Source organism: Lynx canadensis, chromosome B3, assembly GCF_007474595.2.
Source record: "Lynx canadensis isolate LIC74 chromosome B3, mLynCan4.pri.v2, whole genome shotgun sequence".
Lineage (NCBI taxonomy): Eukaryota > Metazoa > Chordata > Mammalia > Carnivora > Felidae > Lynx > Lynx canadensis.
The window spans coordinates 53,324,226-53,437,035 of NC_044308.2; the positions used below are offsets into that span (position 1 = coordinate 53,324,226).

Below are 112,810 nucleotides of genomic sequence, written 5' to 3' on the forward strand. Positions count from 1 at the left end.
GTAGTCATTCCTGATCCCTATCCCTTTTAATTTTAATCCTGATTCCCAACTCTTGAGAATTCTAAATAAGTGCTTTATGCAGTTCTGGGTCAAGTTGAAGGAAGAGTAAAATCAAGTCCTAATACAACAGGATAAGTGAACTAAATTTTAAGTCACATAGTAGGATAAAGTGTGTGTGTATATAAAATTGTTTGATAAAAAAATAAAGACAGAACATTTACAGGGTTTTAAATTATTTTTCTCATTAAGATTTTAATGTAGGTGTAAATGAAAATTCTCATTTTAAAAAATTAAAGAAAAGTTTCCATTTATTTTTTAGAATAAAGATTTAGTGCACAAATACAGCCCAAAGCCAACAAAAAAATAGCTTTGCCCTGTCATTTCCCTAAGAAAGCACTGCAGTTACTCAGAATAGGCCAAAAGAAAAAGGAAAAACAAACAGTCCTCTGAGTTCTAGGCTTCACACAAGGACCACGTTATTATACTATGTACATTGATTTGATGTGCAAGTGTGCAATAAATATATACACATACATTCCTATCTGCTTTACATCATTCTAGAGTATTCATAGATCAAGCTGGGATTTAGAAATGTGAAAAGGCCATAACAGTGAAAAGGAAAAGAAAGGATATAATGGTTTTTAGACCAGGAGAAGAATAATGCTTAGCTAATTATTTTAACTTTGGAGCAAACTATAAAGGTTTTGAAATAAATGGTACCTGTAAGGAGTGCTTAACTGCAATACTCGTTAAATGTTATTAGTCAGTTTTTCGATAATGGCACTGACCTAAAGTATATGGTGATAGTAACACAGCTCCCACGGTCTTAGAATTCCTCTAAATGGCCAGCTGTATTTATCCAGTATCTTTATAAGCATGTCAAGAGTTGTGTTGCTCAGCTTCTTAAAAGATAACTAGGTTAGAACCTACTTCTCCTTATGTGGCTACATCAGTTGCTCGTGGTCCCAATGAAGTATAAAAGAGGATATAAGCTGCCGAAGACTTCACAGAAGAAACAGAGATATCAGAAACTTCATGATCATCAAATTTAAACCACCGCTGTCTTGCTGCATTTTTACAATAGGCAGTGTAGTGGCCTCCATCCAGCCCACCATAGTGATTCTGTGCCAAACAAGATAGAAAATCAGTTCAAACTGAAATTATTGTCATATTTTAAATACTTCAAAGCTTTATGTTATTTTCCTATGAGGTTAAGGAACCACATGAAACTCTTATTTTTATAGTTTGCTTAGAAAAAGAGAAAGGATTTAGTTCCAACAAGATACTTACTGAAACAGAAAACAAATTATATTTCTTCAAATTGTTCTTTGGACCAATAACATACTGTGACAAGTCAAGATTCTCTAATGGGAAATCCACAGAGGTCTGTAGTTTCTGCTTCCACCTGCCATCGTAGGAAAAACTGTAGAGTGAAACAGGATAGCAATTAAACTGAGAGACCACAAACACTGGAAAGACTTGAATTCATTCATTAATGTTCTAGATTTGTAGCTGAGACCAGAAAATCCATTTCAAACACACTCAGAATTTCAATGGTGGAGGGACCTGGAAAGACATTTGGCTTCATTTCCACTTTACAAATGAGAAAACGAAGGTATGAGCAGATATGAAATGACCTGCCCTCAAACAGCTAAGGTGGTGGAGACAGAGCCACACCTGGGTCCCTTGACCCCTAGGCCAGCGACAACTGTTCGATGAGTCTTCTGCAAAGGTAAAAAGTTATGAAGACCCACGTTTATAATGCTAACTACCCTACGAGTACAGAGGAAAGACTAAGGAGAGCTGCTCTAGCTGTTAAGACTGTACTTTTGGGGAAACTGAAGCTGGAAATCATAAGCACACAGACTACACAGGTATCCCCTGCTTTTCAAAAGCTGTGTTACACCACTTCATTTTTACAAGACTTCCATGAGTTACCTGTTTTAGCTCCCTAAAAGAAATCCAAAGAAGGTTTCTGCTTTTAAGAAAATAGGTGAAAAGGGGAAAGCAGCACTGGGCAGCGTTTGTTTGCAGTAGGCTGCTGGAGGCAGCAGGCACCCTGCCGAGTAGATAAAGTGGCATCACCATGCTCCTTCCCAGAATACTCAGGGTCAAGCTGCCACAGCTTTGAATTGTCTGCCCGTACCTGTGTTTTATCTTGATCTGTTTTGTGCATCTGTTAAGCAAGATGTGTCCTAAGGTATTAGAAAAGTCTAAGAGAAGGTTATTTTGGGGGTCTGGGAATACTGAAAGATTTTCTATATAAATTAATGATAACTGCTTCTTTGCTTTACACCATTTTGGCTTATGAAAGATTTCACAGGAACACTCTACTTTTGGATAGCAGGGGAGAATTGTAATGGCATTCCATTATCCTGACATACTCTACTCCTTTAAACACCAAAATACTGGTACTTTGGTTGGTGCGATAAGATTATTTCAGAATTAGTTTTCAAAAACTGAATTCTGAACCATTTATATTTTTAGATACCTGTATTCTCCAAAGAATTAATACACAGCACTAGAAACCTTAACATATGTGTAATCATTTATAGAATGTTTATCTGTACCTCCACAATCCTCAAGAAGAGAAAAACTGATGGAACAAGCTTCTGGTAGAAAATTTACGTGAGGAATTTGAACACGTCAATATAGAAACAAAAGTAATTGCCTAAGAATTTCCAATAATACAAAATGAAACAAATAATTAAAATAGAAATGCTTCGTTTGAGACAAAAATTACAGCTCTCAATAAAAAGATGAAACCTCCTTTTAAAAAGTTTTTCAAAATAATGATTCATAGTTATCACTCCATGAATGGATTCCATAAAGATAAAAGAATCAAAAGACAACATCTGGGACAGATTTTACAACTCTCTTGCTATTATCCCATCTATTATAGGGCCAGACCTTTTTCACAGGCTAGAAAAATGTGGACAAAAATATCTGCACCCAGCAATGGCATCCTTAACATCTTCTCTAAAACTGCATTCTCATTTTCAGCACAGGATTAAATCTTTTCTTAGTTTACAATAAATTTTATTGACTTATCATTTGTATTAGAGTTATGTTGTGTGATTTTATACATTTTCACGTGGATTTTTTATGATGTAAAATTTTATATTTGAAATGCAATAAATTTCACTAATTTTTAAAAGATGAAATGACCTGAAAGCACCGTGTTGTCATTTTGCTGTTCTGGCAAACACTAAAGTAAGGAACTGGAGTCTCCTCATTTCTGCCTTGTTTCCCTAACCAGATAATCTTCCTTTGTAATACATCCTTAGCAGGCAATGCAACAAAATGACTTAGAATGAAGTACAACTTAAGACTTCCTTCATCTAAACTGCAGAAAAATATGTTCCTTTTACCGTTTCAGATGCACTAAAAGCACAGGTGGCAACTTCCAGATCTCTATCTTTTTTAGAGAGTCCCGTCGAGTTCTGCAATGACTGCAGTAAAACCTGTTGTTGTCTGTGAGCTTTTCTTCTTTGGAAAATAATCTAAGGCAGTCCTGGAGGCAAAAACAAGTAGTAGTTACTCACTAATTCGTTTCTTCAACACAGTATCATTGAGCATCTAATTCAGTAAGTTATTCTGCCAGGTATGAAAGGACACAACAGGTAACTAGCAGAAAATAGTTCTGTCATAAAGTTTACGACCTAGTGGGGAGCCCAGAGGGGAGAGCCAACAGTAATCAGTGCAGGGATTGGTGGGTGCTGCCCCTGACAGAGGGAAGCAGGACTGTGCATCCTGAATGCACACAGGAGCCACCTCTGCCTGGTGCCTCAGGAAGTCTTACTGGAAGAAATGACATTCTCAAGGGAGCTAACACTAAAGGTATCAACAAGCTAGCTAAATCACACTGTTACTGGGTAGAAAACAGGCTATTTATCTGATCTCCACATAGAGCAAATTCTTATAAAAAGGGAATCTAATTAAAGTCAATATGCAATTTTCAAATTAACTTCTAAAATAGAAGTTTTATTTCTTCAAAAAACAAACTTTAAAAACATTTATCGATTCTGAAAAGTATTTAAAAATTTTTTTTTAAGTTTATTTATTTTGAGAGAGAGGAAGTGTGAGTGGGGGAAGGGCAGAGAGAGAGAGAGGGAGAGAGAATCCCAAGCAGGCTCTACGCAGTCAGCACATAGTCTGATGCAGAGCTTGAACTCATGAACTGCAAGATCAAGACCTGAGCTGAAGTCAGATGCTTAACTGACTGAGCCATCCACGTGCCCTAAAATGTTTTTTAAATTTTGTAAGTTAATTTATTTGGAGAGAGAGTGTGCAAGTGGGTGAGGGGACAGAGAGAGGGAGAGAGAGAATCCCAAGCAGACTCCACAGTGTCAGCACAGAGCCTGACACGGGGCTCAAAATCACAAACTGTGAGATCATAACCTGAGCTGAAATCAAGAGTTGGACGCTTAACCAACTGAGCCAGCCAGGTGCACTGAATTCTGAAAGAGTAATTTAAATTTTTTTTTAAATTTTCTAATACACATAAACATAATTAAAACAAAATTTATGTAGGAGTTTTACCTACAAAACATTTATAGGGGCAAAGTACAGACTCTGCTGAATAAAGTCCATCTTTGTATGCATAGAAACAGCATTTATTCAGCAAATCATTTTCTCTCAAACTTACCTGTAATGTACATTTACTTGTAGAAGCTAATGGTAGAGACAAATACATGAAGGCCTCAAATGTCCTAGACTTTTTGTGACAGGTGAGGCACTGTACTGTGGATTTGAACTGACCCTGAAAAAGTGCAACAATAATAGATTCATTGAGCTGCTTATGTTTCTGCCAAGCATGCTCTGCAGCTTTAAAGTCATCAAGGTGATCATTATTTTCTTCTTTATGTCTCTTCCGATTATCAGCCTGGAAATAATATTAAAATTTATATCAATATCTCAAAATCGTCATTTAAATAGAAAACTAAAAGAATATATTGAATACACTTTGCAGATTTAGAAACATTTCTGGTTTCTTTCATAAAGGAGTTCTAATCTCATTCAGAGGTAAAAAAAAAAAAAAAAAAATTCCAGCCAAAAATCCTCCCCCAAAATCCCACTTTATCAGAAGGGTATGACTTATTTTACTAAACAGAAATTAATAAAATACATTTTTTTTTAGGTGATGGGGATTAAGGAGTGGACTTGTCACTGGGTGTTAAATGAGTGACGTATGGAAATACTGAATCACTTTACTGTACACCTGAAACTAATATTACAATGAATGTTAACTGCAATTCAAATAAAAACTTTAAATAAAAGTATATTTTATTAACTGTTTTTAAGTTGAAATTCTGGTTTTGAAAAGAGAAGACATCCCATACACCGCTGCAAGCTGTTGTCCTAGGCTTGTGGATGGATATACACATATCCTATATATATTCACACATATATCCACACAAAACACGTATTTATACATACACATGTATGTCCGTGTGTATGTATGTATGTTCAACGGTAACAGGGATCCCAAAGGTATTAGAGACATACATGTCTCAACTTTTCACATGAATCCTTTGGTTACATGAGGTAATTCTTATTTTAGAAAAAACTATAAAACTGATAAAACATATACAAAATATATAAATATACAATAATAAAGATGTTCAAGCTCTCTACAGCTAATCTTTTGTAAAATTTATGTTTGGGGCACCTGGGTGGCTCAGTTAAACAACTGACTTCGGCTCAGGTCATGATCTCATGGTTCGTGAGCCCCACGTCAGGCTCTGTGTGGGGCTCTGTGCTACAGTGTGGAGCCTGCTTGGGATTCTCTTCCTCTTTCTCTGCCTCTCTCCCACTCAAGCACATGTGCATGCTCTCTCTCTCTCAAAATAAATGAATAAACTTAAAAAAAATATTTATGATTTCACTTTCACATACATGTGGTCACAGAGTATCTCTAACAACTATTTCAACATTTACAATTTCTCACAACCTACCATTTTAGTAAGCAAATATAAAAAAATTGTATATACTTCTTTTCAAATATTAGACATATCAGATATATTTGTTTCATAGTTTCTGACCTTAGTACAAAGTCACTAGATTTGAATAAACTACTACTGAACAATCACCAACTATAATTTTATTTTTTTTAACATGTTACTAATTTAATTTTTGAGAGGGGGAGCACACGTGCACTCAAGGCAGGGAGAAGGGAAGAGGAAGAGAGAATTTTAAGCAGCCTCCACGCCTGGTGCAGAGCCTGACATAGGGCTCGATCTAACGGCTGTGAGATCATGACCTAAGCTGAAACCAAGAGTCAATGCTTAACTGACTGGGCCACTCAGGCGCCCTGGCTGAGTGACATTCTAGTGTGTCACACATTCTAGTGTGTGTGTGTGTGTGTGTGTGTGTACCGCATTTTTAAAAATCCATTCACCCATGGATGGACATTTGGGTTGCCTCCATACCTTGGCTATTATAAATAATGCTGCAATCAACATAGAAGTGCATATATCATTTTGAATTAGTGTTTTCATTTTCTTTGAGTAAAGACACAGTATTGGAATTACTGGATCATAAGATAATTCTATTTTTAATTTTTTTTATTTTAATTTAATTTTTAGTTTTTTAAATTTACTTTTTAATTTTAATTTTTTTTAATTTACTTTTTGAGGGAGAGAGAGAGACTGAGACAGAGAGAGAGAGACGGAGAGAGCAAGCAGGGGAGGGGCAGAAACAGAATCCCAAGCAGGCTCTGCACTGTCAGCGCAGAGCCCAATGCGGGGCTTGAACTCACGACCATGAGATCATGACCTGAGCCAAAACCAAGAGTCAGATGCTCAATTGACTGAGCCACCTGGGCGCCTCAACTATAATTTTAAATTGCTATAAAAATGATCACAGTGTTGAGCAACCTTAAAGAGCCTTTACAACTTAGAAAAATCAAATTTCTTACTTTATTTAGATCTTCATGGAGTCCATCCATTAGGAACAGAAGCAGTTCTTGTGAATCTTGCTGGCTATATCCTGCAAACTGGTCATTGATCTTCCCAATGGTGATTTTAAAGTCTTTTGGACTGATATACCTGTACTGTCCTGTCCACAGGGCTTTCATAATTATGCCAAACTCTTCAGCCACTTCACCTTTATGCCCCAACAAATTTGACCTTTGCAAATAAAATTAGAAAACAGCAATAAAGGAAGTTTTAAAAGGTCAAGGTACAGCAGGTTCTTGAGGTCAACATTAAACTCTTCGTATCTGTAATCCAACACTAAAATGTTTATTTAATCACAGGTTTATTACCAAATATTCATCTGATTCTTACTTTGATTATACCTCGCCAACTTGCTTCTTTTGGGCTGCAAATCCTGTACTGTCTCCTTCTCCTCAACAGGCTCCAGTTTATATGAGGTTCTGCCTTTGCCTATCTGTCCTTTACCAATTAGAGGGGGCTTTTCTCACATATCTTTGCACAGGGGCCATGATTCTCTGTATTGTTCCAATTTTAGTATATGTGCTGCCAAAGCGAGCACTCTCACATTTTTCTTAAAGATATTTTCCCCCCTTCCTAATTTGACTTCTCTCTGGAGCTGGGTGGTAAGAAAGTGTAGTTAGATCGTCCTTCTAATATTATATTGCAAAAAGTATGAAATTTCTTTACCTGTTAATATCGTCCTGGTAACAGTTTCGGTTGAAATAATCGGCCAAATGTGGAGCATTACATAGGCACTGCAGTATTGAGTTCATATAGCAAGTATTTCCTAAATTACGAAGTCCAGTGAGAGCTGGTCCAGATCCTCCAAAAACAGGATTGAGGTTCCGAATCTGAGAAGCAGAAAGCCTTGTGATCTCAGCTTTAGGGTAGCACGTTGGCCTGAGGAAGAAAAAGTGTACATAATGTCTTAAAATGCATGGCATCTAAAATTAAGGTTCATATTACAAATGGCAGTAAACTCCACCATTGGTATCACAGTACACAGTAATCTTGGAAAGAGTTAATAAGCCAAAAGGTACTGGGTCTTACAGGACACTTACTATCTTAGGTAACACTGGTTGTATTTTGTGACCCTCCCATGAAACAGAACCTTAACCTCTTATGGGGGGCGTCTATTGTTCTTACACCCGGAGATAGAGTCCCTGGATTCTCATCAACAGGCAGAGACTTCTAGTAGAGAAGGCTCTTTCAAATTCCTTTAAGTAATCCTAGGAAGTTCAGCATTACCAAATGTTGAACTCAACCAGGACGCCAAACAAAGAATAAAGAATATCTTACAGTGGAATAATCTCAAAAGAGGCAGGGATTATTTGGGTACTATTACCTGAAGTGTAGAGATATGCTGACAAATGTGGTAGACACTAGCCCCAGGTGGCTATTTAAATTTAAAATGAGGGGCGCCCAGGTGGCTCATTCGGTTAAGGTCCAACTCTTGGTTTTGGCTCAGGTCATGATCTCAGTTTGTGGGATTGAGCTGCACGTCAGGCTCTGTGCTGACAGTGTGGAGCCTGTTTAGGATTCTCTCTCTGCCTCTCCCCAACTTGTATGCATATGGTCATGTTCCCTCTCTCTCAAAAAAAATCTTTAAAACCAAAACAAAAACAATCCCCAATGATGATTCAAAAAAGAATTAAATTTTACCAGTTTTAATAGTCAGTCCTAACATAAACCCATTTATTTATATTTCCATCTATCCCCCTGCCCCAAAAAGTAAAGATTACAATAAGCAGATTTGATAATTATCTCCTCACAATCCTATCAATCATAAACCAGGAGCATTAGAGGGATCACACCAGGAAAACATCTAAACAGAGATATTGATTTGGGAAACTTAATTGAACCTACTGATAACTACTTATAAAGAGAATAGCAGAAATGCAATGAAAAAAAAAGGGAACAGAATAAGGATTAGGAACTGATACCACAATACTTGTTATTTTAACACTATTTAAGTTTACTCCCGCAGTATTTGGCTGAGTTAAAAAAAAAAAGTTTGGAATTTGAGAGCTGCAACAAAACAAACTCAACAGTCCTACAGATTATGGTCCTCAAAGAGAGATTTAGGGACCATGGAGATTTATGAAAAACTTCTAGGTAGTCTATATCATGCTGCCCTAAAATATAATAATATATATTCTTTTATACCTACATTAATACGGATTATGATAACCTTCCTGATAAATTTAAGTTAGCACTTGGGATAAGAACCAAGGAATTTAATCCATTCACTTTTCCTCTGTGCTACATAACAATGGCTAGAACAGCCACCCTCAGAAATTTCTGACTTCCTGATCTTAATAAGCTGAAATGTTTAGAGTAGAACTTTTCAAATATAGCGGATTATTCTAGTTCTAAGAGTTAGGATAAACTTACTTATTTTCCCGATTAACTGTTGGAGTTACTGTTGGCTTCCTCTTCTCTTCCTCTTGAATGGCCTGGGTTATATCTGGGGAGGAGTAGGAACGCTTCAGTTTGGACGGTTCCCTATCCCGCTCAGTAGGGATCTGTGGCTTGGCTTTATGAGTTGGAGGGGTGGCAGGAGGTGCAGATGAAGGAGCCATTTCCGGTGGATACATATGAACAGTGTTGGTGGGTGAATGATAATAACGAAAAGTTCCAGTGATTGGGTCAAGAAACTTAGATAAAAAAGAAACAAAAACAAAAACAAAACAGGTCAAAAAACAATGACCATTACAAACTAAAGAAAATCACTCAAGGGTATTCTATTGCTAAGTTTACTTTCGGATTACAATAATTTGAGTAAGATGGTCGTAATCACTTCTGTGATTAAACTTCCAAAGAACTTTAGGTATTAGAATAATACACTGCTTCTAAATGACAAAGGCCAGAAATGTTCATATATGGTAGCCAGCATCTCAGATTGGCTATACTGAGAAATCCAATCCTGCTATAATTAGGGGAATGGGCTATGTCCTCCACCATGAAGAAACAGAATTGACTCTGCATTAGAGAAGACACAGAATAAACAAAAAAAGCTTTATAAAAAAGAACACATGACCATGTTATTTATTTATGTGCTAATTTTGAGTTTTACCTTGGCCCAGCCTGAAGGCAGTCCTGGTACGATCCTCCCCATTTCTTCACTTCGTGCTCTTGTCAAAGGTTCTCGAGCCTGGTTTAAAAAAAAAAAAAAAAATCAATTAAATTTTGCCATACACAAACTTAAGCTACTTGTATCAAAAAACCAAAAAACCTGTGTTGGCTGCCCTTAATATTTTTTAAATGAAGTTTAAAAATGAGTAACTCTGTATGTTGTCTCAAAGTCCAAATACTGCCACAGCAAGGGGAAGAGGAATGTGTATATGCACAAGCCTATAATGATGATGGTTTTTTAAGTTTCTTTAAAAAACAAAAAACAAAAAACACAAAGACATTTCCACTGCTAGGTATCAACCCAAAAGAAATGAAACATATCTGCACACAAAGACTTATGTACAAATGCTCACAACAGCATTATTCATAATAGCCCAAAAGAAGCAGAAGCAATCCAAATATCCATTAACTGGTGAATGAATAAAATGTAGTATACCCACATGAGGGAATCCTATTCAGTAAATACAAAGGAATAAACTACAGATACATGGATGGATCTCAAAAAATTATACTAGTTAAAAGCCAAATGCAAGAGACCATATGTATGTACACACACACACACACCAACACACACCCACGATTCCATTTATCTGGTATGTCCAGAAGAGACCTAACTATGAAGACAGAGTAGATCATGGTTGCTTGTGGCCTTAGGGTAAGGACAGAGAGTGACTATAATTGGGCACTGAGATCTTTCTGGTATGATGAAAATGTTCTAAAATGGATTGAGTAAATACTTGCTTCACACCTTTGAACTGAAACCACTAAGCTGTACATTAAAAATGCGTGAATTTTATGGTATGCAAATATTACCTCAATAAAACTCTTAAATAAAAACAAAAGCAAAGGTGTCTTATATAAGACCTAAATATTTCAAAAATTGTGATAAAGTAACACAAAATAAGATTTGTCATTTTAACCATTTTTAAGTGTATAGGGTTAGTGGCATTAAGTATATTCTCGGTGTTGTGGAACCAATTTCAAGAACTTTCTTCATCTTGCAAAACTCAAAACTCTGCACCCATTTAAACAACTCACTTCCATCTACTTGGCAACCACCTTATATAAATGGAATCATACAGTATTTGTCTCTTTGTGACTGGCTTATTTCACTTGCAAAATGGCCTGAAGATTCATCCACGTTGTAGCATGTGTCAGAATTTCCTTCCTTTTTAAAAAGGCTAAATAGGGGCGCCTGGGTGGCGCAGTCGGTTAAGCGTCCGACTTCAGCCAGGTCACGATCTCGCGATCCGTGAGTTCGAGCCCCGCGTCAGGCTCTGGGCTGATGGCTCAGAGCCTGGAGCCTGTTTCCGATTCTGTGTCTCCCTCTCTCTCTGCCCCTCCCCCGTTCATGCTCTGTCTCTCTCTGTCCCAAAAATAAATAAACGTTGAAAAAAAACAAATTAAAAAAAAAAAAAGGCTAAATAATACACCATTGTATGTATATATCACATTTGTTTATACATTCATCTGTCATGGATATTTGGGTTGCTTACATTTCTTGGCTAGTTGGCTATGTGAATAATACTGCTATGAACATAGGTGTGTAAGGTCCTGCTTTCAATTCTTGTGGGTATATACCTAGAAGTAGAATTGCTGGATCATATAGTAAGGCCTAGGTATTTCTAATTTATTTTCTAATTTCATAAAATGAGAATACACTGTTGTACTTTAAATAGGAAGACAAACATCTATTCCCTTTTTTTAAAATTTAAAAATAATTTTTTTAAGTTTTATTTATTTATTTTGGGAGAAACAGAGACAGCATGACCGGGGGAGGAGTAGAGAAAGAAAGAAAAAGAGAGAGAGAGAGAGAGAGAGAGAGAGAAAATATCAACCAGGCTCCACACTGTTAGCACAGAGCCCAATGCGGAACTCGAACTCACGAAACCATTAGATCATGACCTGAGCCGAAACAGAGTCAGACGCTTAACCGACTGAGCCACCCAGGTGCCCCACATCTATTCATTCCCTTTAGTATATAAATGGATCAATATGTAAAAATAAACAAAAAACAGCTATAAAAGATAGCAAAGATTTCCTCAGAAAGTAGATCTTAAGATGGAGGATGACAATATGGTAAAGACAGCCATGTGGTTATAATCCATGTTTTCCCCCCACCCAATGAACTACTACTCACTTTGTTTCTTTCAATGTCTTCTGTATTCTCTCTAAAAGTTCCAGTCTTTAGAATTCCACTTTCTGGTTGTCCTTTAATCTTAACAGGCTGTAAAAATTATTAAAATTTTAGAAGTGAAAGAAAACTTTAACTTTCCTCCCATAAAAACTTACCCATCAACCACTAGCTAATACAAGTAAATCCATCTGACTGAAATATAAAAGAAGAAAAAAAATGACACTTCTGAAAGTTTCTTAGAAAAAAAATTTTTTTTTAAGAGTAGAATCCACACCCAACACAGAGCCCACTGCGGGGCCTGAACTCACAACCCTGAGATCAAGACCTGAGCTGAAATCAAGAGTCAGACACTTAACTGACTGAGCTACCCAGGCGCCCAAAGTTTATTCAATTTTATTGTCAAAGTATAGATATTTTTATATATATATAGATTTTTTAACGTTTACTTATTTTTGAGAGAGAGAGAAACTGAGCACAACCAGGGGAGAGGCAGAGAGAGAGGGAGACACAGAATCCAAAGCAGCTCCAGGATCTGGGCTGTCAGCACAGAGCCTGACACGGGGCTCAAACCCACAAACCATGAGATCATGACCTGAGTCAAAGTTGGTCTCTTAACCGACTGAGCCACCCAGGTGCCCCTCAAAGTATAGATATTTTTAATTAAAGGTGATAGAGCCTATGTGGAATTTCCTGACACTAACGGTAAAGAAGAAAAGAAACTGATGAATCAATGGGGGTGGGCTGTAAATCACAGTGGATTGGGAAGCAAGCACTGATTCCTAATACATGATGCTGGTCATCAGTGTATAGTCACCATAGCCTCTTTTGAACACTATCCTTTTATTTTAATCTCATATGATGTTACCTTCGAAGTAGTCATGTTCTCCCAAAATGAACACCCTGAAGAGAATGAAGAGATAACAGGAGTTTCATACACAATACTCAAAAGTACAAAACCTATTTTATATCCTCTTGGAACCTATCATGAGTTCCTTAAAAATTCACTTTGGTACACCTGGGTGGCTAAGTTGGTTAAGCTTCTGACTCTTGATTTCAGCTCAGTACATGATCTCACGGTTTGAGTTTGAGCCCCACGTCAGGCTCTGCACTGTCAGTGGATCCTTGGGATCCTCTCTCTTCCCCTGCCACCTCTCTGCCCCTCCCCTGCTCTCTCTCTCTCAAAAATAAATAAACTTAAAATTTTTTCACTTTAATTTTATAGTTCATTTAAAAATTACAGTAAAGTAAAAACTTCTAAATCTTTGTGATAATTTAATAAAATTTATTTAGAATAAATTATATATGTTACCTACTTTTAAAAGGACCATATAATAAATACAATCTTGTTTTCAATGTGTTATATATCACAGGAAATGTCAAAAACTAATGTGATATTCTTGGGGCTACTTAGATTTGCAGGGCTATTTGGCACCTATATAGTAAATAACCCCAGAAATATGAATGCTTTCAGTTCTTTATGACTGCCTATCTCTAAGTGAAGCAAGACAGAAAGGAAGTAGCTTTGGAATCTCACTGAATATGGGCCCTTAGACAAATTATTTAACCTCCAAGTTTCAATTTTATTTGTAAATTAAATATCTCATGGGCTTATCATTAGAAGGATAAGATAACGTATGAAAAATCCTTGGCGTATAGTAACTACTACTGAGTAATATTTAATGAATAATATTAAAATTGGAAGAGCTCAGCAATTCTGAGTCTCCCATAAATAAAGTGAGAACATTTTAGTACATGAGCTTCATTTCCCTAACTTTAGGTGTTTAGAAGGTTTTTTATATGAGAGTTGTATTTTTGGTAGTTAAGGTTACTAGATTAAGTGTTCCTTGAAGAAGTGTGCCATTAATATAAATTGTTATTTTTGCCATATGCCTGAACTGCTGCTTCAAAAGTCATAAAGGTAGACATTCTGTAAAGATATAGTATTTTGTCTTCCATCCAAAGTCATTTTCTACACTACCAAGAACGTTATTTCTATTTACGTGCATATAAAAAGGACTATAACTGTTCCTGCTATTATAAAAACTTATTGTTCAAAAGGGAAAGGCATTGTTAATTGTATAATAGAGGAAAAAAATAAAAAGCACATATGATATTATTAGGTTAAAAAAGAATAACAACAAAAAATTTTCCTCAAAATTATGGGAATCAATTTTGGGGAATAGCCAAGGGCAGAAAAAAAAGCAACATTAATGGGATTATTGCCAATATTACTGATCAGATGAAGCAATAAACAAAAGGACAAAGATGTAACCAAAAAAATCTTTATACACAAAGATAAATGTTGGGCCATTTAGATATTACTGATTTTGGACATATATGAAACAAATACAAACTCTACCATATACATATTTGGCACCCAACTCCTCTATACTGAGAGGAAGATTATATTTCATTCTAGTCTTCTGATGATCATATATCACATATAAAAATGAAGTATGTAGTTAGTTATCTCAATTGCTAACACATATTGCATTTCATAGACAAAAAAAGCAATTCCATTTCCAGCCAACCAAAAGAGTAGGTGAGTAAATGTAGATAGATCAGTATAAATCTATCACCCACTAGAAAATTACTTAAAAGGTCTGCCCTTATCTATAGAATGCTAGTGGTATCATCTTCTTACATATAACATTTTATTTCCCTTACTTGGCAATTTGTACTGTTTGTTTCTGCTTACCTTGCCTGAATTTGAATCTCCTGCCACAGAGGCATGGGGTCCATCTCCCACTGACTTTTTCTGCAGTTCTGGGGTGGGACACCTTTTACCCCTATCTTCTGCAGATTTCTTAGCATCAGTAGTTTCATGTTCACTTTTACTTTGTCTTTTTATTCCTGTTACTTCTCTGCCCCTCTTTGCTGAGGTTTCCTTATCTTCTTTCTTGGCCTGTTCACTTTCTCTCCTTTCCATTTCTTCTTTTGCTTTTTGTTGTTTCTCGGTGATTTCACTTTCTTCAGTTTCTTGTTTCTTTCTGACTTTTTGTTCTTGTTCTTCTCTCCTCAGTTTCTCTTTCTGTTCTTCTTGCTGCTTTTCTCGAAGTTCTTTTTCTTGTTTGTTTTTCTCCATTAGAAGAGCAGTTTCTGCATGAATACGAGCTTTTTCTTCATCTGTTAACATGGCAGTTGGAGGGGGAAATACTGGCTTTGTGGAGCGATCAGGAACAACTTTTCCATCCTGAGAAGACTGTTGCTCGTGATCTTTATTTTCAGATTTTATTCTATGATCTTCAGGCAATTTGACTGCTGGTTTTTTAGTACGATCAACCTATATTAACAAAAACAGAGCCAAGAGTATTTTTGCCAAAATCCAGGAATGTAACCTCAGTTTTTGAAATCAAGTTGTTATAAAAGAACCATCACCTTTGTGGAGACAACATTTGCCAGAACATCTATTGATAACATTACCCTATGTCAAGATTTCTCAAAAGGCACTTGGCACTTACTTCCTACTTGACTCCATACTTTCAATACACCATGATATTCTGTATATGTTCTGTATATGGAAATGGAAGAGTTCACCTAAAACATACCTAAAGTTCCATTTCCACATAACCAATTGCCTATTCAGTATCTCCATGTCAGCGTCTCACATATACACCACAAACCAAGTATGGCCAAAACTGAATACATGCTATTCCCCCTACTAACACTGTCCTTATCTCATGGATGTAACCACTATCCAAACATAACTCAAACCAGAAAGCTGAGTTCTATATGTCCTCCCCTCCCCTTATGCAGTCTGATGATTTTCTTCCTCTGTCCCTCTCCATCAGCACCAACCAAGTCCATGCCAACATCTCCTCTACACTGTTTCCTTTTTTTTTTTAATTTTTTTTAATGTTTTTATTTATTTTTGCGACAGAGAGAGACAGAACATGGGCAGAGGAGGGCCAGAGAGAGAGGGAGACACAGAATCGGAAGCAGGCTCCAGGCTCTGAGCTGTCAGCACAGAGCCCGATGTGGGGCTCGAACCCACAGACTGTGAGATCATGACCTGAGACGAAGTCGGATGCTTAACCGACAAGCCACCCAGGCGCCCCATCCTCTACACTGTTTCCAATTAGTGGAACTTGTTTAAAATCTTTCTTCCCTCCTAAGATATAAGCTCCAGGAGGGTAAAGACTGTGCCTGATAGACAGTAAATAAATATGCTGTTGAAGGAATGAATAAAATATTCCGTAACAGTTTTCACAACAGTTGTTACTAAATACAAATTGAGTTTAATAAACTATCTAAATTCCTGAATTAGTGTGTTAAATGTTTATTACCTCAATTTAATAGCATATTAATTCTACAAAATTGTTAGAAATGACCCTAACATCATTTCTTTTAAGAGTAAAATTTACTGAAACAAGTATAACAACTAATAAGAATATCTGCCAATAACAACTTGCATGGTATTCTTACAAAATGAATTATATGTTTTGCAACTAGAAAATAATACCATAGGAAGATTTTAGTGAAGAAAAAAATCATACCTTTGCTCCTCACTTCTCTTTTTACCTCTTTACTTTAAAAATCTATTGTCTTTTTTCTACATTTGAGAATGAAGTGTGAAGAACCACTACAAGGATAAGGATAATCAAAGTTCCATGGAAAGGAACCAAAATAAGTTTCCATCTACATTTTAACAACTTGATCCATTTCCCCCCTAATTTTAAAACCATAACTATGATCATGTTACTTTCACCTTTAAAATTCTTTAATTTTCCTTGTGCCTACAGGATAAAATTCCAATTTGATCCAAGTATCTCTTGATGACTCTTGCCCATCTTTCCAATCTTATCTACTCTCACATTTGCCTGTCTCCAACAGAGAGCTGTGTCCAAGCACGTCAAAACTACTCACTGGTTCCAGAGCATGCTTTGTTCCTTTAGTCACAAAATCTACTTGTCTCTTTCATCCTCAAATCCTATTGAACTCATAGCCCAGATAAAAATACTGCCTCTCTATGAAGATCTCTCTGATACCCTGTCAAAATTTCTCTCCTTGCTCTGTGCTCTGGTGAGCAATTATATTCTGCCTTATACTTTGTCTAATTTTGTACAACTTTCTCCTTCTAAACATCAAACAGAATTCACAGCTTAATCATATCTGTAAACCTTCATGTTGTCTTTCACATAGAAAATCCTCAGAATATGTTAGACAAATCGCACATATCTCAGTCACAAAAGGATTATGGTTCAAATAACATGTTGATTAAGTTTAAAGGAAGTACAATAACATACGCTTTTTTTTTCAATTTCTTAAATTTATGTTAAGAAAAATTAATCACATACTGTTCAGTCTTAAGATTTAGTCCAAAATATTAAAAGTAGAAGACCTTTAAAAAAAAATGAAGAAATAAACCATCTCATTTGATATAAAAAAAGATTAAGTTTTCTATTCATAGCCTATTGTACAAATCAAATGACATCCATTTCAAATATGAAACACTTGAAATATATACGAAAAAAATAAAAATAAATGCTATAAAAAATCTTTTGGAAAAACAATAAGGGAGAATTAGTTTACCTTCCTTTGAGTAAAATGTAGAGAAAAAAAGCTGCATTTTTATTGTAATACACTGGTTATTTAAAATCATTTAAGTAACTATTGTTAAAACATGCCTGCTGCAGAGGAGATCAAGATGGTGGAGTAGAAAGATCTTGAGCTCACCTCCTTCCACAGACACACCAAATTACAACTAAATATAGACAAACTCTCTGAGAATGACCTGAATACTAGTGAAACAGCTCTTTCACAACTAAAAATATAAATAAAAAGCCACATTCAGAGAGGTAGGAGGGGCAGAGACACAGTCTAGCCAGTAGCCACATACATTGTGCAGCAATATACAAATGGCAGGAATAATCACAAATGTAGAGGTCCTCCCTGAGGATCGAGGGGTTTAAGTCCCACATTAGGCACCCTTACCCAAGGGGCCTGTATAGGAAGGATGAGCCCCCACAATGTCTGGCTATGAAAATCAATTGGGCTTATCTCCAGGAGAGCCAGAGAGCTACAGGACACAGAGACCCTGCTCTTAAAGGGCCAGCCACCAATTCACTTGTTTTCAGACCCAACAGAGAGGCGACAGTTTGAAAAGCACCGGGGCCATATGTGAAGAAAACTTATTAACTAATTTTAGGGTATGTGCAGGAGGGGCAGGGATCTAAAGGGACTTTCTCCAGGAATAGAAATGCTGGTAGGCACCACTTCTGATACTCTCCATGTGCCACCATTCACCCCACCTGGTGATCTCCTATGGATCAGCCCTGCCCAATACACATACTTTGCCAGGTACCCATCCAAGGCAGTTCAGGCTCAGCCACACCTGGTGGGCAGCCTAAGCCACGACAGCAGTCCCCCACTCCCCCAAGAAGTTCTGCTGGGGATGGGGAAGGTGTTAGTTCTAAACAATTGTGATCAGGCCTCTGAGCCATTCACACCAGGGCACACACAGCCCATAGGAGATACCCCTGAAGTGCCTGCTTCTGATGACCCAGAGGAGACTGTGCATCTTGGCCCCACAGGGTACCTTCTACATAAGGCCACTCCTTCAAAACTGGGAGATGCATCAGAATACACAGAAACACAGAGAGTCAAACAAAATGAGGAGGCAGAGGTAAATGTTCAAAAGAGCAAAATGAAACTTCATTAAAAGAAACAGAGATAAGCAATCTATCTGATAAAGAGTTCAAAGTAATGGTCATAATGATGTTCACTAAACTTGGAAGAATGGATGAACATACAAGAACTTTAATAAAGAGGTCGAAAATATAAGAAAGAACAACTCAGAGCTGAAGAATAAAATAACTGAAATGAAAAATATACTAGAAGGAATAACAGCAGATTAAAAGATACAAAAGAACAGATGAGTGATCTGGAAGACAGAGTAGTAGAAATCAAGTTGAACAACAGAAAAATATTTTAAACAAAAAAGGGTAGTTTAAGGTATGACTGCGACAACATCAAGTGTACTAATATTTGCATTATGGGGATACCAGAAGGAGAAGGGGAAGAAAACTTATTTGAAAAAATATAACAATACTTTTTAAAAAAATTTTTTTTAATTTTTATTTTTTTACATTAAATATAATTTATTGTCAAATTGTTTTCCATACAACACCCAGTGCTCATCCCAACAGATGCCCTTCCTCAATGCCCATCACCCACTTTCCCCTCTCCCAATACTTTCTTAACCTAGAGAAGAAAACAGACAATCCAGGTCCAGGAAGCAGAGAACCCAAAACAAGATGAAACAAAGAGGTGTGCACCAAAACATAATAATTAACATGTCAAAGGTTAAAGATAAAGGGAATTTTTAAAGAAGCAAAAAGTCACCTATAAGGGAAACCCTATAAGGCTATCAGCTGATCTTTCAGCAGAAACTGAAGGCCAGAAGGGATATATTCAAATTGCTGAATTGAATATATTCAAATTGCACGATATATTCAAATTGCTGAAAGGAAAAGCCTACAACCAATAATACTCTACCTACTAAGGTTATCATTCAGAATTAAAGGAAAGATAAAGAGTTTCCCAGATAAAAGTTAAAGGAGTTCATTATCACTAAAGTAGGCTTACATAGAAGGTTAAAGGGACTTCATTAACTGGAAAAGAAAAGGCCATAACTAGAAGTAAAATTTTACAAGAAAAAATCTTACTGGTAAAAACAAATATAGTAAAGGTAGGGGATCAACCAATTCTAAAGCTACTATGAAGATTAAGATGGAAGTAGTAAATTCAAGTATGTTTACAATTGTTAGAGAAATATAAAAATAAAAATGGAAAATGTGTCAGAAATAGAAAATGTGTGTGACTGCTATATATTTAAGGTGTTATATATGAACCTAATGGTACAAAACCCAAAAAATTGTACTAGATACACAAAAAATAGAGAAAGGAATCCAAACAAACGTTAGAGAAAGTCATCAAATAACAAGGGAAGATAGCAAAAGAAGAACAAAGAAACAGAAAAGAGCTACATAAACTATCAGAAAAACGTAAAATGGCAAGAAGCACATACCTATCAATAATTACTTTGAATATGAATGCACTAAGTGCTCCAATCAAATACACAGTGTGCCAGAATGAATAAAAATAAATAAATAAGAATCATCTATATGCTCCCTACAAGAGACTTTAGACCTAAAGACAAATACAGATGAAAAGTGAACGGATAGGGGAAAAAAAAAAAAGTGAAGGGATAAAAAAAAAAGCTGGGATAGCAATAGTTTTATCAGACAAAATAGACTTTAAAACAAAGACAGAGACAAGGAAGGGCATTATATGATGATAAAGGGATCAACCTAATGAGAGGATACAATTATAAATATCTATGCACCCATCCTATTTATTTTATCTTTATTTATATCATATATATTTATATTATATTATTCACCCATCCTGAATACGTAGAGCAAATATTAACAAGACATAAAGGAAGAAATTGATCATAATACAATGATAGTAGGGGGCTTGAACCATACTTACATGAATGGATAGATTATCCAGACAGAAAATAAACAAGGGAAATAGTAGCTTTGAAGGACACATTAGATCACATTGATCTAACAGACATAGACAGTACATTCCATTTCAAAACAACAGAATACATATTCTTTTCAAGTGTACACGAAATCTTCTCCAGGACAGATCACATGTTAGGCCACAAAACAAGTCTTAATACATTTAGGAAGACTGAAATTATATCAAGCATCTTTTCCAACTGTAACAGTATGAAACTAGAAATCAATTTACAAGAAAAAAATCTGGAAAGAACACAAACATAGAGCAACTAAACAACAAATCGATCAACCAGGAAATCAAAGAGGAAATTAAAAAATAAATGGAAACAAATGAACATGAAAACACAATGGTCCAAAATCTTTGGGATGCAGCAAAAACAGTTCCAAGAGGGAAGTTTACAGTGATATAGGCCCACATCAAAAAACAAGAAAAATCTCAAATAAAAAAACATCTAACCTTACACCTAAATAAGCTAGAACAAAGCTCAAAACCAGCAGAAGGAAGGAAACAGATCAGAAATAAATGAAATAGTAAAAGAATAATAGAAAAGATCAATGAAATCAAGAGCAGGTTTTTTGAAGATATGAATAAAACTGATAAACCTTTAGTCAGACTCATCAAGAAAACAAGAATGGACTCAAATAAACAAAATCAGAAATGAAGGAGAGGAAATAACAACTTGACCCCACAGAAATACAAAAGATTACAGAAGATTATGGAAAATTATGGAGAGTCTGCATGGCTTAGCTGGTTAAGCATCCAACTCTTTGATTTCAGCTCAGGTCGTGATCTCGCAGTTCATGAGATCAAGCCCCATATGTTGGGTTCCGTGTGTTGGCAGCAAGGAGCCTGCTTGGAATTCTCTCTCTCACTTTCTCTCTGCCCCTCCCCCTGCCCATGTTGTTTTCTCTCTCACTCTCAAAATAAATAAACAAACTTAAAAAAAAGATTATGAAAGCTTATATGCCAACAAATTGGGCAACCTAGGAAAAAAGGATAAATTCCTCGAAGCATCCAATCTTCTAAGACTCACTCAGGAGAACAGAAAATGTGAACAGACTGATTACAGGCATAACTTGTTTTACTGCACTTCGCTTTATTTCACTTCACAGATACTGTGTTTTTTAAACATTAAAGGTTTTTGGCAACCGTGAATCAAACAAGGCTATTAGTGCCATTCCTCCAACAGCATCTGCTCACTTCATGTCTCTGTGTCACATTTAGGTAATTGTTATAAATACTTCACAAACTTTTTATTATTATTATATTTATTATGGTGATTTGTGACCACTGACCTTTGATGTTACTATTTTAATTGTTTTCTGGTGCCACGAACCACACCTATGTAACTTAGTAAATGTTGTGGATGTTCTGACTGCTCTATGGACCAGCTGTTCCCCCATCTCTCTCCCTCTCCTTTTCCCCAAGACACAATACCAAAATTAGATCAATGAATAAATAACCCTGCAATGGCCTCTTACATGTTCAAGTGAAAGGAAGAGTCACGTTTCTATCACTTTAAATCAAAAGCTATACACAATTAAGCTTAATGAGGAAGGCATATCAAAAGCTGAGTTAGGCCAAAAGCTAGGCCTTACATCAAAAAGCCAAGTTGAAAATGCAAAGGAACTCTTCAAAAAATTTTGAAGTCTTAGTTCAGTGAATATACAAATAATAAGAATGTGAAACAGCCTTACTGTTGTTTAGTGGTCTGGGCAGAAGACCATATCAACCACAACACTCCTATAAGCAAAGCCTAAGACCAAATCAACCACAACACTCCTATAAGCAAAGCCTAATTCAGAGCAAGGCCCTAATTCTCTTCAACACTATGACGGCTACGAGAGGTGAGGAAGCTGCAGGAAAAAAAAAAAATTGATATTGGCAAAGGTTGGGTCATGAGATTTAAGGAAAGAAGCTGTCTCCATAACATAAAAGTTCAAGGTGAAGGCAGCAGGTGCTAATGTAGAAGCTTCAGCAAGTTATCTAGAAAAATTAGCTAAGATATTAATATAGATGGAACAACCTTCTACTGGACAAGATGCCATCTAGGACTTTCAAAGCTAGAGAGGAGAAGTCAATGCCCGGCTTCAAGGCTTCAGAAGATAGGCTGACTCTCTTATTAAGGGCTAATACAGCTGGTGACTTTCAGCTGAAGCCAATGCTTATTGACCGTTCTGAAAATCCTACGACCCTTAAGAATTATGCTAAATCTAATCTGCCTGTGCTCTATCGATGGAACAACAAAGTCTGGACGATAGCACACCTGTTTACAACATGACTTACTGAATATTTTAAGCACACATTGAGGCCTACTATTCAGAAAAAAGACTCCTTCTAAAATATTACTGCTCACTGACAATGTACCTGGTAAACAGAGTTTTGACTGAACGTATAAAAAGATTAATGTTTTCATGCCTGTTAACATTCCATTCTGCAGCCCAGTGATCAAGAAGTCATGGTAACTTTCAAGTCTTACTAAAGAAATTCACTTTGTGAGGCTAGAGCAGCATAGATAGTGATTCCTACTAACTAGGAAGGTCATTGAAAACCTCTTGGCAAGGATACACCATTCTACATGAAATTAAGAACATTAGTGATTTGTGGAAGGATGTCAAAATTTCAACATTTAACAGGAGTTTGGAAGAAGTTGATCTCAGCCCTCATGGATGACTTTGAAGATTTTAAGACTTAAGTGGTGAAACTAATTGCAAATGTGGTGGAAACAGCAAGAGAACTAGAATTACAAGTGAGCCTGAAGATGTGACTAAATTGCGGCTATCTCATGAAAAAATCTGAATGGATGAAGAGTTGCTTCTTTTGGATGAATAAAGAATGTGGTTCTTTAAAATGGAATCTACTGGTGAAGATGATGTGAAGATTGCTGAAATGACAACAAAGAATTTAGAATATAACAAACTTAGTTGATAAAGCAGCAGCAGGGTTTGAGAAAACTAACCCAAATTTTGCAAGAAGTTTTATGGTAGGGAAAATGCTATTAAACAGCATCACATACTACAAAGCAATCATTTGTGAAAGAAAGAGTTAAATGATGTGGCAAACTTCATTCTCGTCTTATTTTAAGAAATTGTCAGAGCTACCCCAAACTTTAGCAACCACCCATTATCAATAGTCAGTAGTCATCAACAGTGAGGCAAGACCCTCCACCAGCAAAAAGATTACATCTTCCTGTAATTTCAAATGATGGTTAGCATATTTTACCAGTAAAATTTTTTAATTAAGATGTGTACATGGTTTTTTTCAGTCTTAATGCTACTGCACACTTAGTAGACTACAGTATAATCTAATGATCTTTTTTTAAAATATGAAATTTATTGCCAAATTGGTTTCCATACAATACCCAGTGCTCATCCCAACAAGTACCCTCCTCAATACCCATCACCCACCCCCCTCCCTGCCACCCCCCATCAACCCTCAGTTTGTTCTGTTTTTAAGAGTCTCTTATGTTTTGGCTCCCACCCTCTCTAACCTTTTTTTATTTTTTTTTTCCTTTCCACCCCCCATGGTCTTCTGTTAAGTTTCTCAGGATCCACATAGAGTGAAAACATGATTATCTGTCTTTCTCTGTATGACTTATTTCACTAGCATAACACTCTCCAGTTCCATCCACGTTGCTACTAAAGGCCATATTTCATTCTTTCTCATTGCCATGTAGTATTCCATTGTGTATACAAACCACAATTTCTTTATCCATTCATCAGTTGATGGACATTTAGGTTCTTTCCATAATTCGGCTATTGCTGAAAGTGCTGCTATAAACATTGGGGTACAAGTGCCCCTATATATCAGCACTCCTGTATCCCTTGGGTAAATTCCTAGCAGTGCTACTGCTGGGTCGTAGGGTAGATCTATTTTTAATTTTTTGAGGAACCTCCACACTGTTTTCCAGAGCGGCTGCACCAGTTTGCATTCCCACCAACAGTGCAAGAGGGTTCCCATTTCTCCACATCCTCGCCAGCATCTATAGTCTCTTGATTTGTTCATTTTGGCCACTCTGACTGGCGTGAGGTGGTATCTGAGTGTGGTTTTAATTTGTATTTCCCTGATCAGGAGCGACGTTGAGCATCTTTTCATGTGTCTGTTGGCCATGTGGATGTCTTCTTTAGAGAAGTGTCTCTTCATGTTTTCTGCCCATTTCTTCACTTGGATTACTTGTTTTTCGGGTGTGGAGTTTGGTGAGCTCTTTACAGATTTTGGATACTAGCCCTTTGTCCGATATGTCATTTGCAAATATCTTTTCCCATTCCGTTGGTTGCCTTTTAGTTCTGTTGACTGTTTCCTTTGCAGTACAGAAGCTTTTTATCTTCATGAGGTCCCAATAGTTCATTTTTGCTTTTAATTCCCTTGCCTTTGGGGATGTGTCGAGTAAGAAATTGCTGCGGCTGAGGTCAGAGAGGTCTTTTCCTGCTTTCTCCTCTAAGGTTTTGATGGTTTCCTGTCTCACATTCAGGTCCTTTATCCATTTTGAGTTTATTTTTGTGAGTGGTGTAAGAAAGTGGTCTAGTTTCATCCTTCTGCATGTTGCTGTCCAATTCTCCCAGCACCATTTGTTAAAGAGACTGTCTTTTTTCCATTGAATGTTCTTTCCTGCTTTGTCAAAGATTAGTTGGCCATCCTTTTGTGGGTCTAGTTCTGGGGTTTCTATTCTATTCCGTTGGTCTATGTGCCTGTTTTTGTGCCAATACCATGCTGTCTTGATGATTACAGCTTTGTAGTAGAGGCTAAAGTCTGGGATTGTGATGCCTCCTGCTTTGGTCGTCTTCTTCAAAATTACTTTGGCTATTCGGGGTCTTTTGTGGTTCCATACAAATTTTAGGATTGCTTGTTCTGGCTTCGAGAATGCTGGTGCGATTTTGATTGGGATTGCATTGAATGTGTAGATAGCTTTGGGTAGTATTGACATTTTAACAGTATTCTTCCAACCCATGAGCACGGAATGTTTTTCCATTTCTTTATAGCTTCTTCAATTTCCTTCATAAGCTTTCTATAGTTTTCAGCATACAGATCTTTTACATCTTTGGTTAGGTTTATTCCTAGGTTATTTTACGCTTCTTGGTGCAATTGTGAATGGGATCAGTTTCTTTATTTGTCTTTCTGTTGCTTCATTATTAGTGTATAAGAATGCAACTGATTTCTGTACATTGATTTTGTATCCTGCAACTTGGCTGAATTCATGCATCAGTTCTAGCAGACTTTGGTGGGGTCTCTCGGGTTTTCCATGTAGAATATCATGTCATCTGCAAAAAGTGAAAGCTTGACTTCATCTTTGCCAATTTTGATGCCTTTGATTTCCCTTTGTTGTCTCATTGCTGATGCTAGCACTTCCAACACTATGTTAAACAACAGCAGTGAGAGTGGACATCCCTGTCGTGTTCCTGATCTCAGGGGGAAAGCTCTCAGTTTTTCCCCATTGAGGATGATATTAGCTGTGGGCTTTTCATAAATGGCTTTTATGATGTCTAAGTATGTTCCTTCTTTCCCGACTTTCTCGAGGGTTTTTATTAAGAAAGCATGCTGAATTTTGTCAAATGCTTTTTCTGCATCGATTGACAGGATCATATGGTTCTTTTCTTTTATTAATGTGATGTATCACATTGATTGATTTGCGAATGTTGAACCAGCCCTGCAGCCCAGGAATGGATCCCACTTGATCATGGTGAATAATTCTTTTTATATGCTGTTGAATTCGATTTGCTAGTATCTTATTGAGAATTTTTGCATCCATATTCATCAGGGATATTGGCCTGCAGTTCTTTTTTGCTGGGTCTCTGGTTTAGCAATCAAAGTAATACTGCTTCACAGAATGAGTCTGGAAGTTTTCCTTCCCTTTCTATTTTTTGGAATAGCTTGAGAAGGATAGGTATTATCTCGGCTTTAAATGTCTGGTAGAATTCCCCTGGGAAGCCATCTGGTCCTGGACTCTTATTTGTTGGGAGATTTTTGATAACTGATTCAATTTCTTCTCTGCTTATGGGTCTGTTCAAGTTTTCTATTTCTTCCTGTTTGAATTTTGGAAGTGTGTGGGTGCTAAGGAATTTGTCCATTTCTTCCAGGTTGTCCAGTTTGTTGCATATAGTTTTTCACAGTATTCCCTGATAACTGCTTGTCTTTCTGAGGGATTGGTTGTAATAATTCCTTTTTAATTCATGATCTTACCTATTTGGATCATCTCCCTTTTCTTTTTGAGAAGGCTGGCTAGAGGTTTATCAATTTTGTTTATTTTTTCAAAAAACCAACTCTTGGTTTCATTGATCTGCTCTACAGTTTTTTTTTAGATTCTATATTGTTTATTTCTGCTCTGATCTTTATTATTTCTCTTCTTCTGCTGGGTTTGGGGTGTCTTTGCTGTTCTGCTTCTATTTCCTTTAGGTGTGCTGTTAGATTTTGAATTTGGGATTTTTCTTGTTTCTTGAGACAGGCCTGGATTGCAATGTATTTTCCTCTCAGGACTGCCTTCACTGCATCCCAAAGCATTTGGATTGTTGTATTTTCATTTTCATTTGTTTCCATATATTTTTAAATTTCTTCTCTAATTGCCTGGTTGACCCATTCATTCTTTATGTAATGATCTTTTATATGAATGGGAAAACCAAAAATTCACTGACTTGCTTTGTTGTGATTTGCACTTTATTGTGGTGGCCTGGATTTGAATGAACAGCATCTCTGATATACACCTGTACTAGTAATGAAATTGAATCAGTAATCAAAAACTCCCAACAATCCAAATTCCAAGAACAGATAGTTTCACATGTGACTTCTACCAAAGAAGTTAATAGCTATTTTTCTCAAACTATTCCAAGAAATTGAAGAGGAAGGAACGCTTCCAAATTCATTGTGCAAGGCCAGCATTACCCTCATACCAACAGCAGGCAAAAACGCTACAAAAATGAAAATTAGTAACCAATATCCCTGATGAAGTGAGCTGCAAGAATCCTCAACAAAATATCAACAAACTGAATTCAACAGTACATTAAAAGGATCTTGTACCACAACCAAGAGGGATTTATTCCAGGGATACAGGGATGGTTCAATACCTGCAAATCAATTAACAAAATGAAGGATAAAAACCCTATGATCATCTCAAGCAGATGTGGAAAAAGCATCTGACAAAATTCATCATCCATTTATGCTATTAACTCTCAACAAACTCAGCATCCATTTATGCTAAAACTCTCAACAAGCTCTCAACATATAAGAAGGTATATAACAAACCCACACCTAACATCATACTCAATGGTGAAACGCTAAAAGATTTTGCTTTAATAATGAGGATATCTACCCTTGGTACTTTTATTCAACATGGCACTGGAAGTCCTAGCCAGAGATAGCAATCAGATGAGAAAAAGAAATAGAACACATCCAAATTGGTAAGGAAGAAGTAAAACTGGTTCTATCTATCATCACATGACAATCTATGTAGAAAACCCTAGACTTCACCAGAAAACCTATTAGAATAAATGAATTCAATAAAGTTGCAGAATACAAAATCAATATACAGAAATCTGTTGTTTCTACACACTAATCATGAAGCATCACAAAGGGAAATTGAGAAAACTATCCGATTTCCAACCGCATCAGAAAGAATAAAATATTTATGAATAAATTTAATCAAGGAGGTGAAAAACCTATACTCTCATAACTTTAAGACATTGATGAAAGAAACTGAAGAGGAGAAAAATGGAAAGATGTACTGTGCTCATGGATTGGAAGAATTAATATTGTTAAAACATCAATGCTACCCAAAGCAACATACAGATTTAATACAATCTCTATAAAATTACCAATACAATTTTTCACAGAATCAGAACAAAAAAAATCCTGAAATTTGTATGGAACCACAAAAGACTCCCAATAGCCAAAGCAATGTTGACAAAGAAGAACAAAGCTGGAGGTGTTGCAATTCTAGATTCCAAGATATACTACAAAGCTACAGTAATCAGCAATATGGTACTGGCATTAAAAAACAGCTGCACAGATCAATGGAACAGTATAGAGAACTTAGAAATAAATCCACCCTTATATGGTCAATTAATCTATAAGAAAGGAGGCAAGAATATACAATGGGGAAAAGACAATCTCTTCAATAAATGGTGTTGGTAAGACTGAAACGGCTACATGCAAAGAATGAAACTGGACCACAGTTTCTTTATCAATAAGGAAGTACACTCAAAATGGATTGAAGATGTAGATGTAAGACCTGCAACCATAAAATTCCTAAAAGAAAACATAGGTAGTAAATTCTTGGAGACTGATCCTGGCAATATTTTTGGATCTGTCTCCTCAGCCAAGGGCAACAAAAGCAAAAATAAACAAATGGGACTCATTTATCACACTAAAAAGCTTTGCACAGTGAAGGAAACCATCAACAAAATGAAAGGCATCCTACTGAATTAGATTATATATTTGCAAATGACATATATGATAATGGGTTAATATCCAAAATATATAAAGAACTCATGTGGGTGTCTGGGTGGCTCAGTTGGTTTAGTGTCTGACTCTTGATTTCAGCACAGATTGTGATCCCAGGGTTGTGGGATTGAGCCCTGTGTCAGGTTCAATGTTGAGCGTGGAACCTGCTTGGGATTCTCTCTTTCTCTCTCTCTCCCTCCCCTGCTCACATGAACTCATGCAACTCAACATCCAACAAAACAATCTGATTTAAAAATGGGCCAAGGAAAAAAAAATTAGGAAAAAAAAAAAAAAAAAAAGGGCCAAGGACCTGATAGACATTTTTCCATAGAAGACATACAGATGGCCAAGAAAACCATGAAAAGATGCTCAACATTACTAATCATTAGGGAAATGCAAATTAAAATCACAATGAGGTATCACTTTACACCTGTCAGAATGGGTAAACTCAAAAAGAACAAAAATAGAGGGGCGCCTGGGTGGCTCAGCAGGTTGAATATCCGACTTTGGTTCAGGTCATGATCTCATGGTTCGTGAGTTCAAGCCCTGCGTTGGGCTCTGTGCTGACAGCTCAGAGCCTGGAGCCTGCTTCGGATTCTGTCTCCCTCTCTATCTGCCCCTCCCCCATTCTCTCTTTTTCTCTCCCTCAAAAATAAACATTAAAAAAAAAAAAAAGAACAAAACTAGAAAATGTTGGTAAGGATGTGATGAAAAGGAACACTGGTGCACTGTTGGGAATGTAAATTGGTGCAGCCACCAGAGAAAACAGTATGGAAATTTCTCAAAGAATTAAAAAGAGAACTACCATATGGTCTAGCAACTCCACCTTTGATAATTCCATTCATCTGAAGAAAATAAAAACACTAATTCAGGAAGATATATGAACCCTAGTTAATTACAGTATTTACAAAGCTAAGATATAGAAACAACTTGTATTCATCAACAGATGAATGAAAAACATGTGCTATCTATATAGTAATGTAATACTCAGCCATGAAAAAGGATGAAATCTTGCCATTTGTGACAAGGATGGACCGAGAGGGTATTATGCTGAGTGAAATAAGTCAGACAAAGACAAGTGCTTTATGATTTCACTTATATATATGTGTAATCTAAAAAGCAAGGCAAACAAAGCAAAACAGAAAAAGTCTCATAAATAAATAGAACAAACTTATGGTTGCCAGAGGGGAGGTGTTTGGGAAGGATGGGTGAAATAGGTGATGGAGATTAAGAGGCACAAACTTACAGTTAAGAAATGAATAAGTCACAAGAATGAAAAGTACAGCATAGACTACATTTTCTATAATATCGTAATAACTCTGAACAGTTCACAGATGGAATCTAGACTTATGGTGATCATTTCATAACGTATACAAAGGTCTAATCACTGTGTTGTACATCTAAAACTAATAGAATATTGTATGGCACCTATAATAATAACAAAGGAAATAACAACAAAAACTATGCATGTTATTTACATGTCAAATTCTAAGGAAATGGAACTACAGTATTATTTTGAAACCAATATATTGACATCACGTTATCATCTTTAAGCCAAACTATTTGGGAAAATACTATGGGTTAAATTACAATACAAGAAAACCCTGAAAATCTTCACGTTTTCTGTCATAATACAATCTTTTACTGGTACTTCCTACAGTAAACACACTGCTAGCTGACCTTGAAATCTTTTGAATTATCTATTTTATCACTGCTGTGGTAACAGGACTGAATTATAATGCAAAATCTTTATAGCCAAAAGGCACCAAAACATATAAATTCTTCTCACTGGTATTTTTCTTCCTAAAACATAAAAGCTTATAAATAAAACTTCATTTGTGTACTATGTATTTAACATAATATTAAAAAAGAGAAACAATACAGTTAAAAGAAATCAAACACATACCTGTGGAACATTCTTTACAACAGGCACTGGCTGAATTATGGGTAAAACATGAGATTTAGAAGCAGCAATTGACTCAATTGGAGTTGATATGTTCAGTGGTGCCATTCTCTCATCTTGATCATTTAAAAATTCTGTATTTTCATTTATTTCTACAGAAGGAAGTGGCATCTGGGCAGTAGGTTTAGAAGGAATTGATTCTTCCAGTGAAGGATAAGTAAAATCCACTAAAATTCCCAAAAGAATAATAGGTATGAAAGAACAGCAAACCCCATAAATAGTAGTTACATATCTCATGCATGTTACTATGTGATAAAGATAAAGTAAATGAAGTGACAACCACAACAATCTTAAAGAATTAAACATTAACTTCTAGGATGTGGACATCTTATATTTTTTACGCCTGAAAACAAACTGCTATCCAGTAGGATAACTAAACACACAACCAAGAACACTACCGTAAGAACATAAAGTTTATTTTACCAAAGCAATTTTAAACAAAAATTTTCACATACATACATGAGATAGACACCTCTTCATTCTTGCCTCGTGGGGGTGGAGTGACTTTAGCATTTGTTGTATACTGGGGATAACAAAGTAGCCAGTTGTCATAGCCTCCTTCTAAAACCAAAGGCTCATTGCGCAGGACAGTTTTGCTTTCCCACTAGGAAATAAGGAAACAGTATTTTTATTTTTCTTTCACTTAGCATAATATTTTCAAGATTAGGCAATAGTATTTTCAATATGGCAGCAGTCTCTTCATAGTAAAAAAAAAACAACACAAAAAATTGAATTTTAAAATTGCTCTTGAAGATTCATCTAAATGATAAAAAATGAGAGAATTCAAAATTCAGCATTAAATGAAACACATGGATAGATCAGGTTTTTAAAACCACACAAGTAATACATGATCTTGGAAGAAAATTGTGAAAGTATGTTCATGTATTTAAAAATCATCCATCATTTGAGCACCCAGAGATACAACTTTGACATTGTAGGATTTATTCTTACCATTTTCTATGTAGATACATACTTTAAATTTTATTTTTATGAAACAGTGAAACTTTTATGCTGCTGCTTTTCTCTTACATGAACATCTTTTACTAAGGGTCCTATCACCACCACTTGTAATGACCAGATAATATTCTATTGTATACACACATACACACACCCCAAAACTGAATCAACCAGTGGAACACTTATGGTTATCTTTCCTGTTATAAAAATGCTGAGATAAATACTGAAGATCCTGATATACGCACATACCCAATCAACTCCATTAGGGAAAAATCCCCAGAAGTGGAGTGGCTGAGCCAAGGCACATGAACATTTTAAGGCTTTTAGTATACATTCCTAATCTTTAAATGATCATTACAAATATGTACCTATATATATTTCTGCAGGGTAATTTGCTAGAACTAGAACTGCTGGATTAAAAGTTTCGTAGATGCTGCCAAATTGCCCTTCAAAAAGATGATACCAATTTATATACTTACCAACAGTTTATGAGAAAGCCTATCATAAATCTTTATAATTTTTACCAAACTGGTGGATAGAAAATGGAATCATGTTTTAATTAGCTTTTATCAGTGAAGCTGCACATCTTTTAATGTTTATTAATATTAAATGTTTATAATATTCTATGACTTAAATAATCTCATCCTTTGCCCATTTTTCAGTAGAATTTGCTATTTTCTTAGTACATAGTGAATGTACTTTGAATATTAAGAAAAATAGCTCTTTGTCATATATGTTACAATTATTTTCCTGATTGATTTTTACTTTATTTATGGAATTAAAACAGTCAAATACATTGATCTTCCTTCATGGTGTCTTGGTTTACAAGACCTACAAATGCTTTTTCCTAGTACTACTTCACTATTTCAATCAACATATTTATATCATTGACCCATCTGGAATATGGTGTGATCTAAGAAGTAAGGTAGGGGTCCCCTTTCTTTTTACCTACTGGCTAGCCAGCTGTCTCCAAACCATTCATTTTTATCCATTTTTCCCCACACTGACTTGTTAAATCATCTTTCTCATACACTAAACCTACATATATCTTAGGCTGAACTTTATGAAAGTGCCAGTATTGTACATCAAAACTAGTTGAATACTGGCAGTTTCATGTATCGATCTGTACTTGGGTATATTTCTAGATTCCCTATTTTAAAGCATGAATTGTTTTAAGGCTTTTAAGATTGTCCTCCTGAAGGGTAATGTTCCATCAACTGACCTTCCTAAGAGCAGATTAAGTTTGATTCTTACCAGCATTCATTTAGTACTATCAGTTTAATAATTTAACAAATTATAGATTATTTTTTCTTTGCTAATTTGATCAGAAAATGGCATTCACTTTTTTAACTGCATTTCTACTCGTAAAGATGATTGTTTTTATGTTTGTCTCTTGTATTTCCTCTTCTGTTCATGCCTATGTCCACTACTTATTTTACTATTTTATCTTAATTTTTTTATTTGCAAAAGTTCCTTCATATTTTAGGTGTTCTATAGTTGACTGTTGAACAACATGGGTTTGAACTGCGCCAAGTCCACTTACACACTTTTTTCTCCCCTTTGAGTTGATGGCAAAAGCCACAGGCATTTACAACTGCCCACCGATGGGACCAAATTGAAAGTGACTAGTGCAGAGGTTGTGCCTGTTGCCCAAATGAGTACCTGGGCAACCTGTTGAGGCTGTCACCAGCTGTCAGCAGCTCCCAGAAGCCCCAAACTGGACACAGCTTCAGGTCCTTGTGTGCCAGCAGAGTGGTCAGGCTGAAAGCCCTGGACTGGTGGACAGGAGGTGAGGCTGAAGTGGAGACACACCCCCCAGAGTGCAGGTCGGTGCTGCCCAGGAAGTCCAGCATTCTTCGTATTCCCTCCTCCCTGCCCTGGTCCTCCTTGGGCCTAGGACCCTCCCTGGCCAAGGGCAGAATGCTCCCCATGGTGGCTCCTGGAGGCCAGAACATTCACATGAGGCTGTGGTTGCCAATGGCCACAGGCTGGTGGTACACCTCTAGGCAGCTATACTGTGATTCAAGGGTGCTGTTGCCACCTACAGGCCTACCCAGTGGCTGCCATCGCTCAGTAGAGGTTACCAGGCTGTGGAACCCTACCATTCCAGGGCCAGGCCCACTGCTGCCACCATTCTTATCCTGGTGCTGCTTACCCACCTATATGGGGCCTTTTTCCAATAAATATACATACAGTACAGTAACTGTGATTTTAATTATGACTGAATTATGATTTCAGTAATTTTTTCATTATTTTATATAATTTTATATAATTTATAACATTTGCTTTTTTCTAGCTTACTTTATTGTAAGAATACAGTATATAATACATATAAAAATACTTTGCTAATTGACTGTTTATGTTATAAGTAAGGCTTTTGGTCAACAGTATTAGTAAAATTTGGGATAAGTCAAAAATTGTGGCAGGGTGTTGGTACCCCTAAACACTGTTATTCAAAGGCCAACTGTACTGCCCTATTTATTGCAAATATTCTATTTGTCTTCTGCAATCTAATCATATGGTATTTTTCCACAAATTTATTTTTGTCAAGTCAAATCTAACAAGCTTTTTCTCCTTAGTGACTTCTTCCTTTGCTTCTATGTTTCGTAGTCTAATTCTTTTTTATTTATTTTTAATATAATTTATTGTCAAATTGACTAACACAGTGTGTAAAGTGTGCTCTTGGTTTTTGGGGTAGATTCCTGTAGTTCATTACTTACATACAACATCCAGTGCTCATCCCAACAAGGGCCCTCCTCAATGCCCATCACCTATTCCCCGCCTCCCCCATTCCACCCTCAGTTTGTTCTCTGTATTTAAGAGTCTCTGATGGTTTGCCTTTCTCCCTCTCTGTCATAGTCTAATTCTTAAAACAAAAAAATAACACTTTTTTTAGACAGTTTATGTTCCTGGAAATTCTAATCTTATGTTATATTATCAGTTTATTATTTGATGATTCAAAACTAGTCTTTTAAATCTGCATTTAAAAAAAAATCTCCAACCAAAGCTGCTGAATCTTCTTATCCTTAAGATAAACAGCTAGTCAGTGTACCTTTCTAACAACCAAAGAAGGCTTACAATTACAGTGAACTAACAAGGAAACTTGCTAACCTTGAAAAGTGCATCTTTCAGACTCCGTAGAGTTGTTCCAAGTTGTAAATCTTTTGTTGAACTAAACCAGTCAAGAAGCACCACATATTCCACATTCCCCCTCTTCTTCCATGTGTCTTTAGAATCATCTGGGAGTTTTGCTTCAATCCAACTAGCAGTGACTCTGAAATGTATTAACATTTGTATTGGGGCAAAGTAGACAAGAAGTCTTAATATACTAATATAAGACACTGAGTTTTCTTTTAGTCTGTACCACAGTAAATTTTCAGCAACATTTCTTTCTAAAGTCAAATTGTATGTCTGGATAATAAATAATCCTAAAATGTTTAATAACTTCACCTTTGCATAACACTGGAATATGTTTTAGTAATTATTAGAAACTAAAAGAAATGGAATCAACTGTAACCCCTCACAAAAAAGGAAGCCAAAACTGCAAACAAAGAAGTCATCTGAACACCTCTCTCAGCTAAATATAAATAACTGGGGGATCACTTGGGTAACATTATTTATACTTCAGTTCTCTTATACCTATGTAGATAATTGCTAACCAAATACCAAAATGCTTATTTAACAAACACATAGAGCATTTACTATGTGCCAGATACTCTCCTAAATGCTTTATTTTCATAGAATCTCAACTGAATCCTCACAACAAATCCTATGAAGTAGGCATTACTAACCCCATTTTATAAATGGAGAAACTGGGGCACAAAAATATTAATTGACCTATCGAAGGTTACAGATGCCAAGTGAAGCCAAATTTCAAACTCAGGCAATCTTGTTCACGTCCATGCTCTTAGCTGTTCTGCTGTGCTGCCTTTTAAATCATCAACTGTGAAAAATATCAACTGTACATTAAAGCATGCTATTCATGTCTTTTGCTCACATAAAAGTTAATTTAAAAGTTACCTAAAGTCCTTAGAGTGGGCCTGCAGCACAGCCCCTCCCCCCCAAATCCTATTACATCAACTTCTCATCACTAACTACTTGCCCATTTATTCCACTCGACACCAGCCACTGCCTCCTTGTAGTTCCTGCTTATTCAGGTATACTCCTGCCTAAGGGTCTCTGCCTCTGTGCCTTTCTATCTGGAATCCTTTTCCTTCAGATAACTGCCATCACTCATTTCCTTTACCCTCTCAAAATCTGCTCAGTAATAACTTCTCCATGAAGCCTTCCTGGATTAAAATTTTAATACCTAGCCCAATGTACACACTTGATACACCCATCTCCACTGCACTTATTAAATAGCAGACATATATTTTAAGGTTTATTGTCTGTTTTGCTATCCCACCTCCCTGTTAAAATATAAGCTCCATGAAGCAAAATTTTTGTTCAATAGGTAAACCCCAGTACTTAGAACCATAGCAATCCAGCCCACAGAAAACTAGTGCTCAGTATATGAGTGCTGAATGACTGAATAAATAATACAAATTTGTTCCATCAGGTAAGAAACTCCATCTTATTCCTGGCAAAGCACTAAGCATTTTAATATTTAACTGATAATACTGGCAAGCTGGGCAGGAATGGTACACTTTTATTCATAAGTAAAATAAATGGTTTAGATTATTTAAAAGAAAAAAAAAACTTGCTCCTATATAATAATGTTGGCTACTATATCTTGTAGGAAATAAAGGAAAAGAGAAGAAATATAAAATACTGTCTCCTAATATTCTCACCTGATATATAGTGATAAGAATGAAAAAAATTGAAATATGATTTCTTTTTACTGTTAATGTTTACTTATTTATTTTTGAGAGAGACAGTGCTCAAGCAGAGGAGGGGCAGAGAGAAAGCATGAGAGAGAGAATCCCAAGCAGGTCCTGCACTGTCAGCACAGAGCCTGATTCGGGGCTTGAACTCACAAATCATGAGATCATGACCTGAGCTGAAATCAAGAGGTAAACATTTAACTAAATGAGCCACCCAGGCACCCCTGAAATGTGATATTAAGGACTATCCCTGACTCTAGGGATATATTTGCCTTTTAGTCTAAAAACTCAAGATTAGTACTCTATAAAAAACACTTCAGGAAATAATTGTGTCACTAGTATTTCCCAAACTCAGTCTTTCATGTAACATCTTTACAAGATGCTGCAATTTTGCCCTACCTTGTCTATTATTTAATAAACTTAATTATTAATTTAATTACTTAATTGAAAGTGATCCTTTACTTAAATTTAACAGGAAAATGTACAGTCCCATATACATAGAAACAACAGCATATCTAATGAATAAATGATAATCAGTAAAATACATACATCAGTAAAATTATGCTTTATTCACACAACAGAATGAACCATAACTACACCAATAATATGGAGTACAAGCAGCCAGATATATAAAAAACTATAGATTATATATTTCCTTTTATATAAAATACAAAAACAGACAAAAATAAATCTATCCTTTTTTTTTTTTTTAATTTTTTAATGTTTATTTATTTTTGAGAGAGACAGAGAAAGACAGAGCACAAGAAGGGAAGGGGCAGAGAGAGAGGAGACACAGAATCCAAAGCAGGCTCCAGGCTCCGAGCTGTCAGCACAGAGCCTGACACAGGGCTTGAACTCATGGACCATGAGATCATGACCTGAACCAAAGTCAGATGCTTAACCGACTCAGCCACCCAGGCGCCCCAAAAATAAATCTATTCTGTTAGAAGCTGGTGGTTCCCTTTGGTGGGTGGGGATATGGGTAGTAACTAACAGAGGGCATATGAAGGGATTCTGGAATGATAGTAATATTCTATTTCTGGTCAGATAAATGGGTGTACTAAATGGGTGTGTTGCTTTTGAAAATTCACTGAGCCAAATACTTAGGACAGGAGTGCTTTTGTATGTATGCTATATGGTATTAAAATGTTTAAAAAAAAATCAAAAATAAAGAATACAGTAATCACCATCAGCTAGTTGTAGATACTGTTGCCTCCAGAAAGCTCTAAGGCCTACTCTCTGGTGAGAAAGATAAGCAAATATTAAAAAGGAATGCTAGCACCAAACAGACTTCTTTTAATGACTTCAGAAAGACTGAAACAAAAGTTAAAGGGGAATAATTTTCTTGGCATGCAGTTCATCACTCTTTAATCTTCAACCTAAACTCATCATGAGTTTCATAGTAGTCAAATTTCTCGCATTTTGGGAAACACTTAAACTCAATAAAAACCCAGGCTTTCTGTTAGTACAGATTAGACCATCCAAAGATTAATACAATTTTGTCTATTCAAATCCTAGGAATACAGTGACACCCACTTGATTAGACTAAGTACTCTAGTGTCACTTTTCAACAGCATTATTTACAAAGCACCCTATTCTTCAGGTCAAACTTTATCAAGCATCAAAAAATGTGCCAAAAACTATGCAAATTTTACTGCCTAATTTATTTACTTATTTTTAAATTTTTTTAATGTTTATTTATTTTTGAAAGAGAGTGTGATCGTGTGTAAGCGGGAGAGGGGCAGAGAGAGAGGGAGACACAGAATCTGAAGTGGGCTCCAGGCTCTGAGCCTGAAGCAGAGCTCAAACACACGGACAGCAAGATCATGACCTGAGCCGAAGTCGTACACTTAACTGACTGAGCCACCCAGGCGCCCCCCTTTTTTTTACTACTTAATTTAAAAAGTATGTCTTTTCAATGCTGTTTAAGTTAATCTTAAAATGGGCCATAGATTTTAATCCAATCCCATAAACTAAGACCCAGAGAGGTTATATAATTTATTTAACACTTGAAATACTAAAAATAGCCCTGGATATGGCGGTTTAGCTCTGTCATTATGATGATAGTTTTTAATACATAATATATTCATGCAAGTAACTTTACATTATTTTATAGATTAATATCCTTATCAAAAAAGAAAAAAAAATTTTAATGAGTCCTTACTAGTGCCAGCCACTGTGGTAAGTTTGTGTATATAAAATTTCACTTAAGCTTCTCAAAACCTGAGATAGGTAATATTACTATTCCTATTTTATAGATGGATATGGGCTTAGAGAGGTTAGGTCACTGGCTAGAAGTAATGTAGCTGAGAAGAAACAATTTCGATCTGAATATAGTCTGACTTTGGAGTCTATCCATTTACTTAATCAGTTGGCGATACTGTTTTTTTTTTCCCCAAAAAAAGTATTTATGTACTCTTTTACTGCAGATAACAGGATGGATATTTATTTTTTATTTTTTTTAATTTTTAAAATTTTATTCATTTGTTTTTGAGAGAGTGAGAGTGAGCATGAGCTGGGGAGGGGCAGAGAGAGAGGAGAGAATCTCAAGCAAGCTCCAAGCTAACAGTGCAGAACCTGACATGGGGCTCGATCCCATGAATTGTGAGATCATGACCTGAGCCAAAATGAAGACCTGGATGCTTAACCAACTGAGCCAACCAGGTGCCCCACTATGGGGTATTCCTAAATAAAAAAACAATTCAATCAGTTCATGATTTTAGTCAATTTGGTGCATATACTTCACAAGCTCATAAATAAAAAAAGGAAAAATTAGTCAAAAAAAACCTTGGGAGAGAGGGCACACAAAGGCAGCTTCACTTCTCTTCCAATAAGACTACAAATGTCACAAATAGGAGAAAACACCCAAACCAAAATGGTCTTTATACCACCCTTCAGAGAAAGAGTAAAGTGTAACATTACGGAGTAACCGGAGAAGAAAGCCTACTTTATCATATTTAGCCTGGATGGTAAGTAGTAACATTTACTACTGTCTACAGTTAACCATTTTACCTAAATACACAATGACCCACCCTGGACTGATGGCTTCTTCAGGAACACTGAGAGAATTTGAAATATGGGAATCTTGATAATCCTGCATTCTTCGAGCATCCATTATAATCAAGCTGATGTTTTCATCCATCATCATTGTGTATAGCTCCTTCGCTGTGATTGCCCCTTGGAATCAAGAGAGACAATATAAGCAACAAAAAACACCTAGTTCCACGTGCTTTCTTATCACTAAACACAGGACAATAATTGCTTCTTCTAGAAGAGTGAAGTACACTAGGTGTCATATACCTGCTATCCCATCACACTACTTACTACTTTTTAAACTAACATTAAATATAATTTGTGTTTTTGACATTCATCAAGAAACTAGTTCAATGTTCCGTTTCTGAAGGCTTAAATACCAAAGCTAGCTGTTGAGGTTACAACTACATAAGGTGCTGACTGTTGCTGGTACAAAATAAAGGAAATTAATATATGTATCTCATGAAGATTTTCTTATTCTCTATTTAATAATTAAATCATTTGAAAAATGTCAACCAGAAAAAAACATCCATGGTTCAAAAATTCTTGACAGTTTCTAAATTCTTTTTAGAAAGAATTTCTAATTCTTTTAAAAAGTCTCTGATGAGGTCTTATGGGGACTATTTAAAAAACATTTAGATTTTCAAGTATTCCTAGAGTAACAAGTCAAAGGCTTGTTTTTTGTGTTCTGCATCAAGGGTTGACAAACTATGGCCACCTGTTTTTAATGGAACACAGCTGTACAAACGTGTTTACATATTGTCAATGGCTGCTGCTTTCCTGCTGTGACAGCACGAACCTCAGTGACCCCCCCAAGCCTAAAATGTTTATTCTCTAGCCCTTTAATATTTAACCAAAATAAATATTTGTTATGTTGCTATTTTCCTCTTACAGCTTCTACCATCTGAAATGAAAGATTAAAAAGCACAACAAAGTCAACTATACTTTAATCATAAAAACTTTAAAAGTAAATAAATAAATATTAAAAAGATAAAAAGCTGCTACAAGGGAGCTTAAAAATGTAAAGAACTATTTTGGCAGTGAGATGTGAGAAGAACGTAGTCACATGATCTCCTAAGCTAAAATACCCAGCTGAAAATAACCACCCTACTTCTCTAATCATCAAGATCATTTTGACAACAAAATCATCTAAACAAGTTGGGAACAAACCACTTAGGGAAATAACACCTAAGCAGAATGAGATACAAAAAACATAGATAAAAACAAATCTTGGAATGAATTAATAACATCTTTTAGGAAGGTATCTTATTTTTTAAATTGTTGTATGATAATACTTTAAATAGAAAATTTATTTTAGTGTTACATACAATTAATAATTAAATCTTTTCTGAGAAAGGAAAATTTAGGCAACTGTCTGAGTCCTGTTGTATAGGTCACATACGTGTAATTGGAACATCAACACCACCTATGGATAATATCCAAATTACTGGTGTAGATATTTTTGAGGAGAGTGAAGATTTTAAAAAAATTTTTTTTTTTTCAACGTTTATTTATTTTTGGGACAGAGAGAGACAGAGCATGAACGGGGGAGGGGCAGAGAGAGAGGGAGACACAGAATCGGAAACAGGCTCCAGGCTCTGAGCCATCAGCCCAGAGCCCGACGCGGGGCTCGAACTCACGAACCGCGAGATCGTGACCTGGCTGAAGTCGGACGCTTAACCGACTGCGCCACCCAGGTGCCCCGAGGAGAGTGAAGATTTTAAATAATTAGGTCTACAAACTAGAACCGTAAGTCATAATAGCTAATACACAAATCCTCATATCACGTTACTAAGAGTTTCAAATATATTAACTCATTCAATCCTCACAGTAAATCTATAAAATCGGTATTAATATTACCCTCACTTTACAGATGGGGAAATTAAGGTAGAGATTAAATAACATGCTCAAGATCACATGGAAATTCAGGAGGGGCCAGCAAAATCCAGGTAGTCTGACTTCAGAGAGTCTATGCTCTTAACTGCTATGCTAAACTACATCTTGAAAAAAAAAAAGAATGAAAAGTATAAACTATGGTTTTGATGTTTTTAATTACATATTACCATAAATATTCCCCATGATATATACGGAATATAAACACATTTTCAATATAATTGCATAGGCTAAGAAAAATGATAAAGCTTACATACAAATTAGACACAACGTTAAGATCTCATTGTGTAAAATCTGAAGCTTATTTTGATTAAAAGAAGATCTCAATAACCTAAAAGGACTCCCTCTTTCTGTCACACTTACCTTTCTCTGTGGTCTCATTTTTGTCACTCTTTTCACCATTTATCTATTTCACAGGAAAAAAAAGTTTCAACTTTAATAGAAGTAAAAATTTTCATAGAAACATAAAGTTCAACTCTATTACATCATTGAAACTGAAAGCCTAGAAAATGAAGCATGTGGAGTACTGGCATTTTATTAAAATACAGATGAACAATAATGGCTTCCCCACGGTATCTGGCAATAGATAACAGCTAAAATAACCAGCAGCACATCAGAATCATTTAACACTTCCTTGAAATTTTCTTCAGTTAATGACTAAATATAATGTAAAAGCACAGACTGTTACAGAAATTTAATATTTAATTTAATGAGAGAATACTTCTTGCAATGAAATAAAAATTCTGGCAATTCCCTTCAGAGTTCTCTTTATATAATGAAAGGAAGATGAAGTAATATAAGGTTTTACAAATTTGTATTTTCTAACCAAGACAACATATGGTAATTCTGTCAGGTACTAACTCATTTTATAGATGGGAAAACCAATGACCTACCTGAGCCTACTGATCCATTTTATTTAGCATTACTAAGATTAAAAAAGAAATGTATATTACGTGCTTCCTAATATTATACACTATGAAGTACACAGTATCACCTACTAAGCATTCTTGCCAAAACAAAAACTGAACCTGAATCCTATTAAGCTGCTAGGCTGAACTTTCAGCCTACAAGAAACATGGAAGATAGAAGTAGAAATTAAATAATACAAGGAGGAAACAATCGGATAAATCCCGAATGTGGTTGGTTCATTTCAAAGAACTGATCTAGTATTAAAAAGCCAAAGGCATGAAACAAAAAAAATTAAAGGGGAACTCAAGCAGAGAGTATTACAGAGACTTAAATTTAAGAGACATAACAACCAAAAGACTGTAAGTGGACCTCATCCGGATCCTAATTCAAACAAATCAACTCTGCAGTATCACTATGAGATAGTGGGTAAATGTGGATATAGGCTGGATATTACATCAGGGAATTACTATTAATCTTGTGAGATGGAAAAGTAGCATTGTCATTATTGAGAAAATGTCCCTTTCTTTGAGATGCATACTGAAATATTTAGGGGCAAAATGGTATGTTATCTGCAACTTCCTTTGAAATAATACAGCAAACGAAAAGGGGAGAGGTACAGATACAAAATGTGACAAAAAAAAATGTGACAAATGTTGACTATTGCAAATGGGTAACAGTGTTTAATTGTGGTTTTTTCCCAATATAAAAAGGCTAAACAAAAATAAAAGTAACAAAAAAGTAGTTGGCCCTCCTGTTGGAAAGGCAACAAAATGAAAAGATTAAAATATCATTTCACATAGTTCTTTGAAGTCTTGTATTTATCTATATCAGCCATTTAACCTATATCTCCCTAAGATAGTGTTATTTAGCTTATATTATGAGTTCCTAAAATCAACAAACCACTAGTTCTTCATTTCTTTTTACACAGTGCTTAGTATAAGGTCAAATATTTAAATGTTTTTTAATGTTTATTTATTTATTATTATTTATTTATTTTGAGAGAGACAGAGTGCAGGCAGGTGAGGGGCAGAGACAGAGGAAGAAAGAGAATCCCAAGTAGGCTCCATGCTGTCAGCATGGATGAGCCCAATGCAGGGCTTGATCCCACAAACCCATGAGATCATGACCAGAGCTGAAATCAAGAGTCAGGAGCTTAACCAAGTGAACCACCCAAGCACCCTCAACATCTATTTCTTAATGAAACCAATGATGATTCACACACAAATGATAGCTGAAAGCTACAAAATGCTTAAGAAAAAGTAAAGCAGAAATCCTTCCCTGAATTTCAACAGAGTTTAAGAAATTATATTTTAGGGGAGAAGATATTTGCAAACGACATATCAGATAAAGAGTTAGTATCCAAAATCTATAAAGATCTTATCAAGGGGCGCCTGGGTGGCGCAGTCGGTTAAGCGTCCGACTTCAGCCAGGTTACGATCTCGCGGTCCGTGAGTTCGAGCCCCGCGTCAGGCTCTGGGCTGATGGCTCAGAGCCTGGAGCCTGTTTCCGATTCTGTGTCTCCCTCTCTCTCTGCCCCTCCCCCGTTCATGCTCTGTCTCTCTCTGTCCCAAAAATAAATAAACGTTGAAAAAAAAAAATTTTAAAAATAAAAAAATAAAAAAAAAAAGATCTTATCAAACTCAACACCCAAACAAATAATCTAGTGAAGAAATGGGCAAAAGACATGAACAGACACGTCTCCAAAGAAGACAACCAGATGGCCAACCGACACATGAAAAAATGTTCAACATCACTCATCATCACGGAAATACAAATCAAAACCACAGTGAGATACCACCTCACACCTGTCAGAATGGCTAACATTCACAACTCAGGCAACAATGGATGTTGGGGAGGATGTGGAGAGAGAGGATCTCTTTTGCACTGCTGGTGGGAATACAAACTGGTGCAGCTACTCTGGAAAACAGTATGGAGGTTCCTCAAAAAACTAAAAATAGAACTACCTTACAACCTGGCAATTGCACTACTAGGTATTTATCCAAGGGATACAGGTATGCTGTTTCGAAGGGATACATGCACCCCAATGTTTATAGCAGCACTATCAACAATAGCCAAAGTATGGAAAGAGCCCAAATGTCCATCGACAGACAAATGGATAAAGAAGATGTGGTGTATATGTATACAATGGAGCAATCAAAAAGAATGAAATGTTGCCATCTGCAACTATGTGGACGGAACTAGAGGGTATTATGCTATGAGAAATTAGAGAAAGACAAATATCATATGACTTCACTCATATAAGGAATTTAGATACAAAACAGATGAACATAAGGGAAGGGAAGAAAAATAACATAAAAACAGGGAGGGGGACAAAACATAAGAGACTCTTAAATATGGAGAACAGAGGGTTGCTGGAGGGGGGAAGGGCTAAATGTGTAAGGGCATTAAGGAGTCCACTCCTGAAATCATTGTTGCACTATATGCTAATTAACTTGGATATAAATTAAATAATAAATAATCTCAAAAAATTTTTTTTCTAAGAATTAACTATAGATAATGTATGGTGACTAGAATATAGTAACTCCTCAATAAATGTCAGTTGAGCCCCCCCCCCAAAAAAAGAAATTATATTTTAGGAAGAATTGTTCCTCAGAAGGTGAAGGAAGGAGATATAGTAGACAGTGGTAGCTGGCAGGTACAGACTGAGTCACTGATGGTTCTTGGCAAACAAATGATGTAGCTAGATTTCAAGGAGCTGCTGAATAAAATGAAACAGAAGAGGAAAGGGAAATGGGCAGAAAGGAAGAAAAAGCAAAGGGAAGAGTATGAGACCCTAGAAATAGATAAAAGGTTAGGCACCAAATTAGTACACCAAATCCTTTTCAATGCAAATTACATTTATTAGAAAGAAGAAACCTTAAAAATCATCTATTTCAAGATCTTCACTTGGCAGTAAGGAAATGAAGTCCCAGAACGGTTAAGCAAGACCTGACATGGGACTGGAACTCAGATATACTAAATCACAGCTTTAATGCTCTTTCTACTACTGTAATCAAGTTAACAGTGACTGCAAAAAAACTAATTAATGCACAGAACACAGTTCTATGGAAGCTCCAAGAGAAACCTGGGATCAAATGAAGCTAGAATATTTAACTCAATTTCTAATAAAAAACACATTAAATTTTACCCTTGTTGTCTCAAAGTACATTGTTGTTGTATCTCAACTCACCTTAAGCAAATCATCTGAAAAAAAGGAACCAGTCTTTTTTAACATCACAGAATAAATTTGAAATACCTTTTGGGTTTTGTCTCTGGAATCCATTACATTTTCCAAGGAACTTTTATTTGATGTACCACCATCCTCTCTTCCTGCTTCTTGCCTTTTCTGTTTCTGCAGCTGCTCCTCCTGTCTGTCCTTTTCTTCAAGTTTTTTTCGAACCTCAGCTTCCTCATATCTAGTTGAGAAAACAAGTCAAGGTGTCTTTTATTGGCATGATCATGAAAAGTAAAGGACTTCCAGTTCCATAAAATTGGTACCCTACCTTAGGATATTTTATGGCAGCATACTTTCTCCCTCCAACTGAAATTTGATTCTGCCAGTGTTCTGTTACAAACCACAAATCATAAATTTGCCCTCTGTAGACTTATTTCAAATTGCCAAATATCCTGAAAAGAAACACTATGATCTCAAGTTAAAGTTGTTTAATGTTTTTTGTTCTTTCCTTACACTAATTTCAACCTTTCCACTGAATTTCACATCTGCTGCAATTTCTTTTACAAAGGACTTAAAATCCTAAAATTAACTCTAAAGACTCATTTACTTATAAAGTAGTTCAAAATATAAAAAAGACAATAAAGAAGTGAGAAAATGGCCCTAATGCCCAAAAGATAAAAGAATAAAGAATATTACTGTTGATAACAGTACAAGTAGGGAAAAACTTAGTAAATCCAAGAGAAACAGTCAATAGGGGTAACTCAAAGATTAGGAGAAATTCTACTCTACTTATTAGTTCATTAACTGGCTAAAGGAGGAAGAGAATAGTGATTCCAACTTTTATCAACCATCTTAACATATTCCAGCTCCAAGATTAGTAATTTCTGGGAAGGATGAAGGGAATACATTAATTCAAAAAGATAATTTCTAAGTAGACTATGATGTATATAATTAGACTAGTTAATTGATCCAAGTGTGAAAAATCATTAAGAAAAATCGTTCCTCTTTTATTTCATTATTCAAAGAATGACTAACCAAAATAAATAAAAATAAAAAAACAAAGAATTATTAATAACTAAATATTCAAACATACTGTTTTTAATTTCTAATTACTTTCTAAGTCTGATAAGGCACTCATGACAAATATTAGAATTAGATTTGTTTTTAAACATACATAATTTTTGCAAACTATGCAGTTCAAAACTAACCACAAATACTTCATTTCCCTAAGACCAATGTCCAGTAGCACATTATAACCTGGGGAATATGAGGAATTATATTTTTTTCAAGAATCCTGCCAGAGAGTTAGAAAAAATTGGACCTGAGCTCCCATCTACTCTACCAATGCTTACCTTAAGAATCTATCATTCTACATATTTTTAGATTTTCAGTAAAAAATATGAATGATAACACATGAACACAATAAAGGCATTAATATGGCAAAAGATTCTCATTTTTGTGTTCCAGTTAACGTAAGATTTATTGCTAGGAACTGGGATTCATATGCATGGTCAGACAAGTTCTAAATATTATTTTTATCTTCTAAATATATGTTCTTTTAAAGATTTTATAATAATGTTTGTACCTGAGTTTAAGGCTTTCAGAGAGTCTTTCGGCTTCTTCAATAGCTTTTTTGATGTTTGCAAGTCCAAGTATTGAATGAAAGTAGTCCTAAAATTATAAGAAAACCATCCCATAATTTTAGTACTGGCCATTGTACACAGCACTAATGCTAAAAATGTTAAAATCATGGTGCTATGTAAAAGAAAGGTTGGATGAAAACATTATGATTGAATGAAGTATTTTTTTAAACTTTTAACCTACATAAACACAACTTATTTTCTAAATGTTCCAAAGTATCTCTTCATATCAATAGTATGCTAAAAAAAACTAATAGGTAATAATTTTATTTATTTGGGAGACACCTTTAAGAAGTATAAATACTATTCTTACTATTTATGAATAAGTGCCAAAAAGCAAAGCTTTCAGGAGCAAAATACATATTTCCTTTTGTAAATATGTTAGTTTTTTTTCTCTAGTCTGAGAAGCAGTAAATTGTATATTGACATGGGATTTATTTTGTTTTACTTGTTTTATACTGAGATGTTTTGGGGCTTCCACCTTTATTTTATAATAGTGACCCACCTCTCAAGTGGAGTCAAACATTTGATATAAAACAAGTTTCACATCCAAGGAAACCTTGAATGAAAATCAAATGGTAGAAATAAATCATTAATAATACACTCTTCTTTAAACACACACACACACACACAACTTGTTTGGCACATAATTTACTAACAAGCATAATAAAGTTAAGAAAAATTGTAGTAGTGTGTCCTCCCTAAGGAATATAAGGAAAAAAAGCCCTCAAGGCAACCTGGCTATAAGCATACATGACATCCCTCACAACCTTGTAACACAAGACCACTTAATCAGACTACATGTTTGTGTGTTACCATATATGGAAGACAAAGAAATAAAAAATATATAAAAAAACTATGCCACATGACGTTCAGGGCTCAGTTCTTCGGGTATGATCTCAAATGAGCCATTGCCGGCATGAATAAAGCTGCTTCCTAAACAGAAAAGCCTCGGTGTCACAACTCTCTGTGCAAGAATCCTGCTACAAGATCACTTCTCTAAGAAGTCACTCACTGAATCCTGCAGTCAGAGATATCTTCAAATCAAGGTTGGTTTGACATGACAATAGCATAGTGAGACTCAGCTAACTGATTTTTGGATCTAATTAGCTACAACCTGTCAATGTGACTGTGCAAATAGAGCCTAGTAGCACAGTTCATCACAAATGATATAGTAATAAAACATAAAAAGATCCAAGGGAGTGCCTGGGTGGCTCAGTCAGTTAAGCATCAAACTTAAGCTCACTTGCTTAAGCTTCTGACTCTTGATTTTGCCTCAGGTCATGACCTCACCCATCTCGCCATTCATGAGTCAAGCCCTGTGGAGGGCTCTATGCAGACAGTGTGGAGCCTGCTTGGGATCCTCTGTCCCTGCCCCTCTCCCATTTTCTCTCTCTCTCTCTCTCAAAAATAAACTTAAAACCTATAGCTATCATATATCTATTTAGCCTAAAAGAAGATCATGTTTGGGGGTACCTGGCTGGCTCAGTTGATAGAGCATGAGACTCTTCTCAGGGGCAGGGTTATGAATCTGAGCCCCATGTTGGGTGTAGAGATTACTTAAAATAAATAAATAAGTAGGTAATGTTTCAGTTAGGCTTATTCTTCTAAATAAAGACTAAATAAATTAAAAGGATCCTTCCCTATATAATTTCAATAAAAGTTTAGTTGTTTTCAATACTGTATCAACTGAAAATTACAGTGGAAACTGTAATTACTTCAGTGCCACAATGTCCAGACTTTAGATGCAATATTCTCCTAACAGAAAACAAAATTTAGTCATTACTGTAAGGTTTCTCTCATAAAAATAAAACACAAAAACAAAAAATACCATGACTTGTTGTATTAATTTTTTGACATGCATTTATTAAAAAGCCAGCATAAGCCCAGCCTAACACTGTTTAAATGCTGAAAATGTTGTGTTTAGGCATACCTGTTACAAATTTCCAGAAGACCCTTCCCTAATATTAGTAAGGTTTCTTGTCAATAATTCTCTCTTTCCGTGCTCTTAAAGGATCACAGTTAAAGCAAGTATGAATATTTTCAAGTTTTCAATATTGACAATTGGCAAAATAAAAAAATAACATCCAATTCTTACACAACTAAAAATGTTTGCTTCTCAGGTTAAGCCAAGGAAAACTTTCTTACTCCTGAACATGCAAATTCAAACAACTTGGGGTGCCTGGTGGCTCAGTCGGTTCTTGATTTTGGCTCAGGTCATGATCCCAGGGACATGGGATCGAGCCCTACATCAGGCTCTGTGCTGAGAGTGTGAAGTGCTTAATATTCGCTTTCTCTCTCTCTGCTCCTGTCCTGCTTCATGTTCTCTCTCTCAAAAAAATAAAAAAATTAAAAAAATTAAAAAATCAAACAAATCTCACGATTTCCCAAACAAAAAAGTTTGCCTATAATATTTAGGAATAATCAACAATAATGCCATACAGACTTAAAAATTTAATTGATTTGATCTAGACTTTGCTACACTAATATTTTCAGTATCATTAGTCTTCCACCCCCTTTTCAGATAACCCTGAAAACATTCTTCATAAACTGTTTTCAACGAGTAAGAAATATGTCTTCTGCTAGTGAGCTTGTAAAGTTAATGTCTTATCTAAATCTGAAATATTCCCTCATGTACAAGAGTGAAAGATATAAGTTTCTGAAGAAGACTGGTGACACTACATTCTGTCACAACCTGATTTAAAGGGTAAAACCCAGAAAATATCTAGCTAACAAATTAAAAAAAAAATCTTTTTAATGTTTTAGAGAGAGAGAGAGAGAGAGAGCAAGCACGCGAGTGAGAGAGTGCGAGTGGGGGTGGGGCAGAAAGACAAGGAGACACAGAATCCAAAGCAGGCTCTAGGCTCTGAGCTCTCAGCACAGAGCCCGATGCGGGGCTTGCACTCGAACCATGTGATCATGACCTGAGCCAAAGCTGGACACTCAACTGACTGAGCCACCCATGCGCCCCATCTAGTTAGTAAATTTGACTTTTCACATACTTGGCGTGCACTGGAGATGCTGGGCTAAATAAAATAAAACGAAAAACAGTTCTAAGGCAGAAGCAGATGTGTACCCTGGACAGAGCAAATGAACAACTGCAGTATATAAGATAACAGCCAGGGTTACCTGAGCCTTTGCAGGGAACTTCCTAAGCTGAACAACTCCTGCCACTTTCAACTACTCCCTTTGGAAATGCAATAGATACTCTGTGGAAATGGAAAAAATTTATCGATTAAACTGCACTCCTAACCTTCTCAAGTTAAAAAGTAGTAGCAGCAAAAACACTACCAATCTTCTCAAAGGATAAAAGTAACTACTAACTTAGAAAAATACAGCGAGGCACCTGGGTGGCTCAGTCGGTTAAACGTCTGACTTTGGCACAGATCATGATCTCACGGCTTGTGGGATTGGGCCCCACATTGGGCTCTGTGCTGACAGCTCAGAGCCTGGAGCCTGCTTCAGATTCTGTGTCTCCCTCTCTCTCTCTGCCCCTACCCTGCTCATGCTCTCTTTCTCTCAAAAATACACATTAAAAAAATTTTTTTTTAAAAAAGAAAAATACAGTAAAAAGTAAACATAAAAACCTGGCCCTCCTACAACAGACAAAATGGCAGACACCAAAACTACCAAGTTATCCAAAACTGCAACCCTTTCAAAGTATTTACTTTACTAATAAACACTTCTACACTTCTTTTTAAAGCAATTCCATTTTTGGGGTACCTGGGTGGCTCAGTTGGTTGAGTGTCTGACTTCAGCTCAGGTCATGATTTCATGGTTCATGAGTTCGAGTCCCGCGTTGGGCTCTATGCTGACAGCTCAGAGCCTGGAGCCTGCTTCAGATTCTGTGTCTCCCTCTCTCTCTGCCCCTAACCTGCTCGCGCTCTGTCTCTCTCTCAAAATAACCATTAAAAAAAATTAAAACATAAAATAAAGTGATTCCACTTTAATAGATACTGTAAAAACCATCAAAGAACATGCAGAAACATGTTTGAATTTGGGAAGGCCAAACCTTACCTGCAGACAGACATGCCCAAGAATGTTCTAAGGCAGGACCAATCTAGCCATCTGTGGACAGGAGGATTCATCTCCAAATGCAAGGGGCCACCTTTCCAAGGCTACATCTAAATCCCTGTAACTATTATTAACATGACTTTGCTGGTGAGAAGAAATACCAGCAATGATTTACCACAATTTTTTTAAGTGTATTTATTTATAATTTCTACACCCAATGTAGGGCTCCAACTCACAATCCTGAGAACAGGAGTCTCATGCTCTACCGACTTAGCCAGCCAGGTACCCCTATTACTATTAAATCAAACGTTAAAGTCATCCCTTAACCCACTTAACCAAAAGAAATTATACTGGTGACACTACTCTGGAAAAAAAGTTATTTCAAAGAATATGAGAACTCTTTTTTTTTTTTTTGTACTTCTGTAAGTCAATTTAAACAAGGCAAGCCAATTCTACCACCAGTGAACAAAATAAAATCTCAACACTAATTCAAGAATGGCTTCTCCACCAGGTAAGAAACCCATAAGCAGTATTTGACTACTATTGTCTGGCAGCAAGATTATTACTAAGTAAAGGTGGAACCACCAAAACAATATTCCTACAATTTCATTAGTGTCTATGTTCTTCTTTTGCCTATTTCTGGTGCAACTGAAACGCAACCATTTTCTCTAGCAACATTTATCCTAGTCATTAATTCTTTTTAATCATTTACACCTCTCCTACCCTGCTTCCCTAACTCCCCATGGCTTCAGCAAAGTGGAAGAAAGGTACCTGTTCAAAGGATTAAAAGAAAAAGTAATAATAATAACACTGATAATAAAAAATAAAAATGGAAGTAATCAGTATTAACTGAACCCTAACATAACTACAATGCCATTCAAATATAAAAAGCTGTCACATAAAAACAAGGGACTGACTAATCACTTGTTGAATGAAACAGGAAGATGTGGTGTGTAGGTATGTGTACACACACACTGGAGTATTACACAGCTGTAAAAAGGATGACTGTGTAATGTATGACAACATGGATGGACCTAGAGGGTATTATACTAAATGAAACAGATTGAGAAAGACAAATGTGGAATCTAAAAAAGTACAAATGAATAAACAAACAAAAAGTAGAATCATACCTGTAAACACAGAGAACTGATGGTTGCCAGAGGGAAGGGGGGTGGGGAGATAGGGAAAATGGGTGAAGGAGAATGGGAAACAGGCTTCCAGTTATGGAATGGTTAAGTTATGGGAATAAAAGGCACAGCATAGAGAATGTAGTCAATGATACTGCAATAGTTCTGTATGGTGAGAGATGGTAGCTACACTTGTGGTGAATACAGCATAACACATAGCTGCCGAATTACTATGCTGTACACTGAAACTAATCTAACATTGTGGGTCAACTACACTCAAATAAAAAAGTTAAAAAACAACAAAACACACACACACAAAATAAGTGACTAAACCTCGAACCCTGAGAAAGTACAGCTGCAGTCACATTTTTATTTTAATGTTTATTTATTTTTGAGAAAGACAGAGAGACAGAGCTTGAGTGGGGGAGGGGCAAAAAGGGAGGGAGGCCCAGAATCTGAAGCAAGCTCCAGGTTCTGAGTTGTCAGCACAGAGCCTGATGCGGGGCTCAAACTCATGAACTGCAAATCATGACCTGAGCCAAAGTGGGACGCTTAATCCACTGAGCCACCCAGGCACCCCACAATTTTCTTATTTAATGCATGAGTAAACTGAATCCTTCCACTTGACTTGGCGATCATTTAGTTGAGAGGAAAACTGATTATGTGTCTGTATGCTGCTATAAACTTGTATTAATCCAGGCACCTGGGTGGTTCAGTGGGTTAAGCATATGACTTCAGCTCAGGTCATGATCTCATGGTCAGTTTGAACCCCACATAGGGCTCTGTGCTGACAGCTCAGACCCTGGAGCCTGTTTCAGATTCTGTGTCTCCCTCTCTCTCTGCCCCACCCCTGCTGACTTGCACATGTGTGCGTGCATTCTCTCTCTCAAAAATAGAACATTAAAAAAAAACTTGTATTAATCCAAGACAAATTAGGTATGTGTATATAGTGTGAGTGTATCCACATTTATACACATATAACTTTGCAAATAATCAAACTAAATCTGCTTTTTCTATCTGCAAAGGAGTTTGAACATGCTGCTGAATAATGTGATCTAAATTTCAGTATTAGTTAAAACTCTTAGAAGAAATCGATAGCTCTGCTGCGTAAAAATAACTTAGCAAATAAGAATGCAGAAATAAAAGGTACCTGCTGTTGCTTGAAATCAGGCCTTTTTTTGATAAGATTATAAACAGTCACATATTTCATATATAGTACATAGGCCCTTTCCTCATCACGATCTAATCTGCTTTCTTCTGCTGTCTTGAAGATCTTCAGGGCACTCTGTACATAACTTCAATTAGAGAAAAAAAAATAATTAAAACACTTGACACGTTGGCAGGGGGCAGGGCGAGTCATGTTTAAGGTCTACAGAGTATTTTGATAACATGAATTTCATAATGTAGATTGCATTGCTTCATAACTGGTACAAAGTTAGATATATGTTAGGATACAACCTGAAAATTCCCCTAGCCTACAAATAAATACTTCTGTTTCCTAATAGTTGTTTATATTCCATCAAGCTATTCAAAATGCATTAAGCCTAGTTTTAAAAGATCTGCTAATAGATAATCCTGAGGCAAGTGTTCCTTGGGCAGCCATGTAATAGTCATACTCTGATTAAAGAACAAAACTCCATACCATTTTTACTGAAGAAAGGCAAAATCTTTATTACTTTAATGTTAAAATACTTTTCAGTTTTCTTCATCCCTTTCTAACTATGTTGTAAAAATTTCCCCACCTAAAAATCCAAAAAAAAAAAAAAAAAAAAAAGGGACAGGGAAGGGGACGTGATTCAATCTTTTCAGCTGGTTAAAGTTTTCTACAAAATGGCTGAACTGCACTCATTCACTGGTCCTCGTGGAAAAGAGATTTAAAATCTAAAAATAAGGCATTTTAAAATTCCACTTCAGTAAAATATTTAAAGATTCTGTGGCCTTCATTATAAGGCCATTTGCCTGGTTAACAGTCTTTAGAAAGCAAATTAATAAAATAGGCATTTCTGCAAGAGAAATGCAATCACTTAGGACTAAAGTTCTGGCAATCCAATTATAGTGTCAATGCTTATATATAATGCTCTTTATTGGCAACTTATTTATGCAAAGCAGTGCTTCTTGTTTTTCTATATTTTTCAAACTGCTCCACAACTGCAAACATGGATTAATGATGAAATTGGTCAGGCCAAGAACACCACACAAAGGAACAGGGCCAAAATGATATTTAGGACCAAAGACAGTCCTATACAAGGACCAGTTTAGTCAGTGTGTATGCCCTGCCTAGCATGGCATCACAGTCCTAGGACAGAAGTAAATCAAACCAAAGCTAGAAAGGAGAAGAGCTTAGGAGTAGGTGCAACAGTGCTTGGGTTTTCTTTAAACTTTCACTGAGGCATGTACATTTCACCGGCTTATATGTAGCAGATCAAGGTGAGAAGGCTGCAGTGCTGCTGTGAGTCCAGTGAAACAACCAAAAATCCTAAAAGGATTCTAGCATTTTTTAGAATAGTGCTGTGACACAGCAAGAACATGAGTTTGTGGTTCTATACTTAGGGAGTCCTTCTGACATATCACTTCCTATGGGACCAGGGTGGTCCCAGAGCTAACCTAGACACTGTCAGAATGAAACTGATCTATCTTAGGATTAGGTAAAGATTTCTGAGAAAGCTTCACGGTGGCTTTATCTTTCCCATTGTTTCCTATTTGAAAGTGATTCAACAGAAGTTAAAGAGCTGCTTTCTCTGTCACTGCATTAATATTACCAACTTAGCTCAAGAAGTGAAACAATCCCTCTCTTATTCTTCCTGCCCCTGAAAAGATCTCTTTTTAAAAAGCCCATTTTGTCCATAATTATGATGCTTAGAAATACCAGTTCATTTTGGGATTTTCTTTCTTGACCTTCTTTAAAGTTTCTACTATTCCCTCCTCTTCGTCCTTGATGTTTTTTCTTTGCATTTTCTGTCTATTCATGTAGAAAATGACTCATAAAGATGTCCCTGTGCATTCATAGGTTTCTCTAGACGTCTGTTCACAGGTTCATTTGGGATCATACATATCTTTTTTTTTAGGGCCTTCCATTTATGGAGGACCCACAGAACGCTTCTTTTCTCCCTGATTTCTACAATCTGCTTACCCCAAGTCCAGGATATATGGCTGACTAAATCCATCTTTCTTTCTGAAACTCTATTTCCAACTCTACAATAATGTAGTTACTTCATTAATCTCCAAATCTCCTTTGTCAGTCAAAATTAATTCAGAGGAAAAGTTCGCTATTGCCTCTTGTCTCTTAACGGAGACAAAACTTCAAGAAGTTAACAATCTTATTGATAGCCCATTTTTAGCAAAATTACTTCCAGTTGATATCAAAATACCTGGACCTCTCCCTCACAATTATATTTTATCTCAAGATAGATATTGTAATCATTATCAGTAAAGTATCATCTCTAGCCTCGACCTCAGCAGGTTGATAGACTCCATGTCTTCAAAAATAAAAATACATAAAATAAATCATTTAGTTAAAAGTTCATGTTAAATTGGTACAAATTAATATTATGCTGAATATAAGATAAAAAAAAATATGTATTTCACTTCCTTTAATCAAAGAAGCCTATGCTAGGACCAGATGTTCCATGTGAAACATACAAGGATAAAAATGATCTTTAATTAGGAAGTATTTCTGCACTATTTTATGAAAGGACATTAACTGTGGCTGTATGAGTTTTGTAGAAACCTCGTAGTCTTCACCTCGTAAACTTATAATCTGATATATTGTCCAAAGAATAGAAAACATGCATTTTGCCAGAATACACATACATTCTGCCAAGATAAAGAACTTCTCTAAGCAGGTCTTATTCATGTGATGATGCCATTTTTCAAATAAGCTTCAAATTGACTACTCCTCTAATTCATTTAATAATACGGAAATGAAGTAAAACTTAATATATGATTCAGTGAAACTAGCAAAGAATACATACTTCTTCGTGCTTATTTTCTCTGGTTTAACTTCTGTCTTCTTATTGAGGTCTTTTAGTGAAGAACTGAGGTAGAGTTCTTTGGGAACTGAAGCCACAGCAGGCATGATGAATTAGCTTTACTTTTCCACTTTCACAATGGACAGTGTACTTCATTAAAAGTAGTTCTTTTCTGAAACAAAACAAATGCAAATAATTCAATTAACAAGTGAAAAGACATAAAAGTTCTAAACTGACTCTTTTGTTAAAAGAGTTAAAAGACATAAAAGCCCTAAACTATATCTTTTGTTAAAAGAGTTAATTTCAAATTATCTTGAGTATCTATTTTGGGAATTCAAGATATAAAGGGTATCATTAAACAATTTAATTTTTTTCAAATATTCACTAAATGAATTATGATTTCTATTGCTTTGCCTTAATTATTAAGAATCTTTCCTGTCAAAAGAATTAACAGAATAAGAACTTCTATATTTTTCTACCATTAAATCTGCATTAATGCATAGATCACAAGTAGAAAGAAGTTTCATTTAGAAATATTTCCCTCTCTCATTGATAATACCAGTTTATAAAAGGAAACAAACTGGGGGTAGGGAGTAGGCAGGGCCACTTTATGTGGAGCTAGGGATATATGAACAGAATACACCCAAGTACTTTGGTTTATTCTAAAAAGGGTCTTTGAAGCTTCATTACATTCTTTGCTCCTCATACACTGTGCTAAATTCTGATTAGGAAGATTAGTAAAATGAACATTAAGAGGAAGAAAAGCTGGGTATGTATCAATTGTGTGTGTATGTGTGCAGGAATGCATATAGGGCAGATCAGGAGAGCATAGCAAATGAGAAGTCTCGGCAAGATCCTAAGTTGTCACCAAATGAAAGCTTCAGAGGAATCCCATTAAATTTATACAATGTCTTCTGCTGTGAAGAACTAATTGCAATTCAAATAAATACAGGCATACCTTGTTTCACTGTACTCCATTTTATTGTGCTTCTGTTTTTTACAAACTGAAGGTTTATGGCCACACTGCATCAAGCAAACCTACTGGTGTCATTTTTCCAACATCTGCTTACTTCATGTCTGTGTCACACTTTGGTAATGCTCACAGTATTTCAAACTCTTTATTATATTTTTTAGTTATCTGTGATTACTGATTATGACTCGCTGAAAGCTCAGATTATGGTTAGCATTTTTTAGCAATAATTTTTTATTAAGTTTTTAATTTTGATTTCAGTATAGTTAACATAGCGTTATATTAACTTCAGGAGTACAACGTATTGATTCAAGAATTCTACGCATTACTCAGTGCTCTTCATGATAAATGTACTCTTTACTCCACATTACATATTACACCGATTGCCCCCCCCCCCCCCCCCCCCCCCCCGGTAGCTACCAGTTTGTTTGTGCCCGGGTGGCTCAATCAGTTAAGTGTCTGACTTCAGCTCAGGTCATGATCTTGCAGGTCGGTGGGTTTGAGCCCTGCATGGGGATCTGTGCTGATGGCTCAGAGCCCTCTTCAGATTCTGTGTCTCCCTCTCTCTCTGCCCCTTCCCTGTTCAAGCTCTGCCTCTTTCTCGAAAATAAACATTTAAAAAAATCTTTTCAAAATAATCTGTTTCTTGGTTTGTCTACCTTGTTTTTTTTTTCCTTTGTTTCGTTTCTTAAATTCCACGAGTCAATAATATGGTATTTGTCTTTCTCTAAAAATGTCGTTTATATTCTCTAGTGCCATCCATGTTGTTGCAAATGGCAAGATTTCATTCTTTTATATCGCTAAGTATTTCATTACATATATAAAATATGTTTCATATATGTGCACCATATATAATAAATATGTAACATATAAAATATTTTACATATAATTATATGCCATACTCATATATATATATATATAATATATACCACTTCTTCATCTATTCATCTACCAAAGAACACTTGGGTTGCTTCCATATCTTGGCTATTATTATAAATAATGCTGCAATAAACAAACGGGTGCACGTATCCCTTTGAATTAGTATTTTTGTATTTTGGGGGTAAATACCCAGTAGTGATTACTGGATCATTGGGTAGTTCTGTTTTTAACTTAAAAAAAATTTTTTTTAATGTTTTTATTTGTTTTTGAAGACAGAGAGAGACAGAGTATGAGCAGGGGAGGGGCAGAGAGAGGGGGAGACACAGAATCTGAAGCAGGCTCCAGGTTCTGAGCTGTCAGCACAGAGCCCGACACGGGGCTTGAACTCATGGAGTGTGAGATCATGACCTGAGCTGAAGTCGGATGCTCAACCGACTGAGCCACCCAGGCACCCCTATTTTTAACTTTTTAAGAAACAGTCACACTGTTTTCGACAGTGGCTGCACCAGTGGCTGCGCAGTGCATAAGGGCTCCTGTTTCTTCATTCTTGCCAACATTTGTTTCTTGTGTCTTTGATTTTAGCCATTTTGGCAGATGTGAGATACCTCATTGTAGTCTTCATTTGCATTTAGATGATGATGATGAGTGACACCGAATACCTTTATGTGTGTCTGTTGGTCCTCTATAGGTTTTTTTTTCTTTAGAATTTTTAAACGTTTATTTTTGAGAGAGAGAGCAAGAGCATGAGCAGGGGAGGGGCAGAGAGAGGGAGGCAGAGGGTCTGAAGCAGGCTCTGTGCTGTCAGCACAGAGCCCAATGTGGGGCTCCAACTCACAAACCATGAGATTATGACCTAACAGACTATGACACCCAGGCGCCCTAGGTCTCCTGTGAAGAAATGTCTGTTCATGTCTTCTGCCTGTTTTTAAACTAGATTATTGTTTTCGGATATGGGGTTGTATAAGTTCTTTATATATTTTGGATACTAACCCTTTATCAGATATGTTATATGCAAATATCTTCTGCCATTCACTAGTTTGCCTTTGTTTCCCTTACCGTGCAGCTTTTTGACGTAGCCCCAAGAGTTTATTTTTCCGCTTGCCTCATGAGATATATATAGAAAAATGTTGCTATGGCCGATTGTAGAGAAATTACTGCCTATGATCTCTTAGGATTTTTGTGGTTTCAGGTCTCACATGTAGGTCTTTAATCCATTTTGAGTTTATTTTTGTGTATGAAGAAATACATTGTGTGGTCCAATTTCATTCTTTTGCATGTAGCTGTCCAGATAGCCCAACACGATTTGTTGGTCTTTTTTCCATTGTATATTCTTGCCTCCTTTGCTGAAGATTAAGGGACTATACAATCGTGGGTTTATTTCTGGGTTTTCTATTCTGTTCCATTGATCTATTGTCTATTTTTATGCCAGTATCCTACTATTTTGATTACTACACCTGTGTAATAAAAGTCTGGAATTGTGATACCTTCAGTTTCATTTTTTCTTTTTCAAGATTGCCTTGGTTACTTGGGGTCTCTTGTGGTTCCATACAAATTTTAGGGCTGTTTGTTCTAGTTTGAGTTGCTATTTTGACAGGGATTGCATTAAATCCGTAGATTGCTTTGGGTAGTATAGACATTTGAACAATATTTGTTCTTTCAACCTATGTGCATAAGACTGTCTTTCCATTTCTTTGTATCCTCAATTTCTTTCATCAGTGATTTATACTTTTCAGAGTACAGGTCTTCCACTTCCTTGGTTAAATTTATTCCTAGATATTTTATTGTACTTGGCGCAACTGTAAATGGAATTCTTAATTTCACTTTCTGCTGCTTCTTTATAAGTGCATAGGAATGCAACAGATTTCTACACACTGATTTTGTATCCTGTGACTTTACCAATTAATTTATCAGTTCTGGTACTTTTTTTGGTTTATGCTTTAGGGTATTCTATATACAGTACCATGTCATCTGCAAAGAGTAAAAGTTTTACTTCTCCCTTACCAATATGGATGCATTTCTATTTGGTGTCTGATTGCTGTGGCTAGGACTTCCAGTACTATGTTGAATAAAAGTGGGGAGAATGGACATCCTTGTCTTGTTCCTGATCTCAGGGGGAAACCTTTCAGTTTTTCACCACTGAGTATGATGTTAACTGTGGGTTTTTCATAGATGGACTTTATTATGTTGACATATGTTTCCTCTACACCTACTTTGTTGAGGGTTTTTGTCATGGATGTTGTACTTTGTCAAATGCTTTTTCTACATCTATTAAAATGATCATATGGTGTGTATCCTTTCTCTTACTGATGTGATCACAGAGATTGATTTGTGAATGCTGAACCAACCATCCTGCCATACCAGGAATAAATCTACTTGATCATGGTGCATTTTTTTTTTTTTTAATGTATTGTTGGATTCAGTTTGCTAGTATGGAGATATTGGCCTATAGTTCTCTTTTTTTATGGTGTCTTTATTTAGTTTTGGTATCAGGGTGATACTGGCTTCATAGAATGAATTCTGAAGTTTTTTTCTCTTTTAGTTTTTGGAATAGTTTGAGAAGAGTGGGTATTAACTCTTCTTTAAATGTTTGGTAGAATTTGTCTGTGAAGCCGATTGGTCCTGACTTGTTTGTTGGCAGTTTTTGATGACTCATTCAATTTCCTTGCTGGTAATCAGTCTGTTCAAATTTTCTATTTCTTCCTGCTTTAGTTTTGGTAGATTATATACTTCTAGGAATTTATCCATTTCTTCTAGGTTGTCCAATTTGTTGGCATATAATTTTTCATAATATTCTTTTATAATTGTATTTCTGTGGTGTTGGTTGTTATGCCTCCTGTTTCATTTGTGATTTTGTTTATTCAAGTTTGTTTGTTTTTGAAGAGTCTGGCTAGAGGTTTATCAGTTCTGTTGATCTTTTTAAAGGACCAGCTCCTGATTTCATTGATCTGTTCTATTTTTTTGTTTTTGTTTCTATGTCATCTATTTCTGTTCCAATCTTAATAGTTCCTTCCTTCTGTTGGTTTTAGGTATGTTTGTTCTTTTTCTAGCTCCTTTAGGTGTAAGGTTAGGTTGTTTGAGATTTTTCTTGCTTCTTGAAGTAGCCCTGTATTACTATACACTTCCCTCTTAGAACCACTTTTGCTGCATCCCGAAGATTTTAGACTGTGGCGTTTTCGTTTTCATTTGTTTCCATGAAATTTATGATTTCTTCTTTGATTTCTTGGTTGACCCATTCATTGTGTAGTACCATGTTATTTAACTTCCATGTAGTGCTCTTTCCAGATAGTTTCTTGTAGTTGATTTCTAGTTTCACAGTGTTGTGGTCAGAAAAGATGTATATTACTGATCTTTTTGAATTTGTTGACTTGTTTTGTAGCCTAATATGTGATCTTTTGTGGAGAATGTTCCGTGTGCACTTGAAAAGAGTGCATATTCTGATGTTTTATGATGGAATATTCTGAATATACCCGGTAAATCCCTCTGGTCAGTGGTCATTTAAAGCTACTGTTTTCAGTGTGACTGACTGGCACAGTGAGAAGAGTATGTGACTCTTGATCTAGGGGTTGTGAGTTCAAGCCCCATGGTGGGTGTAGAGATTACTTAAACAAACATAATTTAAAAATAAAGCTACTGTTTCCTTGTTGATTTTGTTTGGATGATCTGCTCATTGATGTAAATGGGATAATAAAGTCCCTTTCTGTTATTGTATTACTACTAATGATTTCCTTTATGCTTGCTATTAACTGTTTAATGTATTTGGGAGCTCCCATGTTGGGTACATTAAATATTTACGATTGCTATATCTTCTTGCTGGATTGTCCCCTTTATGATTATATAGTGTCCCTGTCTGTCTGTTACAGCCTTGCCCTAATGTCTATCTTGCCCAATGTAAGTATTGCTACCTTGGCTTTCTTTTGACATCCATTTACAAGATAAGTATTTCACCATCTCCTCACTTTTAATCTGCAGGTGTCTTTGGTCTGAAATGAACCTCCTGTATGCAGCATTATTCATGGGTCTTTTTTTTTTTTTTTAATGCACTCTATCACCTTATGTCTTTTGACTGGAGCATTCAATTTACGTTCAAAGTAATTGTTGATAGATATGTATTTATTGCCATTTTATTACTTGTTTTGTGGTTGTTTCTACAGATTTTCTCTGATCCTTTTTTCTCTTGCTCTTTCATGATTTATTGGTTTTCTTTAGTGATATACTGGAATTCCTTTCTCTTTGTTCTTTGCATACCCATTACTGGCTTTTTATTTGTGGTTACTCTTAGGTTTATTATAACATCTTATATATATAGTAATCTATATTAAGTTGGTGATCCACTTTGTACTCCTCTCCCACCCCATGTTTTAGGTATATGGTGTCACATTTTACATCCTTTTATTTTATGAATCCTTTAATTTTTACAGAAATACTCATTTTTACTGCTCTTGTGTTTTTTACTTTTCATCCTCTCATGGTCTTTCCTTTCCATTCAATGATTTCCCTTTAATATTTCTTGTTGGGCTGGTTTAGCACTTATGAACTCCTTTAATTTTGTTTGTCTGAGAAACTCTTTATCTCTCCTTCTCTTCTGAATGCTAGCCTTTCTGGATAGAGTATTCTTGGCTGCAGATTTTTCCCTTTCAGCACTTTGAATATATTATGCCACTCCCTTCTGGCCTGCAGTTTCTGCTGCAAAATCTGCTTACAGGCTTATGGGGCTTCACTTGTATGTAACTATCTTCTTTTCTCTTGCTGCTTTAAGAATTTTTTATTACTACTTTTTGCCATTTTAATTAATATGTTTTGTGGTATGGACCTCCTTGCATTAATTTTTCTGGGAAGATCTCTGCGCCTCCTAGACTTGGATTTCTGTGTCCTTTCCCAGATTAAGGAAGTTTTCAGCTATTATTATTTCTTCAAATAAATTTTCTATCCCCTTTTCTCTTCTTTGGAGATCCCTATAATGCAGATGTTACTACACCTGATGGAGTCAGAGTTCCCTACAACTATTCTCAATTTACATAATTTCCTTTCCTCTCCTTTGCTCAGCTTGGTTACTTTCCATTACTCTTCCAGGTCATTAATTTGTTCCTCTGCCTCATCTAGTTTGCTATTTATTCCATCAGGTGTATTTTAATTTCATTTATTGTGTTCCTCTTTTTTTTCTTTAGTGTTTTTTTTTTTTTTTTTTTTTTTTTTTTTTTTTGAGAGAGACTGAGCAGGAGCAGGGGAGGGACAGAGAGAGAGGGAGACACAGAATGCAAGACAGGCTCCAGGCTCTGAGCTGTCAGCACAGAGCCCGATGCGGGGCTTGAACCCACAAACCCCAAGATCATGACCTGAGTCGAAGCTGGACACTTAACCAACTGAGCCACCCAGGTGTCCCTCATTTATAGTGTTCTTGCTATCTGGTTCTGTTTTCTTTGTTAAGTGTCTCATTCGCTGATGTAGTCCACTCTTTTCTCAAGTCCAGTGAGTTATCTTAGTGATCATTACTTTAAATTCTTTAGCAGGCACATTATATCCATTTCACTTAGTCTTCTGTTGCGGTGTGGTCTTGTTCTTTCATTTTGGACATATTTCTCTGTCTCCTCATTTTGTTAACTTTGTTTCTCTGTGGTAAGAAGGTAAGCTACATATCTTGCTCTTCACGTTAATGGCCTTATGAAGAAGAGGTCCTGTAATGTCCTGTGTTCAATGTCCCCTGTTCCCCAGGACCTGGTGCTTCAGGGAGTATCTCCCATGTGTGTTGCATGTGCTCTGCTGTTGAGAACCTGGCCTCTTTTTCCTTCAATCCAGTTGTCTGCAGAGGCTCTCTTTGCCTGTTGTGGGCAGTGTTTGATCCCGGGTGGGGTGGGACACATTTTAACGAGGTGTGTGGTGGTCGGCTTGCGAAATGAGATGTGTCACTGCTGCCGGTATTACTGAGGTCCCACAAAATGCATGCGTCAGGAGACAAGGTGTTGGTGGGGTCTGTGCCAGTCTTCTGGGGGAGGGGGCCTGCAGTGCCCAGACTGAGCCAAGTGTGACTGGGAAGGGCGATCTGCCAAGTACAGGGATCAGGCTTGGTGTAAGCAAATTACGTAGTGAGTGTTGGTGCTATGCTGGTTCCTGCAGGTGGCACTGTGTTTATACTGGGGAGAGTGTGCCAGCTCCTTTGTTCCTGTTGGGGTCTCTCTGTGATCCCTGCCTCTCTAGGCCACACTCTGAATAAATCACTCTCTTTCCCACTTGCCCCCAGTGTTTTTCAAACTGCTGCTTCCAGGCTGTATCTTCATGGGCTGTTTGTCGTGCTGTCTCTTTAAGGTTGGGGACTCCACTTCCTAACACCTTCCTGGCTCTCCAAGAGCCCAAGCCTGCTGATTTTTAAAATCCCAGGCTTTAAGTCCCACCGGTAAAATCCCAGGCTCTAAGTCCCACCAGTCGTAAGAACTCACAAAATGCAGCTCCTCTCGCTTTCAAAGCAAATGCTATGGGAAAATGTCTCCCCTGTGTGGGCTCTCTGGTGTGAAGCTCTCTGTTTTTTGCCCTTCTTCTTACCACCAGTTCCCTCCCCACCATAGATAGCTGCAGTTCATTTTGCTTCCAAACTGTATCTCTGCCCTCCCTACCTTCTCTGATGGGGCCTTCTTCTTCCACACCTTTAGCTGTGGAATTTGTTATGCCAGTCTCCAAATCATTTTCTGGGTCATTTACACTGATGTGAATGTTATCTAGTAGTAACTCTGGGACAAGGTGAGCTTAGGGTTCTCCTACTCTACCATCTTCCCAGCCAGCAATAAAGTATTTTTTAATTTAGCAATGTAGTTTTTTAGACCTATGCTATTGCACACTAAATAGACTATAGTACAGTGTAAACATAACATTCATATGGATTAGGAAACAAAAAAATTCATTTGGTTCTTTTTATTGCAATATTTGTTTTATTGCAGTGGTCTGGAACTGAACTCACAATGCCTCCAAGGTATGCCTGTAACTACATTAATGCATTTAACAGACTGTAACTTTTCCCCCCATCATTTCCTTTCACTATCTTAATGCTCTTCCTTTTATCAGTTTACTTTTATTAGATGAGTGGTCATCAATGAATATCTAATCCTGAAAAGCTGAGTAAGGTACAACTTAGGGGGAAAAAGGCATCTGTTCACTTTTGTGAAACTCCAAAGGCACCCTGATTTGCTTTGATTCTAGTCATGTTTTATATTAAATACTAATATTTTGTGATTTTTTAAAACTTATTCCTTCTAACCCTGTACAATCAACTGACTGCCTTAGTCACCAAACCTAGCTGTCTATTTTTCTCTAAAAGTTACATTTTTATAACATTCATGTTTTTCCATCTTAAACTTGCTCTATGTACCTACAAACACATGTTTAATCAAATGCTTTACTTAGCAGTTTCAGATCTCTGCATTTAGGAACAAGTCTTAAATAGAAGCACTTTCTACACTTGTCTCTCCACCCTGTGTTCTGTGACTAAAGCCAAAGGGATAGGGGAGGGAAAAAAACCTTTGGACCACACCATCATTCCCAAATGGATCAAAAACATTAAATGTCCTTCTAGTTACATATCTAATTCATCAACAATTCATCACAAAAACAGGTCACAGCACCCATTAAGTAGAGTATGACAGGGATCCCTTGGATTTCCTCACAATTACAGAGACTACAGCATTGTCTGAGTATCTTAACTTGCAAAAAACACTATGTTATGTATTAAAGATATAAAGGGTATATAAGACACGGTCCGTGACTTTCCAAGATAAACAGTTTAACCACAGAACACCCTTTCGTCCCCCATTCCCACCTCCTGCCTATCCCCCCAACTCTGAGTGAAAAAGCAAGAATATATATAACACCATTTGTATAAAGTTTTAAACCAAATTAAACAGTGTATTGCTTAAAGATACAAATAAGATAAATCTATAAAGATAGACAGGAAATGATAAACATAAATTCTGTATCTGGAGAGGCAGACAGAGGATGTAATCAGGAGACACATACAAGGTATCAGTAAGGTTTTATTCCTCAGCTTCAGTGGCACATTTGAAGGTGATCATACGGTAATCATTTTATTGTCATGCTTCATAACATATAAAAGAATTTAAGTAATGTACTTAACATAGATCTCATAAAAAATTTTAAAGAAAGCAATTAACTATGAGTATAACAATGCAAATATGAATAAAAATGTGCATTGTATATAAATATGAAAACACCCAGACACATGTGAAAGTTAGGAAGTATGGGTAAAACAAAGACAAAATATGTATGTTTTAAAATATTGATTTAAAAAAATATATTTAGAATATTGGAAGAGCCTGATATATAAATCTTTTGGAATATAGCTTCCATACAGTGGTGTGAATAGAAGCAAAAGCATGAGCATTAAGGAATAAAGAAATGGAAACATTGTAGATAACTTGAAAAATAAAAAACTGGCAATAAAAAAGAGAATGCTGGGATAGAGTTGGATGGTGCTCCAGGAACATGATTTCTACTGAAATATAAGAAGCAATAGTTGAGGAGTAATACATTTGACTAAAGGAAAGCACAGCAAGGTCAAGAAACTCTTAAGGAAGGTGTTTAAGGAAACATATAGCAGAGGGCAGGGGACACTGGAGCTGGGACTATGAATGAGGCCAGAAGACAGATAATGGTAACAAGAGCTATTTCTGACTCTTCTGCCCTCAAGTAGCTCAGCTAAGATCTTAGGCTTACTTAGCCAACAGTGAACAAATATCTGCTCCCCCAATACAAACCACCTCTTGAAATGTAATTCCCCCAAAACCCAATCATTTTTTGTTGGTGATACTAGTAAGTGTACTAAGACAGGGACTAAAGCCAGAGTTAGGCAGAGTAACCAGGTACCAGTCTGACAGTACCTGTTTTTCCAACTCTATTCTCTATCTGGGTCACAAGTTAGTGGTCTAACCACAGAATATATGTTCAAAAAGTCAGATAGAGCCTATTTTGTTGATTCATGACAATTAGGTTTCTTGGCTGGGAAAGAAAGCTATTGATTTGAACCTTCTAAAATTAAGGTCTAGACAATATTCTCAGTTGCATCTGTTTTTCATGATTACCTTTAAAGCTTGGATCTTTGAAAGACAAATAATACAAAAACTAATTATGCTACCTAGGTAACTTAAAATAGGAAACCATTAGCTATCTCAAGATTAAATTTGATTCAAACATTCACAGATATCCTGCTGTATAAAAGATATTGTGCTGCCAAGAACTCAAAGATTAGATATCTCTTTCCTCAACAAGTTTAAAAAAATTAACGTGAAAGAGAAAGCTGGAAGCAATGGTAATACAACACAGTAAGATATCCAACTATAAAGAGTTACAAACATTGTACAATAAGAAAAATTAACAAGGAAGATTAACCATGAGAAGAGGGATCTTGGAAGAGACAGCATTTATGTGAATCTTGGTAAAAGGCTTTTGACAGGAAAAAAATCAAAGAACTTTAGGAACTAGCCGATATAGGGAACGAACTAAGACCTACTAGACAGGAAAGCCTGAAAAAATAGTCTGGGAACAGAAAATGGAAGGCCTTGAATGTCACATTAAAGCATTTACTTTGTTTTCTAAAGGTAATAACCATAAGGTTCTGAAGAAGAGAGTTACATGATCCAAACTGGCAACACTACAAAGTTAGGTTTTAAAAGACTGGAGATAAAGAAGACACTAGTAATCTATGATAATGATCCTAAGGAAAGATGATGAAGGTCAGAACTAGGGCAGGAGAGATGGAATGGAGGAGGCAGATACAAGAGACACTGCAAAGGTAGAATAACAGGGATTGGCTAACAATTAGATACATGGAGGGAAAGTACAATAATAAGATTACGGCGACAAAGTTTTTTCTGAGGGTTTCTGGGAGAAAGATTGTATTTTTTTTCAACGTTTTATTTATTTTTGGGACAGAGAGAGACAGAGCATGAACGGGGGAGGGGCAGAGAGAGAGGGAGACACAGAATCGGAAACAGGCTCCAGGCTCTGAGCCATCAGCCCAGAGCATGACGCGGGGCTCGAACTCACGGACCGCGAGATCGTGACCTGGCTGAAGTTGGACGCTTAACCAACTGCACCACCCAGGCGCCCCATGAAAGATTGTATTTTTTAAAGTGAACTTCTCTGTCCTTATTTGATTTTTTTTTTTTAAGATTTTATTTTTAAGTAATCTCTACACCCACTCCAATTTATAACCCCGAGATGAAGAGTAGCATGCTCTACTGACTGAGCCAGCCAGGCACCCCTGTCCTTATTTGATTTTTGAGAATAGCTGAAATAAGAAAACATTTTCTCTAATAAAAGGACCAAGGTTGTTTTCATTTTCATTCACAAAATTATATAAATTATGCTGTTAAATAAGATGCCTGGTATTAAAAATACTTAACAGTACTGCCTTAATTGCTGTTTGTCTCTACAAGCACACATTCTACAGAAGTCAAAGTACAAGGTAAAGAGTATTTCCCCTAAACAAATAAGACAGCAAAGGATACATGTGTAACTTAAATCTATGCGAAATTTAATGTGTTAAATTCCTGATAAGTCATTCTGCTACACTTTAAAGTGAAAACCTCTAAAGAGATTTCAAAATAGACTGACAAAATAAATTAAGGGCTGTATCACTGGATGAAATCATAATTTATTTGGGCTGTAACAGTAAAAACAAGAAAAAGAGCAGCAGCAGTTTGTTGTTGTCACAACAATCCTACTGATCCTTATAAAATGTTTAATATATACAGTCTACTTGTTTAGCTCTAGAACTGAATATTTATACAGTCTATTTACACAGTCTACTTGTTTAGCTCTAGAACTGAATATAACATACAGCCCACTAAAACTGTGTTATGCTTCAGAAAGGTTTGTAAGTTAAAAACAAATAAAAACAAAAAAGGATATGTAAGAAAAATTAAAGTTCTTCTAAAAAATTGATTTTCTTAAGATGTGTAAATCTGATAAAGATGAAATATTTCAGGGGCGCCTGGGTGGCTCAGTCAGTTAACCATCTGACTCTTGATTTCGGCTCAGGTCATGATCTCAGAGTTCGTGAGTTTGAGCCCCGCATAGGGCTTTGCACTGACAGGGTGGAGCCCGCTTGGGATTCTCTCTCCTCTCTCTCTGCCTCTCCCCTGCTCACTATCTTTCTCTCAAAATAAATAAATAAACTTAAAAAAAAAAAAAAAAGATGAAATACTTCAGCTTCAGTCAAACGGCAATGCTCCAAAAGTGAAATCCAGACAGTACTGAAATGAGCTAACAATGGGGGAAGGAAAGGGAACGCAGATGTATCCACCTCTCTGTTTATGACATCCTTCTGATTCTTCCAAAGAGAAAAAGTAGAAATGAGATGACCTGAACCACAAAGACTAAAAAGTAAAAAAAGTGAAGACTGAGGTTTGTGGTATTCAAACTGGTCCTGGTATCTGAACTAGGGCTTCACACGAGCCACTGCCTGGGTTCTTGGCAAAGCTGAAAGGAAAGCAAAGTTTGTCTCCAGCAGGCATCCATCATCTCATCTCATCTCTACCCTTCTGACAAGCAATAGCACTCATTATATCTTCTGATTGCCTTATATGTCATATAAGGCATTCTATACTCATTCTAATTTAAATGCCATAGAGTAGTAAGTATTCATGAAATGTTTTAATTTTTTTTCAGTGTTTATATTTGAGAGAGGGAGAGAGAGACAGAGCATGAGCAGGGGAGGGGCAGAGAGAGAGACGGAGACACAGAATCTGAAGCAGGCTCCAGCTCTGAGCTGTCAGCATGCAGCCCGATATGGGGCTTGAACTCACAAACCGTGAGATGATGACCTGAGCCAGAGTCAGATGCTTAACTGACTGAGCCACCCAGGCACACCTCATGAAATGTTTTAAAGTACTCTTAAAGTTGGGGCACCTGGGTGGCTCAGTCACTTAAGCGTTCAACTCTTGATTTCAGTTCAGGTCATGATCTCACAGTTCATGGGATCGAGCCCTGAATCGGGCTCTGCTGTCTGACAGCACAGAGCCTGCTTGGGGTTCTCTCTCTCACTCTCACTCTCTCTCTCTCTGTCCCTTCCCCACTCATGCTCTCTCAAAATAAATAGATTAAAAAAAAAATAAGGTAATCCTAAAGTATTAAAAGGCTCAACCCCTTCAAGAATTAGTGACTGCTAAAACTTATTTTCTAAATATTTTCTAAGTATCTGCTATGTGTCTAGCACTTGCTGTGTGACAGTAGTGTTTTAAAAATCCACCTACACCTGGGTGGCTCAGTTGGTTGAGTGTCCGAATCTTAACTATCAGCTCAGGTTGTGGTCTCACAGTCATGGGATCAAACCCCATGTCAGGCTATGTGCTGACAGCATGGAGCCTGCTTGAGATTCTATCTCTCCCTCTCTCTCTGCTCCTCCCCTGCTCTCACGCACACACACACTCTGTCTCTCTCAAAATAAATACTCAAAAAAAATTTTTAACATTTTATTGTAAAGTAGGTTTTGTGATAGATGGCTTTGCCCAACTATTGGCTAATGTAAGTGATCTGAGCACGTTTAAGGTAGCCTAGGCTAAGCTATGATGTTTGTTAGGTTACGTGTATTACATGCATTTTCAGCTTAATGATATTTTCAATTTATGATGGATTTATTGAGACATTACCCCATCATAAATTGAGAAGGATTTGTAATCCCTATAGTATTCCTTATTTTTTTAAGACCATTTAGAAGGTCACAATCAGCATTTAAAAAATAAAATTGACGAGAAAATATGAGAGCATGTCACATATGGTAAGGTTAAGTATTGTTTCATCAAACTTCAGTTTTGTTTATATGCGTATGCATATACAGAACACTGGGTTGAAATGTAAAATGTATTTCTTACTATAGGTTACAAATGAAAAAGTGTACAAGTTCTGCAGAGTAATGCTATTCCAAGTGTGGCCCACAGACCAGTGATGGTTGGGGAACTGTCACCCGTGTGTGATAACATAAGAAATTTATGAAAGAATGTAAATCAATTAAGCACACTGAAGTTGTTATAGTAGCAAGACTTTCTCTGTGAAGAAAGCAATCCACTGATTCATATTCAAGCCTATCACACAGACTGACTACTTCGAGTGACACTGCTCTAGAGGATAAAGAGAGTCACCACAGGGCTTCTGATTCAAATTAGTTTAGTCACCAAGACCAATCTAATACTTATTAAATAATAAGCCATCAACTAATTGCTACTCTGTACATTAATATGTGACTCTAGTCACTGGGAAGTCAAAAGAAGGAGAAAATGCAGTGTAGCTTCTTCCAGCCACTCTCTTCTCTTTTGTGCTGGTCCTTCTGCTTTCAAGGACCAACTTAAGGTCCACTTCTTCCATCCTTGATGGCCCCAGTTCTTGGAAGTTCATTTCTTGATCTCAGGTCTACAGTATGTGTAATCTATGTCATTGCCTTTGCCTTAGTATGGTATTTGGGCCAAATGACAGTTATGACTAGGTTTTAAGACCCTCATACCTCATAAACATGCAGTGCTCATGATGATGTGATGAAGCAGAGACAGAAACTAGCCCTATGGATGAGATTTAGCTATGAACAGAGAGAAAGGAGGGCATTCCAGAAGAGGAAACCAACATGAACAAAGACACAAAATGAGGAATTAATATGGGAAGGCAATGAAAAAAATAAGGAATACTATAGGGATTACAAATCCTTCTCAATTTATGATGGGGTAAGTCTCAATAAATCCATCATAAATTGAAAATATCATTAAGCTGAAAATGCATGTAATATACCTAACCTAACAAACATCATAGCTTGACCTAGCCTACTTTAAACGTGCTCAGATCACTTACATTAGCCAATAGTCGGGCAAAGCCATCTATCACAAAACTTACTTTACAATAAAGTGTTAAATATCTCATATAATTTATTGAATACTATACTGAAACTGAAAACAGAATAGTTGGAGTGTATCAGTTGTTTACCCTCACTATCACATGGCTGACTGGGTGCTCTGGCTCACTGCCACTGCCCAGCATCACAAGAGAATATACCACATAGTGTTGCCTGGGAAAAGATCAAAATTCAAAATTTGAAGTACGGTTTCTACTGAATGTGTATCACTTCTGCGTCATCAAAAAGTTGAAAAATCCTAAGTCAAACCATTGTAAATTGGGCACCATCAGTACTGGGAAATTATCAGATCAATGGATTACATGCAAATGTACTCTTTACGTGTCACTACTCTGACATGCTAGATCCCTAGCACCTACCTCAGTCCTTACAGTCAACACTTAATAATGGTTGGCTAACAATAAATTATATTAGGTAAGGAGATGGAGTCATATTATGGAGGACTTCTGAAGCCGTCAAGTATTGTTTATATTTTATTCAGCAGGCAATAAACTAGTTTTGTTTTGTTTTTTTGGGAGAGAGAGAGAGAGAGGGAGAGAGGTAGACAGAGAGGAAGGGAGAGAGAAGAGCAAGCAGGGGAGAGGGAGAGAGAGACTCTTACGCCCCAACGTGGGGCTCAATCTCATGGGGGCTCAATCTCACGACTATGAGATCATGACCTGGGCCACAATCAAGAGGTGGACGCTTAACCAATTGAGTCACCCAGGCACCCCTAAACCAGTTTTAAAGGGAAAAATGATATCTCAGGGCAGGTCAAAGTGGGAATATACAAGATGGATGTGAAGAAACAAGAACAAAAGAATAATACTTTGTAATCCCTTACAGCTATTCTTGGATAAGAATTAGCAGGCCGTTGCATTTAAGAGAACACAAAAAGGCAGAAGCATGCTTTTGTAACAGACTGAAACAGAAAATTTTCTCTTCTGTACACACACACACACCACAGAATGGTAGTGCTACTAACAACAACAACAAAATGAATACTGTGGTCTTAAAAATGTCCGTTTACCGCAGCACTTCTCAACCTGGGCACTACTCCTATTTTGGACCAGATAAAAATTTGTTGTGGGAGGCTGGTCTCTGCATTGTAGGATATTTAGGAGCATCCCTGGACTCTACCCACTAGATGCCAGTAGTATTCATCTCCATCCTGTTGTGACAACCAAAAATGTCTCCAGACATTCCTGAATGACCTCTGGGGGGGCAAAATTACTCCCAAATGAGAACTATTGATTTACAGAAAATTTTGAACATGTATACAAAAAGAACAACACCTAAAGATGTCTTGACAGAGATATAAATATGTAATTAGAGACTTGGTCCATAGAGAGACCAGACAAATATTAAATCAACTATTAAAGCATTAATGTTAATTTTGATAATCCCTATTGTTTTGGGAGATAACAAAGTATTGACACTTAAATGATATATTATCTAGGATGTGGTTCAAAACAATCTGATTTTCTTCACTTTTATGTATACTTTAAAATTTCTATAATAGTTTTTAAAACACAGACATCATTTATGCTAATAATAAATCAGGAGAATGAATCAAGGAAATAAGATCTTGTTTCTCTATTACTGATAATATACTTGAAGGGCTCAGAACCTGGTGGGGAGGAGTATGAAAGGGAATGTTTCTAAAAGAGGAAAGAAACAGCCTGAAGAAAAACCAGATAAGTGCAACGTCATGAAAAGCACAAAAAAAGAGCTTCAAAGAACTTTAAGTTCTTACAATGCTTAAAAAGAAAAAAAAAAAAAAAAGAATAAAGTAACTAGTCCTAGTTTTGAAGACTGACTGTATAAATTGTCTTCTATTTGGCAAACATTTATTAGACTACCTACATCTATTCAAGGTGCCATGTCAGAAGCTATAAGAAATACACAGACTATACCTCCTAACAAAGCTTCCACCTTTTAAGATGAAAGAGAAGTACATAATGTTAATATAAAGCAAAGAACCATCATATAGGTACTAACAAACCATGCCAAAATCTGTAACTTGAATTAAGACTATTCCTAGAAAGAAACCAGAAGGGTAACTGTTTTCTGTAACAGGTGTCTACTTACATTTATAACCTTAATCCATTTTGTACATCTTCTCCCTATCTCCTTAATTTTTTTAGCATATGCAAGAATAGATGAACAGGGAACCACATCATACTTAGTATGTACCAAAAACCACCATAAACAAAAGCAGACATGCTTCTCAATCTTAGCTGTAGAATCCCCTAAAGAATTTTTAAAAATATTGATGCGCAGAACCCACTCCTAAATGCTTATATTAGAATCTTAGAGCATGGGACTTGCACACAGGTATTTTTTAAAAGCTCCTCAGGTAAATTCTAACACGTGGTCAAGACAGATCCATGGACATAAAAAATGGATATAAGCATGTTACTAAAAGCAGTGAAACAGTATGACGATGACAATTAGGCTCTAGTTGATATCAATATTTTAAGTCTTATGATTCCCAATCTATCAAAATAATAAGAAACCATGTTCTTTTTCTTTTTGAAGTTTATTTATTTTTGAGAAGAAGAGAGAAAAAGAGAGAGAGAGAAAGAGAGAAAGAGAGAGAGAGAAAGAGAGAGAATCCCAAGAAGGCTCCACACTGTCAGCACGGAGCCCAACATGGGCTCGAACTCACAAACCATGAGATCATAACCAGAGCCAAAGTCAGACGTGTAACTGACTGAGCTACCCAGGTGCCCTCAGAAATCATTTTCATTTTTAAAATTATGTAACTGAGAGAATAATAATTAAAATAAAAACCTTCAGGATTCCTATACCCATAACTTTTTCAGGACTAATTTGTTTTGAAATTGGTATTATAACATGTAACAATTTCTCTTACTATAAAGACATACAGGTTCACATCATTATTGGTATGTTTCAGAGAATTCAGAATTATGAAAAACTAAACTGTAATGTGTTAGAGGAGACACTGACTTTATTCACCACTACACATGAGTAGTTTTACTTGAATTAGTATGGTGATAAATATGGAATTCCAAATAAGCTTAATATAATATTTCATCATTTACTATATTAAGTTTTATGTTATTAGAGCACTGTAGGTCTTGGTTTCACTTTCCATTTATTAGCACATGACTTCGGGCAAATTCCTTAAATCCTCCCAACACCAACACTGCTACTCCTCAGTTTAAGTCATCTACAAAATGGGAACGATTCATCTGCTTCTACAGAGTTTTCCTAAGTACCAAATGACAAAATACCTACAGAGAAATGCTTTGAAAATTGTAACGTACTGTGAAGATACAAAGCATTATGGTTAAAGAAATCAGAAGTGTACCTTACTCCGCATCTACTATTAAATCCAAACATTAGTTTAATACAACTTTATTATAGTAGGTTAATGGCCCCAAATTCTTTGATATTCTTCCCTCCAAAAAAGGTAGGGTCTATCACTTGGTTAGGGGAGGGCTCTGACTGCTCTAACAGAGAATGCTGGAAGCAATGCTATGCCAATTTCTGGGTCCAGCTTTAAGAGACAGCTTTCACTTCTGTCTCCTCAAATACTTGCTCTTGAAACTCAAACTCCATGCTGTGAGACGTCCAAGGCACATGAAGAGTCCATGTGCAGGCGCTCCAGATAACATCCCCAGCTGAACTCCCAGACAACATCAACTGCCACCCATACAAATGAGCCATCTGGGATATTCCACTCAGGTAAGCTTACAGATGACTCCAAAACCTAGCTGCTTATCTAACTACAAATGCATGAAACTCTTAAGTGAGAATCAACCAGCTGACCCCAGGCAGCCCAGAGAAATATACCAGATAAAACATTGTAGTTTGAAGCTACTTTGGAGTGATTCGTTATATAGTAATTGGTAACTGGGACAATAACCAATAGTTTCTTAAAATGCTTCCTTAACTATATCTAATTTGGTTATCAACTCATATTTAATGGGCACATTTTCCCCTTAATCTCTACAAAAATAATTGCAACTTCATGTAGAAAATATGTTAGATATTTTAAGGGAAAAAAATCTAATATGCTTGATTTTAGAACTTTACAGAAGCCATTTTGGATCTTTCCCAGTATGTTCACATTACTGAACAAATGACCACAATGATTAATAAGGGTCAAGCAGATATACAGAGTTAAATGCTAGAAAGACATCTTTAAATTGTTTTTGTTTTTCTCACGCATTGTTTTCTTAAAGAACACATACCTACATGCTTACATGCAATTAATGCATATTTAGGTCATTAATAACAAGTGTTGTTTTACTATTATAAGAATCTTACTATCTAATTTTAAAGATATACCTAATGTGCCACAAAAAAAGGGATACACGTTTCAAGGCAGCCAGAGCAATATGATAAAAGCAAAGCACAACCTACATCACCTTTCAGACAAACGGGTCCAGTACTGTGGAGTCACAAGAAACTATTTAAATCCATCAGAAAGACACTTGACAATGAACCTTAAACAGAATCTGTTGAAATGCAAAATCTGCTTACAGAGCAAAGCCCCAGAGCAAGCCTAGAACAGGTACAGCTCCTTAACAGTATCACTTGATATTTTTAATGGCTGCAGAAGACATACAAAAACTAAGACTGCTTGCAGATTCGGAAAGAGTAACATCCCTTTCATCTGAAACCCTCAAGGTGCTTAACAAATATTAAATGCCTTCAGGTAAGTATTTTGTTAGTGATTATATGACTTGCTTCAAGGTCATAGAATGAACTGGAGAAAAGAATGAACCCGAGAAGTGTGGTCTACAGCTTTATGTATAAATGAACATCAGTGCGATTCAGGGTTCTGAAATTACCAAGGTGGAGTGGAGGTGAAATTAACTTATCCCGCAACTCCAGGAGAGAGGCCACATTTTAGCAAAAGCTTTTATTTGGGAAAGTCATATTTTAATTCTGATGAGCTTATAGGCTCTTTAAACTCATACTTGGACTTCACTAAAACCAAGTTTGATTGGGACAGAGGAGGGATTGGGAAACAGTCTGAGAGATGGTATCAAAGGCCTGGAATTGTAGCCCGACAGCAGAAAATCAGAAAACGGAGGCCAGAGGAAGCAGGTCAAAGTCGAGTCTAAGTGTCGAAGAAGAACGAGGAATGGTCAAGGCCACCTCTAAGATCGGAAAACCTGAAAAAAACTACAGAAACTCCCTGGGTAACCCTAGGTAGGCGGCGGGAAAGACTCGAGGTTGGGCCCTTCCTCTAAAAGCCGATTCTATGTTCGGGGTTGTTCCACCCCTCTCGGCGGACAGGACTGGTCTCCCGAGTGACCAGCAGCTGGTGAAAGGAAAGGGTGTTCAATGCAGACAGCTTTCCGAGGAACAAAGGACAGGACCCAGACCCACACTCACCGTGGCGCCGGGAACGCTTGACTAACGCCGGCCTCCTCGCCAAAGGCCCATCTTCCACCAACTCGAGGAAGAATTAGCCTTCGCTAGCCCGACGGAAACCAGCCCAGCGCATCCCCTTTTCCCAGTTTGCACTGCGTTGCGACGCGTCGCGTCTCGGACGTCACGGAGGGGAGGGGCTGCGCGCGCGCCCGTGACAGCTTCCTCTTCCGCAGTCCTGCCCTTACCCGGGCGGAGGGAGGACTAAAGGGGAAGTTTGGGATGGGCGGCAAGGGCAGGGCTTAGGCTAGACTAAGTTTCCATATGCTTGCCTGTCCGTACCCTGCGCCCTGCATTTGTCGGGCCTAGTTCAGTCACCTTGGTGTTGCACGCTTCGTGGGCTTTGCCGCGGAGGAAGCCGGGACTCTTGTGCCTCTTACCTACGTATTTTTACTCTTCAGATAGGAGATTTAGAATAGAAAAGGGGTTGGAATCCCCTCAAACTCTGGCTGAAAGTTTAAAATTCTCTGAAGCCAAGTCTCTGGCCAAACAAGGAACATAATCCTAAAACATATATATACACATTTAACAAAAGTTAAAGGCCCAGTGTTACAAAAACAAGAGATTTGAACTTTCTTGTAAGGTGATCTTTGTACTGTCATAGAGAAAGGTGATTGGATGCTCCAATTAGTAAAAGTAAAGTTGCCTGGATGGTAAAGTTTTGAGGATGGAGTTGCTGGGCATGGTCACTTAAGTCCCCAGGGACAATCCAGGTGTCTCATGGGTGGGAAAGCTGGAGGGTGAGGTCTAGTAAGTGTCTGCCAGAAAGGTTTTAAATAAATTGTAATAAACATAGTGCTTCACATACAATAAGTCTTTTCAATAAATGCTAATTTCCTTTCTGTTACAATGAAATACCTGCATAAATATGGTAGCTCTTTTATACTTAAGCTATACACAGTTTTCCCAAAAGATTTAAGACTGATATGAAATATACAGTGCTGCCGGGAACTGCTAACTAGGAAGCCTTAGCAAATTTTTCGTAACAAGGAAACAATTGCATCTGTTTTGAAAATGGATGGTAGGAAAGGAAGTTGGTTGTTGGAGTTTGTTATTTTGTGTTTTGTTTTTTCTGTTGAGCACCTTGATGAATTTGGGTATTAAAAAAAAAAAAAAAAGACAGGGGTGCCTGGGTGGCTCAGTTGGTTAATGGTTTGACTCTTGATTTGGGCTCAGGTTATGATCTCATAGGAATTCTTGGGTTAGAGTCCCACATAGGGCTCTATGCTGAAAGCAAGGAGCCTGCTTTGGATTCTCTCTTTCAAAACAAATAAATAAGACAACAACAACAGCAGCAGCAAAACAAAACAAAACAAAACTGAGTGTGGCAGTAGGAACCAAAGATAGGGAGAAGAATGGGAAATTCCCTGAAGACCATCTCGGAGAGAGGATACCAGGAATGTGAGGTGATAGAGAAAAAGAGAAATGATAGTGAATTAACCAATGAAAAGAGCCCCTTATGATGGGGTGGAAAAAAGATTTTAATAAATAGGACTCTTTAACATTCACCTGAAGTTATTTCTGTTGCTCTGTTATAATGGTTCCAATTCCCCCCATAAGTAGAATTTCCCCCACTTCTTAAAGTGTCAGTCAAGTTTGCTCAAACACAAGTCATCTGCCTGAGTTTTTTGAAAACTAAGGAGTAGTGCCACATGTGAGTCAACAGATGCAGAAGGGAAAGCAGGCACAAGATGATGAGATGATTCCAAAACTAAACTAAGATGGTGAAAGCAGGAAAAACCCAGAACCTTCCAAGGAAATTCACAGACATCTGTGACTTCTCAGTATTAGTGGAATAAGCATGCTTAAAGAGTAGGGTTACCTTGATGAAACTATGTTTATTGAATTGAATTGTAAACCCTAGCTCTTTTCCAAATTTGTGTTGTGACAAACTAAGCAACAGTATCTATGGTACCCAGCGTTTAAGTAATGGGTCACTAGCTGTCTAGACTGCATGAACTGTATTTGACAATAGTTTTAATTCCTTTGCCATCCAGAATAAGCAGTAGTCCAAAATTTACTGAACCTTGTTCATCCTTCATCCGTTCAACAAGTATTTACTGAATGCATGTTCTATGACAGGCATTGTTTTGGACTTGGGATATAAAGTCCCTCCTCAACACAGAGCTGACTTACATTCTAGTGGGGGAGACATATAATAAACAAATACATGTATACTATGTCAGGTATTATTAAATGTTAAGAAAACAAAACAAAAAAGGGTAAGGGGCCAGAAAACACACTGGTAATTTTGATGGGATAGCCAGGGAAGAGCTCTCTGAGAAAGTGACATTTCCACAGAACCTTTGGTGAGGAGAGGGAGCAAGCCATGAATATGTGTGTGTTGAAAAAGAGCATCCAGGCAATGGGAGAAGCACAGATAAAGTCAGTGAGGCAGGAAAAGGTGAATGTGTTGGAGGAACTGCAAGGAGGACAGAAGGGTGAAGAGAGAATAATGCAGACTCCATAGGATTTATAGGTCTATAAAACATGTTTATCCCACTATCCCCCAATAATGCAAGAAGTGAAGCACATAGTAATATTATATGAAAAATTAGCTTTCATATGGGTGATAAAATTTACAAATTATGTACAAACATTCATTACAATTGTTTTTTAGCCAAAGCAAAAGTATCTTGTGGTTCTTTCACTAGTCACTTGTTTTTTCTATTCATCTGTTTTTTGTTTTCTAAAGTCAGAATGATTACCACATTGGCTGGTTGCATGGGCCATCACACATTTTATCTCTTGGGTCTGCATCCCCAGACAAGGGGTGGCAAATCTTGGCTATCCTCTTAGATATCAACATCTGAGTTTAGGAACTCACCACTCGGCACATCACTAAGACTCTATCAGCCATTGGTTTATGTGAAGTTGTAAATAATCAACTATATCACCACTTAGAGTAATTTGAGTCCTATTTTTTTTATGTAAAGTTGTGCTAAACTTACTTCAATAAGGTTTTAGAGATGCACTCTCATTCTACAATTTTAGGGTTTAGTGAACAGCTGTGCTTACTTTTCTCATCTCTTTATGATTTCACACTTAGATCTTCTCTCCTTTCTGCCTTTTGTTTTTCTATCCAAATGGAAGAGTTTTAGTCTGATTATTATGCTCTCCTTTGTGGTTCCCGGTTCAAGTTGTTACTTTGTCTTCTGGATCTTCTCTTCTTCCATCAGATTTTCCTTACAGATGTAATACTCAGAATACAATACTACACATGGTGATGCACATGGTTTTATACCAATGAGAGCTAGTTTTCAGTCTGTTGACCTACCACAAAATTTTCACCTACTTGACTGAGGTCACCAAAGAGTTACTTAAACTTCTTAAGGATTGTTTCTGCAATTTTGTCATGCTAACATTAACTGGCAAAAAAAGAATCCTATTTGACACAAGAACTGTTGAGCTTTAAGTGTACTTAATTGAAATCATAGAATCAACATACAGGTTTAAGCCTTTTCTACATTTTTCCAAAAAGAAACTATTAGGTTTTAGCTTAAGGAAGCATCTGATTTAAAGAAGATACTGTTGGGGCGCCTGGGTGGCACAGTCGGTTAAGCGTCCGACTTCAGCCAGGTCACGATCTCGCGGTCCGTGAGTTTGAGCCCCACGTCAGGCTCTGGGCTGATGGCTCAGAGCCTGGAGCCTGTTTCCGATTCTGTGTCTCCCTCTCTCTCTGCCCCTCCCCCGTTCATGCTCTGTCTCTCTCTGTCTCAAAAAAAAAAAAAAATAAACGTTGAAAAAAAAATTAAAAAAAATAATAAAAAAATAAAGAAGATACTGTTTTGGGATGCCTGGGTGGTTCAATTGGTTAAACATCTGAATCTTTTTTTTTTAATGCTTATTTATTTTTGAGAGAGAGAGAGAGCGTGCATGCTAGTGGGAGGAACACAGAGGGGGAATACAGAGGATCTGAAGGGCTCCTCAAACTCAGGAGCGTGAGATCATAACCTAAGCTGAAGTCAGAGGCTTAACTCACTGAGCCACCCAGGCACCCACTGTCTGACTCTTGATTTCACCTCAGGTCATGATCTCAGGGTTTGTGAGATCAGGCCCTACATCAAGCTCCATGTGTGGAGCCTGTTTGGGATTCTCTCTTTTCTCTCTCTGCCCTTTCCCCCTACTCGTGCACTCATGCTTGCCAGCGTGTGCGTGCACACACACACACACACACACACACTCTCTCTCTCTCTCTCTCTCTTTCTCAAAATAAATAAACATTTACAAAAAATAAAGAAGATACTTCTTTAAGTAAAACCTCCAAAAAATATTTCTGCAATTTATTTATTTATATGCAATTTACTTCATTTTTATGACTCCTCACTATCTAAAGTAATATGTCATCTATGGGATGTCATCTAAGGGTATGATTTTTGTTGGGCTGTTTACTTCTTCCAAACCATAGGTAAATATATTAAATAATACATACCCAGTGTTTTTCAAACTTCAGTATTATCAAGCAATATACAGCTAATAAATAAAAACATACGGTGCAGGCCCCAAACAAAAACTTACAGACTCAGAGCTAGCCAAATGCACAGGAACCCCCAGCTGCTCACCAATCCATGGAAAGCTGTGTCTGGACTGGCACTAGTGAATGCACTTTGGGAAATGTTCCAGAAGAGGGACCCTGACTCCCTGCCATCTCACATATTTATGGAGGAGTAGAGAGGGAGCAGGGATCACCTAGTTGATTTGGAGAACTTTGTGCTTTTCTTTTGGCGTTACAATCTTACTGGTCTAAAAAACAAGTTTTTGGGGTGCCTGGGTGGCTCAGTCGGTTAAGCCTCTGACTCTTGGTTTCGGCTCAGGTCATGATGTCATGGTTTGTGGGTCCGAGCCCCACATCGGGCTCTGGTCAGTGCAGAGCCTGCTTGGGATTCTCTCTCTTTCCCTCTCTCTCTGGCCCTCCCCCACTTGTACTCTCTCTCTCAAACTAAATAAATAAACTTTAAAAATAAATAAATAAAATAAAATAAAATAAAATAAAATAAAATAAAATAAAATAAAATAAGCTTTGACACCAGTTGCCTGAGCAGTTTTCCTTATTGACTCTGGTTTCTGCCTGCAGGCCTTACTGCCTCTCTGCTGAGCCAGATTGTTGCTAGGCTGCAGGTGGAGTGAGCGCCCAAGCACCTGGGTTATCCATGAGACAGACTAGCATGTGTTTCCCTAAGTGTGCAGAAAAATCAACCTTGAGCTTGCATTCACAAGGTAAGGAGAGGGAGCCATGAATTTGCATTTTAAGATGTCCATGGTGATTCTGCTGGTGGTGATCATGGGCTCCACGTGAAGAAATGTTACCTCACTCAGTCATGAGAAAACATTTTCTTCAACCTGATTTCATTTTTCAAATAACTGTGAGAAACTTGTGGAAGATTTTTGAAATTCTAACTGGTTGATGAGATTCTTTATATAGTTACTGGGGAGTTTATAATTTTATCTCTGAAATATTTTAACATTCCAAATCTATCAGTATGTCATTATACAATCTACCAAGTGCGGAGGTACAATGACCCAGCCATCTTTATGGTCCTTCTTGTGGTGGACACATGTGAAACCAGTTGCTGTTCTGATTGATGTTTCTTCCTGTGCCTCCTCTCAGTGGGTCATATTAGTCTGTGAACCAGGTAGTACCTCAGTGATTAACTTAGAGAAGCAACGTATTTCGGAATATATAATAGAGTGAGTGTCTCTGTGTCTTTGTATAGTCTATTCATGAATAAAGATGGGATTACTGGATGAACCTATTCCTGTATGTGTCTAGGAATGTGATGATTTGGGATAGGGGAAAATGTGTAACATTTTTTTTTCACTGCCTCATGATTGGACAACGTGGTAAAGATATAGTGGTCAAGTGATTTGATTTATATTTTCTTCCTATTTAAGATAAATGTGCACAATGTCATTCGCAGATTATATAGATAATTTCTACTGTTTTAACTAAGTTTACTTACTGTTTAACTAAGTTTCAGTCTAGATAAACAAAGAGTTTCATATGCTCTCGTATATGAAAAAAGAAACAACAACAACCTGTTTTTATACTACAAAAGGACTTAACTAATGCCTGCCACATAATAGGTGCTCAATAAATATGTTGCCTGACTGCAAAGCTGGCTGGCACCTAGGAGGGAAAATTGAGAAGTAGTTTAACACTTTTCAATAACAGCAACCCCCACCCTCATTCTTTAATGGTGTCAGTTAATATTTTTATCAATATTTGTCGAGTGCTGTGTGAAAGCAAGTCCAAGCCTGCATTCCAACAAGCCATTTCTTTTTTTTTTAATGTTTATATATTTTTGAGAGAGAGAGAGAGAGAGCACAAGTGGTGGTGGGGATAGAGAGATAGGGAGACACAGAATTTGAAGCAGGCTCCAGGCTCTGAACTGTCAGCACAGAGCCCAATGTGGGGCTCGAACCCACAAACTGTGAGATCATGACCTAAGCCGAAGTCAGAGGTTTAACCGAGTGAGCCACCCAGGTGCCCCACCATGAGCCATTTCTATATGTAAATTATGGAACTGCAATTGGCTCTCTGACTCACTGGCATGTGTTGCCTTTGAAATAATCTTTCTTTCCATAATTTATTTGTTTTCCCCCAATTAATTTGTTCTTCTGTTCTTCTGTTCAGTAGCAAGACTAGGCAGAGAGGCAGACAAAGTCACTTTTAATCCTTATATCTCCAAATCTCTTCCTTTGACTTATCATGGTATCTGAAATGCCATCATTAAAGACTCATTTCTTCATATGAAAATGTAATATCCCTGAGGAAACCCTGAGAGGCAGCATGAAGGGATCTGAATATATAAGCTCCTCTCTACCTAATAAGAATACAGGTGCACAAGGGAAAGGACCCATGCTAAAGCTCCCCCAGTTTGTTTTTGTTTTGTTTTGTTTTGCTTTTGCTTATAATCAATTTATTTAGTTTATCATGGGCAAGTTCCCAGCTAAATGCAAAGAAACAAGTGAAGTATTCCTGGGTTAATACAGGAGCCAGTGGGATACATGGGGACTGGGCATGAAGGCCAAGGAGAGAACATCAGGTTTCAGAGTCAGATCTGTCCAGAGACCCTAAGACAAGGGTAAGCTAATATCCCAGCACAGACAGCTGCCTTCCTCTCACAGCTGGACATACTGCAAGGCATGTCATCAAAATCACACCATTTCAGTGATGTCAGGGGAACAGATATTAAAGAAAGGGAGCCCATGTCCTTGTGCACCTCAGCTGTCGCTGTTTTGTAAGTCACATACTAGCATGTGAATAAGAATTTTATAATATTCTAGGAGCAATGGGCCACAGAGAGGTAGAACTTCTGTGTTTCTCTCTCAGTGTCTCCTTGCTTGTTTTTATTCCTACCCGAACCCCCATCCTTAAGCCACATACTCTGAAAGTCTCTTGTGCACAACAAAAGTCTCCTGGATGACAACAGTTTTTCCAAAGCAGCACCTTGTGCAGAAAAGTCTATGACATCAAAAAAAGAATGTATCTTTAGTTGGCTATTCTCTGTGGAGTCTTCCACCCCTGAGCAATGTCTAATTGAAAGCATAATTTAGAACACAGATTTAGAAACTGAAATGTGGGTAAGAATTGGAAACAAACTCCAAAAAAACTATAGTCCATGAAGGCTGAGCAGGATAATGATCAATTCACAGATGGTCTCACTTGAAGGTTATATAATTGTTGCTTACACAATCATTAGGGACATATTAGAGTCTACAGCTGATAATCTACAATTTGCTGGGTAAAATTCTTTGTCTATAGGTATGAGATGGTCACGGTCTAGCTCAAAACTTCTCTAACCCTCATAAAAAATGCCGCAGTGGAAGGGGAGTCACATCACTTACAGCATTTTAAAGGGAAGAAAGTCCTGTTAGAATAATAGAAAGTCCACACAGAATATTACAGTTTTAATTTTGAAGGACACCTTGAGTTCCATTTGTCACTTTTCTGTATTTATCTCTCAGGAACAGACTTAAGGACATTTAACTTTTTGTCAAAATAGAAACTGGTCATAGCCATGGTTCTATAAAAATATTTTAAAGGGGTTATTATTTCTGATTAAAATAATATTTTTAGGGGCATCTGGGTGGCTCAGTCAGTTAAGCCTCCGACTTCAGCTCAGGTCATGATCTCACAGCTCATGGATTTGAGCCCCGGATTGGGCTCTGTGCTGACAGCTCAGAGCCTGGAGCCTGCTTCGGATTCTGTGTCTCCTTCTTTCTCTGCTCCTCCCCTGCTCATGCTCTCTCTCTTTCAAAAATAAATAAATATTTGAAAAATTAAAATATTTTTTCAAGTAATACATAACAAGAAAGTATACATCTTCCATCTAATGTAATAGCAAAAACTATTTCTGTATGTATGTATGTATGTATTTATTCTCAAGTTAGTTAACATACAGTGTCGTCTGGGTGTCAGGAGTAGAACCCAGTGATTCATCTCTTACATATGATGCCCAGTGCAGAGTAAACTCTTTATTAGCCTTTTATTTTAAATACAGCCAAAGAATCAGTAGTGACTACAAGCAGTAGTGGGTTCTCCCACAGGGAATCAGAAGAATAGCAAAATAAGGTATAGCTGGTTATTATCACAGATTACTGTTAGGCAGTAATGTTCCTTCTGGAAGGCATAAGTTGGAAATCTTATTAACCAAAGGCTTAAAATAAGGTTGTGAAGATAATGTCATATGAGTAGGCAAACTGAACTTCTCTGGGCCACGGCCATCTTATTTATCAAGTGGGGACATGAACACACTACCTCACTAAAGCTAAGGACATTCTAAAGTCCATTCCAACTTATTATTCTACTATGCTCATCGAACCTTGTCCTCCTCTGAGAATTGTTATCTATCACCACGCATCTGTCTTGTAGTTCTAGGATACTTGTGGTTTTTTTTTTAAGTTTATTTATTTATTTTTGAGAGAGAGGGAGAGCGAGAGTGCAAGGGGCAGAGAAAAAGGGAGAGAGAATCCCAAGCAGGCCTGACATGGGACTTGAACTGACAAACCATGAGATAATAACCTGAGCTGAAGTCAGATGCTTAACCAACTGAGCCACATAGGTGCCCTTAGGATACTTGTGTTCTAGATCTCAAACTGTCCTGCCTTTTGGGGGCTCTGTTTTGTCAATTAGTCCCCCATTTCCCCCTTGTAACTTGTATCTCTGTCTCTCTTATTGCCCTTTCTTCTCTGAACATGAACATGTTCTTCTACCTTAACTACCCCCACCCCACATACACACACACGACACAAAACCCAAACTTTTCCACCCCACGTCCCCCTTTACCATCACTGTCTCACTCTCTTCCATTCATAGCCAACTTTCTTAGAAGAATGCCTAAATTCAGACATTCTCTTTTTTCTCACCCTTCTCTCAGGGGTAGCTCTTCTTGCTGAGGGTGCCAGGGACCTCCTAAATGCAAGATCCAACGGTGGCATTTCAATCCTTATCTCCCTTGGTCTTTCTCTAGCATCTGTTGCAATTCTTTCCTTCCTTGGTACCTCTCCAGCTTTGTGGACAGTTTCCTCTTGGTCTCCTTCAAAGATGTTACTTTCCTCATCCACCCCATCCCAAAGATGTTGATGTTTTCCACCACCCTCAGTGTTCTCCCTATCTCACACTATTGTTCTTTAGAGGGTATTTAATTTATCTCATAACTTCAATGATCACTTATTCACTTGGCTCTCAAGTTATTCGGCCCACTCCTCCTTCCAGATCTTATGTTAGTTATATTTGCATATAATTTAATATAATCTGATATTATAATAATATACAGTTATATTAGTTTCAAGCATACAGTATAATGATTCAACGAATCTACACACTACTCAGTGCTCATCATGATAAGTGTACTCCTAATCCCCTTCACCTACTTCCTAGGTATCCCCCCACCCACCTCCCCTCTAGTAACCACCAGTTTGTTCTCGATATTTAAGAGCTTGGTTTTTATGGTCTCTGTTTTTCTTTGACCATTTGTATTTTTTTCCTTAAATTCCACATATGAGTGAAATCATATGGTATTTGTCTTTCTCTGACTGACTTATTTCATTTAGCATTATGCCCTCTATCCATCCATGTTGTTGCAGATGGCTGGATTTCATTCTTTTTTATGGCTGAGTAATAGTCCATTGTGCATATATGCCACAACTTCTTTATCCATTGGGATATTTAATTTTATGTATTACCTGTGATATTTAATTTTATGTATTACCTTGGCTAGATTATGGATTTTTTAGATGTGATTAACATTTTCTAATTTTTATTTTTTTTGAACAACTTTACTGAAGTATGACTGGCATGCAAAAGCCATACATATTTAATGTGTACAGCTTGATGAGTTTGGAGTGAAGTATATGCCTATGAAGCTATCACCACAATCTATGTCATAAATATACCCATCACCTCAAGAAGTTTCTTACCCTCTTACCTATTAATTTTCTGTGAGTGTGTGATAACATTTATAAGATTTAACCTCTTAGCAAAATTTTAAGTATATGATATACTGTGCAGTAGATCTCTAGGACCTATTCATCTTCCATAACCAAAACCTTGTACCCTTTGACTAAAGAAGTACAAGGTATCCTGTACCTCTTTGCTTCCTCCCTTCCCAAGCCCCTGGCAACCACCATTCTACTCTCTGCTTCGATGAGTTTGTCTATTTTAGATTCCTTATACAAGTGGTGTCATGCAATATTTGTCCAGATGTAATAACATTTACAGTCAGTTGACTTTAAGTAAAACAAATTACCCTCTATAAGGTGAATAGGCTTTATCCAATAATTTGAAGGTCTTAAGTGCAAAAGATTGAAGTTTCCCCAAAGAATCTCAAGGAAATTCTGCCTCCAGACTGAAGCACAGGACTTCTGCTGGAGTTTTCAGTCTTCATACTCAAGACAATGATATCAAATCATACCTGAATCTCTAGGCTGCCATCTTGTCTTTCAGCTTTTGGATTGCCAGCCCTCACAATTGCATGACCCACTTCCTTAAAATCTCTCTATCTCTCTATCCATCTCCTTCCTATTGGTTCTGTTTTTCTAGAGGACCCTGATAAATACACCTGTCATCTATACATCATGTCCAAATCCCTTAGCATACTCACAAGGATCTTCATGAGCTGGCTGTCATCAATTTATCCAGCCTCACCTGCCTTTTTAAATACGTCTATCTTCCTCTCCTTTCATACTGACTCCTTGGTCATTTCCGGAGCTTGCCACTCTTTTGTACCTTTGCCTTTGCACTATCTGTATACCTAGAACATTTTTCGTCCTTCAGAACACAGCTCAAGCTTCACCCTAGGCTCTGTGACGGAGGTAGGCAGAACAAGCAGCTTCTTCTATGACCCTATTGGCACCTTGCACACACATGATTCCTTTAACCATGAGTCACATTTATGAAATTATTCCTTATACATCTTTTTTCCCCCTTCTTTGAAAAATCCTGTTTTTAGCAAGCATCAGCATCTAGTATAGTATCTGTTACATGGTAGACAACTGGCAATCAATAAAAAATTGATTAATTGACAGGTAAAGCCTCTCTCCTTAAGATATTAAATAGCTGCCCATCACTTTCAAGATAAAGTCTCTTCAATGCAGCATACAGGGTTTTCCTATTTCCCTCTCCAGTGTCATCCCCTAGCAGGCCTCCACAGCACCTGAATTCCTAGTCATGCTGAACTAGTTGCGGTTCTTTTTTTTATTAAAATAATTTTTTTTAACGTTCATTTTTGAGAGAGAGCATGCATGAGCAGTGGAGGGGCAGAGAGAGAGAAACATGGAGACACAGAATCCGAAGCAGGCTCCAGGCTCTGTGCTGCCAGCACAGGGGCTAGAATTCACGAGCTGCGAAATCATGACCTGAGCCAAAGTAGGACCTTCAACCAACTGAGCCACCCAGGCGCCCCAAACTAGTTGCAGTTCTTACAAGCTTACCTTCCTTGCATTTACTTCTATTCCTGAAACATGCCCTCGACACACACACACACACCATTTGGCAATTTCCATTGTCCTTTTAATCTTCACCTCAAGTTTTCTCTCTCCTGTGAACTCTAATCTCATCCCTGCCTTACTTGTTTCTCTGTGTTCCCTTAGCACTGTGTACTTATCCTACTTAGTGTATGACTTGCTTCTTTGTCTATCAATTGCAGTCTAAATCACAGTCTATGTCTCCCCCACTATTGTGCAGCTCCTTGAGAACGAATATAACCCCACTGTGTTGCATTGGAATGGAGTTGAGAGATGTGGGGTTCCCAAGAGTAGAAGAGAGAAAGCAAAGTGGAAGAGTTCTGCTGAAGACAGTTCCCTTACTACACAGTTTGCTGAAGTCTTGCTTTGTAGGCCATTTCTCTGAAGATGAGATATTTGCCTTAAGAAACACTCAATGGTGGTTGGAGGGCGAAAGGTCACCTCTGGGTGGCTCAGTTGGTTAAGCATCAGACTTCTTGATTTTGGCTCAGGTCATAATCTCACGCTTGTGAGATTGAGCCCTATGTTGGGCTCTGTGCTGGGTGTGGAGACTGCTTGAGATTCTCTTTCTTCTTCTCTCTCTGCCTCTCTCCAGCTTGCTCTCTCTCCCAAAAAAAGAAAATAAAAGAAAAGAGAAAATAAAAATACCCAGCAAATGCTGTTTTTCAACAATGTTGATTATCTTGCAGCCATGCAGCAAGGTTTAGCAAGTTTCAGCATTTCAGAAATAATTCTCTATTGTAATCTAAGTAAACATATATAGAAAGATTAAAAAAAACACAGGATGTCTTTGAAAGATTTTGGTTTTAAATTTGATGTGGGGGGAGCAATGAAGGGACTGAAATCATTCCTTCTTTCTTCTGACCACATACCCCTTCTGCAGCTCCTTTCTCCCACAGGCACTTTCTGCATCCATGCTGCCACCCTGACTGTCTACCAGCCTACCTTCTTACTTTCCATCCCCAAGGCCTTTCCTCTTCATGGACCTTTGAGAATCCATACTCCCATATAATGAATATCTCTACCCCAGCCTATCAGCCAGATCTGACGATCTTTCAAAATATTAATGGATGATCCTCTGAAAAACTTCAAAAACATTGCCTTTGAATCAGACCGCATTAATAACGTCTGTGTTTTGCCACAAGGTGCATGTTCCCCCACTGGGACACAAAAGTGCTCTGCATAGTCCACAAGAATTTCATAACATTTACTAAAAACACCTTCAAATTAAATGTGTCCCTGCTAACTATTTCATGTCACATAATGGTATCTTGTGCACTCAATGTTTCTTCTTATGCCCTTAGGCCTTCCAGGAAATATCTTTCCTGTGCAAATGGTGTCAAGCTGGAGAAATTAAATCTTTGGCCAATCATAAGAGAAAATCTCAAGCTTAGAAGACAGAAATCAACTAGAGTCTGCAAGTTGACATGCATAGGCAGAGAGCTCTTTCACTCCCCCCGACCCTTTTTTCCCTCTTTCCTCCCTTCTTTCTTCCTGCCATTGATTGGAAGACAAACCATAAGAGATTCTTAAGAACAAACTGAGGGGGGACAGGGAGGGGGTGGAGGGCAGGAGGGAGAGGGAAAATGGGTGATGGGCATTGAGGGGGGCACTTGTTGGGATGAGCACTGGGTGTTGTACATAAGCCAATTGACAATAAATTATATTAAAAAGAAAGAAAAAAGTCAAGTCAATGTGGGGATCCTTTCACAATGTTTGCATATATCAAATCACCTTATATGCTTTAAATATATTACAATTTTGTCAATTATAGCTCAATAAAGCTGAATAAGCACACATGTGAAAAAAAGATATGGATTCATATTTCAAGAAAGAGCAAGCTATATAAAATATTGTGTCCATATGGATATCAGAAGAAATCCTTTTATTATAGACAATCTCAAACACAAAAAAGTAGAGTAGTACAATCAATACCCATGTATCCATCATCTAGCTTCAACTCCCATCAATTGCTTGTAAAAGGTGTATTTTTAAAATGATTGTTTTTTCTTTTGCAAAAGTAATACTTATTCATTGGTGAAAATATAGAAAATACAGATTAGGCAGAAGAAAATACATACTGATCACAATTTCAGCCCTTCCAGCAGGGCTCCCAGTAGTCCAATTGATGCTTTTGAACAATTCAGAAAAAGGTTCTCCTTTCCTTGGCTATATGCAGCCCTATGCATATTATATATTATAAAAAGCCCTGAGTATAAAAATACATATCCTTATGTATTTGTCACATAACTATTAGTACACATCCATGATTAAACTTCTTGGAATAAATTTTCAGGAATGAAATTCCTGCAACAAACGGCACAGCAAATCCCAACCTTTTTTTACACCTGTTACCAAATTGCCTTTGGTGAGGTTGAACGGGTTCATACCCCATTAGACTTTTGTTCATTCTCCCAAAAATATGGTAACATTAAATGTGATGATGAAGGATATGAGTTCATATTTTTTAAAACAAAAAACCCCAACATTTTGTCACTTTGAGTATTAAAAAATAGTACCCAATGTTGCTTTATTTGGGTTTCTTTGAGTAGCAAAGTGAAAAATGTTTTTATATGTATATTAGTCATTCTTCCTGAATTTCCCACATGTATCATTTATCCTTAGCCCTCTTACACTGCCATATTTTTCTGATTTGAGAAATCTTTTTGGATAAAAGATGCAGATATGTATCATACTACTCAGACATTACTGAAAGTATAAAAAAGGCAATTTTTAAGATGCAATCATACCATATTTAAAGAAATGTATTTATTTGATTTATTGGCAATGAATATCTTTTTTTTAATGTTTATTTATTTTTGAGAGAGAGAGAGAGACCATGAGTGGGGGAGGGACAGAGAAAGAGGGAGACACAGAGTTCGAAGCAGGCTTTAGGCTTTGGGCTGCACGGAACCCAACGCGGGCTCAAACTCACAAACCAAACCAACTGTGAGATCATGACCTGAGCCAAAGTGAGACACCCAACCTACTGAGCCACCCAGGCACCCAGGCAATGAGCATCTTGAGGGAGGAGCGGATATTAAATTGAACCATGTGAAATTGCCAACCCTATGTGATAGTGGTTCTCAAATTGTGGTCTGGGATCTCAGGAGGTTCTCAATTCTGTTTTGGGGGGCCACAAGTTCAAAACTATTTTCACAATAATGCTAAGACATCATTTGTGCTTTCCCTTTCATTTTCTTACAAATGTATAGTGGAATTTTCCAGAGGCTGCATGGTGTGTGATATTCTAACAAATTGAATATAGAAGCAGATGAGAATCCATCTGTCTTCTATTAAGCCAGACATTGAGATTTGCAAAAAATGTAAAACGATGTCACTCTTAATTTTTTTTTTTGGTTTGGGAAAATGTGATTATTTTTCATAAAAATACATAATTTATATTAACATGCAATTGGTTAAGTTTCTAAATAACTTATTTTTTCAGTTTTAATTTAAATTTCAGTGAATGTCAATAGGTAAAACCAACATAAACAAAAGCTCTTTAGGGCCCTCAATTTTAAAGTGTGGAGTGTCTTGAGAACCCTGCTTTGTGGCATTTGAACAAAGTGGCCTTTATTTCAGAGACAGGTGAGAAATACTTTCCTGAGAACTAAATGAGATTAATTATGGGACTGGCTGTTGAGGGTTTCATCTGATCCTGGGTGTCAGAGGCACTTTAATAATTTATTTTTTGTGGTTGTGATAATATGGGGCCCTCTTCAGGATGGAGCATACAGCAATGACCCCTGTTCCCTGGACCTAATGGTAATATTAGAAGAGCAATAATAATGAGAAAATTGGTTGATTGGAGATATTCGTATTTTTACCCCAACCACAAAAATGGTAAAACACGTCCACATGTTCCTTTCTTGCTTTTGCTCCATCAAAATAAAAAATACAGATATATCCAAGGTTATATGGAGAGCTTGTTCCTCCCTGAACTGTACTAGGAGGTGCACAATTTAAAGAGGAAAAAGGACGCACTCTCTGCCCACTTGGGCTCCTTTGGGAGCAGAGTCCCAGGAATTTCAAAGTCTTCACTTACGTTTACTTAGAAATTAATTAACCTAATAAGAAATGGGCTGGGTCTGAATGAGAAATGTTTAAAACTTTACATAGGAGAATAAATGAAAAGATATATCATATTCTTGGATTACAGAACGGAACATTATTTAAAATATCAATTCTATCCAAATCACATTTTGGGTGAAATGCTATACCAATAAAAAGTTGCATATCTTCTGAACCAGCAATATACTTTGTAAAAAAAACCAAAAACTCCATGATGTTAGCCTTATTTTTACTCTTAAAAACTTAGTTCTCATTTAATTTTTTTCTTATTTCTTGTTTTCTCTAGTACTCAGATGTCCAAATTGAAGGTATTTTTGTATAATTATCACTCTCGAATGGTGAATAATTTATTAACAAGGATGCTGCCCTAAACAAGGAATTCCTGGCTTCAATCTCCTTTCACTATCATCACATCCTCTTGAACTTGATGATATTGTCCAAATGTCTCAAGGTGGTTCGAAGACTAGAATGCGGCAACGTACTGACCAAATGTAGATGTCCATAATTAGAATAGTGCTGGACTTTACAGTTGTGAACTTCAAACTAAATGGAGGTTATTATCTATCTAGTTATTTGAGCAATTTCATTAGTGTTGTGGATTTAAAAATTTTTTTTAACGTTTTTATTTATTTTTGAAACAGAGACAGAGCATGAACGGGGAGGGGCAGAGAGAGAGGGAGACACAGAATCGGAAGCAGGCTCCAGGCTCTGAGCCATCAGCCCAGAGCCCGACGCGGGGCTCGAACTCATGGACCGCTAGATCGTGACCTGAGCTCGGACGCTTAACCAACTGAGCCACCCAGGCTCCCCAGTGTTGTGGGTTTTAAGGGAGATACCCTGTGCTCTATAACACAGAAGCAAAGACCACAAAGTACAGAACCTGGTATAATATTCTCTTGTGTTGAAATCATTAAAGAGTTCCCAAATGTGAAGAACTGGGCAGTGAGAGAATTGGAAGGTAGAAACTAATGAGAAGCATGGACAGTTTTAATAGATAAATCACAGAGAAGCTAGTAACTTACAATCTTGGTCTTGTCTTCATTTAAACCTAATATGAAAACAAGGTTGACAGACTTTAGACCTCTGACTTAAAAAAAATCTTGCATGCATACAGAAAAGTGCACAAATCATGAATGTATATCTCAATGAGTTTTTACAAATTGAATGCACCTGCATAATGACTATCAGATCAAGAAAGATAATGTTATGTATCCCCTTGATAACTCTCTTGCTCCCCTGTCCAGTTACTACATTGCTCCCTCCTCATACATACACCCAGAATAACCACTATCCTCTTTTCTAAACAGAATAGATTATCTTTGCTTATTTTTCAATTGTATACAAATGGATTCTGCAGTATGAACTCTTTTGTCACCAGCCTCTTTTGCTCATCATGTTGTGTAATTCGTCCATACTGTTGTGTGTAGTTGTGGTTCGTTAATTCTCATTGTAGAGTAATACAACAATATAACAATTTACTACAATTATTTGTCTATTCTACTGTAGAACATTTGGATAGAATCCAATAGTTTCTGCTGGGTATATACCTAGAATTGGAATTGTTGGGTAACAGAGTATGCATTTGTTCAGCTTTAGTAGATACAACCAATTTTCCAAGGTGGTTGTAGCAGTTTATAATTTCACCAGCCATGTATGAGAGTTTTATTTGCTCCAAATATTGCAAACACTTGATATTTTCTGTTCTTTCCATTTTAGCCATTTTGATGACTAAAATATCTTGTTGTGGTTTTAATATACATTTCTTTGGTGACTAAAGAAGTTGAGTACCTTTCAAGATGTTTATTGGTCCTTTGGATAGTATAGTCTCTTTTAGGAAATGCCTATTTAAATTCTGTGCCCATTTTATGATGGGGCTATCTTTTTCTTATTGTAGGCATTTTTTAATGTAATTTGGCTACGAGTCTTTTTTATTTACATATTTAGAATATCTTTCCCTCTGTCTCAGCTGTTTTTTGACTTATTGGTGTCTTTTGATGAAAAATTTATAATTGTTTAATAGTCCCAATCTATCACATTCCCCACCCCTCTTTATGGTTAGTATTTTTTATGTCCTATTTAAGAAATCTTTGGTCAAGAAGTTATTCTCATATATTTTCTTCTAGAGGCTTTATTGTTTCACTCCTGATTATTTATTTATTTATTTATTTATTTATTTATTTATTTATTTATTCTTTTTAATGTTTATTTTATTTTGACAGAGAGCACATGCATGTGAGTGGGGGAGGAGCAGAGGGACAGGGAGAGAAAGAATCCCAAGCAGGCTCTGTGCTCACAGTGCAGAGCCCAATGCGGGGCTGGATCCCACAAACCATACGATTGTGACCTGAGCCAAAAATCATGTTAACTACCTGAGCCACTCAAGCACCCCAACTCTGGAATTTTAAAATTCCTGAGTTGGGAAAGTTGTGAAAATCAACATCTATCCAAACTGAAGAGCTATTTTTGAAGAACCAGTCACAGAGTATTGTGATATAAAATCTGAAGTAGTTGAACAAGCAGCTCTCTGCAGTAAGAATACTAGGGAAAGCAATTACACAACTCCCACTCTACTTCAGCAAAGTGTCTCTTACTAACTAGGCCATGCTGCAAGCTAGTCAGAAATTAGTTTAATTGCAAAGGGACTGGAAAAAAAAATAAAACAGTGTGAGATTTTTCCACCCAGGAAAATAAACTCTTGAGATCATCTGAAGTAGAATCTGAGATTCATTATCTCTTATGCCTGGAAATTCTTGTCACAGAGGTATTTCATATCTTTCCCTCCACTAATACCTCTAATACCATGACCTTGCTCCCTCATTTATGCCCTCCTCTTTCTCCTTCAGTTTCTGGTCTGCTCTTTTGTTTTCCCTTTCACTCTACAATCTCAGTCTCCTCAGTCCATCATACACTGGAAACTGCAAACCTTTCCTCATTCAGGCTTCTCCTTCATTGCCAAACTTCACAAAAAAAGTAGTCACATTTGCTGCCCCTATTTTCTCACTTCCCATTTCTCCTTAACAACTTGTACCACTTTGCCTACTGTTTCTACCAATCGGCGGAAACTGCTCTCTTGCAGATTCTCAAAATTAGTGTGTCCAAGCTGAATTTTTTCACTTCCCCCAAGCCTTATCTTTTATGTTTATTTCTGTTAATAGTACACCATGCTCTCAGACACTCAGGCTGCCAATAACTTACACCCATGTCTGTAACATTTCTCCCATTTGACCTCTCCCTTCCATTCCTCTTGCCATCTTCTGCGTGGTCTCCTTCCCTCTCACCTAGCTATTTTAATGGTCTGACTGCCCTCTTTGTTCCTAATGTGCCCTTATCCAACCTATCCTGTACAAAACTGGAATTAGTCTTCTTAAGGTTCTAACCATATCGTGTCCTAATTTATTTTATTTTATTTTTTTCAACGTTTATTTATTTTTTGGGACAGAGAGAGACAGAGCATGAACGGGGGAGGGGCAGAGAGAGAGAGGGAGACACAGAATCGGAAACATGCTCCAGGCTCTGAGCCATCAGCCCAGAGCCCGACGCGGGGCTCGAACTCACGGACCGCGAGATCGTGACCTGGCTGAAGTCGGACGCTTAACCGACTGCGCCACCCAGGCGCCCCTCGTGTCCTAATTTAAAGATCTTTAATAGTTTTTCCCATTGTATTAAATCCCACCACAAACTGCATCAAATTCATTAATTCTTCTTCATCCACACTACAGTAAGAACAATTTCACTTCATGTCTTCTATTTTGCTAACTTTGTTGATGTAATTCTAGATTCCCCTCACTTCTGAATGTTGAAATTCTTCCCACTTTTTCAAGGTGAAAAGCCAACTCCTAATGAATATCCTTTCCCATCTTCTCTATCTGGTAAACTCCTCTTTATACTTCAAGACACAGCTCAAACATAATTTCTTCCTTATACTATCTGTAAAACTAAGTTAATCACTCTTGATCTCTGTTTCCAAAGCACATTGAACATACAATTATAAAAACAAAAGTCCCTACTACATAGTACTGCAATTATTTTCTCATTAAACTACTGAGTCTCAAAAGCAAATATAATCTTAATTTTTACATCCTCAGTGTCTAGTCTAATACCCTGCACAGAGACATCTATGATAAATCTCTATTGACTGAAAACACTTTTTTAAAAGTTCATTTATTTTGATTGAGAGAGAGAAAGAGAGAGCATGAGCAGGGAAAGGGCAGAGAGATAGAATTGCTGATAGCACAGAGCCTGATGCAGGGCTTGAACCCATGAACCGTGGGATCATGACCTGAGCCTAAATCAAGAGTTGGACTCTTAACCAAATGAGCCACCCAGGCGCCCCTGAAACCATTTTTGATCTGTAGCTGTAATTTTTGCTTATTAAACTGACATAGCATTTTCTATATACATCTCTTATGTCATAGCATCACTTTCTACCATGTGTAATTGTTATCTATGTAGATAGTTTATATTCTCTGATAGATGGTTATCACTGAAAGGCCAGAGATTCTGCCTTATCATATCAAGGGCCTCATGGAGTCTAGTAAGAGGAACCATTACTTACCTACATCATTGGCACAACGAGACTTGGCTTTTGATCAGGACGTACTGTGACACACCTGAAGAGCACAATGTTAGAGACAGGCCAACGCAAGCTATTGAGACGGGATTTACCCCTGTCTTCAGGAACAGGTAGTTCAGGTTTCTATGAATAAGGTAAGTATTGCTGCTTGCAGGAACCATTCATTTGATTTTTCATTAATTCGTAAACCACTTCGTGGAGAAGAAGGGGGATGTGTCTAGAACAGTAACTATATGCCAGGGATTTTCACATACTTATCTCCAAATTACTATAATGACATTATGAGATGAGCACTATTATTCTAAATTTATAAATAAGGAAAACAAGACTCAAAGTGCTTTAGCAGGCATGTGAGACACTCAAGTGTAAGCTCTTTTCCTCCTCCTCATGCCATATACTCAGGTTTCTGGAGAAACAACTGGAGAAACCCTTGAACCAAGGGGGAGTACAATCTGCCAGAATCAAAGGTCAGGGTTATATCAAACCTTGTATTGAGGAAATCCTGAGGAACACAAATAAACTTGTCAAATTTTATCTGGAGAACCAGGGAAATAACTGCTTCCCACTAGGTTTAGGATTAGGGAACAGAAACATTCCCAGAAGGGATAGAGGTCACATGGTAGTTATGGTTGTGCAGTAAGGAAATAGAGGCTACAGGATTTATAACTGGGAATCAGAAACATTAGAAGATTCGAAATCAGGCGAAACTCACTCTAGTGGGAAACACATTGGAGAGGACACATTTGGATCTTAAGTATAGCATGTGCATGGCCCTACACGTTCGGTTCAGTTCAGTTACATTAAATGTGCTGGGTACTGTAACAGGTGCTAGGAATACAAAGGAACAAATGGTTCCTGCCTTCGAGACACTGGCATGGGGCAGTCAGTTGATAGAAATAGGAGACAGAGTGCTGGGGAGTCTTTTCTAGAAGGTTTCTGAAAACCTATAGTGATCCCATAAGTGGCCTAGAAGGGTAATCTATGGGTTATTAAGAGCAGGCAGGCCAAAGTTTCTCTGTTTACCTAAAACTGGGATTGATGATCAGTAGTCTTGTCCACCTAGCACCTATGTATGAGCAGCAGGATATATGTTGCCCCCTGCTTAGGCCCTACTCAAAGAAAAATAATTAACAAAGTAAACTTAAATATGGCTTTAGGTGACTGAATTAGAGGCCTTATTGCTTTTATGTTCAATGCTTAGAACAAGGATTAAAACTTCTACTTCCTTTTCCAGTATTCCAATTGACAGTTATGCATTCATGAAACCTACCAATGGGCCAGTCATTTAGTGAGCATTCAATACATTATTGAACAAATGAACAAAGCAGTTATGAGCCACTGTGTGAAGTGCTATCAAAAATACAAAGATATACTTTGAAGATGTAAACATTTATGAGAAGAAATTAAGACATGAAATAATCAGCAAACAAGCTAAGACGTCTGTGAGTTAGGAAAAAGGGAGATTAGCAAGGGCTAGGGCAGACAGCACCTATCAAGAGACTGAAGAGAAAGAAACAGAGAGAGAAGGAAAAGTGTTGATCAAGAGACCTGTATTCTCGTTCTTTCAGAAACTAGCTATGTCACCCTGTATTGAACATTTCCCCCTTGTATTCCTTCCTTTTCTCACTTTTACAATGAGGAAACTTTCAGTGATCTCTGAAGGCTTTTCCAACTCTTAATTTTTATGTTTCGATTTCTAGATGGGGGACTCCCTCCTTTTTAAAGGACATACATTTAATTCATGTGGTAAAAAAAAAAAAACAAAAAAACAAAACACCACCACAATTATCAATCGGTACATTGAAAAGTTCTGCTCCCATCACCGTCCAATGGGCTAACCTTTATGGGTAACCACTTTTATTATAATCTCAGGGATCTTTGATGGTTTTCAAAATACAAACACATATTTATATCTTCTCCCTTTATTAAAAGGCAGCACACTATACACACTTTCAGCACTTTCCTTTTTAAACTTAATGATATATTAAGCTGGAGATGTTTCCTTATCAGTACTTATAGATTATTTTTTCCCCTGTAGATGGACTATACACTGAATGTATTTCCCCAAAATTCATGTTGAAACCTAATCCCCAAATTATAGGCATTTGGAGGAGGGTCCTCTGAGAGGTGTTTAGGTTATGAGGGCAGATTAGCACCCTTATTGAGGCACTAATATCTAGCATATGTCAGTCTCCTTACCACTCTTCTTTGTCAGGGTTTTCTCGCTATTTTTGCATGTATATTTTTTCCCATATGAGCTTTATAATCAGCTTGGATGGCTCCCCTTCTCTCATTTCCTTTGCTCCTCAATAACCCTTATTAGTATTTTGACATGTTAAATATAGAAACAATATTTTTATGATGTTGAATTTCTTAGCCAAGAACAAAGCATGGTTTCTATTTGTTACTACTCTTGTGACCTAAAAGATAGTGTTAAAATTTGAAGGTAGAATTTGAATTTGTTCATGTTTGCTAGATTTGGAGAGGCAGAAAATTAGAGTGAATACATTTTTTTGGAGGGAGAATAATCTATGAGGCACATACGATTATTGGTAGTTTGGGGGCAGTAAAGAGACTAACTTGGTAAGAGGAGGGAAAAGAAGCTAACAGTGCCTGCTATGTGTCAGGAACAATGCTACGGATTTTTCACATTCTATCATACTTGACTGCAGAGCTGCCCAAACCTAGGGCTGGATGGGGCCAGATCAAGGATGAGCCTAGAGGTCCACCAGATACTCTGTAGGGTAATGCTCAGAGGAGTATCAAGATGAAAGCAGTATTTGAGGACAATTGCAGCGGCAGTGAGACAGAATAGTCTGGGAATGGAAAGGAAAAGTTAAATTCAGAGGGCAGCAAGACTCAGTAATCTGAAAGAAAAGTGACAAAGGCTTACTTAGGGTGAAGTCCTTGCTGTGGAGATAAATGTATAAATACAAAGGAGATTTCTTACCAGGGAGGACAAGCAAGTTCAACTGAAGAATTAAAGTATGGCTTTGCAGATGCCAATGCAGCCCAGACACAGTCAATTTCACTGTGTTCTTTGACATTGCTGTCTATGGTGAGCCCTTGGGCCAGCTCTCCATTGAGTTGTTTGCAGACAAAGTTTCAAAGACAGCATAAAACTTTCATGCTCTGAGCACTGAAGACAAAGGATTTGGTTATAAAGTTTCCTGATTTCATAGAACTATCCTGGGGCCTATGTGCCAGGGTGGTGACTTCATACACCATAGTGGCCCTGGTGGCAAGTTCACCTGGGAGAAATTTGATGTTTCATCCTGAAGCATATGGATCCTTGCATCTTGTCCATGGTAAATGCTGGTCCCAACAAAAACAGTGCCCAGATTTTCATGTATGCTGCCGAGACCGAGTGGTTGGATGGCAAATGTGGTCTTTGGCTAAGTGGGAGGGGGAATGAATATTGTGGATGCCATGGACTGCTTGGGTCCAGGAATGGCAGGACCACCAAGAAGTTCACTATTGCTGTCAACAACACCAACAAATTTGACTTGTTTTACCTTGACCTCCAGCTCATTCCTTCTGAGCTCAAGAGAACACCTTGCCACCCTCACCTGGCTCACTATATCCTATAATCTTTGTGCTCTCACTGCAGTTCTTTGGCTCTATATTTTTCTTATTCTCCTCCAAGTCCAGCTGAATTGCAGCATTAGGTTTATAATTATGAAAGGAAAACTAAAGAAAAATGAAGACTGTTTTGATCCTGGACTATTGGAGAAAAGTGGTGCCTTGGTAAAGATAAAGAAGTTGGGGAGAGGAAAGCAAAACAATTTCATCTGAAGAGCTTAAAGGGAAGTGGGATACTCAAGTTCCTTCTTATAGGTCCTGTATGCAAGCAAAGTGCATGCAGTTGGCAAAAGGACAAACCAGTTTTTAGCACAAAAATCTAAATTTAACCCAAAACTTTGGGTTTCACCATTTTAGTAAATAATATATTACCCCACGTATTGTTGCCTACTGCCAAGGAGAGTTGGGTTAGCAAAGGGGAAAAGGCAACTTTCAGCTTTCCATCTTAATGAAAGCCTTCTCAAAGGGCAGAAGCCATACCAGAAGCATTTTGAAGTTTATGCCCTTAAGTACCCTGTAGGTATTCTCTTGCTCAAACTTAAAGCTATTTCTCATTTCCTGGGGTTTTTTTTTTCTCTTTGGGATCAAGTATTAAACTTGTTTTAATATATAATCAAATGTGATATAACTTCACTAATAATTCCTTTTTTGCTTCACCAAAGAATATCTCCAGATAAAAGTGTGGAGTTTGTGCTGTTATTAACTCTTCATTTTATCTTTCCTTGGCCTGGAGATGCAGGAATCCAGGGGCAAGGCAAGTGTACCAAGGAGCTTCAAGTCTATCCCATATGACCCACTCTGCAGTCTAGTCAGTGAGGAATTGTTTTAAGCATAGTTGAGTCTAGACTTACCAAAGTATGGTGCTTCTTATTTGGAGGGAGAGATGGGTGAGGAGGAATAAAAATACCCAATCCCATGTAAGGCCTCAATGAATAGATCCTTTTCTTGGATTCAAGTCTTGCTTTAGCCAATAGTGCTTATAAAATCTGGGTGGAGATTTGTGAAGCTCTGCCACACTATACATAAGCATTTTTAAAGTTCCATTGTTATGACCAGTTTAGGAGTAGGGAGAAGTCCCAAGCCTCCTTATATTGCAAACGTGGCAGGTCTTTGGGAAGAGAAAGAAAGGACTGGCTGCTCAGTGTTAGCTGGGCGATGTTTCTACTTTGCACTTACTCCATTTCCTGAGCTGCACTGGTATGGCTTTTAATTGAGGGGATGTAGTCGACAGAGTAGAGTGGGCTGCAGGAGGAAGGACACAGTTAAGTGTGTCAGGATTAAGCCCCACCCCACACCTCCACTCTTCTGAGATATAACTGCCATATAAGATTGTGTAAGTTTAAGGTGTACAATATGGTTTGATATACATACATACTGAGAAATGATTACAATAAGGACAGTTAACAAACACATCCATCATCCTACATTTTTTCTGTGGTGAGAACTTTTAAGATCTACTCTTTTAGTAACTTTTAAGAATACAGTAGTTACAGTCACTATGCTGTACATTAGATCACCAGAACTTGTTCATCTTATAACTAGAAGTTTGTGCCTTTTGACAACCTTCCCCCATTCCCCTGCCTTCTCCCCACCCCAACCCTGGCAACCATAAATCTGTTTCTATATGGTTGATGAAAAAAAAAAATCTTTTCTTCTTTTTTTTTTTTTAATTTTTTTTTTCAACGTTTATTTATTTTTGGGACAGAGAGAGACAGAGCATGAACGGGGGAGGGGCAGAGAGAGAGGGAGACACAGAATCGGAAACAGGCTCCAGGCTCTGAGCCATCAGCCCAGAGCCCGACGCGGGGCTTGAACTCACGGACCGCGAGATCATGACCTGGCTGAAGTCGGACGCTTAACCGACTGCGCCACCCAGGCGCCCCCTTTTCTTCTTTTAAGTAGGCTCCACACCCAATGTGGGGCTCAAATTCACGACCCTAAGATCAAGAGTCACATGCTCTATTGACTGAGCCATCCAACCGCTCCTGAGGTTGTTTTTTTTTAGATTTGATATATGTGAGGTCATACAGTATTTGCTTTTTTCTGAGTTATTTTACTTAGTGTAATGTCCTCAAGGTTAGCATAAAGCCATCAAGGTTGAGCTCTTAATTTATGTTCTGAAAGTAAGATGAGAGGACCAGTTCCGTATCTTGAACAGTAACCAACACAAATACACGTAATAATGGTCAAAAGAATTCTTGGAGAACCAAAGCTTGGTGAGTTAGGTCTAGAATTTTATCAATTCAGTTTTCATGGTTTCCTTAAGGTATAGTACACCTTTAACTCTTGTCTTGGGACCGTAGTTGACTTAACAGGAAAGGAGAGGACAACGAGACCTCCAAAATCTTTCACATTTTCACACGTGAGTTTGTTTACCTGTTGTGCCAGGCTTTCACTCCTGAAAGAAAAAACAGCATGGAAGAAAGGGTAGTCGGTCATGTCTGAAAAGCATTATGGCATAGTAGAAATAAAACATGGATCTTGGGAGGCAGACCAACTGGGGGAAAAAATCTGAATTCTATTTTCTATCTGTGTATCACTTATCTAGAGTCTGTATTTTCTCCTTTGTAAAATGGGGATAGCACCTACTTTTGCAGAGATTAAATGAGAAAATGTACTTGAATACATTTAATAGTTGCTAAATAAATGCATGGTAAATTTAGTTCAATGTGTACTAATGCCCAGCATTTTCATTTGTACTCTTGGTAAGACATTTAAGTTGAAAATTCTTTGTATGTTAATTTCAGCAGTTATCAGAATCACCCAGAATAGAAGGTAAGAAAATGAAAGCATAATTGTAGTCACTAGTTATACACAATCAAAAATTATTTTAATCTTTTTAGTATAGAACATATAAAGAAAAAAATATATAAAGAACCCTCACATATCCATTATTCAGCTTCTTAATTATCATCCTGTTTCCTTGATATTGCCAAAAATTTATACCCTGTTGCCACTCCATATTATTTTGAAACAAATCCTAGATAAAATATCATTTCCTCTTCAATTTCAACAGCTCTCTAAAAGATTCTTGTTTAGGGGCACCTGGGTGGCTCAGTCAGTTGTGTCTGACTTTTGGCTTCACGAGTTCAAGCCCCGCATAGAGCTCTCTGCTGTCAGCACAGAGCCTGCTTCAGATTTCAGTCCCAATCTCTCTCTGCCCCTCCCCTGCTCACACTCTCCCAAAAATTAACATAAAAACTTTTTAAAAAGAGATTGTTTAAAAAACTTAATCATAACAAAACATTGTAACTCAACAAAAGTAGTATGATTCCTTGGTACCATCAAATATCCAATCACCAGTGTGCAACACACATAGCCCATTTAGTTAATGAATTTATAACTGCATTTATATACCTCTTTTTTTTTATGTTTATTTATTTTGAGAGAAAGAGAGTGGGAGCACAGGAGAGGCAGAGAGAATCCTAAGCAGGCTCCACGCTCAGCATGGAGCCTGATGTGGGGCTTGATCTCACAACTAAGATCATGACCTGAGTAGAAATCAGGAGTCTCAGGCTTAACCAACCACCCATGCACTCCTATAGCTCAATTCAAGAAAGAGAAAGACTCCAAATTCCAAGCCATTCCTGAGATGCAAATTAAAATTTAGGGGTATTAAATTGAAAGACCTCCCAATAGTCACTTGCCATGCGTGAAGATGTAATCATTTCCAAATTGTGCAGGAAACACAAACAATACGTTGGTTGTAGTTAATGTGAAGAAAGACACTATTAATAGTTATGACAACTTGTTTTAATGGACCTTTATGAATCTGTGGAAAACCAGAAATACATGGTCTTACTCAAGTCGAGCTGCCATAACAAAGTACTCTAGGCTGGGTGGTTTAAACAGCAGAAATTTGTTCCTCACAGTTCTAGAAGTCCAAGATCAAGGTGCTGGCTAATTTGGTGAGAGTTCTCTTCCTGGCTTGCAGATGGCTTCCTCATTGTGTCCTCACATGGCCTTTCCTCTTGCCCAAGCTGAGAGATCTCTCTTGCTCTTCTTCCTCTTCTTATAAGGTTACTACTAATCCCATCATGAGAACTCCACTCTCAGGATCGAACTGAACCCTAATTACCTCCCAAAGGCATAATCTCCAAATACTATCACATTAGGGGTTAGAGGTCATGGATTTTGGGGGGACACATTCAGTCCATAACACACCTACACATTTATAAAATGACTACCAAATTTAAGTCAGTAAGCTAGAATGCCACATCTAACTCCTTTTCTCTCCCTAAATTATTCTGGCTCTAAGAAACTGAGATCATCATTCCTGGAAATTTTTCTTTCTGCCCTAATATAATCCCCAGTGCAGGTGGAACCCAGAGCCTAATATCCCTACTTTCTCTCTCCATGTGCCACCTCAGTACCAAGGCAAAATTAAGTAAAAGTCCTTTTTTATCTCCTATCAGGGGAATTTTTTCATGAAATGAACAATTTTTCCTCTCTTCCTAGGTTCTCTGTAATTCAAACAAAAGCTGAAGGATCTTTTTAAATCCTGCTAAGCTTGCAAATTTGCCAAAAAAAAAAAAAAAAGTGTAGATGGGGCTGCTTGTAGTCATCCTTGGCCCTTCTCCAGGTTTGCTGGCTGCTATGACTGCATAAGCAACCATGTTTTTACTAGCTGTGGGTGTAGCTGCAGGAGCTGCAGCAAAGAATTTCTGTATCCTAAAGAAATTCTGAAAATCAAACCCCATTTCTCTCAATTTAACCAAATGATTTTGTTGTTGATCCTGAAAATATTAGGCAGGACTTGAAATAATCTGTCCTTCAAAAGTTGGCAGGGAAAAATCCAAAACTTTGCTCCCACTCTAATCTATTGACAATGCTGTGGAGAAACATCCGGTACATGGAGGACAACATGGCTGAACCTATCAAAATTAAAAATACATACATGCCCTTTTGCAGAGCAATTCCTCTGAGAACGGAGATGAGATGTACTTAAATATACAAGAAGGTATGTGTACAAAGATATTCGTCCAAGCATTAATTAGAATATAACAATTTAGAAACTCTATGTCTCTCAATTGGATGATGACTGGTTAAATAATCTGCAGAGGTAAGAAAAATATGTATCTTATGCATTCATATGAAAAAGTCAGATGTCTTAAGTGCAAAGTGTAGAAAAATATATATGGCAGCCTCCCTTTTATATAAAAATTGGGAATAATATTCTTTCTTACATGTATAGGCATGAAGAAATTCTGGAAAAATAAAAAAAGTAAGAGCAGAGGTTATTCTGAGGGTGGGAACTGTATGAATGAAAGACAGTGAAGATGTTTAAAAAGTATTCTGCACCAGTGGATGGATTCAAATAATTTTTAAAATCATTTGAAACCATAACCAACAATTATTAAATGCCCACTGCCTTAAAATATAGTGAGAAAATAAGGTTTCCCAAATGTAAAATATATAAAATATAAGGTTGAGTGAAGTGGCTGCTCCTAACCTGTTCCTGGAAATCAAAGTTCTTGGTGCTTCTGGGGAATGCTGAGATCATTGATTTTACCAAAGGATGTCACTTACTTACTGGAGGTCTTGTCTACAACTCAGAAACGGGTTAGATAAAGACAGAAGACCTCATGCTTCTGCAATCAATTTAAAATTCTTCAGTAGTCTGCCAAAAATGCACATTATTCTTCTGTAAATCTAAAAACGTGCAGGGAGAAACCAGTAATTGTATTGTGGTAGAACATCTTTCTCTTACTTTTCTCTAATGTTAAAATGCTACCCTAAGAGTAAACCTAGTAGGGGAAAGCCTTCCTTATTGATTATAGATTACTCAATTTTGAGCAGATACTGCTGCTTTCCAAAAGACATGTGTTCACCACCAGTCTTAATTATCTTTCATTCCAAGTTTTAGTGACCTTGGCTTACAAAGCCATCTTGATCTTTTCCCTAAGAATTTCAGGTGACCAAAATGCACAATACCAGTGAACACTATTAAATAACATCCCAATGTTTCCCAATGTGAATTACCCATACCACAAGCGATACTCATGGTTCTAGGTAGTATGTGAACAAAGCAGCAAACGTCATATCATATAGTGAGTTATTATTGTTTCTTGTTCAAGCACTTGGCTGGAAAGAGTGTTTTGCTAGGTCTTAATAATTGGCTTTGTTTTCATTATACTAATTTTTAGATATATTATTTCTCTTTTAGAGAGAGGGTGCAAGTGAGAGAGGGCAGAGAGAGAGGAAGAAAGAGAAATGGGGCTCACCCTAAGCAGTATTCTTGTTCACCTCATGTGGGACTCGAACTCATGAACCATGAGATCATGACCTGAGCTGAAGTCAGATGCTTAACTGACTGAGCCACAAAGGTACCCTAGACATTTTTTCTTATTGCCAGAGATCTGGGGCACAAATGATTGTCTGGATTATCCACGCTCATTGAAGCACAACAAACAAGTGCAGGTGCTGTTACATAGGTTTCAGGTCACAAATCACAAAAATCCAAATGTCTTTTCTCAGGGCCTAACTTTCCTTGACTCAAATTCACCCCATGGGCTTCCTAAAACACTTAGCTATCCAGGAATTGTATAGTGCACCATATAAACTGGAGTCAAACTGGTTCTCAATGCTACTTATTTTTGCTGTGAGTCCATAGTCAATCTACCAAATAAGGACAAATTGGCTACCTTGGAATCTGAGAGGAATAAATGATAACACACGTAGAGCAAACGGTATGCAGGTTAAATGCTGATTTCCTCTCTTTACTTCTCTTTTTTCTATATTGTCTCCAAATGATCTCATTCACTCCCATAGCTTCAATTACTACCTTGATGTGAATAACTTCTAATTTTCTGCAATACTGAATTTGTTTTCAGAGTACAAAACCCGAAGTTAGGAGATACGCCCAGGTCACATGCCTAGAGTGGTTAGAGTCTAGGTTAGAAACCAGTTAAGACTTGAACTTGGGGCTCCTCACTCCAACTGCCATGGTCTTTCACCTTCCCATATTGCCTCAAGTTCTGCGGTAGTTTTTGCATCCGTCTCTCTGTTTTTGTTTTTTTTTTAAACCACTGCCTCTCCCATAATTCAGGCCTAACTTATCTTTCACGTTTATAATGTACAGATGAAAAGACTGGCTCAGTCAGTGAAGTGATAGTTGGTAATGTGTATCTCAGAATTGCCCACAAAAGTTTTTTTCCCTACTTGTTAATTCCAACAAAATTAAAAAAAAATTTTTTTTTAATGTTTATTTTTGAGAGACAGAGAGGGAGTGTGAGCAGGGGAGGGGCAGAGAGACAGAAAGGGGGACACATCTAAAGCAGGCTCTAGGCTCTGCACGGTCAGCACAGAGCCCGATGTGGGACTCGAACTCACTAACTGTTAGATCATGATCTGAGCTGAAGTCAGACGTTCAACCGACTGAACCACCCAAGCACTCCTCCCAACAAATTTTTTAAAACCATGACATATATATATATATATATATATATATATATATATATAAAATACACATATTGAGAAGTCACCAACCCCCGAACCTACAGCACAATGAATCACAAAGTGAATACCCACGTAACCAGCACTTAGGTCAAGAAACCAAATGTTGCCAGCACCCCAGAAGCTCCCTTGTGCCCTCCTCCCAAATATTACTGCCTTACCCAAAGCATACTATTTCCTTTCTTTTTATAGTTTTTACTACCTAAACATAAATCCTTAAATCTAGTTTGGTTTTGTCTGGTTTTTGAACTTTCCAAAGTGGCTATATCAATATACATTCCAACTAGCAATGTACAGTTTCAGTTGTTCCAATTCTTGGCCACATTTGGCATTTACTGTAGTGTCTATTGTAGCCATTATTGTGAATGTGCAGCAGTATTTCATTGTGGTTTTAATTTGCATTTCCCTGATTGTAAAAGTTGGGTGCCTTTACATGTTTATTGGCCATTTAGATACCCTCTTTGGTAAATTGTTCAAGTCTTTTACCCCCTTTACTATTGGGTTGTCTTTCTTTTTTTTTTTTTTTTTTTATTAATTTTGAGAGAGAGTGAGCACAAGCAGGGGAGAGGGGCAAAGGGAGAGAATCTCAAGCAGGCTCCATGCTGTCAGTGTAGAACCTGATGCAGGCCTCAATCTCACAAACCATGAGATTCTGACCTGAGCCAAAATCAAGAGTTGGACGCTTAATTGATGGAGCCATCCAGGTGCCCTGGGCTGTCTTTTATTGATTTGTGGAAAACTATAAATTCTAAATAGGAGCAGACACTTTTCTACTGTTGAACGCATTTGTCTGGTGGCATTAGAATACCACCAACTCCCTTTATTCTGGCCCAAATTCACTAATGAACTCTCTCGGAGGTAATGTAGTCAACTTCATGTACTATCGCTAAAACAAAACAGAATCATTTTGTGCTAGGGAATTTGCTAGAAACAATGGTTTTGAAATGAGACCTGTATTGGAATCCTGCCTAACATTTATCAGCTTTGTGACTTTAGGCAAGTTATTTAGACTATTTTGGCCTCTGTTACCTTACTGGAAAAATGGGGTTAATAATATCTATTTTTTTTAGTGTTGTTGTGAGGGTTAAACGTGACACAAGATATATAACCGATTTTGCACAGTGGCTGGCAAACAGTAACATTTAGTAAGTGGTAGCTATTATAAATTTGGGTTATTTCTTTGTAGCCTTACATTTCTCTATGGAGGGAGAAAATGAGCAGATAGATGTCCATTCCTTTCTTAGCTGCTATAGTTCTCACTATAAAGTTAAAAAAAAAAAAAGCATTTGTTTTAGGTAATCTGGGAATTTGGTTCTTGTGACTCTGTCTCAGTACCTCTAGAGCAGGGCTTCACAAATTATCTGTGGTGCAGTGAAGATTAGGTAACTGTTGCACAACAAACTGAGGGACCATAAGAGGAAAAAATATGGGTAATCAAATTTGTGAATTTATATTAAACCTGGTCAACCAGGAGATGCAGAGGCTGATGGTGATGGCCCTGGAGCACGTTCAGGAGGCAGATGGTGCAGAAGGAGAGTCTCCTTATCACCCTGTTCATATAGAAAAATGCCTAACAGTTGAAGTCATTCTGAAAACCCAATGAATCAAAGAGGTCTGCAAACAACAAATAGTACAGTGGGGGAGCATAACTATGTGGACAAGGGCCAAGTGACATGTGATCAGGTCAGTGCGCTTAAATCTGTGATTCAGAAGTGTGAAGATATGAAATAAAAAGAAAGGAGTTGGCTTTCACTGACACCTAGAAAAAAAGGCATTATTTAACAGTAACATAAGAGAAAAAAAGATGATCTTAATGGCATAGAGGACACACAGTTTGCATATCTGGGGGAAAAAAACAAACCCAAAACCTCTCATCATCAAAAAAAAAATTTCTCTCTGGTGAAATCATAGGTACCTCTATTAAATATGAATTACTAGAAAAAGCTATTGAAACAAAGACATATAAAACAATACAGATCCACAGACATAAAACTAGTCTTCAATTACTGTAAGTTTCCAAATTCTTATTCACTTTGTGTAAATGCCTTGTCTAGGAACAATAGCAAAGGGTTTGCAGACTGGCATTACCCTGTGGACCATACTTTGGTAGCACTGCTCTGGAGCACTGACAAAAATCAGACTTCTGAATCTGAAGGGCTGAGGTTAGAGCCTGGAAAGTGGGACTGAACTGAAGGGTTGCTCTTGTTCCTGAGTCACCAGCTAGACACCTACTGCTTTTTTTTTTCTTTTTTAAAGTTTGTTTATTTATTTATTTTGAGAGAGACCAAGACAGCACGAGTCAGAGAGGGGCAGAGAGAGAGAGGGAGAGAAAATCCCAAGTAGGCTCTGCACTGTAGAGCCTCATGTGGGGCTTAAACCCAGGAAACCCTGAGATCACCACCTGAACCAAAACCAACTTTTGGGCGCTTAACTGACTGAGCCACACAGGCGCCCCCTACTGTTTTTTTCTAGCCTTAAGTACAACATTGAGTCACTCTAGCTCAAAAACCGTCTATTATTCCCCTTGTATCTAAGATAAAATCCCTATCCTTTAACATGGCATCCAAGGCCTTCCAGGCTGGTTCCACACAACTTTTTTACTCTGATTTTCCAGTAGACTGCACTGTCCAATATAGTAGCTACTAGCCATGTGGCTATTGAGCACTTAAAATGTGACTAATTTAGGAATTATAATTTTAATCTTTAATTTAAAATTAAATAACAAATGATACATAATTCAAATACTGCAAAACTTTTAAGTATGTTCAGAATGACTGGGCATGTTAATCTACTTTTTCAACTGTAAATTTTATGGAATCAAGTATTGAGGTATGTTTAAATATAAAATACACACCAGATTTTGAACACATATTTAGTAATGAGAAAAAGACTGCACAACATTTAAAAACATTTAATATTTTTAAATATTGATCACATATGAAATGATACTATTTTGACTATACTGGATTAAAATTAAATTAAAACTAACTGCAATGGTTTCTTTTTTAATGTGTCTGGCTACTATAAACTCACATATGTGGTTTGTTTTATATATATTGGACAGCGCTAGCCTAGATAATCATGCCCAAACCTAAGAATAACTCTGGATTCTTCCCGTTCCCTCACTCATGTCAACTCATTAGCAATACAGGTCAGGTCTAATCACCAAATATATCTTCAAATTATCCACCTTTTCTCTATTGCTACCAACCATGTTACTCCTTTCCTAAAACCCTTTGATGCCTTCTACCACACTTAAACTTATCAAGGCAGCCGACTACTTCAACCATTCTTGCTTTCTAAACTTGTTACATTGACCTCCTTGCTATGCACAACAAACTCTTTCTC

At 37.1% G+C, this 112,810-nt stretch overlaps 1 protein-coding gene and 1 pseudogene across 1 annotated transcript; both read right to left on the reverse strand.

Moving 5' to 3' along the window:
* Positions 1-222: 222 nt before the first annotated feature.
* Positions 223-77,908, reverse strand: USP8 (ubiquitin specific peptidase 8). The gene is made up of 20 exons (XM_030318205.2): positions 77,776-77,908; positions 56,678-56,846; positions 53,857-54,001; positions 47,511-47,596; positions 46,007-46,166; positions 42,205-42,247; positions 39,948-40,092; positions 35,204-35,366; positions 31,595-31,739; positions 31,079-31,302; positions 14,909-15,493; positions 12,214-12,300; positions 10,015-10,092; positions 9,333-9,595; positions 7,626-7,838; positions 6,920-7,130; positions 4,649-4,885; positions 3,372-3,514; positions 1,291-1,423; positions 223-1,122 (listed from the first exon to the last, which is right to left on the reverse strand). The coding sequence occupies exons 2-20, from the start codon at positions 56,779-56,781 to the stop codon at positions 937-939; spliced, it is 3,351 nt and encodes a 1,116-aa protein (XP_030174065.1). The 5' UTR covers positions 56,782-56,846; positions 77,776-77,908; the 3' UTR covers positions 223-936.
* LOC115517371 lies at positions 7,405-7,497 on the reverse strand (annotated as a pseudogene).
* Positions 77,909-112,810: the final 34,902 nt, after the last annotated feature.

Excerpts from the sequence above, each read along its gene's own strand:
- USP8 (XM_030318205.2), bottom strand. The coding sequence starts at position 56,781 with ATGCCTGCTGTGGCTTCAGTTCCCAAAGAACTCTACCTCAGTTCTTCA. Across the intron at positions 47,597-53,856 it reads CTGATTTCAAGCAACAGCAG|GACTACTTTCATTCAATACT; the intron begins GTACCTTTTATT and ends TTATAATTTTAG. Across the intron at positions 46,167-47,510 it reads TCTGAAAGCCTTAAACTCAG|ATATGAGGAAGCTGAGGTTC; the intron begins GTACAAACATTA and ends TTTCTCAACTAG.